Source organism: Monodelphis domestica, chromosome 4 (genome assembly GCF_027887165.1).
Source record: "Monodelphis domestica isolate mMonDom1 chromosome 4, mMonDom1.pri, whole genome shotgun sequence".
NCBI lineage: Eukaryota > Metazoa > Chordata > Mammalia > Didelphimorphia > Didelphidae > Monodelphis > Monodelphis domestica.
In genome coordinates, this window is record NC_077230.1 from 241,723,432 (window position 1) to 241,861,151 (window position 137,720).

The following is a 137,720-nucleotide window of genomic DNA, read 5'->3' on the forward strand; positions in this document are numbered from 1 at the left end:
GTATCCTATGTCTTAAAGTCACCACATCCCCATTCCGTCCTATTTCAGGTACTTCTCTTAGAGGAAACAGGCCTCTAGTTGAATTTTGTACCTGTGGGTCAGTTTGACAAGGACAGGTTTCTCTAGGAGGACAAGATCTCCTTTGCGTTGGAATTTAGTTTTCTGTAGGAGAGGGAACATGAGAAACTGGGATTGCAGGGGAAGGGTTTTGGGGATTAAATTCAGTCAAGATTTGCACTACACAAGAGAAGCAGTCTGTTAACTGGGCTATAGGGAAAGTGTTTTCCATCTCTATTTCAGGGAAGGAAATTTCCTCATTCAAAGGTTCAGAAACAGGTCTGTTTCTGGTAAAGTGGGTGTTTTCCAATTGATCCTGTAAGAAACATTTTAGATCTTCTAATTGGGCTTGCATTTTATCCTCAATTTTTTCTATTTTATCCTCAATATTTTCTATTTTATCCTCAATATTTTTTATTTTAGCATCTCTAAATATAGTATTTAGGAGTACAAAAATGACAGTACCTATTAATATAAAAATTTGGAGGTATCCTGCATTCCTCAATGCCCCTTATTCTTCAGCTACCATATAAATGTCAAAGAATGTAGTACTCATTTTTATATATATATTTTGTAATTATTTCTCTAACAGTCTTCACAAAACACGTGGGGAGCAGGGCAAAGCAACAAACTTTCCACAGGATTTTTTGTTGTTTTTTTTTTAAATCTAGGGAGTTGAAAGGATATTTAGAAACAGCTCTTCCAGCCAGGACTTTAGAGTCCTGTTGCTGAGATTTAAAATAGCTGTTTTCTATCTAACTATTAGAGTCACACTGCTGGGAAGTATCTGAGGTCCGATTTGAACCTAGGACCTTCTGTCTCTAGGCCTGGCTCTCAATCCACTGAGCTACCCAGCTGTCCATTAAGATTAAAGGGAAGAAAAAGAAAAACTGCTGATTCCAATTTAACTTAAGGAGAAAAGAGAAGAGAGAAAAAGTTTTTTATACTCACGTGTTCTAGCAGCTGTGTCTTTAAGCCAAGTTTGCTGTTAAAAGGGACTAAGTGATGAGAAGATAGAGTAAAAAGGCAAGGAAATTCAGAAGTTTATTGAGAGAATTCTTTAGACTCCTGTGTGGTCGGCCACATGTGATATGGAAATCACTTTAAAAGACTGATATATATTAATTTGAGGTCGCCAAGGAATTCATCTATGTAATTCCTAAATGAAAACTCAAGTCAGCAGTCAACCTTTTATGGAGTTTTTAATTACAAACAGGAGGAAGAAAGGTATTAGAGATAGAGAGAGGGAGAGAGAGAGAGAGAGAGAGAGAGAGAGAGAGAGAGAGAGAGACAGAGAGAGACAGAGAGAGACAGAGAGAGAGAGAGAGAGAGAGAGAAAGGGGAGAGAAGGGAATAGGGCTTAATACCCCCTCTGCTTAGGCTGGGCCAAAGGCCCAAGCCCTTAGATAGCTGAGACAAAGAAAAGAGATCAGTCCCTATCACTCACGTGACCAAAATGGAGAAACAGTCTCAGGGGCCTCCACTTCCAGCCTCCTTCAGAGCAAGCCCTCCTCTCAGATCTCTCCAGGAGCTCTCCCTCCAGGACCTCTCTCCTCTCAGACTCCTTCAGAGCCAAACCTCTCAGAGCAAAACCTCCTTGAGCAAAAACCTCTCAGAGCAAAACCTCCTTCCCTTGTCCTCAGACCCCGCTATCTTTAAGGAAACCATCTAAGTCCCCTCCCCTCAGTTCTCACATCTATCAATCACTGTCGATGTCTCCCCTGTGCCAATGGTGGTTCTAGCTTAACCCAGGACCACCCAGAGGTCTGTTTCCTTTGCACATGTCTGTTGAAGGTCATATTCTCAAATAATTAAATCTTGATCTTTGCTACAGCCCTTCCTAAATCCTGTTACTCTGAGTAGGGTGGAGATTGGAAGTTCCAAGACCTGGTTCTGTCATTCCAAGTATCTCTATTGTATCAATTCTAAAATCAATCATGACTCAAAGAACTTCCTGTTCTATGCTTAAGCATAGGTCAAAGCTCTTTCCATTGTTTAGCAAAAGGTTTCTGTCCTAAAGTAGTCTTAAGTAGAAAGGAGAAGGATCCTCCCATGCCAAGGAGTTTCACATTCCAATAGAGTTCTTACTATCAGTAGTAAATTTTTCAAGTATGAAATTTCCCAATGGGGAAATTTCCAACATTCATAAGTCTAAGAAATTTTAAGGTTTACACCCTCTAAGCCAAAGGTTACATTAGACATAGTTTTACTCTCCCTGAAGGGAGCACCCCAACCTGAAAATAGAATCACTTTGAGCAAGTTTGGAGTCCATTTGAGGGAGCAGAAACACTTTACACAGATGTCAACTTGGAAAAACACAGAACCACTAAAGTAGTCATAAAACCAAGTGACTCTTTAGTGCACTAGGCTGCGTGTCAGTCTTGTAAACTGAAGATCCTGAGTTCAGTCCTCAAAAGGAGAGGTGGTACAGTGGGAAAGGCTTCTGTAGATAAGAAGAGTCATTTGGCTTGGGCTTGGCCCCACCTGATGGGCATTATTTTTTACCTTAGGGTCCATTTTTCAGCCTGAGATTCCCTTCAGGGTGAGATTCCCTTCAGGGTGAATTCTCATGGGAACAGGAAACAAGTACAAGCTTTGGGGTCTCCAACTTACAAGTGTCAACATGGAATCTAGAAGCCCCCAAACTTGTGGCCTAGAAAGATTTAGTGATCCCCACTTTATTTAGCTTGGAGGTAGAAACCCCAGGTTTGACCTAGTCACATGAGAGTTTCTACCTAAGGGAAAGTCCTACTTCACTATCTCGGACTAAAAATAGACTTTAAGATGTTAAGTATCAGGGGGCAGCTGGGTAGCTCAGTGGATTAAGAGCCAGTCCTAGAGATGGGAGGTCCTAGGTTCAAATCTGGCCTCAGCCACTTCCTAGCTGTGTGACCCTGGGCAAGTCACTTGACCCCCATTGCCTAGCCCTTACCACTCTTCTGCCTTGGAGCCAATACACAGTATTGACTCCAAAAGGGAGGGTAAGGGTTTAAAAAAAAAAAAGATGTTAAGTATCTCTTTTGTCCCAATGGTTTCTCCTCTGACCAAAGTCCTTTACCTAGTTGGCCCAGCTCTTGGCTGGGTCTTTCCCTTTTGTGTCCATTGTAAAGCCTCAGCCCCTCACTGTTATTCCTGTCAGGAACTCCTCCTTTTCCTTTGTTGCCATTGTAAATTCAATCAACTGTCCCTCTCATCCTCAGCCCCTATGTTTCACCCAGAAAGGTATTTAAGCTCCCCAATTTTGATGGCTCCTTTGAATTATCCAACCTAGTGAATTTGGCTTTCCTGGGGGTCAGTGTCCACAGCAGCCAGAGTTCAATCCTCAACTCTGTGCAGTCATGTGATTGTGTCAAGACATATTGCATTGAACCCCTTTACCTTAATTAAAGAGTGATTTTGACCATTTAATAGTTGTGGTTTTCCCAGTCAACATAAGCTAGTCCTAAAACTTGGGGTTCATCAGATCTTTCTAGGCTACAAGTTTGGGGTTTCTAGATTCCATGTTGACAGAGAGAAACATTAAAGAGGAAAGAAGAAAACCTTTAGATGCAAAATATACAGTACCAATCCCAGAAAGAGTATGAGGCTTAAACACCTTAATTGCATATGAAAAAGACACTAAGAAAATAGTGCTTCTTGGGCTTAGACTAAATTCATACCATTGTATCTAGCCACTCATTTATATAAAATTCCCCAAAGGAGAATAGGAAGTAAAAAAGACCATACTGAAACTTAATCACCCTAAAGGGTCACAGAGTGGCTTACAGAAAGTACTTTTCAAAAGAAAAGTCAAATCTTTTCCCATCTCCGAAGGTGACAAATAACTTCAGATCTGATTCCCTAAGGAAGTTAAAGAAGCATTTGTGGATCCTAAGGTTAGGTTTGTTACCTTGGCTGAAAGAGCACTAAAGTACTCCAGCAGAAAAGAACATGATATTCTTCTACATGTATTATCATGCAAAATATATTTTCAATTTATTCATTTTTGTAAGTGAATAATCTTATAAAACCAAAGCCCCAAATCATAGAGAATTGTTACTCCAACAGTTCTTTCTCTGGAGGTAGATTCTTTTTCCTAAATCCCTCAAAATTGACCTGTTAGTAGCAAAATCTATCACATTTGATCATTCCTCAATATGTCAGCTATTGTGTATAATGTTCTCCTGTTCTGCTCATTTTATTCTGTACACTATATTTCTCTAACTGTTTAGACAGTAGTGCTTCCTAGCCAGTGACTTAAAATGGGAAAAGACTACCCATTGAAAAGCACACTCAGGGATATACAATGGAGGTTAAGTGATTTGCCCAGAGTCACAGCTAAACAGTGTCCGAAGCCAGATTTAAATCTAGGACCCCCTGTGTGTAGGCCTAGCTCTCAATTCATTGAGCCATCTGGCTGCCTATACCTACCACTGTATTTTAAGTTCATGCCCACTCTACCTGCTTCCATGGATTTTGGAAGTATTTGTGAGAGAGTGTGTCCCTCATATTGGAAAAAATATTGCTTTTCCTCTGCCATTTGAGTAAATGCCTTTGCTAAAGAATTAAATGAGCCTACTTGCTGATTGTTAAGGGGAAACACACTAGTGAAGGCTACTCACAGGGTTGTTCTTAAAACCCTGGAAGGAATAATAGCCCCCTTCTGGGGGATCCAATTTACCACTGAATCTTGAGGATTGTTGCATTGTAACAAGTTCAAGCTTCTACCTGGCATTCAAGACCCTTTACAAGCTACCTTCCTTTTCCTGATCACCTTCATGTATACAATCATGGTGGAGATAATTTGAGAGACCATCTAATCCAAACCATATCTGACCAAAAATATCCTCTACAACATGCCTAACAAATGGTCATCTAGTTTTTGTTAGAAGACCTCAAGGAAAGGGAACCACATTTCCTCCTAAGACAACCATTTCACTTTTGGAATATATTTGTTAAATTGTTAGCTCTAACTATTAGAAAGTTTCCTCTTCCCTAAAAGCCCAAATTTGCCTCTCTCAAACTTATTCCCATAGCTCCTAGTCCTGCCCTCTGAAGCTAACTGAAACAAGTGTAATTCCTCTTCCAGAAGACAGCTTTAAGTACTTGAAGTTTAAGGAATTAAAATTAAGGGTTTGACTAAGTATATGAGAATTCTAAAATAATATGGTCACTTTTAAAATATTATAGCTCAAGTCAAAATGACTTTTAATAGCTTTTATTTACAAAGAGGTGGAAGGAGTGAAAGTAGAGAAAAAAAAGAGGATAGAGAAGATGTCTAGTCTATCACATTAAATATTGCTCTGGTGCTCAGCTCAGCTTGGCAGGGCTTGTTAACAGTTGACTGGAGGTCCTGGAGTTCCACCCATGTGGAACTTCCCCTCCTACAAGAGGGGAAGGTCTAGAAGCCAGGAAAAGAAGGCCAGCTACTCACCCAAAAGCCAGTTCAAGAGCCAAGGTCCCAAATTGAAGCTGAGGTCCAACTCATATCTCCAAGCCACAGTCCAGTCCAAGATCCTCCAAGCTAAAAATCCAAGCCAAAGAGGACTTCGCTGAAGAATTTCAGGACTTTTTAGTCAGCTTCTTGTTCCACAGGGGCTAATCACAGCTTCCAAATATCCTAGCACTGCCCAGCAGGGTCAGTGTCTGTGGGATCCATACCTCATCCTCTGAAGGTATCAACTCTTACCAAAGGATTCACAAGTTTCTGATTTATTGGGTTAAAAGTGCGGAGCTCTCCAAGTAAGTGACTTGCGAATTCTCTTACTTGATAACAAAGTGTTAAGTAGGGGTTAAATAGGTGTTAATTCAAAATAGACAAAGAGAATAAGAAATTCCCTTTCACAGAAGACAGCTCTCATATGACCCCTATATATTCTGGCCAAACTAGATAACTCTCCATCTCCTGAACATGAGCTGTTTCCATACCTCCATGCTTTGCCTCTGACTATTCCCTATGGTGGGATAGAATGGAATGTCCTACCTCTTCTCTTTGCCTATTGAATTCCTACCCAACAAAATATCAGAAAGCATCTCAAAGGTTATCTATTATCAAATGTACCTGAATGTTGACATTAGAGAACTTATAAAATGGGAAATTCTGCATACCTTCAATGTTTATAAAACAGCTTATATTCATGACAGCAAACCCCACAAAGTCCAAATTAGGAGAGATAGTAATGAACTGGGCGGGGTGGTGGGGTGGTGGGGTAGCCAAGTACTTACAGAGAACTCTCTGCATACCGTCTCTGGCACCTATGCCAGATGTTCACCATCACTACTCTAAGACTTTTACCTTTATATGAATTCAGGCATCACTTGAGTTGTCCAATTGTTATATTTCACCTTCAAGTACATTATAGGATTACATCCTTTGTTGATTATACAGCTCCTGGGTGATATCTTTTGTATGTCAATTCCTGTTTGAAAATCATTGTTGAATATATGCTGCAACCCACTTATAAAACTACCATTCATCTCTCCATTGCCGTTTGGTAAGAATTTAAATAACAAGACAATCATATTAATCCTGAGTGGTAACAGGTTTGCTAAAAGTACATCCTTTTGGAGCATGGAAGTAAAAATGGTCCTTAGGAAACTTTTGAAATTCTACATAATCCACTTATAACTTTGCAAATCTAAGGAAAATTAGGCAAATCCTCTAAATGTCAATGTAGTTACTTTAAAAATAGGATGTATTTCTCCTTTTAGGATTCATTCCATAGTTATTCATTTATTAATCAAATAAAGCATTATAGACCACTATAGACAAACTGTCTAATGTGATCAAACATTATTTATTAAAAAACACCAAAGGAATCTATTAAAACTGAACATGTAAATGTAACCACTTAGCATTTTAGGGGCAATATGGTAATTTTGTGGTTTATCTGAAATAGTAGTTTTAAATTTTTTCTTATAATTTTGTATCCTTTTGGAGATTGCTTTGTGGCACAATTTTGACTTCCACATCATTTGGGGTTACATTTATTAATGTATGACAAAAGATATACTGAGCACCCAAGTCCTAGTTGATAATAAAACTGAAATCTGCAGAGATTCTCTTTTTAATCTAGTGGTAAAGAAACATCAATTTCAATAAAATATTCTTGGAACTCCCTCTCCTTCTTTAAGTGAACAACAGACAGATGGCAGAGGAAGGAAATTAACACTGATGAAAGTTAAATTTTTATTAACTTCACTTGAAAAACTAGAGGCAGGGTTATTAAAGGGTTTAGTTTGCAAATTCCATTTTATTCATTGCTTGTGTCATTTTCTTTTTCCAATGAGCACACAAATCTCTAGTACATACAGGCAGGTAAGACTGGTTATCAATTCAGTAACAGACAAATCAGAAGCCTCTGGAATTAACACAGGGAAATTTTTGCTGAGAGTGCTAGAAAATAGGAAGTATGTGCAATAATTCTTTGAAACCAATGGTTGCAAATAATCATGTTTCTAAGAAAATAAAACTTAACATAGATGTGTCTTAAGCATGCCACACCTGTATACAAACTCAGACAATAAAGTAGGTATGACTGTGCAAAAATAATGAACATTTTGTGGAAAAAATTAAAAAAATGTTAACCAACTTAAGTGCTTTTTAAAAAATTATTAGATTTCTCCTGGATTTTATAGATACATGGAGATAATTTTCCCTGCTATAATCTATCCTGAGGGAAGAGATTTAAAGAGCTGGAAAACAAAATGTAGGATTGCCATGCAAAAAGACACTGAACCCAAGCTGTTTATGCACTTACTATGGAGTGTTCCAATTCCAGCTAATTTAGAAAACCAAACAATGAAAGAGTAGCCTTGGTTTCAAGACTTTTTAAGGGCTTGGACTCCTCTGTAGACTAGTTTTTATCCAGAAGGCATTAATTTTTTTTAAAATCATTTAAATTTTAAGTAGTATTTCTTCTACTGAGAGTCTAATAACATGTGAGTGTTCTAGGAATATTTTTTTTCAAGCTTAACTGAAACAACAACAGCATAGACTTCACCTTCATATATCCCACCAATGTTTCATTATAATACCTTGAACAAAATGTCATTAGAGAGGAGTCACATGGCACTGAGCCCAAAGAGAAGTTGATGATTCTTGGAGGGGGCTAAAAATGAAACAAGTTCACTTTTATTTGGTTGATTCTATGTGGCATGGGTAGTCACTCAACATCATAACTCTCTGTTATTCAGTGACATGGGTGCAAAAAGTGATGCTGAAAGGGATAGTAACTCTCAGGAAAGAGTCATTAACTGCTTAATGACTCTATAGGACTCTCTAATGTACATGGAGGATTTGGAGCAGAATCCAAACCAAAATATAATGAAAGCATATGCTTCATTTTTAGCCCCCTCCAAGAATCTTCAACTTCTCTTTGGGCTCAGTGCCATGTGACTCCTTTCCAAAAAGGGAGGGGAATCAAGACTAGAGAAGATGGAGCACCTTGACTGAAACTTAGTTGGCTTTCTCTGGAAATGCACATATCCTACTTAACAACATGACTATTGACTGAAGTAAAATGGACAAGTTAGAACTTGTTTGTGAGACATTCAAAACAGGTCATAAGTGAAATATACAAAGAATTTTGGCCTGATAAACATGCTGTCATAGCAAAATACTAAAATTCATGCAATAGAGAAATTGGGTATTTTTCCTGGAAAAGATGGAGAATATACTATTTTCTTCTCCTTGCTTCAGTAGTGAAATTTCACTTGTTCTCAATTGACTTTCCCAAATACTATTTGCTTGACAGTCATTTCTGATAAGAAAACATATTCTTCAATTGTGAGAAAAGCTGAGATACATTTATAATGAAGGGCATAAAGGATCTTCTCAACTCTCTGCTGAAGGAGTAATCAAGTTGACTACACAAAACTACCTCCAATGCCAAAAATGGCAGGTAGTGTTGAACAAATGGGAAATTAGTTGTCACTGGTACACTCATAATAAAATAAAGCTTGGTTTCTATTCTATTTTTTTTAAACCACATGGGTGATAAGAAGAGCCTGTATAAAAGCTAGCAATCTGGGTTCTCTAGAAAACGAATATCATACAGAATGTGAGACAATACAGAGGGTACTCACATTCATATTATAAAAATAGACATGGTTCTCAATGAACAGCAAATGGGTACAAAAGAATTTCTGCAAACATGAACCATTTAAAAAAAGGACTTATCTACATATAAAAACAACAAGATGTGATCTTAGAGTTGCAAAGGACAGTCTTCTGAAATGATTTGGGAATGGAACATGAGAGATGAACTGGAGACAGATGGGTAAAGAACCCAGAGTTGATCTGTTGGACTCTTCTGGTTTGGCAGTGTACATTGGCAGTTATGTTCAGCCTGCTTTTCATAAGCATGCCTGGTTGGTTGTAGGTAGCATTTGGCTGGTGGGTGAGAAAACTCAGCTTCCCATATGTTATTTGGAAATTTGTCTCCCCAGAGCCCCCCAATTCCCTACCCCCCCCAAGAAAAACTTTCCTGTACTACTCAAGTCTAATACAGTAGAAAGGAACTAAGTGGTTCCCCCTGCCATTCAGAACAAGTCACATGGTTTTCACCACACCCTAAGTATTGGCCAATGCTAAATAAAACCTCATTAAAATAATGTCTCGCCTTGGGCTAAAACCATGGGGCATACCAACTCTACCAGTTCCACAAAGAAATACTGGGCCAGCAAGACTGTCCCCAGTAGGACTGGAAAAAAGAGACTGATGGCTGAATAAAAGTCAAGGAAAATCATAGGAAAAAGAAAGTCAAGAAGATATAGGTAGCAGCACCTTTCCATACCCGCCTGAATGTTTAAGGACTTTTTTTACCCCTTATTCCTTTCAAATGAAAAGTTCATCAGCTGGAAGAATAAACAGTTTCAAAATTAAACAGTCCCCCAAGGAAACTTGCAACACATAGAACGAAATAGCCCAGGAAGCAGTTTGAAGAGCAAGCTGTAGAATCAATTCTGATAGATTGGTCCAAGTTCTTGATACTGATTTGAGATACCATACAATAGAAGAGGGGCAGCCATGTCACTATCTGATGAAGAACTAAGCATCATCCACATCCAATCCAAAAGAATTTTTGAAGGAGGAACCTTCTTCTTTGGTACCACCTTAGGTGTACTCTTGGTTCACAAAAGTTGCAGGGGAGCAGAAAATTGTTAGATTGCCTTGCCCTTGAGTGCAAATTCTGGGACTATATTTGCTATAACCATAGAGACCAATTAAAATAATACTGTACATGCAGGAGCAAAGCATCTGATTCCCAGATTTAAAATGGTAGCAGCCATGCCCCTCACTGGAAGGGATCATCCATCCACAATAGTTAAGGCCTTCGGTTTGTTGTTGTCATCAGGATAAAACAAAACAATGCATTCCCAACCCCTGGGAGTCACCACTCCAAATTAACCCATGGTCCACATCTAGATATGGAATGTTGAGTACCAGTCAGGCCAGGCATACACATGGGACTGGCCTCTGGCTATCTCACTTGAAAAGGCTTCTCTTTTGGCAGCATGACTTAGAAACCTTTCAGTGGGTTAAGTCCTCATTCCTGAGTGAAGTAGCCAGAAAGTGACCAGGTTCCATAAGCCCCCAGTCTAGGAGTCAATGTCAGTTCTCTCCATGATCTTCTTCAACCCAGGCCACAATTTTCCCTTCCCATCCAGGAATAACATCATCATCATGAAAGACCTAGAAAATGAAAGTGAGAAAAACACTGGGGATTCTGCCAAGATCAATTTGACAATATGAGAGAGGATATAGAAGAAAACTTTGAGTTTAAAGTTTCATAGCAGTGGAGTTCAATTTTCCTTGTTACACTGACATGCTATATGGCTTTGGATAAAACAAAAAACAAAAAACAAAAAAACCACTGCTCTTGAACCAGGAGAACACTGTACCCAGAAAGTGAAACATTGTGGAATGATCAAATGTTACAGACTCTGCTATTAAGAGCAATGCAATGATCATGAATAATCCCGTGGAATTTATGAAAAAGAGTGCTATCCACATCTAAATAAAGAACTTTGGGAAAAGAAACACAGAAGAAAAACATATGATTTTTATCACTTGGTTATATGGGTATATGATTTGGGGTTTGAGTAATAAGACATGTATAATCCAATGGAATTGCTTGTCAGCTCCAGGAGTGGGGAGGGTGAGAATATGAGTCATATAACCATGGGAAAATATTCTAAAACAATATAAATAAAATAATGTGAAAAAAACAAAAGCAACTTAGATGCTAGAGTTGTTAAATAGGTTGTCAGAGATCTGTGTAATCTAATTTATGAGCTGTGCATTTTGCCTTTATGACTATGTTTATTCAAGGAATAACAATACATGGTTCAAAAGTTTAAAAAACAAAACAAAAAATACTGCTCTTTAATTCTACCTAGTGCCCCATATTCTTCTATTAGGATACCTAGTTTTTCAGTTTCGTTTAATTTTTCACTTATTAACAAAATAATTCCTCACTCACAGGAGACTATAAGGATTAATAAATTATTGTTCATAAAGTACTTAGGGTTCCTTGGAAGAAAGAAGTCACAAAAGCATAAAAGAGGGGAAGACTAAAAGGTCTAGCTGGTCCAGTTATGTGATGAAATAAGGAAAAGAGGGTCAGTATTAACATGTTTCTTGGACCTCATCTTTCATTTTTATCACAAACTCTATTAAGAGGAAGAAGGAAAAAGTAAATTCAGAACCAGTATATTGGAAAATCTTTACCTTTGGAAAGTATGGTTTTCAATTTTTTTTTTTTCAGCCTAAAATCCTGTTGGGGATTCTTGAAATACCCATGACCTAGAATTTGCCTCAAGAAAAAGGACTGAAGCTTTACTTTTGTAGATAGGAGAGAGTTGCAAACCATGAAGCTACTCTAGGACCTGGGAAGAACTATTCTCTCTGATCTTCCTTAAACATTTTTCACACACACTAATTGAGAAGTATTACACCATTCACTTTATTGCAAATATGATTAACATGGAGATAGGTATTGAATAATGATCCATGTATAATCCAGAGGAACTGCCTGTCAGCTCCAGAAAGGGGGAGAGAAATGGGGTAGGAAAGATCATGAATCATGTAGCCTTGGAAAAATATTCTAAATTAAAAAAAAATTTTTTAAGAGAATAAAAGATTAGTTCACTTTTATAAACTAAAAAAAAAAGTGCTATCTCATTCACACAAGATACCCATTATTCCCATAAAATATCCATTATTTCCACAGAATGAGTCTCAGGCTTAAGACCAAGCCTGTTTGCTTATTTTAAAAAATGTAGAATAATACGGCTTTCATTTTGACTTGCCTAGTCACATATATTGGAGCCTGATATCCAGTCCTATCTCAGCTAATTCTTGGTTAAGTTGACAGTTCCTTGACCTATCGCACAACTCTCTGATTCTGGGGATACCCAATCTTGGACCAAACAGGTTCTGAACAATTCTTTTGATTAGAATCTAAGCTTTAGCCAAATCAAAAATTACTTTAGTAAACTTGGGTATTAGCTCTGAACAGCAAAAGGGGCTGAAGGGAAGGTCTCATCTCTTGATTACTGATGACGTTATGCAGGTTTCCAGTAGGAGCTTTTGTACTATACCTCCTCTTTGACAGTGCCAAACTCGGGATCCAGGGCTTTAAAGTGGTATCGGTGATTTCCTTCCCGGTCAATAGCTGCTTTAAAATCCTTCAGTGTCACCTCCCCCAACCTGCAACACAGGAGTTAAAGAGAGCACTAAAATAGCCTGTTATTCAATGGAGTTGTGGGAAGGGAAGAATGTCAACTTTAAACACAAGCTGCTGCCAAGGCCACTACAGGCATGTAAGCATGGCCTCAATGGGCCCCTGGCCCTAATATCCCAGATGATTGGAAAACACTAGACATTGGGAAACCAGTTGGCTGAAGAGAATAAGATCCATACTGCACATGATCTGAACTCAGAATTGTAAATGCAAATGAATGTCCAGTGTTTTTCTCTGAGAATTAAACTCAGGGCCTGTAGGGTTTGTCTCAGTGAGTAACCTCAGGAAGAAAGCACAACATCACCTCCTAGTTCTGTGGGCTGGTAGTACCCTTTCAGAACCAAGCTATCTTCATGTCTCAAGGAAGATTTGCTGCTAACACAACTCAGAAAGAACTTTCTGGAGAAAAACAAATTCCACAGCTTTCTTTGGTAGATAGCATATGTAGTTTTGATTTTTTTTACAATTTGTATTTACTCTTAAAAAAAAAAAACTTTCACCTTCTGTCTTAATATCACTTATAAGACAGAAGAGAAATAAGGCCTAGGCAATTGGGGTTAAGTGCTCTGAAAGGGTCACATTTGAACCCAGATCCTGCCATCTCCAAGCCTGGCTCTTAATCTGCTAAACCACCTAGCTTCCCTTTGTATTTATTCCTGTAGAAATAATGTGGCATATGCTTAGTTTAGATCGTTGAGTCTATCAGTCAGGACATGTTGGGTTCAATCTCTGATACTTAGTAGCTTTGTGACCCTGAGCTTTTAAAGCTCTGTGTGTTTCAAGGATTTACTACTGAGAAGGAACAAGCTGTGATCTGTACCATTGAAGCAGTGCTTTTTTATGCTTGTGAAATCACCTGCCTAAAAAGTGAATAAATTAACTGGGATGCTTAGAAGATTTGGAAACAAATGCTTAAGGCCAACAAGTAGCAGCTACAAGAATGATGGCAAAGAAAACTAAGTAAATCCCCTGGAGTTCTAGCCTTCAATCTGCAGTTTAGCACTAGAATTACATTGAGCCTATTCAGAACTTGCTTTTCTAATCTTAGGGCATGTTTATGAGCTGTCAGGGTTGGTGCTGTCATAGTACAAGATAAGCACCTTTGTGGGGCATCCACTGACAAAATGGGTCCCAAGAAGCATATCCTATGGCCATTGTGAACACTATTACATATATTGCATGCATGAGCTCTCACCTGGCAGTCAGTCAACAAACATTTATTTGGTGCCTACTATGTGCTAAATACGGCACTTTGCAAAAGGCAAAAAAAAAAATTAAATTAAATTAAAAAACTATCCCTGCTCTCATGGAACTCACTGTCTAAGAAAGGGGAGACAACCAGCAAACAGCTAGCTACAGATAAGATACAGACAGGATAGACTGGAGGTAATCAACAAAGGGAAGGCACTAGCTAGCATTAAGAAGTGATCAGAAAAGGCTTCTCATAGGAGGATATTTAGCTGGGACTTAAAGGAGGCCAGGGAGGCCAAGAGGAGAAGGTGAGGAGGGAGAGAATTCCAGGCAAGGAAGACAACCAGTGAAAATGTCCAGAGAACTAAAAGACTGGCATTTTAGGGAATGCAGTGGTGGTGGTGAGGAAGGTGGGAGGTGGAAAAAAGTATAAGAAGGCTAGAAAGCCAGGAAAGGGCCAGGTTATGAAGGGCTTTGAACTCCAAATAGAGAGCTTTATATTTGATCATGGAGGTGATAGGGAGCCAGTTACTGAATGGCACTTGGGGGAGTAGATTGTTCAGACCAGTGTTTCAGGAATATTACTTTGATAGCTGTATATGGATTGGAATAGGGATCAGCTCCAGGGAGTGAGTTCAACCAGTTATTGCTAAACAGTCCTAGTGTGAGGTAATAGGGCCTGCCCCAGGTGGGGGCAATGTCAGAGGAGGGAAGAAGGCACAGTTAATTCTTTTGGCAGCTATTTGCCTTGTTGTCAGTTCTTCCCTTACACAAAATGTTTCAACACTCATCTAGTCACCAATCCTATCCCCAGCTCAGGTAAATCCTGTAGAGAGAGTGGCCATAAACCTACTCCAGCCCTGAAAGAATTGCAGAGCTGGAAAGAATCTTAGCAGTCATTTACTATAAGTTCCTCATTTTACAAAGGGAGAAATCAAGGCTTAGAGAGATGAATTACCTTGCCCATAGCTACCCAGTTAGAGTTGGGAAAGCCAGGCTTAGAACTCACTATCTATCACTTTTTTAATAATATTTTGTGGCTTGTAAATTGTCTAGATGATCATTTGGTCAATTCTAACATTGCTGAATGTGGATTTTTAAAAATAGCAACAATAACGAAAATAAAATCAAACAGATCAAATTTGTATATTTTAGCACAGTAAATAAAAGTGCATTTAGGTAACATTAATATATTCTACCTCCCTTTTTACCTGTGGTAGTGTATTAATCCCCACCAGGCTCCTATCCTCAAGCCAGTTGTGATCTGTGGTTATCAGATATTTCCAAGTTACCATATGGGTCAAAAGAGTAGTGAGGGAAACATCTGGCTTTGTCTTCCTCTCCTTTCTTATAAAGATGAAGTACCTCCAATATCTTACCTCTTTGGTATGTTCACCATGAAGGGAGTAAGTGAACGGTCAGTGAAATAAAGCACTTTAGTGCAAGCATTGTTGTTGATGGTTGGAGAACTCTGTGAATGAGGCAACTCTGCAAAATGAGAGATAATCTTGTGGTCAGGATCATGAGCTTTACCTTTAACACTGACCCCACCTCTGTCATCCAAATGTCCAGGCATCTGCCAGGTCATGGTACAATTTCCTTATTCCTATCAACATACCATACACATAGAGAATGATCCATAAGAACTCAATAGTGGGGCCATGAGGAAAAAAGGTGCCTCAAACATGAGCTCTGCCCTGAAGAGCCCTAAATCCATTCATATCCCAGATGCTTCTGGAATGGAATACTGTATGAGTAGACAGAGCAATGCTGCCAGAGGTCAAGGTTTTTGATAAGAAACAAACATAGTCAAGTTTCATTTGAAAGAAAAAGTACACAACAGGAGGTACACAGAGATTCTCAATACGGAAGTCAGCAGTAAAATATCCTTTTGTTATGCTTGTATGATTCAAAAGAGGATACTAATTGGGGCAATAAAGACTAGTGGGAACTCTGGTCCCTAAAAGACAAAAAAGAACTCCCCATCTGAAAAATATAAGACCTATCTTCCACTGAGCTGTAGGAGTTCTGAAGCACATGTCTCTGAGCTCTATGTCTTACTTTTCTCCTTTGCATTTGTCCAAAGACTGTCAATGGTAGCTAGCTATATCTGGTTGTAACTCACACCAAAAAAAGGATATTCTGAGACCACTGAAAAACTGTTATTCTAGGGACCCAAAATTAGTCACAGGGATTTTTGTTACTCCTGAAGCTCTTAATAAACACTTTTCTCTTAAGTTACTCTGGACATTTAATCCTGAATAAGTGGGACAATTGTTCTAAGAAGGAAGCTGGTTATATAGACCACTGGGAGGAATAGGGGGTGGGCAAGCATAGGGTTGGCAAGGGTGTTTTATGTGGAGATCATAGAATGAGAAAATTTCAGAGTGAAAGGAGTCTAATCTATATCCCAAACATATTCAACAAATCGCAATCCATCCTGGGCTTGAAGTGCAGGGTGAGGGAAATTACTTCCTTCCATGGCAGTCTATTCTACTTTGGAAATGTGTCGTTCTCTTTTTGCATTGTTTAGCTGATAGCTGATATTAAAAAGATCATTGCTGAAATTGTCTTCAATGATACTCCTTTGTGAAATATTAATTTAAGCTATTCTATTGGCAAGTCTTCACTATAGTGACTAAAAGACCATATGTAGTTTTAATAAAGAACTTAGTTTATGGGATTTAGGAAGTTGCAGGTATTTTAAATGAGTTGTATATACATACCATTATCTCTGGGGACATATATAGATGAATATGTTTATACATTTACATGCGTATATGTTCTTAAATATAGATCTCTTTCTCTCAAATTCCCTTGATCCTTACCATATACTCTCTTGCATAGTCCTCTAAACATAATGAAATTTCTAAAGATTCAGTCTAATCTACATCATCAAATCTTCACTAAATTGGGGAAAATGCTGTCTGAAACAAACATTTAGAAATAAAAAGACAAAATGAATTTAGGCATTTTAAAAGTTCATGTCAATTTATGAAATAATATGTATGTTATTCTGTAAACCACTGTGACCAGGAAATCAGATTAAAGACTTATGAAGACAAAAATAATTATTCAGGAAAACAAATCAATATGGTTGGGACCAAAGATTTGCAGAAATGCTAATAGGCTTGCAGGTCTATTTGTTATATTTCTTTTGGAATGCTTTTGATTTACTTTGTAGACAATTTATTTCTTTATTTAAACTTCTAATTCTTCTTGAAAACCTCTAGTGTTTAACTTTTAATGACTTAATTATTAATGGATTTGCTAGTATAAAAAATTCATATGCATCAAGTTTAGCATTCTAGATGACAATATATGCTTTAATTGCTACTGAAGTTGAATAAATACTTGACCTTTTTGGTGTCCTGGACCCCTTTGGCATTCTATAGAATTCTAACACTACCATATTGAAAGAAATGCTCAGTTTAAATTAAAGTTTAGTGAAAATAAAGATGTAATTTTTTTCCCTAACCAAATTCATGGACTACTTCCCCACCCCTGAAATTTATCCATGGATCAAAAACCTCTGGTCTATAGGGAACTAGACAAAGTACTAAGGATGAAATCTGGTGTCAAAATCTAGAGGTAAAATAGAAAAGGGAAGGGAAAATATCAAAGGGCAATCTAGATAAGATTTCAGAACTCTCTAAAAGAACAATGGAAAAATTTGCAATAAATGAAGGACAAAGCAATTTACTGCCACTGGCAGGAGAAAAAAAAAGCATTTCAAAATCCTTGCCACTAGATGGTGCAAGCATTTTTTAGCTTTAAACTAGTTTCACTAGCTTAGCCTAACCCAGCAGGCTAAAGAAACTCTCAGAGAACCAAACTCTTGCTTCTAAGCAGTGCTGGATCTATGCTGCTCAGCTCAGGATAATTGACATGTCTGAGATTGGATTTCTATATAAATTGGGAGTTTAAGCTTATATTTTTTTTTAAATGCATTTAAAATCTGTATGAGTCATTTCCTTCCTAGATAAGCTTACTAGTGTTGATGTTTTTTCCTTAAATTTTAGAAATTATTAAGTTCTATCCTTTCAATGAGAGCAAAGTTCCACAAGTAAATAAAACCTTTGTAATGTGGAACGTGGGTAGCTAGGAACTCCAAATAGCCCAAAATTATAGATTCTCTACCCAAGTGATGATAGGAATGAAAAGCTTAAACTTTTGGTTTAATTTGCCAGGAGTCCTTACTGGGGGTTGTTGGGAAACGAACAATTACCTTATTGAACTAGTAGGTACTCACTTGAATTAGGGGGCCAGGATTCCCGGTATTCACTGCCTCTTGGTGATTTGCCCCGAACCTGAGGATTCAGACCAAGAGAACCAGTATTAGTATAGTCCAATTTCCAACTACTATATGGGAGACTCATAAGGAAGTTCATGTAATAAAAATACACTTAATATATTTCCCTCTCACCAGTCATCACCTAAAGAACCAAAAAATTTAACAGCTAAATATATTTGCAATGAAGTATGTAATGCTAAGAGTGATCCTTTGGGGCCAGGAAGGCTAAGTCCCTAAAGGATCCACATTGAAATCAAAAAGAATGATAATCATCAACTCTAGGCCTAACTTATCTAAACATAAAAAACAGGCCTGGTGGAAAAAAAGGCCAAAAACATGCAACTCTCAACAAGCCAGCTGATCCAGCCTTACATTTTACCTTTGCCCTCATCTCACTTAAAATTCACAGAAACACGTCTCTTTAGTGCTTTCTCCCCCTTTCCTAAAAGTACCTGCTAGAGGTGCAGGCTTACCCGTCTGTCCTGTTTCTTCTGCATCTCCATGACATGTAGGCGCTCCATGAGGCTGGAGATGCCTTGCTCCAAGCTGTCGATGGTATGGTGCTGTGGGTCGTGGCCACTGAAGCTGTTCCGAAGGCTCCGAAGAGCATCTCGGACAAGCTGCAGATCATTGGCCTATGGACAAAAGAGGTTTCCTCAAGAAAAGCTATCTTGCCATTGCCTTAATCAGGTCAGCCCTGGCAGTTATCTGGCTGAAGAGCATGGAGGAGAAGCCTCTAGAACATACTTTTTTATCACTGTCTACATTGTTGGTCTATGTTTTCTTATGAGGGAAAGGGAAGGGAGTTTGCCGAGTAGCCTCTTCTACATTACTTGCTTGCTCTTGGTTTCAGATCATTAACTTCTCTTATCACCAGAGCAATTCTAAGAGGGGGGGATCTGGGATAGTGAAAAGACCTGATTCTGGCCAAAGCTTGGGACTCGAATAGATGGTACTGGAGGAGTGTTGTGGCATGTGTTAATGTGAGACACCTGTGCTCAAAAATCTAGGTACTTACCCCTCTATGGGCAGCAGAGGCAGTTCCTTTCCCAGACATTGGAAGGAAAAATCCATTGCTTTGAACATTATGACTGTTGTAGTTGGTAACCTGCTGATGCAAGAAAAGGAAATGAAACAGAAGAGATGCTTCTTGAGGGGGAAGATACAGATCATAGGGATTTAAGGGGGGAAAAAAAGCTCTCATCCTAATTTCAACCCTAGCTGCAGCAGTGCCGAAAGATCTGAGTTTAAAAAAAAAAAAGAAAGAAGGCTTCCCCTTCCAACATCAACTGGATGGCATCATAGGGGAAAAAAAGGCCTATGGGTCTTTGTGTAGTCCTGGGGCAGAAATTGTTTCTATGTTAGAAAATGGGAAAGGAAAACTCCAAGTCTGATACATTTGTGTTACCTCATCTGCATCTCTCTTCATACAATGCGCCAAGAGGACATCCTTATGTTCCAGTTCTCGTTCTAGATCAACCTACAAAGCCAAGAAAACAAGTTAGAAAAGGGTTGCTTCTGCTCAGTGTGGTAGTATAATCAGTGTAACTGACTACATCCCCACCTGTTGGTAACTGGCCTCAGAAAGTTTCCTGAGTGCTTCCTCTAGCTTGACCTGGTGTTGCTGTATGAGTCGATCCTTCTGACCCAACTCTTTCTGCAAAAGCAAAGGATGAAGAAGCTTTCAGAAATACAGCAGGACAAAGGTAGAACAGACAGCTGCTCTCCCCAAGCTCAGGCCACTCCAGGAAAGGACCACCTGCTGGAGAAAGGCCCTTGTGGTACTGTTCCATGAGGACAAGAAGTCTGAGATCAAAGTGCCCCGGCAAAAAAGGATTTAGGGGGAAGGGAATGATATGAGGAAAAGCCTAAGTCAGAAGAAATAAGTTTTTGCTGTCTTCTGGCTCTTCAAATCTAAAGCTTCCATAGTCTTTATACAGACCCAGTTCCACCAGAAAACCAGAATAGCTGCTGCTACTCCCATTCTAACCTCTAGGGGTGCCATGGTCTTTCTACCTATCTTGGCCCCTTAGCTCAGCTCAGATTATGTTAACATTTTTTGAAAAGGATCTTCCATTGGTAAGAAAAGGGAGAAAAGGAATTACAAAAATCATAGAAAAAGGTGACCTTACAATAGACAGTTACTTACTTTGCAACTAGATGAGCTTGACTAGCAGCTGTTTGCTGGCTCCAAGCCCACAACCTCACCTCAACTTTGTCCAGCTGGATGCCAGAACAGGTTATTCCAGCTCCTAGTTCAAGGTGTATTTTGGCTGACACTACTTCTGGATTCAGGGGGCAGTCTAAGCTTCTATTAGTTCCTGTTTTTAAACTGTAAAATGAAGAGGGTGGGTTAGATGACCTCTAAAGGTCCCTTTACCCTCTCTGGGGATGGGTTCTCTAGCTGAGGATGGCACAGACAGATAAAGTCTTCCAAGACTCCCCCTCAGGGCTACAGCTATCTTACTCTAACCTTGTAGTTATATCCTTCTACTTTATAGAGGCCTCTACAGCTCTCTTCCCTGGAAGTCCTCTCCTTACCTTTGACCTGTTTCTCTAAACTTGGATTCGTTTAGGGTTAGCTGTAATATCCTGGGCAAATCACTTAACCTTGTTTGCCTCAATTTCCTCATCTGTAAAATGAGCTGGAGAAGGAAATGACAAGCCACTTCAATATCTTTGTCAAGAAAACCCAAAATGAGGTCACAAAGTGTTGGACATGATTGAAAAAACTCTCCAGGTCTTTTTTGGATGGACTGCTTTGGAATGATGCCACCCCCATGTCATCCTTGTGAAGCTGGTTTTATTGAACTTATTGTAGGACTTTAAATTTAAATTTTATTTTAATATAGTCAGTCCAAATTTGGAGTCTGGTGAAAACTTTTTGATCCTATCATTCAATGAGTTAGCTATTCCCCCTAGATTTGTATCATCTGTACATTTGATAATCATATTGTCCATTTCTTTATCCAAATGGTTGTTTTAAAATGTAAAACTAATACAGAGAGCCAAGGATAAATCCCTGGGATGCTCTGCCAGAAGCAACCCTTTGAGTTAACATTGATCCACTAATGACCACTTTTTTGGGCGGTCCTGTCATCAACCAATTTGGGATCCAAATATTGTCCCACAATTTTCCTTTTTCTCCACTTGACTCTGACAAATGCTTTGGGTAAGTTCTAGCTACTATCTTATCTAGTAGCCCTGTTAAGAAAGGAAATGAGGTTAGTCTGACTTAATCTATTCTTTACAAAGTCAAGCTAAGCTAAAATCTGCCTCCCTTTAGCTTCTAACCCTTGATTTTAATTCCTGCTCAACAGCATCCTTTCTTCCAAGCACACATTCTTTGTTTCAGCTAAATTGGTTATTTCTGCCCCCAGGAAAAAGTGCTTCACTTTCAACTGTGCTTTTAAAGCCCCATCAAAGGCTACTTTTTCAAGGAAGCCTTTCTTGATCCCCACCCCACTTCTGGCTCTACCTCTGGCTAGTAACAACAATTTTTTGTCTCAGACCACACTTAGCATTTGGTTTTGTTAACATTCTAATTAATTTATCATGAAGTAACATAGATGTTAAATGTTTTCTACATTTCATAGGATTATAGATTTAAAAGTGAAAGAGACATTAAAGCTCATCTAATCCAACCCCCAAATTTTACAAATAAGGAAACTGAGAGCTAGTGAAGTTAAATGACTTGACTGACAAGTAATAAGATGCAAAGCTGGGATTTGAACCTAAACCCTCTGATTCCAAATCCAGTACTCTTTTCCACTGTGTTATGCTGTAAGATGGATTTAGTCATATTCATACCTGCCATTTAGGGCCAGGCAGAATAACTCTAATCTGTCTCTGACACAGTTCTTTAAGTGAAGAGAGAGATCATGCCTTTTCCCAAGTCTTCTCTTCTTCCTTCATCCAGCCTTTGTATACCACTTCACCTCTTCTTGATGCCCCCTAAATTTTTATGTTCTTCCTAAAATATGATGCTTGGAAATAAACACAATATACCAAACTCAGATCAAGCCAGAGTAAAATGAAATTATTATTGTACTCTGGCACTAGAGCAGAGACTAGGACCCAGATGCTCAATTTGGTTCTGCCTTTGTTGGATGGTCAGCTTCTTTGCTGTCCTAGGCTAGCATCTGGCCTTTGTTTCTCTAGTACTCAGTGGCAACTATCCCCATCTCTGGAGTTCAACCAGAGCATTATATCAGAGCCTTCTGACAGCCATCATCTGACTATTATCTCTTCTTGTTTCTATTCTAGTTCCCACTGTGAGAACTCTCACTAAGTTCCTATTTCTGGTCTGAATGGCAACTAACTCTTTACTTATTTACACAATAGTGACAAAAAGCAAGACCTGAACTCAATAATATGAAAAGGTTTTGTCAACTTTCTCACACTCTAGGATGACAAACTCGGGAGCTTCCACAGGCCCAGATAAATGACTTTTTCAAAAACTTTCCACTATAAAGTAGAAATATGTTAGACATTCAATAAGATCATTTTCATCAATTTTAAGGGGACAGTCATTTCCTCAGATTACTCCAGAGCAATAAAGGGGAGAATACAAGAAACAACATCTAAAAGGGGCCTAACTCTATACACTAATCTGTCTATTCAAATAGGTACAAAAATGGCATTAGGAAAACATATAATAATAGTTTATGTTTCATAGTCACTAGAAGATAGACCTGAAAGAAACAATCTAGTTGAAACTCTTCATTTGGTAGTGTGGAAACTAAGTCTCACACAGTTAGTTAGCAACAGAGCTAGGAGAAGATCCTTTGACTTTTGTTCCAATGCTTTCAGTTATACCATATTGTATGTCATATCCTTTGTAGATCACTCTTACACTTATTATCTTGTTTGATCCTACTAGTAATTCAATGAACTAAACAGGGGAATTATCTTCATTTTCATTAAGGAAACTGAAGCTCACAGGGTTACAGAGTCTCAACCCGAGGCACCTCATTAGCAGCAGAAATGAGACAAGAACCCAGACTTTCTGTCTGAGCAAAATGCTCCTTCTACCAAACCAGTCTTCCACAACCTTGGTATCATCTTTGATTCCTCATTTTCCCTCATACTACAATTGAGAAATTGGAGAGTTTATGTGGGAGAGAGATTGAGAATCACAGCAAAGATCAAATAGGTATGAATAAGAACCACAGAGGAAGGGAGGAAAGGATGGCTTCAGTTCTTTCTTTCAGAAGCAGCAATAGGGAACAACAGGTCATTTACAAGTGATAGAAGGAAATTATTTGCTACTCTAGTTCCATTCTTACTTTATACTCTCCTAAGAGGCGGCTCCTCTCATCTAGTTTCCTCTGAAGGTCCACCTGTAAGAAGAACACAAAGGATAAGGTTCACCCAAAAGCTTGACAATCCAATTTGGGATAAATATCTAATTTTTCAAAAATTTACAGCCATGTGAAATAGCACTTCATATTGCTTGGAGAAAAAGTAGAGGACCCTTCCATGTCTCCTCAGAGACACAGTTGGGTTGCAGATACTTTTAGCCTAGTGTCTCAGGGTCAGCAAAGTTGTTTTGAGGCCCAAAGATCTCTCTTCCCAGTATGGCCTAGGATATGTCTAGGAACAGAAATAATCCCAAGGCAACATGAGAATACACACTGATATTGGAAGTCTTAGGGCCTTTCATGTCGTGTTCAACAAGGTCACCTGTCCCAGCTTCAGCTCAGAGAGCTTTCATATAACTCACATTCTGGTTGTGTAGCTCATCCTTGTCCATATTTGTCCTCAAAAGTTCTTGTTTAAGCTGAAGAACAGATGTATCCTGTTGGGTCAATCTCTGTTGCAAAGCATCCTGGGGGAAAGCATATCTTAATGTGGTTATGCTCTATTATTTGGTTATTGTTATGTATCTATGATGCATATTATGTATAATATTCAATTAGGCACTATGAAATAAAAAAAAGTATAAAGCTTCTTCCCACAATAATCTTACATTTGGGAAGGTAAAACTACTGATAAGCAAGAAATGTGTCCCTATGCCTTACCCCTCCCTATTCTTACTAAATCTCAAAATCCCTTAATGTCATCCTGTTCTTTACTTTCCTCCAGTATCTGATGAAGAGGTGGCATTTATTAATAAGGCAAATACCCTTTATTTATGAAGTACCCTTGATTCCATCTTCTCCCATCTTATCTAGAAAATTGTTCCTACAATCATCCCTCGTCTTTCTAATCTCTGATCTCTTCCTATCTATAAGATCCTTCCCTGCTGGCTGTAAACATGTTCAAGTCTCCCCCATCCTTACAAAACCTCCAGGAAAAACCCTCAAGTTCCTGCCTTAAGTGTCTCTTCCATTTCATAACTAAACTCCTAGAAAAAAACTTTATACTCAACACCTCCACCTTCTCTCCTCTCATTCATCTCTTAATCTTTGTAGTTTGGTTGCCAGACTCATTGATCACCTGAAACTGCTCTCTTTAAAATGACCAATGATCTGTTAACTGATAAACCTGATAACCTTTTCTCAATCCTTATCCTTGCCAACCTTGATGCAGAATTTGCCACTGTTAACCATCCTTCCCTCCTGATCACTCTCTCCTTTCTGGCCTTTTGTGACACTGCTCATTCAGCTCTGTTCCTAACTCTCTGACAATTTTTTCCTAAGCTTCTTTGATGGCTCATCATTCAACCCCACTTCCATAAGTTAAAGTGTACTCCTGAGCCTTCTATGTCTCTATGTTCGTTCACTTGGTGATCCAGTGGTCTAAATAATCTACTCTAATAAATAATAAATCTGTTCCTCCTCTCAAATCTATTCCTTTCTGATCACATGGTCACCACATTATTTCAGGCCTTCATCTCTTACTTGAAAAATTGCAAATAGCAGTTTCCTAATTGAGCTCCCATCCTCAAGCCTCTCCCTTTTCAATCTATCTTCCACATTGCTGCCAAAGTGTTTTTCCTAAAGTACAGGTCTAACCTTGCCACTCCCCTAATCAGCAATCTCCTAGGGCTCCCAATTGTCTTTTAGATCAAATATAAACTCTTCAAAGTCCTTTATGTTCTGGCTACCAGCTACCTTGTAATTTTAACTCCCTTTTCCACACCCTCTGAAGCTCAGCTAGACTGGTCTTCTTGCTACATCTCACACATGACACAGGTTAATGGACTTGAAATCAAGAAGACTTTGATTCAAACTCTGCATCAGATACTTACTAGTTGTGTGACCCTGAGCAAGTCAATTAGCTTCTATTTGTCTCATTTTCCTCAACTGTAAAATGGGTATAATTATAGCACCTATCTGCCAGGTGGATCAAAGGATCCTGAGAGGATCAAATGAGATAATAATTTTGAAGCACTTAGCACAGTGCCCAACACATAGCAGATACATAATAAATCATTCCTTCCTCTCTCCCACTCCTCCCTTCTTTTCTTCTTTCCTTCCTTCCTTTCAGCTCTATATCTATGATACCTTTCGCTGGTTTGTCTCCATGACCAGAATGCATTCTCTCTACATTTCTCCTTCTTAAAATCCCTTGTTTCCTTCAAACTTTAGCTCAAGTACCACCTTCTATGTGGATCTTTTCCTGTTTCCCTTCCCATTCCACACTCTTGACTGCCAGCATTCTCTCCCAAAATACCTTTATTTTACTTATATTTGTATGTGTCTATGTTCTTTAATGGAATGGCAGCTCTTTCATTTTTTTTCTTAGTCTCTCTAATTCTGAGCAAAGTGCCTGGTACATAGTGGAAATCACATAAGTGCTTATTGACTGATTAATAAGATGGTCTTTTCTTTTTGGGGACCAGATCAGATGACATTAATAAAGGGAATTTTCATGTGGAAACAACCTACTCTCAGATCCATAACATGTCTATGTCTAGATCAAGTTGGGGGTGGGGAGGAAGGGCCTTGGAAGACTTTGTGAGCTATAGCTAGACAGCTGGCAAGTTTCAGGGGCAGGATATGAACCCAGGTCAAGCTGACTCCAAACCTAGCACTCTCCACTTTGCCAGGCAGGCAAAACCTTTCAGATTGTAATGAGTCAGAATACAAGGGTATGCTTCTTTTGCAATACAGAAAAAATAAATAAATAAAAGGAGTTAGAAAATGGAGAAATCAATGTGGACTGAAATTATCAAAGAAGTTGTGACAGAAAAGGTAAGATATAGCAGAAAGGGCAGAGGGAGGGAGGGAATCTGGAACTAAAAATTTAAAAGAAAAAAAAGTAACTGAACTAGGCCTTGAAAGGTCAAAGATATAGATAGGCAGTAAAGTGTTTCATGTGAAAGAGACAGTAATTTTTTTTTCTTTTACAAAAATGCAGAGCACGAAAAGGGCCTTTAAAATCATCTGAGTATGGCCTCAGGGGCTCTTGCTACAGTCTCGCACTCCACTTATGGCCAAAGATATTGGGTTGCATCTTATAATTTCAAGATATTGGCCTATCTTTTATTTTCTCCATCCCAGAGATCATAGAAACACAATGCAACTTGTACTCTGCACAAACAAAATGAAGTATTTGTTTAGGGGATGGGAAGGAGGGGAGAAACTGCATGACATTATATTTTTACATGTGGCAACAATCTAAACAGTGCCAAGTGCCAAGTATGAGAACCAATCATCTAAAATGCCCTGGGCCTTTAATGTCCCAGAATTATTTTCTGGCCTATGGATGGAAAATAAAGGAAGAAGAGACAATAGCACAAAAGCCTTTCTTCCTTAGGTCCAAGAGGACATGGTTTACATACGGCTGCCATCAGGGTGGTATGGAGACTCTGGGCACCAAAGCATATAAGGAAAGAAGCTGCAACTGTACCAGGATGTTCCATTCCATAGATTGAGTCAGTGCCTGACTCAGAAGCTCAGATTTCTGTGCCCCTTCTACCAGAAGATGATATTCTCTCCCTTAGGGAGTCAGGTGAAACAGTTAGCTTACATTTATTTTTACCTTTATGCCTTGCAAATTTCTGATTTCTTGTTTGCATTTCAGCAACTCTTTCTGTAAACCAAACACAGTTAGCTTAGATGGCTTTTGCCATTTGTGTTGTCTCAGAAGCATCACCTCCCCCCTATCTTATAAAAAGGAAAACAATGAAACAGGACATTCCATGACAGAAAACAAAATGAAAGCCTCATTCTGTCAGTAGCAAATGATAAATCACAGAATCACTGGCAGAGATCCACAGAGTCATCTCCAGCCTCCCCTTGGCTGCTTGAAGAACTACACAGACCCTGTTGGGACAGAAGAGAATTTGACCAGGAAAGATTTCAAACCCACTTTAGTGCTTAACAACCCTTACTGGTAGAAAGCTTTCCATATATGGTCTGAAGTGTCATAGCTCCAGCAACCTATGTCTCTCTTACTGAAACATTATATATGTTAATATCTGTTTTACCATTATTATTAGATAACTTAATTCAGCTTGATCCTGGGCAAAGGGCCAGAAAGCTCCTAAAGAACATTCCGTGCCTTCTGGGAAACTTATTATCTAGACAAGAACATGTTTCCTCCACCAAAGTACTACTTCAGTACCTCATCATGTTGTGTAGTGTGACCTTGGATTCTCAAAGGCTATGCCAGCAGAGTACAAGCAAGGCATATAAGCTGTATGGGCTTCAGGGATGGGCCCATAGCTGAATTGTGGTTCAGGAGTGATTTAGTTAAGTTCTGAGAAACTAAATCACAAGACAGTTGGCCACAAGGTGATGAATTTTGTTGGCACAGCATCTGATGAAATTGTCTACTGACCTGAGGAGGAATTATAGTCCCCACATCACATCAAAGAAATCACATATCCTAAAAGCATTGAAATGAAAAAATCTGGTCTGAAGCATGGTCTGGATTACCTAAATAACTTTACTTCATGGTAAATATGAATGCATATGTATGTCTGGGAGTCCTTCTCTGTGCAACAGATTTTTGAAGGAGGGAAAATCCAAGGCCCTCTTACTGTTTTCCCTCCTACTTCATGCCACGAGTTTGCTGGAAATTCTTTTAATATAAGGAACCCTGAAAGGTATTTGGGAAAAATTTGAAACTTAAAAGTTTTTTTCCATAGTTTATTATGCATAAATGCAAGTATACCTTCAGGTCCTGATTTTCCTCCATGCTCTGGTCCAGACGACTTTGGATTATGATCTAAATATAAGAGAAATGAATAGTTATGCCCTAGAAGACTACGCCTTACTCAAACTAGACATATAAGATCTCAAAGTGAAAGAGGTAGCTTACCAGCTGTTCCTCAGGGTTGGCTCCTGGTTCAAAGAGAGCCAAAGGCCTCTCTTGTTCATCTTCAGGCAGGGACCCATTAAGCAGTAAGGCCTGAAAATCAACACAGGCAAAATGAAATATGACCTCTCCATTCAGGTGACTTGTGCCAGATAACTTAGGACTGAACATAGTGAGCTCATTTCTCAAACTGGAATCATGACCCAACTTCCTCTAGAAACTCCTCTCTAGCTTTAGTTGCTTTTTTATTCTGTGCAGATGCATGCTAATCTTGGGACAATCTGGAGTTCTGTCACTGTCCGTGTACCAAGACTCTATCACTTCTCTGAATTCACCTGTATCCTCAGCCCTAAAAGCCTCTCTCAGTCCCAGGTGGTAACTAGAGAACAAACCCTGCTTTCAGGAGCAGTTGGAAGCATTTCAAATCAGTTACTCAAACTGGCTTTAGCCAACAATACAGGGAACCAAAAACAGAGGCAGTTTATGCTGGCTTTGAAAAGTACTTTTCAGGGAATCAATTGGAATGGGGGGGGTAGCTAATATATATATATATATTTTAATCCTCATTCTAACATCCCAAGACTACTTTGAAGATTTGCATTGAAAAAAAAAATAGGATGTGTGCTTGTATAGAGATTATATGTCTGAATTCATTTCAACCCTCCACACTGGACCTTGCTTTTATAAGAGGATCAGTTGTATGGTCAGGATTGATTATCAACTGAGCTACAGATAATAATTAAGAGAGGCAGCTTGAAGAAACCAACTCTGCTTTATTACCAAATTGAGTCACAATTCTGCCAAAGTAGATAAAGGATTACATGGGTCATATACTGTTTCAAAAAATATCTCAGTATATTTAAAAAGTTAAATCTGACCAATGGCTCATTTTTAGCATCTCAAAATAATCTGAATTTAAGTTAAGCTTAATGCTTACAACTAGAAAGGCAAAAAGGCATCTAGAAAATGGTTTCATTCTTTAATAATGAACTCATTGATAAGCTTCAACTAAAGATATATTGATGGGTGAGAAATCTCAGCTAGGCTATTGCTTTGCTGCAACTTAGTCAGCAGAGAAACCTTTAAGGAGTCCAGAGGATGCTGTGAGCTGTTCTGTCTTGCAACAGAATTCAATTCTCCTCATAATCATGTGGTTCTTAATTAACATGTCTCTCTGCTTGCAGTGTTGACTTCTAGGCTGATTCTTCATTTTTCTTACTTTCTTATCAGCCAGTGGCTCTCTCCCTATTGGAACATAAACCTTCTGGAGAGCCCAGTGATGGATATCTATATTCATAGAATGCAAATGATCCTGGGGAAAATCTGTGTCAAGTGTGTGTCCCAAAGTTCTTGCATGGTGTATTGCCATGTTCCATTGTATAACCCAGGGAAACATTCTGTTAGTTATTCCTAGAGCCCCAGAGAAGGAGAATCTGAATTGCTTTTAAAATACTGAATCAAAAATAGAAAAACAACAATTCCCCTCTGAGTTTCTTAGGCAATCCATACTCCTGACTTCCTCAGTCCCTAACGCATACATTATGCAGATGGATCTGGCCACTATGCCAATCTCCTTTTTTCTTTGGAAACCTTTTGTGTCCCTTCCCTGTCATTGCCTGGCTGGGAGCACCCCATCTACCGCTTGCCTGCTGCTTGCACCACATACACAATGTGGGCTTTGTTTACGTGTCCATAAATATTTGACAATTCAGAAGCAGCACCATTCCCAGCACAAATAAAAAAAGATTATTCCTAGGCAATTTCAGGGTCGTCAGCACACTACTTGGGGTCCTTCCCAAACCAGGGACAGATATACAAAAGCAATGAAGTGGGGGTCATTCAGTGTGGGAACCATGTCAAGTGGGTCAGTCAGTTCCTCTGGCAAGATTTGCTGAACTGGCCCTGCAGGTACAGTAGGGAAAATGTTCACAGGTTTTATTTCTCTTAAGGAAAACCCACTCTACCTGGTCATTGAGATAAGAATCCACAAAAGTTGCAATGAGCATGACTGAGGAATATTTCTGACCTGAAATTAAATTGAGAATTTTGTTTGCTGGTTCCAAAACTCCTTTTAGGACAGTTCCTCAGAGAAACTGTGTAACTATTCACTGTATCTCTCAATGTATCTCTGCAGTCATGTGCTGGAAGAGAAACCCATCTCTCCAGAGCATAAATCTAGCTTAAGTGTTTGGAGCTTTCCTAAAACCCTAGCAGCTGAGCTATTAAAAAAAATTACTTCTGTGCCTCTGAAGTCAGAAAAATGAAACATTTCCTTATTTCTGCTATCCATCTGCTACCTGGCTTCCTCTCTGTCGACCCCATAATCAACTCTGACCTCCTAAAAAAATGAAAACTAAGTTATTTTCATGAAACAGTATTGAAAAAAAAAAAAGTAAATCAGCAGGCTATAAGGAGAAAATTCAGGGAAGTGAACTACCTGTAATCCAGATATCATTTTCTTTGCTTCCTCCATTTCTTTTTCTAAGTGCTCTTGTTGCTCCAGCAGTTGGTCTTCCCATGAAGTCTCTAGATATGTTCCTGGGCTCCCTGCTAGCCAGTCACGGGGAAATGGAGAATCTGTCTCTTCTACACAGTGAAAAAAAGGAGTATGGCTCATATTGATGAAGAGAAAGTTTCCTGGAGAGAGAGTTCCCAGAGGCATTACTCAGAGCTCTGGACCTCCTGCACCTGTCCTCACTTCACAAACTGGAATCTCCATTGCAGAGGTGGGGGGATGGCAGGAGGGGGGTGAGAATAACTTCAAGCAAAGCACATTTCATGAGCTCCAGGCTCAAGTCTTGGGGAGAAGCTAATATGCTCTCAAGAAAAGGGAATGGCCTATATTATTCCTTCTTTGGTACCACAAGAGGAAGGTAAGAAATTATTTTCCCAATTAGCATCCATTTGAAATGGGACATATGTATTGGGCTAGTTTGATTCTCAATTCCTGACGTGTCCCCCAGCTGAGATCCCTAGAGACTGCGCATAGCAGGTGTAGAAGAAAAGGCAGTCAATGCAATACTGCATTGTTTTCTAGCTACTTTGAAGCTTCATTTGGGGGACAATAATTTAATCCTTCTTTGTCCCAATGGTCAGAAGTATTGAACACTGCCTCTAATATACAGCTCTGGGTAAAGTACACAGAAAAGAAACCAGAAAAATACCTTTCCTCCCCTCACAAGAGCTTTCATATCCCCAAAGCAGACATGACAGTGTCATGCCATATTCCTCAGTTGAATTTCCCTAATTTGCAGTAATATAGTTGCAAGCATATATAAACTGCATCATTGCAATCATAAATGTAGCAGAATGATGAAATGGGAGGGGGCAGAGAAAGAGAAAGACAGAGACAGAGACAGAGATGTGGAATCAGGAAGACCTAAGGCACAAGTTCTTCTCTAATGCATCCTGATTGTATGACCCTAGAGAAGTTCACTTAACCTCTCAATGTTCAGGTGGTTGGCTCTGGATGAACTCACAGGGAGCTCCCTTATACACCCTTACACAGGTTATGTATATAGCATTGCAAGGTTTAAAAAGCATTTCTAATGTTAGTTCGTTTGATAGAACAACCCTGTGAGGTTGGCTACTATAAGTATTATCATTTCCATTATTCAGCAGAAGGAATTGAGACTTGGAAAATTTTAGTAACTGCCCAAGGTCATCTATCTAGCATGTGTTGAAAGCAGGCTTCACCTGGGTTTCTCTTGACTCATAGTTCAGTACTCTCTCTATATGCATGTCTCTTCTCTTCAAAAGAATACTGAAGTAAGAGAGAGGAAGGAAGAATAACATTTTGGCTTTATTTCTTTTCTTTTTCTTTTTTTTAAGTCCTTACCTTAGGTCTTGGAATCAATACTGGGTATTGGTTCCAAAGCAGAAGAGTGGTAAGGGCTAGGCAATGGGGGTTAAGTGACTTGCCCAGAGTCACATAGCTAGGGGGTGTCTGAGGCCAGATTTGAACCCAGGACCTCCCATCCCTGGGTCTGGCTCTCAATCCACTGAGTCACCCAGCTGCTCCCTGGGCTTTATTTCTGAAGGCCTTAATTATATTTCTTCTGAGTGGCTGAAAATTTCATCAAAATATCATTTGTTTTGTTTTTACTTCTATTCTGTTTCCTCTATATTGGGGGGGGGGGAGAAAGGGAGGAAGGTGGTCAACAGGGATATAAGGAGGAATGTTGAAAGGGAGGCCATTTCTCTTCCCCCATCCCACCTCCTACTCCCAACTTCAAACCAGCTGAATGTTCTCTGTGACATCCTGGCTTATATTCAGATCTCAATCTAAGATCAGGGAAGAATAGGGAATTTTCTTTAAAAAATAAAGAAATAAAATAAACTTTTAAAGCAAATTTTAGTGCACACATTCATAGTATCACATAGCACCCTAGATCCTGTTGTTACACCTTAATTCTTATGGAGTAAGATAAGGAAAAACATTCAGGTCATTGCAAAGTTTTGGACAACTTGAACATCAGAAGTGACACTAAGCAACAGAATAACCCTCCTAATTGGCCCCAAATGAAGTAAGGACCATTGCAGTCAAACCCTGGAAGTAGCTACAGTCAGTAAATTAGATGAAGTTAATAGTAATAAATAGCCCTTGAAAACTCTTCAGGACACTGGCCAAACTAATGGGCAATGTCAGAAGAGGCTGATAAGCACTACCTGTTCTGTTCTCTTGTCCTTCAGAAGGGATAATCACAAAATCTGCCCTCTCTTCCGACTGGGATATAATGGACTCACTCTTTGCACTGTGGATTGGACTTGGTGATGTCAGACTGCGGTTGAGAAAGAAAGAAGAGAAACAATTATTAGACATGATTATGCAGGGACTACAACCAATCTCTGTGCTCTACTCCAGAAACACAAACCCCTGTAAGGACCTGGTACCACACAAATGTTCCCACATAAAGACCTAGTTGATGGAGTTCTTCTAAGCTCAAGTGATAAGATCAGTGATAAGATATTTATCATAGGGCTTGGCCAAGTGTTTCTTTTTTTTTTTTTAAACATTATTTTATTTGGTCATTTCCATACATTATTCATTAGAAACAGAGATCATTTTCTTTTCCTCCCCGCCCCCACCACACCCCTCCCCTAGCCAATGTGTGATTCCTCTGGGTATCACATGTGTTCTTGATTCGAAACCATTTCTGTGTTGTTGGTATTTGCATTAGGGTGCTCATTTAGCGTCTCTCCTCGATCATGTCCCCTCAACCTCTATAGTCAAGCAGTTGCCTTTCCTCAGTGTTGTTACTCTCAGTTTGTCCTCTGCTTGAGGATAGTGTTTTTTCTCCTAGATCCCTGCAGATTGTTCAGGGACATTGCATTGCCTTTAATGGAGAAGTCCATTACGTTCGATTGTACCACAATGTATCAGTCTCTGTGTACAATGTTCTCCTGGTTCTGCTCCTTTCACTCTGCATCACTTCCTGGAGATTGTTCCAGTCTCCATGGAATTCCTCCACTTTATTATTCCTTTTAGCACAGTAGTATTCCATCACCAACATATACCATAATTTGTTCAGCCATTCCCCAGTTGAAGGGCATCTCCTCATTTTCCAATTTTTTTGGCCACCACAAAGAGTGCAGCTATGAATATTCTTGTACAAGTCTTTTTCCTTATTATCTCTTTGGAGGTACAAACCCAGCAGTGCTATGGCTGGATCAAAGGGCAGACAGTCTTTTATCGCCCTTTGGGCATAGTTCCAAATTGCCCTCCAGAATGGTTGGATCAATTCATAACTCCACCAGCAATGCATTAATGTCCCAATTTTGCCACATCCCCTCCAGCATTCATGGCCAAGTGTTTCTTATTTTAAAAGCTTTGAGATATTAAAAACTCAACCCCCAGCTCAAAAAATAATGCCTGTTTCTTGCAACTGATTTTGGAACTAGAATGAAAGCATTGGCTTCTCAAAGAAAGATAAATGTGTCACTTTCAATTGTAAAGGTAGGGAAGCAAGGTAGGCATCTGCCTGGGCTAACCCCTAAAGAAAATGGAAAAAGAAGAGAGAACGAAAAGAGAACTGAGAGAAGATGAGAGAGAGAGAGAGAGAGAGAGAGAGAGAGAGAGAGAGAGAGAGAGAGAGAGAGAGAGAGAGAGAGAGAGAGAGAGAGAGAAGGTAGGGTAGGTGAGGAGAAAGGGAGGGAAAGACAGAGATTATGGGGAGAGGCAAAACCAGAGGCTAGAGCTAGAAGAATCCATCAAGTACAAGGACACACATCTCATATTAAGCTGGAAAATGGGCATAGCAATGTAATTTGGAGCCATGTAATAGATAGAAAATGTATTCCAGTTAGAAAGGTAGAGTAAATTTAGCTCTTGGTTCCCTACACTGAATTCTTCAGAGTTGAGATTACTAAATTCTGATAATGGCAGGTGCAGAGGAAGGAACTTTCTAATTTGGTTTGGCTAGTTATTGCCCCAAAGCAAAAAGTTGTTCCTTAGAGCTCTGACATTTGACATTTGCAAATTGCCACTGATTGGTAATTGTCTTGGCAATTCATTATTTAAGGCTACTTTAAGAAAGAAGCACTTAGGTTTCCAGGAAAATTTTTAATCCTCTAGAACTACAGAATACAAATAAGACAAGAGTTGAAGGTAACACTATTGTTCTAAGAAGGCTCTCTTTTTTCTTTAAGCTGCACCTTGAGAACATTAGCACTGAAACAATCTCAGAGACTGTGGGGTCTGCAGTCCCAGGCTCCTCTCAGGAATTCTTCCCAAATCCGTCACCCAGACAACAGTGAAAGTGTCTAGGGTTCACTGACCCATATAATGTGCCCCTAAAGTCTCCCAGACTAATCCTTACAACCATGATCAGGAGTTAATGTTTCATTCTTCCCAAGACTGAAACAGAAGCCAACAAAAACAAAAGCAAAACTGAGTGAAGTATTTAGAAATATTTCTAAATCTCAAACGCAGTCTGAGGGACAGTGTCCCCATCCTTTCTACTGTCTTTGGTTTAAGGACTGGGGTGAGAATGACCCACAGTCAGGGGCAGTTGTCCCTCTACACCTCAGAGAATGGCAGAGTTAATAGGAGAGCATCCCTCTCTCAGATCTAGATCATCTCCACAGGTCTGACCAGATTCTTCAGAGGGGTTTTCTCCAACTCTTTCTTATCAGTCCTTCAATCACTCACAGTGAAGCATCTAAGCTAACATGATTTATGGGCACAGAAATAAGAGATGCTTCTGTTCTTAGAACAATACTCTGCTTCTCAGGAGGCACAGATTTGGAGTATTTTAGGTTTTAACATGTTCTTAAAGGAACAGGAATCCAGGTTTGGAAATTCAGGAACAGCAATTCAGTAGCTGCCTTTTATTTCCCTTAAAAATAATAAAAGAAACTATCTGAGTCCTTAATGACAAAGTATGATGGACTGTGTGGAGACTGTCCATAGAACACTGGGGATTATATGTTGCTCTTTAATGCATTCCGATGGATAGCAGGAGGCACGTACACATGAGCCTTGTGTTGAACCTAGGAGAGTGGGCCTGGGTATGGAAGTGGTGCCTATGCCTAAACCCAAGCCCCAGCCCAAGCTGCAGCTTTGCCTCGGTCCAGCACTGCCCCTTATGCCAACGCATGCTCGGCTCCACCCTAACCACGCCCATGCGCTCTGCCTCCCATATAAGGGCAGAAGGAGGCGGATGCCTGGGTATCCAGCTGAGTCGGAGGAGTGGCAGAGCAGGCAGAGGAAAACAACATTTGTTTCCCCTATAGAGGTTGCCTGGTGTGGGGGAGAGATGGCAGGAGGGAACTAGGGGCTGAGGGAGGTGAAGGGTCCAGAGAAGAACCCTCGGGGTCCTGAGACATGCAAGAGCGCAGCAAAAGGGGTTTTCTCCCTAGGAGATGGATTGCACCAGAAGGGGGAAGTGGGAACTCCTTGTCTCAAGTCACACAAACATATCTCAATCCTAATTATTAGTGGGATGACTGATTTCCCCGGTTCCCTTTGAAGATCCCATTTTCTCCTCAGCCAGTGGTCCACACCTCCTGCTTTCCGCCCCACTCCCAAAAAAACCTTTAGGAGGCTCCAGGGGTGGCTGGTGACAGAAACCACACCAAGGAAGGCATTCCCTAACTGCCATAGCCTCGAGTCAAAGGTCATTGTCTCTCCATCAAGCAGAGATCCTCCCCTCCCCCAGTCAACTCCAGACCCTAGAGACAAGCACGGCCACTAACTAGCCTTAGTCTCGGCATTTTCAGATGGGCAGTGAATCGCGATGAGCAAGTCCTTCCCTGTCATTCTCCACGTCTCTTAGTTAACTACCGTACTGCACCTTCCCAAAACCTGCTGCATTTTTAGACAAATATTCTCCGTTCCGCCCCTCCAGGTTCAAGGTTGCCAACACCCCACAAGGCCCCGGAGCTTGCCCCCTTGAAGGTGCGGTTGTGCCCCACCCCCATCCCTGGCCCCACCGCCTGCGATGACAAAGGTGACCCCGGCTCACCACTTGACCTGCGTCCCTCCCATGGTCCCCTCCGGGCTCCGGCTTCAGCAAGCCCGCTTGTCTAGGCGGAATGGGAGGCTGCTTCGGATCCCATCTCCCCGGCTGGCAGGCATGTCTCACCCCTGGCCAGGGGCAGGAGGGGTGAACTAGTGAAGAGGCGTCCTCTGGTGCAGGGTAGGGAGGACAGAGAGCCAGGGATCCCAGCCCCCGGTGTTTTCCCAACAGCTCAGACACTGCAGCAGTAGCAGCAGCTCGGCCTCAGTGCAAGTCGACTCCCCTCGTAGGCTGCCCGGCCCTAGCTCTGGCATTTTGGTCCTCGTCGCCTTGGCGAGGCTGTGCGCATCCCTGGGCTCCCAGGCATCTCAACCCATCCCCTCAGAGCACCAGAGTGTTGGCGTCTCGGAGCTAAGCGGAGGAAGGTGGAAGAAGGCGATGGCTCCAATCTGCGGCTCTTGTGCTAGCCAAGTGGGCAGGGGCAGCGACTCTACCTCGCTTCTGCAGACCCCTCCCCTCCCTCTCTTCTGCAGCCTCCTGTCACACACGCTCTGCTCTCTGCTCGTTCTCAGAGGCAGCGGCAGCAGCGGTGATGGTGGTGGCGGCAGCGCTGCAATCCCGGAATAACACGGCTGGCGAACTGGAGCTTGGCTGCGGGTGGAGAGAGGTAGGGAGAGAAGGAGGGGCGGAGGGAGGGAGGGAGGCTCAGAGGGAGGAAAGGAGCTGGGAGAGGAAGGGGGGAGGGGAGAGGAAGGGGAGGAGGGGAGGAGGGGCCGCGGGTCTGTTCAATCTCAGGGAGAGGAAGCCCAGCCTGGGATGCGGTTCTTGTCCAGGTAAATGGCACACTCGGGCAACTCCCTCAGGCCAGGAAATTGTTGCCTTTTCAAATTCGAATCATTCCTTCCTGGACACAGAGGCCCTGATAGAGACCTGACCACGTCTTGGGGGCGGGGATTGGGGCAGGGGCTAGAAAGAGACAAGCTCCCCTCCCCAACGTCGCTCCAGCTCCTCTTCTATGCCCCGCCTTGTGGTTGTTTTTTAAACTAAGACTAATTTCTTTTTAAAATATTCGGCCCAGCTAGTGGCCTCGAAATTATCCAGCAAAAGGCAGTGGATCCCATGGGCAGGGAGGAGGGGGCCAGTTTCACCGGAGGAGCAAATGAGGAAGGGCCTGGCAATAGGAGGTGGTGAATTGCCACCCACACTACCCTAAACGCTGCCTCCTTCCCAATCCTTTCTTCCAAAGCCCTAGTTGAATTGGGCAAAGGTAAATCCTGAGTTTTTAGGCCTCCTCTAGAAAACTGCTTTCTAAGAATCTCTAACCATCTCGGAGTCAATCACCTTGACTTGAGAGAATCTCTCTCTTTGAGCGAACAGTAGCTCTTACTCCTGTTCCACATCCGAGGTGGAAGTGGGAAGCAATTATTTAGGTCTCCCCTCCCAGAGGGGCTTATTGAGGAAAAGACAGAGTGACTGATTACCCAGCAGGGAGCAATGAATGGGGGATAATGAGATTCCAAAGAAAGGTGAAAATAAGGCAGAATTGTGCAATAGAAAAATAAATGTGGCCTATTTCCCTCTACCACCTACCCTTAAACAAGCTGTCATGATTTTTCCATTTTTGCATGATTTCCAGTGAGTCACTTGTTCTCAGTGTCTCACCCCCCCCACCCCCCCAGTCTTGCTTGTGTCTCTAGACCTAAAAGAAGACAGCAGGTGCTCTCAGGAGGAAATGCAGACTCTTTTCTGCCCTCTGACTCAGGCAGGCTACATGAGGCTCAGAAGAGTGAAAGGCCTTGTAGGCAAGCAGGAAACAATAGATCTAATTGTACGACTGAACATCCTTTGAATTTGTCCCAAGTGATAGTCTCATTTAGGGGGGAAAAAAGAAGGCTAGAAAGAAAAGTCAGGGACCAGCAATCTCTGATTGAGAGTCTATTATGGAAGTGTGGGAATTACATCAAGTTGAACAGGACTGCCAACATTTTGTAACATTCTTTCTTCTGAAAAGAATTCAAAATGACTTCAATAAATCAGAAGTAGATCCATTAAAGACAGGATGGCATTCAACATGAACAAGAAACAAATGCAAAAAAACCAAAACACAGAAAGGTTGCTTAACAATCACATGGAAAGTATAATGACAAGGATGGAATTGAACCAATTCCCCTGCCTATAAATTCATCATAAGGCACCCTAGGTCAGCAGTGTTGGATCTGTGATTTTTATCAGCAGAGGGAGCTTCTGGGTGATGAAACTCCTCTCAGCGCGAGTTGGCATCTTCTCTGCTACTTCTAGGCTTAAAGAATTGCTTAGGGCACTGAAAGATTGACTGACTTGTTCTGGATCACATATCCAATATATGTCAAAGGCAGAACTTCAACTCAACTATAATACTTTTTTAAAAGCCAGGGGGAGGGGGAGTCATAATAGAGTACAAATTAAATGTGACTCAGCACTGTAGTATAGTTATTAAATAGGCTAATTTACCAGGATGTGTTTGCAGGAGCATGACTTTCATTAGCCAAGGAAGTAATCCTTCTGCCATTACACTGGGCATTGGTCAAGCTTTATTAGAGCACTGTGACCCATTTTTGCCTCTGCATTTGGCTCTAAAGGATATTAGCTTTATAGCTAGAGTCACACACTTATCAGCCCACTCAAATTTTCACCAATCCACAATCCCCAGTAGTTCTATCAATAAACACTGCAAACATATGGTACCCTCAAACAATTTCTTCCCTTTGCTTCAAGCCTTGCTGCCATCTTCTCATTCTCCATCCACCACTTACAAAAGACAATGTATTAGAACTATGAAAGCTTTAAAATGCCCTCAGAATTTTCCAACGTGCTACTAGAATCATTTCTCTTAGCCGCTGGCTTTGCCCTGATTATATTTTAGCCACGCCCCCATGTGGCCATGACTAAACATGATCACTGTAAACTATACTCTGAAACATGACATTTTTTAGCTCTAAGGAAATATTTATCACATCACCTTTTACCGTCCTCAGCCCTACCCCACACCCAACTATGGAAGCCACAGGAGTATACATTTCTTTATAATCAAATAAAGGATAAAAGAGTCAAGGACTGCATAACTCTTTAAGTCATTCCTTTGAGCCAAGGTCCCTTACAGTCCCAAAATTGTCCCCCCAAATCAGCTAGTATAGTTATAAAAAGGTCATACAATAATAGTTACCTGGAGGAACTGTCCTTAGATGAGGGTCCTTGATGCCCCTCATACTGCTGCACCAATGCTCGAACACTCCAATATGGATTTTCAATTTCCTCATCCATGCTGCTGTTTCTAAAAACAAGAAGGAAGATGGTGTCAGCCCCTCAATCTTGCCATGACTCAGGGTCACTCCACTTCACCAGACATATAGCCCTAATGATATGGTATGTTTCTTTAGCCTGGCTTGGCCTTTTGGGCTCATACTAGGGCAAACGGCTGGGTTCAGAGGAGAAACAAATCTCCCAAGCAAAAAAATGAATGAATGAATGAATGAATGAATGAATGAATGAATGAATGAAAAAATAAACACATACACAGCAAGAACATAATTTAACATTTGGAGTCCTCCCGCACCCCAAATTCATATAAAACTCCTTACTCTTTGGTAACTGCAAATTTAATACATCTCCAGAAGGGCTTTTGTGTGCCCTCGCAAGGCTTGGATTGTCTGGATGGTGTTAATACCAGGGAATTGTAATATTTCATGGAAAGGACCAGAAAGGTCCTTTCCTCATGGAAGGACAGTTCCCTCCCACCCCACTCCTTCCCCTTACCTCTGTCTGTATCGGAAGACTTCTCGTCCTGACCGTGACATGTCATGACATACATCTGCCAGAGCAGCAGCTGCACCCTGTGCCACAGCAGTGGCAGAGTGTGGTTGATGACTCTGCATGGGGGCTCTGGAGTCCCTTCTATGGCTCACCATCCTACTGGAGCCAGGTTTGAAATGTGCTGCCAAGGCAAGGACAAGCCTCATGATAGACTTCAGGTTTCCTTCCACAATATCTATGGAATAGAAGAGATCCCAAAGAAATTTTAGGAGTGTGGCAAAGGGATTGATAACCTCACTGTTACCATAAGATAGAAAGAGGAAGGAACAATCTTGGATATGTGAATTTTAAAACTATTCCACCCTATTCAGACCGTACTTTAGAAGATCTGATTTAGGTATTTCCTGATTAGTAACAATGTAGATACTTGGTTTAACAGAATCAAGTCTTGGGAACTCTACATTTCTCCACCCTACTTAGTTTAACAAGGTCAGGAATGTCTGCACCATACTCAAGGATTAAGTATTTGAGAAAATGGCCTTCAACAGACATGTGCAGAAACAGTGGACAGACCCCTGGGCTGTCCTGAGTCAAGCTAAGCTAACATTGGTACAGATGAGACACAGGAAAGTGACATAAAACCATCTATATAGGGCAAGTCACTTACTCTCTTCGGGCTCTTTTTCCCGAGAGGCATCTCTGGCTGGCAGCATGCTAAGCATTCTGACATCTTGGCATGGTGGGAGCTATTTGTCTGGGTTTTGGTGGTGAGATTTCACTTGAGCTAATTCAGGTTCAGGCATCTTGGCTGAGCCCTCTTGGAGTTCAGGCTGATTCCTTCCTCTTTCACACTACAAACCCTTACTTTCTAGATCCCCTAATCTTCCTGCCCCGTACAAGCCAGGTGGGAGAAAATACTACACCCTTTCCTTCTCCCTTCTTCTTAATTTCTTTCCACTATATTAATTAAATCACCATAAAATTTCAGACTGACTTGGGTATTTTTATTTTATTATTGGGGATATCCATGGCAACCAATAATTAATATAATTTAGGTCACAACACTAAATTTATCCTTTACAGATATAATGGTCTGGATCTCCTAAGCCCATTTGCCAGAGGGCCTCTATCACTAGGCTATTTGGCCTTCCCACTGTTAGATTTAAAATAGTTTTGAGCGTTAAATTATTGTAGATAAGAGAGTGGGAGCCATAAGCTGTGATAATTAAAATGTTTGAGCAAGATAAATATATATATAACAATTATGACCGCTGAAATATGTTTTCTACTGTGTCTTGGTTTTATATAAATATAAGATGGTCACCAGGGAATATATTCCCAATTTATGAATATGCCCAAGCCAACTGGGTTTTATAGAGAAATTTAATTTATAATACACTGATTAATCAATAGAAAAAGAGAGAAAGTAAGGAAGGAATCAGAATGAATAAATCAGTCAGTTGGTTTTATCACTCACCCAAGATCTCTCTAGGTAAGGCTTCTCATGCCAACCTCAGGCTCCACCTTCAAGAGAGCCTCCTTTCAAGAAATGTTTCCAGAGAATTCTCCTCCTGACTCCTCCTGAGTTCTCCTTCCACAGCCTCCTTCAAGACCTCTCCAGGAGCTCTCCCTCCAGGACCTCTCTCCTCTCAGACTCCTTCAGAGCAAAACCTCCTCCTCCTCAGTCCTCAGACCCCCGCTATCTTTAAGCCCACAATCTCAGTTCCCTCCCCTCAGTTCTCACATCTACCAATCACTGTCGATGTCTCCCCTGTGCCAATGGTGGCTCTAGCTTAACCCAGGACCACCCAGAGGTCTGTTTCCTTTGCACATGTCTGTTGAAGGTCATATTCTCATATAATTAAATCTTGATCTTTGCTGCAGCCCTTCCTAAATCCTGTTACTCTGAGTAGGGTGGAGATTGGAAGTTCCAAGACCTGGTTCTGTCATTCCAAGTATCTCTATTGTATCAATTCTAAAATCAATCATGACTCAAAGAACTTCCTGTTCTATGCTTAAGTATAGGTCAAAGCCCTTTCCATTGTTTAGCAAAAGGTTTCTGTCCTAAAGTAGTCTTAAGTAGGGAGGAGAAGGATCCTCCCATGCCAAGGAGTTTCACATTCCAATAGAATTCTTACTATCAGTAGGAAATTTTTCAAGTATGAAATTTCCCAATGGGGGAAATTTCCAGCATTCATAAGTCTAAGAAAATTTAAGGTTTACACCACTCGCACAGTTTTCTCTAGAAAGAGGGAGAACGTGGGAACAAAGCAATAAGGCAGGTCTGAAGAATCCAGGTAAAGAAATGTCCATACTTGATCTTTTTTTACTTTGAGTGGAATGGCCTGAAACAAGGTTGGTGACTGCCACTCATGGAGCATCATTCATGCTAAATGAGCCCCACCAATTACACCAATACCCCTGATCTCATCAAAGAGAGGGTGAGCATTCCAGCATAGCAAAGAAGAGATCTAGAGATTTGGCAGGCTGCTCCAAGAGCCAGAAAAACCTCCTCTCAGTGCTGTCAAGTCAGAACCGGAGCCATGGAGCTCCTAGGCTCTGGCTGCACTTCCCAGGTACCCCTCCTCAGCAGCTCCAGGTTAAGCCTATCTGAAGTGTTATCTTCTCCTAAGTAAACCTAAGGTCACATGGGAACAACTAACATCCTGTTGGGGGTTATTAGAGGACATTTACAGGAGGAAGCTGTGAAATCTCTCTTGTCACACCTGAAGTCTTCTGTGAAATGAAAAGCAACGTGGAAAGCAGTCTGCTTCTAGACCAAATACATAAAAACCCATCAATAAATAACATTTATTAATTGCCTACTATATGCCTGGCTCTGTGGCAAATGCCATAACAAAATCTAGATGTTAATGTCCTGAAATAATTCTTAGTCATATGATCAAAAGAACTGAGAAAGGCATAGAAATGCACTTTCATTTTCTAATGTTAATAAGGTAGTCTTTTACTTTCTATCTGCTACTACTAAGTATCTACTAAGTTTTAGTTCTAAGGCAGAACAACAGTAAGGGCCAGGCAATTGGGGTTAGGAGATTTGCCCAGGGGACACAGTAAGCAAGGGTCTGAGGTCACATGTGAACCCAGGACCTCCTATCTGTAGGTCAGGCACTCTATCCACATAGTGCTACCTAGCTGTCCTTCTATAAAATTACTATCATCTTATCAGTTCTGACATTTCTTTTCTAACCATTAATTCTCTGTCATACTCACATCCCTGACAACCCCACATTGAACTATTATGAATAAAGAATTCTTGAATTCTTTTGAGCTGAAACAAACCATTCAAGATTTTATGATTACTCTGTCCCAAAGACACATAGTTGTTATTTTCTTAGAATAATAACCTGAGAACACATGTCTAGTTGTGTGTGTGTGTGTGTGTGTGTGTGTAAAAGAGGGAGAGAGGGAGAGAGAGAGGGAGAGAGAGAGGGAGAGAGAGAGAGAGAGAGAGAGAGAGAGAGAGAGAGAGAGAGAGAGAGAGAGAGAGAGAGAGAGAGAGAGAGAGAGAGAGAGAGAGAGAGAGAGAGAGAGAGAGAGAGAGAGAGAGAGAGAGAGAGAGAGAGAGAGAGAGAACTGACCTTTAGCAGAAGTCTGGTGCATTCTAATCTTTTTGGAGGCCACAAACTGAAGCACTTTCTCCACGTTGTTCTTCATCTCCTGTTGGTTACTGGGATTCAGCTGTATCCCATTCAACTTCTCTCCAGCTGTGATAAAGAAAATACTATATTAATAGAGTTGTATGTGCTGAGAGGTCCATTAAGAATGAGGACATCAGTAGGAGGGTTGATTTGAGAACTAAATGTTTGACTAAATATAGAGCAAGTAAGTTGTAAGGGTTTAATGGCGACGGGAAAAAAAAGAGCCTTTAGAATTGGTTTTGTTTTGGTGCTTTCATATTTTTATACTTATCTTTGATGCCTTTTGACATTGCTATGTTGTGAATAGTTTAAAAATCCCCTAGGCACAGGTTAAAAAAAGTATGAAGCCACCACAAAGGTAAATTAGAATGGAAAGAGCTAAGCTCCTGGATCCATATGTTAAAACACAAGTCTACTTTGTAAACATTAACTACTTGAAGATATTTCCCTCAAGGACCCCAAGCAAATGGAGTTGATGATAAAATATCCATGGGATTATATCTAGTTACACAGGTCTGCCCCAGGTGCCAAGTCTTCAAGAGCAAAGAAAGGCCCTTTCATAAAATCCCAAGGTGTGGAGGATAGAGGGCAAATTTGAGATAAGCCATTTAGATTCCATTTGTGATATAAATATGGGCAAATCTCTCAAACCAGGCCTCACTTTCCCCCATCTTATCTACCTTGTGGGGAAATACTAAAGGCAAATGAGTCATGAACTGACCTGTTCTTCCTGAACTGTGGGGGCCGTGGTCACCATACCCAGAACCTGAGGACTACTAACCAACAATCTCTATCAGGTATGCCAAGATGACACCATCCCGAAGATCCTGTCGGAGATCTTGCACCGGCTTCACCTCTGGCCTCTTCTTCAGCTGTGCATTCACCCATGCCACGTAGGTCTGTAACTGTTGCTGGAAGAAAAAAAAAGAATGGGAATAAGGAAGAGGCCATGTTAGCTCTTCTCCACCTCCCCACCTTGGCCTCATCAACTTTCATGGTAGCGGATGAAGCCATATAATAACCTATACACAGCAGAATATGAAAATTCTAAGGCTAGGGAGAATGCTAGAATCTTAGAAATGGCAGGGACCCCAGAGGTCATCTAGCCTAACTCCCTGCTCAGTGGATGAGTTTTTCTGAGAAGTAAGCTAGCTTGCTTGCTTGCTTGCTTGCTTGCTTGCTTCCTTCCTTCCTTCCATCCTTCCTTCCTTCCTTCCCTTACCTAGGCAATGGGGTCAAGTGATTTGCCCAGGATCATATAGGTAGGAAGTATCTGAATTCAGATTTGAACCCAGGACCTCCCATCTCAGGACCTGGCTCTCAATCCACTGGGCCACCCAGCTGCCCTCATCCTACTTCTTTCTAACAGCAAAGCTTGATCAAAAAATGGAGTCTGTGCCAAAAGCTTCTGGTTAAGAGTGAATCTACAAGCTGCCCCTCTGATTCCTGTGACCCTGACTGTTATACACAAGGAAGCAGCTGATATTTCCAATGATGCATGACTGCCAGTGTCCTTGAGTTTGCCCTTGTGTTGACTTAATAGGTTTAGTTCAGTCAGCAATCTTGTTTTTAGATACAATCACAGTTGTCATTTCAACTCCTGGATTGTTCTCCAGGTTTTTACCTCTGAACCAGTTGCCAGTCTTGCTTTTCACAAGTTCTCTCCCATACCTGAACATAAAAGCAAGATTTGGTCCACAGTTTGATACTTAGGAGTTGATCTTGGATAATTAAGGCTAATCAATTCAACCAAATACATACTCCCTCTCTCATAATTGCTTCCTTCAAGATGAGACTGGTGTGAAAGCCACACTTCATCATTAGCCACAGAGATACCATCTTGAACCCAGATTATTGGGATTTCTACAGTTAGGTTTAATCAGGGGTTTTGTGTTCTTTAAGGGGACCTGATTTACTCAATGCCTACACAAAAATGCCTATCTCTTAATTGGATTTCACTTCAACTGACACAAGCCTTGAAGAAGTAATTTTCTCTCTTTCTCTTCTGGTCTATTCTCAAATTCCCCAACTTTGGTCATAAGTCAGACAAAGAAAACTTCCCAGAGAAATGAATCAGCCAACTGAAATGGGAAGGGCAATAGGAAATAGCAGTATAAGAGTTATGGTTGTTTCTCCATGAATTGGGAGAAGAAGCTGAAGAGAAGAAACTTTTATTGACTCTCTCAAATGATATAAAAAGTAAATGTTTTATCTTTGAGCTTTTGCCTATATGATAGAGAAGATTTACTGGACTGGCCAGTCTCTCAGTCATCTGATCCTGCATTGTGAGAAGTAAGGTGATAACATGATTATAGTAAGGAGGAAGCTAGAGATTTAGAAGAGAGTATCTGACTCCATACAAATTCATCCGAAATTTGGTTATTCAATCTTCAAGGAACATTGACAGACCTAGGTAGGGGATAATCAACTTATTCCAATACTCAGAAACCACTTACAAAAATACATCCACAGGTAACCTTAACACATCCCTACTTTTGCTCCTGAATTGGACTCCACCCTGACCCCTGTTACTGGTTCCTGCTACTGCTGCCAATCCAACCTCCTAGGTTGTCCCAGCCATCTGCACCTGATCTTCTTGATACTGATCGCTCCTCCTCCAGCCTGAGTCCCAGACTCCTGGTAGCTGCCACTGTGTCTTTGGAACTCACAAACTTGGAACCGCTCTCCCAGAAGCTGGTAAAAAACTGGGGAGTATTTTCTTTAGGCACTGATTAGCCTCCTAACTCCCTCTCCACGTGTCTGGGGAACCAAACTGCTCCCTAGAATTTTTCCTCAGGGGAAAAGGGAAGGGAAGAAGTTTTTACTCTTCCAAATAGGAAGTAAAAATTACAAGCATGGCATACTCTATGAAAGAGCAAGTACCTTGTCTATTTCAAACAGCTTCTATGATTCATGAGTGCACTGATCCTTTCACTTATCTTGCCTGAGATTCAGGGGAGAAATTTTGCCACTTGGGCCTGCCCAGTCTCTAAGTTTCATCCAGTTTGAGATTCCTCAAACCCATGTTCTCCCTCGATATGGGAAATCCCACAGTGCTGACAAAAGGAATCTGAACAGATAGAGAAAGGAACTTTAAAGAAACTGGAGGTGAAAATTTTAAGCCTTTTTAGACTCCACTGTTTTATGAAAGTCTCTGTATTTTATTGTATTTTTGCTGATTGTCTGCTTTAAGATTTAATCTGTTGTTTTAAATTCATTTATTAATGTATTCAATACTATTCTGTTACACTGAATCAGTTTAATTTACTATGTTTTAACTATTAGATATATTCTGTTACCTTCCCCTATAACTATGCTGAACAAAATAATGTAAAGCCCATGAACAGATTTATTTTCTTCCATTTTTCATTTGTTAAGTGTCACATAGATGATGGATGAACCAACTATCTCAAATTTAGCTCCTACCTGGCTCCTATAATCTGGTCCCTTTTCTGTCTTTCATAGTGTGGCAAACTTTCTATAGTCCTAGCTACTGATTGGGTAAATGCATAATTGCTTAAATCACTTTAATTGACCCCTGATTCAAGGACCTGTTATAGATTTATTTTTCCTTTATTTAAAATTTTTACACATAAGACTTTGATACTTTATATTTAATCCAGAAGTTATTTTTTTCTCTTTTATTTGGATTTTTTATATTTCTCTTGTCAATTGATTCATATACCTCATAATTCAGCTATGCATCCCTAAGTGATCCCTGTGTTTTTCAACACCCTCCTCAGAGGGGAATGTATTATTATTCTAAAATGCAACTTTAAATTCTTTTTGAGAGTAATTTTAGGATAAGAAACACACTGCCTCTCCGAATCCAGAAAGTGAACTGTTTGGAGGAGGCACCATTAAGATACCTGCACAGACCACACAGCGCCCCAGAAGATCCATAGTGAACTTTGGGATGTGGTGATTTGAACTGTGTGGGGTTGAATGCATTTGTTTTGTATGTATACTCTTATGCTGAAGGGGACTGCCCCCAAACTGGCTTTTTGTCAATGTGCCTAGCAATCATTGGTTTTATTCTCTTTTCCTTTTATCCCCAAATTGTTGTAATTTCAAAGTTACAAAATCCATTGGATAGACTAGTCTTCCATGGATCTCGGGGGGGATGTATAATTGAAAATCTGTTACCCTAAAAAAGAACTACATTTCCCGGGAATCCACTGACTTCCTCTCATTATGTACTTCCTGTAGACAGGGTATATTAGATGGGGATGTGGGGAGTCCCAACCTCTTTACTTCCTGTCCTGAGCTTGGTGGTGGTAAGGCAGGCATTTGAACTGGCTGATTAGCCATGGGAACATGGTCTTTATTTTGTATCCTCTTTATTCCTTGATTTCTAATGATCATTAATAAATCTCTTAAAATATAATATTTTATATTTGAGATCTAATTTTAATTTTACAAAGTGGAGACCCTGGATGGAGTTATTATCGAAGAAATTCTTGGTCAGACACAGTTTCGACTAAATTGCCTATTATCTTCTGACTGAGATTCTGTGACTTCCTTTAATGGCAGGATCCCATCAATGGTAAATCAATGTATTGATGTAGACCAGCGGTTCTCAACCTCTCAATTTGTAGCAATGAGAATACATAATGCATATCAGGTATTTACATTCCGAATCATAACTGTAGCAAAATTACAATTTTGAAGTAGCTACCAAAATAATGTTTTGGTTTGGGGTCACTGCAACATGAGGAACTATATTGTGGGGTCACGGCATTAGAAAGGTTAAGAACCACTGCTGTAGACATAGCATGCCTAAATTTCTGCAAGGCATTTTACAAAGTTTCTCATGTTATCTTTGTAGACAAGAATAGACAAGATGGAAAAATATCACAGTTTTATATGGATTCAAGCCTGCTTAAGTGCCCCCATCTGAAGAGTAAACATTAATAGTCCATGTCAATTTGGCTTAAGGTCTCTAGTGGAATATTCCAGGGGTCTGTTCTTGGCCATGTGTCTTTTAACATGCCTACAAATGACTTGGATAAAGTTATAGATAGTAAAATCAATAATTTTGATTACATCAAATTAAAAGGTTTTTGTACAAACAAAACTAATGCATCCAAAATTAGAAGGGAGGCAACAAATTGGGAAACAATCTTCATTACAAAAACCTCTGACAAAGGTCTAATTGCTCAAATTTATAAAGAGCTAAACCAGTTGTACAAAAAATCAAGCCATTCTCCAATTGATAAATGGGCAAGGGACATGAATAGGCAATTTTCAGTTAAAGAAATCAAAACTATTAATAAGCACATGAAAAAGTGTTCTAAATCTTTTATAATAAGAGAAATGCAAATCAAAACAACTTTGAGGTATCACCTCACACCTAGCAGATTGGCTAACATGACAGCGAAGGAAAGTAATGAATGCTGGAGGGGATGTAGCAAAATTGGGACATTAATGCATTGCTGGTGGAGTTGTGAATTAATCCAATAATTCTGGAGGGCAATTTGGAACTATGCCCAAAGGGAGATAAAAGACTGTCTGCCCTTTGATCCAGCCCAAAGAGATAATAAGGAAAAAGACTTGTACAAGACTATTCATAGCTGCACTCTTTGTGGTGGCCAAAAAATTGGAAAATGAGGGGATGCCCTTCAACTGGGGAATGGCTGAACAAATTGTGGTATATGTTGGTGATGGAATACTATTGTGCTAAAAGGAATAATAAAGTGGAGGAATTCCATGGGAACTGGAACAACCTCCAGGAATCGATGCAGAGTGAGAGGAGCAGAACCAGGAAAACATTGTTCACAGAGACTAAAACACTGTGGTACAATCAAATCTAATGGACTCCTCCATTAGTGGCAATGCAGTGATCCTGAACAACCTGGAGGAATCTATGAAAAAAACCACTATCCACATCCAGAGGAAACATTGTGAGAGTAAAAACACCAAAGGAAAACAACTGCTTGAATACATGGATCAAAGGAATATGGTTGGGGATGTAGACTCTAAATGAACATCCTAGTGCAAACAACAACATGGAAATAGGTTCTGATCAAGGACACAAGTAATACCCAATGAAATTGCGCGTCTGCTGTGGGAAGGGTGGGAAATAAAGTGATTATTGTAACCAAAAATAAAAAATAAAAAAAATAAAGTTATAGATAGCTTTTTGATTAAATTTTCAGATGAAAAGAAGCTGGAAGGTATAGCTAACATGTTGGATACCACACTTATCATTTAAAAAACAAAACAAAACTCAATAGACCAGAACACTGGGTGAATTAGAGATAATAGAGCTAAATGCAATGTCTACACTTGGGTTTAAAGTTTATTTCACAAGTCTAAGATGGTTGCAGTAAATCTGAGAATTTTAATGGAGTGCAAATTCAATACCATGATATTGTAGCCAAAAAATGTAATACAGTCTAGGAGAGGCATTATGCCCAGAATGAGGGAGATGAAAGTATCCCTGTTTTTTGCCCTGGTCAAAACCAGTTCTAAAGTATAGTTTTCAGTTCTGGGCACACATTTTAAGGCTGCTGTCTAGCTGGAATGTTTCCCAGGAGTATATCATGGAAGGCAAGGGGCCTGGAAACCATGTAATATGAGAATTGGATCAAAGAACTAGGAATGTTTAGCTTGGGGAAGGGGAGACAGGGGAACTATGACAGCAATTCTTCAAGTATTTGAAGTTCTGTCATAAGGAAGAGGTAGATTAAACTTATTCCACTTGGGTCAGAAGGGCAGAACTAGAGACAATAAGTGGAAGTCTAAAGGAAGCAGATTTCTTTAGATATAAAGAAAAACTTCCCAACAATTATAGCTGTCCCAAATGGGAATGGGCTGCCCCAGGAGGGAAAGGGTTCTCTCTCATTAGAGGTCTTTAAGTGAAGCTTCAATGCCTACTTTCAAGGATAATGTAGAAGTGATAACTGCTCAGATGAGGGGTTGGACTGCCTGACCCTTTTAAGCCTCCCAACTTGTAGATTCTGGAATTATAATTCAAATTATTATTTTTTAAATCAATACTAAGTATTGGTTCCAAAGGAGAGGAGCAGTAATGGCTAGGCAATTGGGAGTTAAGGGACTTGCCCAGGGACCCACAGCTAGGAAGTACCTGAGGTCAGATCTGAACCTAGGACCTCCCATCATTAGGCCTGGCTCTCAATCCATTAAACCATCCAGCTGCTCCTCTAGTGTTCTTTTTACAACACCATAATGCCATACTGCATCTGGTCCCTTCAACCTGAAGGACAGGCAGCTGATTCACCAGGATTCAATGTCTGGTTATCATGGAAGTCCAAGATCTTGAACCTAGTAATAAAGTTCAAGTGTTAATTGCATCAGGGTATAATTTTGTTAAAATACTGCAGAGCTCCAAGTTCCTGATATTCCTTTAATTGGATGATCTTAGTAATTGCTCATCTGCTGCTTAAGAAGTTTAAATCTTTATTAGGTTTTTCTTGTGGGCGTATTTGTGGGAGGAAGAAAAATCCCCAAAATGATAGTAACAGAGGATTAGTATGCTGCCATCTACTGGACACTGTGTGCAATCCAGTGACCAGCAGGAGCCCAAATGCAAAAGCCATTTTACTATTAAGATTCACACCTTGAAAGGCAGCCAGCTGCAACATCTGCAGAACTCAGTGCAGATATCTCTTCATAATGACTAGCTAAGATGACTGAGCAGCAGGAAACCTGTTCATAGGATCAGTTTTTAGTGCCTCCAGAGATCATGCATTTGTCATACCCTGTCATTTGACAAATATAGAGACTGAGACCTAGAGGAATATTCTCATCTAAAGTTACAATATGCTAAAAGAAGAATCAGAATGAAACCAGGCCATCTGAACTGGGTTTATCCAGAACTATTAGGTTCAGGTAGGGAAAGGTGGAGGGACTGAGGTAACAGAGAATTAGGTGAACTTTGCTTCCTTGTTAGTGAGGATAGCCTGGTTAGTGTGGGTCAAGAAATAGTTCTGGAGTGAAGAGGCCTCAGTTCTGATATTCCTTGGCTATGTGATCCTGGAGAAGTCACTTATTTTGAACCTCAGTTTCCAAATCTGTCAAATGAGGATATTAATACTTAATGATCTGCCTTATAAGGTGATTGTGAAGAAAGTGCTTTGTCAATTATAAAGTATTGTATAAATAGGAGCTATTATTAAGCCTCACAGTTCATCTAATCAAAAACAGTACATAATGAATAATTACATCAATAAATGGGGAGGGGGTAGAGGTATATTATCAATTTTACATCAGACCAAAGAATGTTTCTACCCAAGTCCCCAAAGTCTCTGATCCAAGATCAGATAGAGCTTCCTAATAGCAATTTCACGGATTTTTATTAATCTCAACACAGCATCGTTAACTAGCATAGCTTCCAATAGTGTTGTCTATTTTGAATGCAAGAGAGTGTCTTGAATGGATAATATTTCAATCTCAACAAGATATACTCAGAGTTGCAGAGCAAATTAAGTTCTGCCTACCCTATCAGAAATAAATTTTAAAATCTCAGTGACTATGTATTTCTCCTCTCTTTAAGCCTAGCCTAAAGGATCATCCAGCAAGGTTAAGTCGATACAGCCTCTGCTCACTGGCAGGAAACTATTTGAATCTTTAACCCAAGAGTTCTTACCTAGTCCCCCCACTTAATTTGATAACAGTAATACCTTCCTAATCATGAAAACACTTGCATCTAATTAGATAGGTGAAAATGGACAGCCACTAGAGCAACGGTTCTCAATCTCTCAATTTGTAGCAATGAGAATACATAATGCATATCAGGTATTTACATTCTAAATCATAACTGTAGCAATATTACAGTTTTGAAGTATCCACCAAAATAATTTTTTGGTTTGGGGTCTCCCAACATGAGGAACTGTATTGAAGGTCAAAACTTTTCTTCCTCTCACTGTCTACGGCTAAGACTTTTGAAATTAAGAAAGCTAGCACAGATATAGCATAGACAGGAATAAGAGAAACCCTCCACCAGCCTGTGAGGCCTGGCCTCAGCTCAAAAGCTGAGAGAGACTCCAAAACCTCATTTAGGGAAATCCCTCTTCCCTCTTCCCTGATACCTCTCCAATCCAAATTTGTTATTAAATTTTATCTTTATTTGAATATCGCAGTCAGATAAGAGGACTAACATTTCAGGGGACATAGAGGGAGCTGTACCTCAGGATAGCCATTCAATAATAAGTGGTTCTTACTGGACCCCTGCTGGGCAACCTTGGTCTGGGGGAAGGCTTTTCCCTCAGGAGGGTCCATGCTGACTTGCTCTGGGGTATCTACAACATCAATCTATAGAAAAGATGTCCACTCAGGATATCATAAGTGGCCCATTTCTCAGGAACCCCATTTTTCAAAAATAGCTTTTCAGCAGGGGCATCTCTCTCCTTTTACCTCACTAGCAGCCATATTCTCTCTCTCCCTTCAACTCCTCCATTCCCTGCTACAAAACCATCTGTATCCCCTGTTCTTCAATCCCACCTATTTTTCTATAAATATTACAGTTTTTGGCAGAGCCAACTAGGTTTTTCCAACCTAGTTTGCCAGAAATTGGGGAAAAAGAAGGTAGTTGGAGGTGTCAGAGAAGTTTCAGAGAGATTGGGCCTACATACATTTCAAAAGCCTGTGTGACTGTGGAAAGCAGCCATTTTGAGAGCAGTGTTGAATGCAACTAATCTGCCTAGCAATACCACAGCCAAAAGAAACCATTCCTTCTGAAGGAAGGAGGTGACTCTTAAAGGGTGAGACTTAAAAAAAACATTTTTTCCGTTGCAAAAGGCTTTTTAAGATACAAGACAGCAAAGAAACTATTACTTGCCATAGGTTATCTAGCCTTGATTGGACATTTCTTTTATATGGTTTACAACTCATTTTTTGTCAAGATTCCAGATTATATTCATTTTCTGCTTGCCATCTATGAAGGTTTACAATGGCTAAATATAAGTGTAAATTGCTTGATTTCATTCATTCCCACATATGCTGGAGCATTATTCTTCTTAATCCAATTATACTATGCCCTAAAAAAAGGTATGCATCTAATTTATGGGAAAAAAGCAAAAGACAATGAAGTGGCTGTGATGTTTTTAAGCCATGTGGGAGGAGATAACACAACTAAAGCAAATGATTAAGCAACTGACTGAGGAGAAACAAAGTGGCAAATATATTAACACACAACAGACATACCTAAAAATAACAATATAGCTGAACAAGAAAAGACAGATGGGGCAGAAGGTGGAATACCAATATTGTCAGTAAGAGATCAAACAAGCCTACAACCAGACAGTGGCAAAATTCATATTAAAACACATAAACCATTTAAAGCCACAGACCTTGAAAGTCTGAAAAAATGGATGCCTTTCTGGTTTTCAGAGCCTGTAAGATGTTTGAAAGAATTTTAAAGAGACATTAAGCTTCATGACCCAAATTTCCAGGACAATGAAATTCTTCTCTCAGAATTATTTTCAAAAAGGGAAAAACAGCAATTCATTGATGAAACTAGAAACAATCCAAATTTAACATCTTGGCCAGGGGAAGGAACAGACTTAGAGTTATCTAGTAATGCAAATCTACATTATTTTAAAAAGGCCAGAGAAGATCTATTAGAGGCAATGAAAAGTTTTTCAAAAAGACCAGATACTTGGGGACAATTTGAGAAATTGAGACAGGAAAGTGGGGAACATCCATCAAAGTTACTCCATAGAATGATTGAAGTAGCAGAGGATGTGCTTGGATTTGAAAATTTAACTGAACAAAATCTCCAACACATAAGGAGACAATTTGTGAAAGGCAGTAACACACTTATAAGATCATATTTTAAACTTCAGTGCCCAGACTGGGAAACACTAAGTCTGGAAGATTTAAAAAAAAACTGCAATATTCACAGGTCATAAAGAAATCCTAGGGGAAAAGGATGAAATAATAAAAGAGCTTAGAACCAAGCTCAAGGAGGCAAATAGCACAATTAAACATAAAGAAATTGAAGAAATAAAAAATCTAGCCACTCTACAATCATACAAACCCACAAGAAATTACACACAAAACAATCAAAGGAGAAATGTACCCAAATGTTTCCTATGTGGAAAAATGGGTCACATGATTCGAGACTTATTTAAAGGCACAATTAGTCCAAGCTAACAACAAACAGAGGTCATGGAAAAGCAGCATAAAGTATAGCATTGACAATACACAAACAAATAACAAGCTTGGATTGAAGAGGTATCAGGGAAAAGGGAAGAGGGATTTCCCTAAACGAGGTTTTGGAGTCTCTCTCAGCTTTTGAGCTGAGGCCAGGCCTCACAGGCTGGTGGAGGGTTTCTCTTATTCCTGTCTATGCTATATCTGTGCTAGCTTTCTTAATTTCAAAAGTCTTAGCTGTAGACAGTGAGGAAGAAAAGTTCTGATCTTCAGAGCTGGTTGGGCCTATCTCTTCAGGCTGACACCCCTAAAGACTAGCCTTACAGTTCAAACTGCTTCCCTTAAGTCCTTTTGTCGGTGACACAATCACAGGAATCCAGGGAAAGCACACAGTTGGGAAAATCAGGAAAATAGAGGCACTTCTATCCAGAGACCAGGAGAGAGCTCCTTCCTCTTCCAGGACCCAGAAGGAAGTGTTAATCATAAGACCCACTGCCACTCCCCATTCCCCTTCCCCCACCAACTGTCAGTCTTGTCAATATCTTCTCTCTAATATTCCACCTGCTATTGTTCCAATTCAGTGGCAGAAAGTCCAGAACTTGACAAAGTTTTCCTTTCCATACAGGGATGTGGGCAAAGAGGGTACTAAAAAGCCATGCAGTTTCTAGAATTTCTAGAAACATTAGCATTACTTCAGGTAATCTAAATCTGAGATCTTTATCCAGTGACCAATAGATAGACACATAGTGTTGTGGAAACATACTCTTACTAAGTGAGATCAGAAGGCAAAGGGATGGCTCAAGGCACTCTTTGGAAAGAAAAATAATAGTTGGTGGAGTTGTTTTTTGTTGTACATGCAAAGTCAACAAGAAACATCATTTCATTAACATTTAATTATCTCACCTTGCAGGGCTCAGCATGAGACTTTTCAAAAGGATTGCAATAAAAATAATTGTAGCTTATTCAATCTATATACAACAAAAAAAATGTAGAGGCAACTTGGCATTATCGACAAGAAACGTTCAGCTCAGGAAACCTACATTCAAGTCCTGCCTCTGACATATAGTGAGTGACCAAGGTGAGTCCCTTGAGCTCTCAGTGTCTCACTCTAACACCACTGCTATCTTTTGTTTCACATCACCATCCTTTCCAAATATTTCCCTCTTTTTACCCCTACTTACTGAACTATACATTGTAACAACAAGTAAAAGAAGAAAAGCTGTTCAGCACAACAGTCAATGCATCCACTGATCCTGACACAGTATATGCAGCATTCCACACCCATAGCTTCTCACCTCACCTTTTCTTTGAGGACAAACTTAATCATTATAACAGTTTTCAGGTATGTGTGAGGGTTGTATGTGCTTTTTGGTGTATAATGACATATTGTTGTCATTGTGTTTATTGTTTCCCTAGACCTGCTTACTATAATCAGCCATCATATAAACTTTTACCATGCTCTGAGATGTTCATATTCATAGTTTTATGATAGCACAGCTGTATTCCACATCTGCATACCGTAGTTGGTTTAGCTATTCCCCAATCAATAGAGAGAAATAGAGAGAGACAGAGAGAGAGCTCCAGGGATGGAAAGTGAGGAAGTAGTGCCTTCCACCAAAGGGAGAAACAAACAGTAAATCCATTAAGGTAGGTGGGGTCAGGTGGTGAATGGCTTGAAATACTTTATATAAGGCAGTGGAGAAAATGCTAGTCCTGAAGTTGGGTTCAAATGTGGCCTTGGACACTTCCCAGCTGTGTGACCCAGGGCAAGTCACTGACCCTATTTGCCTACTCCTTACTGCTCTTCTACCTTGGAAGCAAGCTTGTATTGATTCTAAAACAGAAAGTGAGAGTTTAAAAATAAACACTCAATAGAAGAGTCTATATTTTATCCTCAAGGCAAGAGAGAACAACAGGAATTTGAGGAGTAGAATAACCTGGTCAGGCTTGAGTTTGAGGAAAATCATTTTGGAAGTTGGGTGTAGGACAGATTGGAGAGATGAGAGGATTGAGATTAGTGAGGAGGTGCGGCTATTAGTCCAGGTAAGAGGTGTCCTGGATATCTCCACTAAGCTGATACTCGGGGGATTATTGAGAATGAGATTGGAGAGATGCTGAGAAGGCAGAACCAACTGTATTTGGCAAATGATTGGGAGGCAGGTAGAAAGATCACTGGATTTGTTTTAATAAAAATAGCAATGATGATGGCTAGTATTTATGTAGCACTTACTATGTGCCAGGCACTGTGCTAAGTGCTTTATATATTTGATACTCCCAATGACCCTATGAGGTAGATGTTATTATTATTCCTGTTTTGCAGATAAGGAATCTGAGGCACACAGAGGGTAAATGACTTGCTCAAGGTCTCACAGCTAGTAAATGTCTGAGGCCAGATTTTATCTCAGCTTTCCTCAACCTCAAGCCCAGCTCTAGCCACTGTAGTTGAGAAGTTAATGGTAAGTGTTTTGTGAAGTCTAAGAAGTTATTAGTGATCAGGGAGGACATTCTTTTGACATTTCAGCTGAGAGAGAAGGATGGGGAAAATATTGCAGGCATAAGAGAAAATCTATGCACAGACACACTACAGCAGTGATGGTGAACCTTTTGGAACTTTTTAGGGACCTGTGCTATGACCAGACAGCGTGCAGTGCCCCACCCACCCCTGTGATCAGGAGCGGGGCTGAGGGCAGGGCCAGGATGCAGGTTGGCCAAGCCAGGGCCTAGCTCCTCCTGGAGAGAGGCTTGAGTGCCCCACCCACTGTGTTCAGGTACAGGGCCAGGCTCCCAGTCAGCCATTCCAGGGGCCTGCACATGCCCACAGAGAGGGCTCTGCGTGCCATCTTTGGCACATTGCCATAGGTTTACCATCATGGCACTAGGGCATGTGGAATGTTAGGTAGCCAAGTAGTCTAATCTGACTAGAAGGAAAAGTCCATACATAAGAGTAAGGCTAGAAAGCTAGTTCTAGGTTTTAGAAAGCAGCAGATGATAGAAGGCTTTGAATAGCAGGCAGAAGAATTTGAACTTTCCTCAATAATCAACAGAAAATCAGACAGCTAAGTAACAGAGTAGGAAGCTAGGTGGTCATGAAGTACTGAGTTCAAATCCTGCCTCAGACACATACAGACTTTGTCACCTGGGGCAAATCACTTAACCTTATCCCTCTCAACTCTAGTTTCTTTATTTGTTTCAATGAGATTAAAGATGACCACTTCCAAGCTCTTCCAGCTCTAAAATCTGTTATCCTATGAGTATTTCTGACCAAAGATCTCTATAAAAGAAAGAATCTTCAGGTAGAGGCATGAAGATAAATTGGATGGAAAGAAAGTGGAAGCAGGAAGACCTGGATGGTGGTTACTGTAAATAGTTTAGTCATATGGTTATGGGGTCTTATCTTAAGGTGCTGGCAGTGGAAATAAGACATATGAGAAATATTGAGGAGGTCAAATTAATAAGACTAACTAATTATACATGAAAGTTGAGAAACAGAGAATAATTAAAAATAATCCCAAGCTCACAAACAAGAAGAGAGCATAATAGCCCATCCTCTGCCTGAGATGTGGGGTAGTAAGGTACCATTGACTAATTGATACCAATCTCAGACATCAGATCCTTTTCCCAAGCACTAGGTCTCTCTTACTTCCAACATGGCTTTCAACAACTGGACAAGGACCCAACCTGGGACCAATGATGTAGATGCATCATCTGAAGTGGCTGGTGGCCCAGTGAATAGAGTACTGGCCTGAAGTGGAAATTTGGTCTCAGACACTTCCTAGCTGTGTGACCCTGGGAAATCTTAACTTCACCCCTCTGCCTGATTTTCCTCAACTGCAAAAAGGGGGTAATAATAGCACTTACCTCTCAAGGTTATTGTGAGGATCAAATGAAATGATAATTGTAAAAAGCATTAAGCATAGTACCTGGCACATAGTAGGTATTATGTAAATGCTTATTTCCTTCTCTCTCTTTATATAAAGTTAGTATTAAGAAATCTGATCTCCTCAATTCCCTAACACTTAAAAGAGAAGTGATACACCCTCTACCATTCACAGTACTTGATCATGGAAACCTTAGTAAAAAAAAGGTACTTCATCTCTGGTGGCCATTCACCTCCCTCCTTTAAAGCTTCCAATCCCTGTGGATACAGACTCCCTTCTCCATTCTCCCCAATCCTTTCTAGCTACATAAACTAAAACCATTTTCCACTTCCAGGTCTCTCCTCCCATCCTTCCACCCCCAATATCCCGTGTCCCATTCTAGCTCTGTGTCCCTTGTTATTATGCCCTCTGAAATTCCCATTCTCATTTGCACACTTCCCTTCATCTTGGGCCTCCCATGCTGTTCCCATTTTCTGGCACTCAGACTTGGCTCCCCACAAAGACATCTTTAGCTACTTTTTCTAGTGCAGGGTGCATCTCTCATGCTTCCTAAACTATGGTCCTGGAAGAAGAGCAGCCATGCTTCTTGCCTTCCACTGCCACTTCCAGTCTCTCCCTCTGCCACCACCAAATAGTCTCTTCTCCTTTTAAGTTGACACTCTCCAAATATAGCTCCCAATACACATCCTGGTGGCATTTATCTATTCGCTATCCATCCTTTCTCAAAGAGGGGAGTACCTGGCTCATCCTAACACCTTGTCCTATGTTGATGTTCCTTCAGAAAAATCTAAACTTCCATTTCCTAAACCTCTCATGATTTATGCTTTTATTTTATTCTGGCCACACACAAGGACAACTACATCTTTGATCTCTCCATAATTCACAACCACTCCAATTCCATTACAGTAGGACCTCACTTTATGCAACAAATATGTTCCAAGCCCTTTCCCATATGCTGAAAATCATACATGATAGCAAACTCCATTATTTAGTAACTATATCATATACAAATATACCTAGGTACTTTATGAATTTTCTTAGGCTTATCAGAGTTACCAGAAAGACTACTCTTATTCTTTGGGGTCATTATTTAATAGCTAAAATAGTGTTAATGAAACAAAAAGAAATGCTGCCCTGATTCAGATAGCATTTGTTACAAGTGAGAATTCTGGACCGATGTGGGAGCTAATGTTTGGTGCAAAACAATGTAATGACTCAAACTAAAGCTTCTCAGAATGAAAATGAGAAGGATCAGGTGAACTGCTGTGAGACTTTATACCACTTGGGAAAATAGCACAGACTTAACACATAATTAAAACTTTTTATTTTACATATTTTTCTGCCTTTATTTTTTCTGTTGTTAATAGTGTACCTGAATTCACATAAAACGAGATCCTACTGTATCAAGATTTCTGAAATTCTTTTATCCAACTGTAACCTTTTATAATTCCATCTTTCCCTTTGCCTCATTCTCCTTAACCTATTCTTCACTGTCACCTTAACCTCCAGTTCTTCCACTCCTCAGTACTCTCCAAGTACATCACCCCTCCTCTGATTTCACTTTTCTCCCTTCCTAATTTTGACTCTATAGTCAACTGATTTAACATTACATTGTCCTCTGTGTTCTGTATCCAGTCCCTAACAGTGCTAGATGCTGAAGGAAGTCACACAGCATTGCTAACTAGGAATACTAAGCTATGTTATCTCATCTCATCACAACAAAGCAGTCCTTTTACTCCTCCCTAATTGATTCTCCATCCCTCTTTCTAGAGTAGCTGTTCCAAATCTCTTCTTTCCTCAAGCTTCCCATACTATCCCCTCTGCCTACTCTTTCATCAGAAGATCTTGCTTCATATCTGACTAAGAAAGGCCTCCCTCTCCTCTCCTCCTCTCATATCAAAACCCCACTCACACCATACCCTGTCTCCTGCTTTACTCTATTTTTTGATGAAAGATGACCCTTTTCCATGGTAAGACCAACCTCTTTACCTATGCTACTGATCTTACCCCCTTTCTTCCTGAAGAAGAGCAGATTGCTCTCACTTAGTTCCTCCTTCTCTAATCTTCAATTTCTCCCAGTCACTTGGCTCCTTCCCTGTTTCCTACAATCATCAAGGAACATTGACAATCCCACAAACTTAAAAAAACAAACAAGCTCATATTTATCTTTTCAAGCTATGCTCTTCCATCTATCCTCTCTTTCATTGAGAAATGCCAGGAGAAGACTGTTTACTTTCTTGTTTCATACACTTTCCTTTTTCAGCTCTTTGTAATCTGGTTTCCATCTTTTTTTTTTTTTAAATAAAAAAGAAGAGCAGTGAGGGCTAGGCAATGGGGGTCAAGTGACTTGCCCAGCGTCACACAACTGGGAAGTGTCTGAGGCCAGATTTGAACCCAGGACCTCCCATCTCTGGGCCTGACTCTCAATCCACTGAGCTACCCAGCTGCCCCCCCCTTTTTTTAACCCTTTCCTTCCATCTTAGAATCAATATTGCATATTGGCTCCAAGGCAGAAGAGTGATAAAGGCTAGGTAATGGCAGTTAAGTGACTTGCCCAGGGTTATACAGCTAGAAAGTGTCTAAGGCTAGGTTTGAACCCAGAACCTCCCATCTATAGGCCTAGCTCTCAATCCACTGAACTACTTAGTTGCTTCTTTCCATCTTTACTCAACTGGAACTGCTCTCTCCAAAGTTACCAGTGATCTCTTAATTGCCAAGTCTGATGGCCTTTTCTCAAATCTCATGCTTCTTGACCTTTCTGCAGCAACCTGTAACTCATATCTAGGTTTTCATTACCCTGCTAGCTTTTGGGTTCCCTCTTACGTATATAACTCCTCCCCAATCTCCTTTGCTCAGTCATCATTTATATCCCACTCACTAACCATGGGTATACCCAGGCTCTGTCCTAGACCTTTTATTCATTCTCTGTCCCTGACTATTTCTCCTCATCACCAATTGCCTGTTGCATACTAAAAACTGGCTATTCTCTCCAAACCTTCGTGGCACCCCAGGCTTTTCAAACTCAACATGTCCAAAACAGAACCCATTATCTTCCCCCAAAAACCCACATCCTCTTTTTCTAATTTCCTTATTTCTGTTGAGGATATCCTTTCCATTACAAGCTGGGCATCATTCTCAATTCCATACTCTCTCTCACACCTCATATCTACTCAGGCCCTAAATCATATTAATTTTACCTCCACAACCTCTCTTGAATCCTTCCCCTTTTCTCCACTCCCATGACTGTAAAGAAGGTCCTCATCATCTCACCTCTGGAAAACTAAAAGGTTTCTAATTGATCTCTCTCCCTTAAGTTTATCCCCTATCTAATCTATTCTCAATCCAGTAGCCAAAGTAATATGCCTAAACAAAAGTCTGACTGTCTCTCTCTCTCCTGCTCAAGAAACTCCCTATTACCTCTAGGACAAAGCAATATCCTCTATCTGGTTCCAATCTACCTTTCTGGGGCACATTACTCACTTTCCCTCTCTTCTTGGTCTCTGCAAAATTGGCCTTCCTGCTATTCCTCATTCTCTATTTCCTGACTCCATGAGACCCCTCTTTCCTGGTGGCTGGAATGTACTCCCTCCTCATTTCTGCTTCTTAGAATCCCTTATTCCCCTCCTATATGAGCCCTTTTCTGCTCCCTTTAGCTACTACAGTCTCTTCCCCCATGTTACTGCCTATTAATTTTGAACAGACTCATTTACACACAGATTGTCTATTCCTATAGACCAATGATGGTGAACTTTTTAGAGACCGAGTGCCCAAACTGCAACCCTCACACTGCATGTGAACCTCCCCACCCCTTACCCCAGACAGGGGAGGGAGGAAACGCTCCCATTGGGCTACTGGATAGGGGCGAGTGATGGGAAAAATGTCCTCAGTTGCACTTGGAGAAGGGGAGGAGAGCTTTCGCCAACAGGGCTAAAGACTATAAGCTTCAGGGCAATTTTTTGTCGCTGTGGCCTGTCCCTGGCACATGGTAGCCAATTAATAAATGCATATTGATTGATTGATTGAAGGTGAATGGTAGTACCACAGAGAGAGTTAAGTCGGACAGAAGAGAAGTTTTGGGGGAAAGATAATCAGCTCACTTTTTTCACATATTGAGTTTGAAGTGCTGGTGGTGCCCACAAGGAATATGATATAATAAGGAAGGCACTGTATCCAGCATCAAAGAACTTGAGCTCAAGCCCCAAACCCAGCACTATTTGTTCTGTCACCACTTCAAGTCAGTTTTCTCTAAGCCTCAGTATCCTCATCTGTAAAATGGGAGTGACCACTTATACTACCCAGTTGTGAGTGAAATGCTTTGTAAACCAAAAGTACTGTATACAATTTATTGTTTTATCTTATTATAATTATTTTAAAAGCCTTTATCCTGTGTCTTAGAATTGATACCCAAGTAGCAGTTCCAAGGCAGAAGAGCTTTAAGGGCTAGGCAGTTGGAATTAAGTGGCTTGCCCAGAGTTACACAGTTAGGAAGTGTCTGAGGTCAGATTTGAACCCAGGACTTTCTGTCCCCAGAAAGGCACTCAATTCAATGAGCCACCTAGATGCCCCGTAACAGTTTTTTATTGGTAGTTAAAAAAGATACCTTAACTATCACCAAACAAAAGTGAGATGACTCTAAATATAGGTGCTTTTGAAGTTTTACTGATGGAAAATTCTTTACTAACGTTTGAATATTACCAAAAATTCTATGGCTAAATAAATTCCTCTCGTAAGCTTTGAAACCCTCTATAAGCTGTCTCCATCTTCCTGTCTAGCCTTATTATATATGATTCCCTTTCCCTTATACTACAGTCTAACCAAACTGACCTAGGATGCATTCCTTCCTCATCTCTACTCCATAGAATCCCTTTCTTCCTTCAAGATTCAGTTCAAATACTTCTTTCTACATAATACCTTTTCTGATCTTCCCAACTGCTGGCTCCCTTCCTCCCCAAGTTCCCTCATATGCATTTTGTGTTCATTCTGAACATAACTATATGTATACATATTATCTCCCCAGATACAGAGTATAAGCTTCTGGGGAGCAGGAACTATGACTTTACTGTCTTTGAAAGCTATGCACCTAACATCATATCTAGTGTGTAAGAGTTTTAATTAATGATTATTGATTGATCACTTAACATGGGCCCAAGAAGGCCTTTTGTTCTACTTCAGATTATATCCACTGTCACTATTATGGCATGCAATAAGAGAGATGGAAATGCTGGCAAAATTCCAAGAAAGAGATTTTCCAGCTAAGTCCGTTTTGAGTCATTATTTTCTATTTAGTCCCCTTGCTTTCCCCTCCACTATTCTAATTGGTCCTGGGGATCCTCTTCAGTATCCCTTGCAAAACACTTCTGTATGACTGGGACACAATGGCCAGGATTGCCAGCCACAGTACGTGAAGCATTACCAGAATGCACACTGCCCGACTCAGTGGTACTTGGGAAACATGAGATTTCTATCACTGCTGTACATGCCTGACCAGCCCCATCACTTACAGAGAATGAAATAAAGCTGTTTGGTAGCTTCCTGCCAGGGAGCATCTGTTTTCCTGGCACCAGCCCCTGTGGGAACGGAGCCAATGGGTCTGGATGGGGAGAGGGCATGTCAGTTTGACTAGAAGAAAAAGTTTAGGAAGAGTGTGCTTCGTAACACAGAAGGCTAATCATACTTTTTAATTTCTATAACAGAGCATTAAGGGGATAAATTATTTGTCAGAACATCAGGGCCCTCTCGTTGGGTTGAATGTTAGTCTTTCTACCTGGTAATAAGCACAAGAAAGATGCTTACTCCAGCAGCTGCTGCCTCGAAGCCCTACTCATACTCATTCTATTTCCTTCTTTATGGGGCTGAGACCAGACACAGCTTCTCACTATGCTTTTAAGAGGCCACAGAGGCAGCTGGGACTTAGTAATAGATCCACATTACCCTCCTCCTTGGGGAAAAACCTGCTAAAGAAATTCTGCCAGCCCATATGTAAGAAGGAGGAGTCTCTGCCAGTACAGAATTGCTTTATGTTAGCATTTTTATAGGTCAGTGAGAACACTGTCTGCTCCCTGGCTAGATATGGGTTCATTCAGACCAATCTTACCTTAAGCAAGGTCTCTAAACCTCCATATCTCTCCTTCCTCATCCCCAGCTTAGTGCTCTGAGGCATCTCTTTTCTTTGGCAAGTGTGCAAAAGGTGCCCATTGTCTTAAGCCCACCGATGTAGGGGTATATCCTGTATGCCAGACCAGGTGGTGCGTTGGTAGAAGGTACCTGTCTACAAAACCAAGCTGCAGACCCTATGCCCATTTAAATCTTGCAACACATATGCCAAGAGCTTTTTTTTTTTAAACCCTTACCTTCTGTCTTGGAGCCAATACTGTGTATTATTGGCTCCAAGGCAGAAGAGTGGTAAGGGCTAGGCAATGGGGATCAAGTGACTTGCCCAGGGTCACACAGCTAGGAAGTGGCTGAGGCCAGATTTGAACCTAGGACCTCCCGTCTCTAGGCCTGGTTCTCAATCCACTGAGCTACCCAGCTGCCCCCGCCAAGAGCTTTTCTAAGAAAGCTCAGGCTTGAGAATATCACTTGTAGAAATCCATGTTAACAAATGAACCAAAGTCAACATTCACAGGGATACACTAATAATCATGGGACAGAGAAAGCAAAAAAGTCAGAATGCTGTTGCAGAATTAAAATGGGAGAAACCTGGCCTGGTCAGGAGCATAGCAGTTAAGAAAATGAGGAAATCGTCTAGACCTGCAGGGTTTGGCAGCTCCCATCAAAACATGTGAATAGTATCTGTATCAATGGAGAAAAAAAAGGCAGAACTGGCATGGATAATCAGAATCTCTAGGTCATCAGCCTATTGGAACTGGTGCCATAGTTCTGTTCTTCAGAGCAGGAAATATGGCAGAAACTCACTTTGCAGTGGGAGTGGCCCTGTTGTCTGTGCCAGTACAGCAGCTGGGTGGAAGAGAACCTTGCCTCTAAGGACAGGTTTCTCTTGGAAGCAACAGCAGCAGCAGCAGCTTTCCCTTCTATCTACATAATTGGGACCCTTCAACCTAGTTTCTGGTGACAATTTCCCCTGTCATGAAGAGTGAGATCACAGTCCAACACCAAAGCCACTAAGTGGTAGGGAAAAGCTTTAGATGTGTTTGAATCATCTCCAGAAGCATACTATAGAAATACACACACACACACACACACACACATTAAATGGAGAAAAGTACAAGCCAAGGTATTGACCCAAAGGACATATGTCCTGAGTGAATAGTAGAAAACTCTAGGATTTCATTTTTAGATCCTAAAGACCATAGGAAAGTTGTTAACTAGCTCAAAAATTAAAAGCCTTTGCTATTCTTTCTAAGTAGAACTGACCTTAAACAAACTTAGATAGAAGGGATTAATTTACATGTGTTCTTTCTAATGTGTCTTGGGAATATTGCCATAGTTACACAGTAGTCCCTGGATTTGAGTGCTCAAAGACTTGTGATAATATTTAAACATTATTTATAACTTAAAAAAAAATCTTGTGCACTGAGACTGTTACACTGTGGTACAATTGAACATAATGGACTTCTCCATTAGTGTCAATGCAATGTATCTGAACAATCTGCAGGGATCTATGAGAAGAAACACTACCCACAAGCAGAGGACAAACAGTGGGAGTAAAAACAACGAGGAAAGGCAACTGCTTGACTACAGGGGTTGAGGGATATGATTGAGGAGAGATTTTAAATGAACACTCCAATGCAAATACCAACAACATGGAAATGGGTTCAGACCAAGGACACATGTGATACCCAGAAGAATCATGCGCTGGCTATGGGAGGGGTGACAGGAGTGGGGGGAGGAAAAGAAAATGATCTTTGTTTCCGATGAATAATGTTTGAAAATGACCAAATAAAATAATGTTTAAAAGGGAAAAAAAATAAAAAATCTTGTGTTCCAAATTCTCTCCCCACCTTCAGACACTCCTTCACCTATTGAAAAGGTAAGCAATTTTGGACAATTTTTTAAACTTTAGTGTCTCAGAGAAACTGAAATGTGGCCTTGACACTAGAACTTCAGTTATACTCTTTAAATAAGGCTGCATAGTAAAGAATGAAAAAGATTGCAGCCTTGTTTCACTCCATTCCGTGAATGTGTTAAAGAAGGGATCATGCCATGGTCATGCAAATGGATGTTGTGAACTTATCAGGGCAAATAAATTTGCTTAGGATCTGACAAAGTTGAGAGGATAGTCTTAGTCAAGAATGAAGTAGGAAAGTCAAGAGATGAAAATATATAGCTGTGTTTCTACCACATCTAGAAGGACTCCAATTGTCTACCAAAAATAAACTCCACTGCCCTTCTCTTTCCTTATTAAATTAACTAGGGGACAGAAGCTGTTGCTAGCAACACAAAGGCATTAGAAAGATGGCCAAGTCTATGTATGTGGTACCCTGGTCCTCTCAATGGAAGGTCTGGAAATAAAATAGTAGTATTTGAAAAATATGAGATTTAGATAATAATAATAACTCTTGTCCACTATTGCCCAGATACAGAGACATGAATCATAAAAATTTAAGAACAACATTTTTCACAGATATTACCATAGCAAAGACCCCTAATGTCTAAGCTATATGGAATGAAAAGCTATTAAACTATAGAGAAGGGGAAGAATAAATCAGATACATATGGAAACAAGATGAAGTATGTATCATCTCTGTCACCCTGTCTGCTACTAGAATTGTTCCCAAGAGTCTTTCAGGGAGCCTCTAGAAGAATGATATAGCAATAAAAATAATAATAGCTAACATTTATATAGCTCTTTAAGGTTCACAAAAGATTTTACAACCATTATCTCATTTGATCATCACTTAAACATACAGTGGCTCTGTGTGTGGGGTTCAGTAAATAGGTTCACAGTGAGGTAAGCATAAGGCATATGTTAAGCCTGACCCCGTGTTCATTTGTTTCTCCTGGACGAACAATATGGCAGCTAGCAAGGGGCATTGATTGAGAGGGGGTTATTGTGCATTAGAATTAGCAGGCATGTCAGACCTCTGAATCCAAGGCTAAAGGTTCAAGGGGGGTCTTAGGACTGAGAATGAGAAAAGGAGGGGCCAAGGGACACTGCAGGTATTTACAATGGGTAGCTTTCTGTCTCTTCTGTGTTTAAAAATCTCACGCTGTAACTCATCAGTAAGACTTCTTTAGGCAGTAAGATGTGCTTCTGGTGTTTAGGCAGGAATAATGCAAAGAATTAAAGATGGTAGGTTTGGAGTGGAGGGGCTGTGGATCAGGCCCAATCCATCACTCACCCACTCATTTCCTTGGCATGTAGCATTGATACTAGAGACCCAGAAAGTTCACTTTCAATATCTAGGTTTAGGGAAGGCTACCCCCCAACCTTCCCCCCACCCACACACACCCTCTGTATCTTGAATGAGACAAGGAGGACAGGAAGGGGCCTAGGCTGGGGAAGGTTTTGAGGAAGGTCAGGCTGCAGAGATTCATAATTGGAAACAGGAATTAAGGAAGGAGGCCTGTAATGCAGCTGTGTCAAGGGAATCCTGGATTTCCCCTGTGGGGGCCCCACTAAATGAGACCGATGAGGGAAACCACACTCAGAAATAATGATGGATCTCTTGCTATAAATGAGATGGAAGAGAGGAAAATAAGTCAGAACTTTCAGGTTTTGGAAGAAAGAGAGGGAATTACTGAGAACAGAAGAAAATGGATCCCAGTTCTTCTTTGGGATAGGAAGATGTCTACATCCTACACCCTAAAGCCTACACTCATATTCCCTACCCTATTCCTTGCTGGTGAAAGAATTTCTAATCAGGGGCCTTAAGTGACCCTGTTTCTATCTAGTAGAAATATCATCATTTTATTATTATTGTTACTGCTATCTTGTTTTTCTAATATTTTTTAATGGACAAAATAGTCGGAGGTCAGGTGCCTATCCAACTATTATTATGTTTACTATATTTATTTAATGATCTATATTTAATGGTCTGAGGACATTGGGGGGATAAAATGCTTTTTATAATTGAACAACAGCATTGGAAAGTAGGCTCATCTTCTGTAGACTCATTTTCATATGCTTCTTCATTTTTAATTCATTCACTCATAAAGATGAAAATGAAATACTAAAAACCGACATATACATGCTTTAAAGTTTCCAAAGTGTTTTACATAGATGATCTCCTTTGATCCTACACTGGAACATATACTGGTTCCCCTGCCTGAGGCTCAGTACCTAGGGTTACAACTTCCTTAGAGCTCTCCTTTGGACACCCTGTTTTTCAGCTGTGAAGAAATCTCCTGATCCAAAGGTAAAAACCCAGTCCCTGTAGATACCTCCCCGCCTGCTCTTCTTCATCCTTTCTCATTCCTTAGAAATTCTGATTCCTTAAAGTATGTTCCTGAGGCTGCTTCCCTCCCCCCCCCCCCCAGGTCCTTACAGTGTCCTCTGGCCAGTTAGACTGACCCAGAGATTTACAGACTCCTCCAAGAAATTCAGAGGCGCCCAAAGAGTGTGCTTGGGGAAAATCCCAGGCTCTTTGGAGAGGGAACTTCTTAAAACGCTGCCCTTCTGAGCACTGGTGAGTGACAAGAGAAGAAATCAGGAGGCACTTTGGGTCTGTCCCCTTTGTGTCCCCAACAGGGGCTTCAGGCTGTCACGCTGCCCAGGCACAGGATGGAGGCTGAGGGAGAGACAGCCCAGTGGATAGGTAGGAAAGGAAAGGCCAGAAGTGTAGAGAGCGGGCAATTACCTCAGTGAAACCCTCCTGAAGGATATCCAGGAAATTCCCCCTGCTCAGGCAGGCCAGCATTGTTCCCGCCTTGCTCTTCCAGGACCTAGTCCCCAAAACCAGGCCTCCTCCTTCTTTTCCTCCTCTTCCTTTTCTTTCTCTTCCTCCTCCTCCTCTTCCTTCTCCTCCTCCTCCTCCTCTGCACACAAAGACTCTCCCCTCAGTTTACAGGGGATCTCTCTGGAGTCCCAGACAAACCACTTACGAGTAAGAGAGGCAGGAGCCAAAGTGAAGCCTCGCACTGGGCATGCTCATTGGGGGGCCTCTGCTGGAGAAGCGGGCGAGCTGTTCCTATAGAAACAACCTCAGGATGGAGGGGCTGGAGCAGCCTCTGCCACAAGCAGCAGCTAGCAGGGCACGGTCCTCGCACAGACACACACACACACACATACACACACACACACACACACACACACACACACACACACACAAAACCTGGGGGAGTTTTTTTTTTTCTTTTTTCCCACACTAAACACAGTGACCTTTTCTTCCAGATGGGCCTGGAGATGACAAGGCTAGGCCATAAAGAGAGCAGGATAGGGGGACAAAAAGAGAGATGAGAATAAGATTTTTTTAAATAGAGAGAGTAAACTGATATGGGGAGGAAAGAAAAGAAGAGAAAGAAAGAATGGAAATTAAGAACTGGTTACTAGTGATATTGTGATGCTGATATTTTGGGAGTTTTGAAAAAATTCAATGGGAGGGCTGCCTTAGGATTCATTGATTCCAGGGATTTACTACTGGGACCTGAAAGAACATCTAGTTTAACTCCATTTCATTTATTTATTTATTTATTTATTTTCATTAATTAATTAATTAATTTGTTTGTTTTTTGTTTTAACTTCTTCATTTTAAAGGGGAAGAGACTGAAGTGTAAAGAGGTAATGTGACTTATCTGAAGACAACAGTACTAAGGCACAAGGTCAGGATTCCAAGTATGGTCCAGTGGCCTCTCAGCTATATCATCCTGCATCTGGAGCAATGTGCCATAGAGACCAGGGATGATTCAATCATCAAAAATGAAGGTTTGGGGGCCACTGGGTAGCTCAGTGTATTGAGAATCAGGCCCAGAGACAGGAGGTCCTGGGCTCAAATCTGACCTCAGGCACTTCCTAGCTGGGTGACCCTGGGCAAGTCACTTAACCCCCATTGCCTAGCCTTTGCCATTCTTCTGCTTTGAAACCATTGATTCCAAGACAGAAGGTAAAGGTTTAAAAAAAATGAGAGTTTCAGGAGTATCTAGGTGGCACAGTGGATAGATCACCAGGCTTAGAGTCAGGAGAGCCTGGTTCTAATCAGGCCTCAGATACTTCCTAGTTCTGTGACCCTGGACAAATTACTTAACTCCATTTGCCTAGCCCTTGCCCTTCTGTCTTAGAGATGTTATTGAAAATAATAAGAATATATTTTAAATACATAATTTAAGATTTAATTTATATGTATAATTTAAATATATAAATTAATATATTTTAAACATAGAAAAACAAGGCTTTTGGTAGAGACTCAGGTAAAGAATTTAAGGCTTATGGAATTGTTGAAATGTCCTTAAGTACAAAATGGAATATTGCTTTACCAAACACTAAAGCTGCTGGGTGGCACATCATATAGAACCTTGGGCCTGAAATCAGGAAGACCTGAGTTCAAATGTGACTTTAGATACTGGCTATGGGATCCTGAGCAAGTCATATAATTGCTTTTGGCTTCAGGTTCCTCAACTGTAAAATGAGAATATTAATAGCACTAAATTCAGGGTTATTGTGAGGATAATATTTGTTAAAAAGTACTTAGCATAGTGCCTGGCACATAGTAGATACTGTATAAAATGTATAATATATGTATAAAAAAATGCTTATTCCTTTCCCTTTCCATTCTCTTCCCTAAAACCATAGCCTTACTCATCGTGCCTGGAACATTGTTGTTGCTGCTCAGTCATTTTTAGTCATGTTTTTAGTCTTTGTGACCATATTTGGAGGGTTGTTGTTGTTGTTGTTGTTGTTTTTGCAAAGATACTAAAGCAGTTTGCCATTTTACAGGTAAGGAAACTGAGGCAAACAGGGTTAAATGACTTTCTCAGGGTCACACAGCTAGTAAGTGTCTGAGATCAAATTTGAACTCAGGTTGGCTGGACTCTAGGCCTGGCACTCTGTTCACTGCACTGCCTGGCAGCCCAGCTGAACAAAGCAGGCATCATTGCCTAGGCAAAGAATGGTCATTCTGATCTCTGAGAAAGGAACCCCAGGAGCTAAAAGGACTAGATGGCATCATTCCCTCCAAGTTTCATAGATGTGAAGTTTCCTGCTAGGGCCCCCAGCTAGGTGACTAGATAAAGCGTTATGTTAAAGCCGTACCTGTTCAGGTCTGACAGACACTGCCCTTAATAAGTATGGCAAGTCCGTTTATAAGTAGCCATTATCAACTCTATCCTATATTAACCAAAGATCACATCTGGTAGTGAATGCTAAATCAGGAGGAGCCCTTTCGGCCCTAGAAAAGTGAAAGCTCAAACTCCTGCCCCCCAGCACCTATCCAGGCCCTTTGGGGGCTCCCAGCTCTGATTCTCTGTGGCTCCCCACTTCTTGTCCCCTGACCCCATAGAGTCCTCTGTTCCCCCTTCCACTTCTTGTCTCTGTACTTTCTCTGTTGTCCATCCCTTCATTCTGAGCCTTTGTAGACTGGCAGCCGTCTTCCTTCTGCCGCTGTGTTCTTTCCCAGGGAGTACCAAAACAACCGGGGCTCACTTGCTCCATTCCATAATTTCATAACTAATTAGCAATGCATGAATTTATTAAGTACTTGCTCTGTGCTGAGCACTGGGTTAAGTATATACTGGGGGTGTAAGATAACAAAAAGCAGAGTCCCTGCCTTCCAAGGAGTTTCCATTCTAATAAGAGAAAACATAGGTGGGAGTGGAGAGGATGTGTGGAGAGTAGGGGCTGGGGGGCATCCAGTAGTCTGGGCTGAACCAGTGTTTAGAGCTAGTAAGCGTCAGAGGCCAGCTTTAAACCCAGGTCTTTGTTGAATCTGGGTGGAACCCTCCATGATCTCACCCTATCTTGCCCAAGGTCACCCAGGAAGTCAAGAGGAGAGCCAGGAGGAGAAGCCAGATCTTTTGTTTCTATGCCAGTGCACAGGGCTTTCATGTGGAGCTCTTGCCACTAAAGTTTCATGATGATAAACGACAGCAGCACCCAACTAAATGAATGATCTTTCCTGAAGACACCTAAACGAAGAGAGATTTCTAGAAAACTGAAAGACAGAAACAGCTAGATTGACACTGCTGTCTGAATTACACTGCCAAACAGTTTCTGCCCAGTGATCCTAGGAAAGTCACTTAACCCTGTTTGCTTCAGTTTCCTCATCTGCAAACCATTCCATTATCTCTGCCAAGAAAATCTCAAATAGGGTCACAAAGAGTCAGACATGACTAAAACATCTGAACAACAACAGGATTGGGAGAGATTTTAAATTTCTATAATATATTAAAGCAAATATAAAATCTACATGATCTGTATATAAAGTTGTAAAGTATTTGGAGGGCTTTCCCTGGGGCTGGGTAGTGCAGTGGATTGAACTCGGGGTTTGGAGTGAGGAAGACCTGAGTTCAAATTTGACTTCAGATACTAGCTGTGTGACCCTGGGCAAGTTGCTTAACTCTGCCTCAGTTTCCTCATCTGTCAAATGAGCTGGAGAAAGAAACAGCAAACCACTCTAGTATCTTTGCCAAGTAAACCCCAAATAAGATCATGAAGAGCCCAAAATGACTGAACAAATGACATATAGTCTCTGACCACAGACAGGAAGTAAAATAAATATAGAGGTACTAGTTGGGGAGCTGCTAAAAGTTAAGTATCAACTTGAATATCCTCGTCCCCACATCCTGGTGCTATAATAAATTACATTTCTATAGCATTTAAGGTTTATAAAGCACTTTCTTTATAATAGCTATATGAGTTTAGTGGTACAATTATTATTTTCTCTACTTCATAGATAAGGAAATCGAAGTCCAGTGTGACTTGCCCAAGATCACAAAGCCAGTCAGTTTGAAGGCAGAAGTCAAACCCAGGTCTTATAGACTGGAGAGAATACTGATTTGGGAGTGGGGAGCTTGGGTTGGAATCATGGCTCTGCCACTTACCATCTATGTAAACTTGAGCAAGTTCTCTCACCTGTCTGGGTCTCTATAAATGAAGGAATAAGGCTAAACCACTTCTAAGATCTAGTGCAGCTCTAAAAACTATATAATCCCACCACAAAGCTTAGTAGATCTATATTTTAGTCTGTAATGGTTAGGTAGAAAACAACCGACTGCATAAATTTTGGATAGAGATGGCATGGTTGGACAATGGTTCATGTTACATAGACCAGGAGGTTTAAGTGAATTTCAAGCTCACTTTGTCAACACCTGGACACTTTGAAGGAGCACAGAGTTCAAAACTAGGTGATCGTTCTGGTACTCTTCCTGGGTTAGTGTAAACCTTAAAATTCCTTAGACTTATAAATGTTGGAAATTTCACCATTGGGAAATTTCATACTTGGAAAATTTCTTACTGATAGTCTATTGGAATGTGAACCCCATTGGCATGGGAGGTTCCTCCTCCTCCCTTCTTAAGATTACTTTAGGACAGAAACCTTTTGCTGAACAATGGAAAGGACTTTGACCTATGCTTAAGCATAGAACAGGAATTTCTTTGAGTCATGATTGATTTTAGAATTGATACAATGGAGATACTTGGAATCAATCTCCACCCTACTCAGTCCTAACAGGATTGAGGAAGGGCTGCAGCATAGATCAAAATTTAATTATTCCAATCTCTACCCTACTCAGGTTAACAGGATTTAGGAAGGGCTGTAGCAAAGGATCAAAGATTTAATTATTTTAAAATATGACCTTCAACAGACATGTGCAAAGCCAGAGACCTCTGGGCGGTCCTGGGTTAAGCTAGAGCCTCCATTGGCACAGGGAAATTGATGGACAGTGATTGGTAGATGTGAGAACTGAGGGGAGGGAACTTGGATGGTTTCCTTAAAGATAGAGGGGTCTGAAGACTCAGGGTGGTGATTGAGGAGTTTGTCTGAGTGGTTGAAGTATGCTCTGAGAAGCTTGCTCTGAAGGAAGCTGAAGGTGGGGGCCTTTGAGACTGTTTCTCCATTTTGTCACGTGAGTAATAGGGACTGATCTCTTTTCTTTGCCCCAGCTATCTAAGGGCTTGGGCCTTTTGGCCCAGCCTAAACAGAGGGGGTATTTAAGCCCCATTCCCTTCTCTCCCCTTTCGCTCTCTCTCTCTATCTCTAATTCCTTTCTTCCTCCTGTTTGTAATTAAACTCTATAAAAAGCTGACGGCTGATTTGAGTTTTCATTTAGGAATTACATAGCTGAATTCCTTGGCGACCTTAAATTAATATATATATATCAGTCTTTTAAAGTGATTTCCTTGTCACAGTTAGTCAACATTTGGAGTACTGTATTCTATTCTGTGTGCCACATTTTAGGAAGGACAAACATGGCCAAACTGGAACATCAAGAGAGCTGGACTAACATCATTCCTTGTTAACCTGAAGAAACCTGAGGGACACCTTTCAGTGTGTTAAGGGCTGTCATGGAGAAGAAGAATTAATAACAATGTGATGATACATATTTGTAATAAGAGTTATATTTTTCTTGCTTCCTCAATAGGAAGGGGAGAGGTAAGAGGAAAAGAATTTGGATCTGAAAATAAAATTAAATGAAATTAAAAAAAAAAAGAATAACAATAGCCAAAAGGTAAAGGTTCGATATAATATAAGCTTATTGAAATCAAGGACTGGTTTTCATTTTGTTTGCATTCTCAGAGTCTAACACAATACTTTACATCTAGTAAATTCTTTACAAACAAAGTTGAATGAATAAATCCAAAATATGCAAGACTAAAATGAGTTTTGCTCTAACTATAGGTATTCAAGCAAAGCCTGGATACCCATCTATTGGGGATGTTTTGGGATCCTGGTCTAGTATTGATTGAACTAGTTTTCAACTAAGATACCTTCCAGCACCAAAATGCTGTGATTCTAATAATTCTAGTTGTCACTGATAGCAAACATTCATTACTTAGAAGGAGCTTCAATCTTTCAACCAGATAATGTCTACCTACTGTCATCGAGATGCCAAAGAATGAGAACTACACTTGGAATTAGAAAGAATTTCAGAAATTATTTGGTCCAACCTGTACCTGAACAGGAATTTCCTCAATAGCTTCTCCATCAGGTGCACTCAATGTGCACTCCATCCATATGCACTTAGCCTATTATCAGTAGTATTGGGGAATGCACTACTTTTCAAGGCCACTTAAGTAGTTTTTCCTTCTATGAAGCCAAAATCTGCTTCTTTACAATTTCTACCCAAATATGTGATAAAGACAGTCAAGACAACCACTAAAGTTCTTTCAGGGATGGCCCTTTGATCTTGAGTTTGGAACATGATGATACAACAACGGACAGAAAACATCCAGGCAACAGAAGACGTTGTTGCTGCTACAACTGCTGTCACTTGTGATGAGGCCATTGTCCTTGAAACAACAGGACATTCATCACAGTAGAACCCAAGTTCATGCTGTTGGAGAAAAAGACTCTGCAGCCCAAGAGTGAGCTGTTATAGAGTCCAGGGTCGGATTATCCCCGTGAGCCTTCAGGATGCCTACAGTAGTTCACCCTAGAAAGTAGTCCTTCCAAGGTCTCGCCTGTGAGCCTTGGCTCTCATCCTATGTCTAATCCTTACAAGTATCAGAACCCTTAAATCCCTCCGGTGATATCATAGTCATTTATGGGAGGATTCCCCTAAGTTGCCAAAAATAAGGGGAAATATGAAGACAGAGGCCCATAACCAACCAATTGAAATCAGTGATTTGGAGATGGCAAAGCCATAGGCGAGAAGGAACATCGTTTCTACTTGCTGCTTACAAAGAAACACAGGATGGAAAGTTTTACCACTATTATTGCCATATTGTCAGAAGTCTCTACTCTTACCATATTTTTACAACAAGGCATCCTAAGGCCCTACATACATCTCTATATGAATATATGACAGCGATTGATAGAGATCTGCCATATATACATATATATGCACAAATAGATTGCATTCATTTCTGCCTCCATACCTTCCATCACATCTAGAATAATTTATTCTCTCCATTCTGCCTAACCAAGTCTTGCATATTCTTCAAGGCCTAATTCAAGTATCACCTGCTACATAACCTTCTCTCCTGACTACAAACCTCATTCTCACTTTCGTCTGAACCTCTACCACCTTCGACTGTGTGATTCAGGGCAGTCACTTGAGCTTTCTGGGTCTCTGTTTTTCTCCATCTGTAGAAATTAAGAGGTTGGATTTGAAGACCTATAAGGTCCCTTTCCAGCTAAATTGATACTGCTCTCCTGTCATCCTTAGACCTTCTATTTTGTATCTTTCACCATAATTTTAGGTGCTGCTGTCTCCCTCATGAGGGTATAAGAGCTATGATTTTTAAAAAAAATATTTTTACTGTATTTTCTTTTCCCGATTACATGTAGATACAATTTTTATAATCATTTTTTGATATTTTATAATCCATGTTCTCTTACTTCCTCCATATCCTTCCCACCCCCCAAGATAGCAGGAAATATGATATGGGTTATACATTTGCTATCATGAAATATATATTTCCATGTCCACCATGTTGGGAAAGAAGACTTACATCACTTATACACATGCAAAAAAAGTTCACGAAGGAAACAAAGTGAAGAATAGTATGCTTCAATCATCATTCAAACTCCATCACTCTCCTCCACGGCATCAGACCACCCATTGGAGTGAACAACTCTTTATTGTCCTGGATCCTTCCCTTGCTGACAACAGTTAAGTCATTCATAGATGCTCATCATATGTTATTGTTGTTACTGTGCATATCATTCTCTTGATTCTGCTAAGAGCTATGATTTCTAAAAAATTTTAAACCCTTACCTCCTGTCTTAGAATCAGTAACATATATTGGTTTCTAAGGCAGAAGAGTGGTCAGGGCTAGGAAATGGGGGTCAAGTGACTTGCCCAGGGTCACACAGCTAGAAAGTATCTGGGGTGATATTGGAACCCAGGACCTCCCATCTCTAGGCCTGGCTCTCCATCCACTGAGCCACCCAGCTACCCTGAGAGCTATGGCTTTTATTACTTTTCATTCCCTAGAAGAGCTACACACAATATTGAACCCCAAAATAGGTGCTCATCAATACTTCTTGAATAGACCTTTCATGTGGATGCATATTCATTGTAGAGTCACATTCAGTGTGAGTACTGTGACTGTCTAAATGTATGTATCCATATATATGTTTGTCTCTTTGTATTACCAAATCAAATATAAATAGTTTCTGGATCACCCATGAGTCTGGAGGATTATATTTCTGTTCTCCCCCACTAGCACAGACAATGGAAGACTGACTATACACACACATACACGTACACATAACCAAGATACAAGAATAGAAAAAAGAGATAAGAGTAGTAAATTGAGAACGCATAAGGAAATAGGATATGGTGACAAAGTACAGACGGGTGAGTGAGACAGAGTAAGTATATAAGTATGTAGGTGGCAGAGGAAAAGAAGTAAAATGGTGAGAGACAGCGGGGGGGAAGGGGGTGTAGAAAGCTAATAAAAGAACCACCAGATGCTAATGATTTACATAAAATGTACCAAAGCTGATATGTAATTATACTTAATACTAATTTTAAAAAATTTTTTTTCTACTTAAAAAAAAAACGAGCCACCAGTTATCCTTCGGAAAGTCAGCTTTCTGGATAAAAATTAAATAAGGACAGCGACACCTTGTGGATAATTTGGGTGGAACATATCTGCACATTATATCTCAATTCATCCTTCCACTCTTCCCACTTCTAGATTGCTGGGTACATGAAATGATTTTATGATGTGAAGAATGTATAAAATGCAACAACTGGCTTTAGCCTGTCTATAGAGACTGGATCATCTTTGCAACTAGGGACCAGACTACTACCAGGTCACTTTTTACTCTATTGAACTCTTAACTTCCCTCTAAACTAATTAGACTAAAGTCTAAAATACACATGGATTTTCTTTTTATTTAAAAGTTTGTTTGTGATGAATAAATGGAACATTCCACTATATTCCTTACTTAATGAATTCCTAGCAGTGCAGAGAGAAATATCACAGCTATCCTATTGAGCTAGAGAAGAGAAAGGATTCCAATATAAATGTGGGACATTTGGAGGACAGAGCTGAGTGATTATTCCCCCCAAGATCCTAAACTTTGAATCAAAGACCTCAATTATTGGACTCTATAGAAGCCCCAAACCTCATGACACCATCACACTTATCTGAATGAAAGATCAGATGCTTACCAAGGGCTCTCCTGCCTGTAGAGGATTACAATACCCCATGGTCACAGGGGTCCCCATTTTCTGTGGCTCTAAGGGGGCTAGGTCAAAACCACCCTCAGGAATCAAACACAAGGAAGAGTAAGAGAGCAGGACCTGCAAAGATATGGGAAAAGAAAAAAAATGTTGGAAGCTTAAATGAACTAAAGTCATCTCTCCCACAGAAGCTTCCTTCTTTCTAAACTGAAGACAATTTGTTTATAGCTTACAAAGTTTTAAAAGCAGGGGCCTAATCAGCAAGAAGCTCAGCCTGAAGTGAACTTAAAACAGGCCTGCTTCATAGAGATTTTAACGCCCTTCTCACTATTATCACCTTAATAACAAAGATTACAAAAATAATAAAGTAGAAATTCCTTGTATTTGCAAGAAAAAAAGTATTTTGTTCTCTCATACCTAGATTTCATTTAAAGAAACTAGATGTAACTCCCTATGATTTTATTCTCAAGAGATATTTGAAAGTAGAGCCATAACACAGTTGGAGTGAGCACAACCCAATAGGGCAGCTCTTATAGTCCTTTGCCACATTGGAGTGACCTATTCTCTAATACCTACCTCAATCCAGTGTCCCAAGGTCTCTTTTTCCCTATAGTAGAGTGATGTCCTGTCCCCCTCCCCAGTTGAAGGAGCTTTTCATGCTTCTTGCTAGGTGTGGCTTGTAGTTCTTAATATAAGTACAGAAATTCCTAGTTATAGCTTTGTCCAAGCAGAAACTTCTAGAAAGCCAAGGCAGGTTGTAAATATTACCAAATCTTGGTTTCTCCTTACCCTTCTCCTCAATTTTCAGTTTTAATTCACAAAATCAATATTTCCATGGCATATCAGTAGGAAAATGGAATTTCAATTTTCTATCATAAAAAAGTATCATGCCCCTACAAAGCCTGAAATCTGGCACAGAGATAACACTAGAGCTACATGTTGTTGTGCCCTGGCCTTGTTTTGACAACCTGCCCACTGCTTAAGGCAATATTATACTCCCAGGGACTGGGATGAAAGAGGTGAATAAGAGTTGGCCCAAAGAGAAAAAGAAGTCTAACACTATCAAACAGGTAGATCAGGACTCTGAAGCTCTGAATCAAATGCTGTGTTCAGCTAAATCTGTGGCCTACAGAAAGCTCAGAACCACCAAACTCTTGGATAAAGGCCCCTCTCCCTTACATTCCCCCCTCCTAGCCCTTTTTCTTCCCTTTCATTAAATCCAGTTCCTTGAAAGCAGAGTCGGTCTTACTTTTCTATTTGTATCCCCAGCCTTAGCGCAGTGCTTTGCACATTGTAAGCTCTTAATAAATGTTTCATTCATTCATTCCCATCCATGCCCAGGTGGGCTTTCCCTTGTCTTTTCACTACCTGGACACGGGCGTGAGCCATAATGCCACCCTCACGCTGCAGGCTCACAGCATGCTCCAGGCCTCTTTGTCACCCTTGCCTCATAACTTTAGTTCCTAAAAATTAATAACTCACATTTCCAGAGCGCTTTAAGGTTCACAAAGCTCTTTCCCCACAGCAGCACTGCGTAAAGGAGTGGAGTATCCCCATTTATAGGTGAAGAATTCCTAGGCCTAGTATTCTTCCGGATCTGATGTTCGAGCTTGCCCGCCCCCTACCTGAAATCGATGCACAGGGCTAGTCTCCTTAGTCCTGGGAGCCTCGCTGGACCAGGGCCTGCTCCAGACTCCTGCTCCGGCCCTGGCAGAGGATCCGGGAGGCGTGGCGCGTTCCCGCTGCCATGGCGACGAGACCGCTCAGCCCTGCCCCTCGGGCCCAGCCTCTCAGATCCCGCCCCGTCCTCCATCTACCCCGCCCTCCGCCTATCCCTCCCCATCCCTAACCACATTTTTCTCCCTGGATCTTGCTCTTGGACCTGTCCCCGCCCCCTTCACGATTCACTCTGATCTGGTCCCGCCTCAAACTACGCCCCCTGTGTCTGGTCTCAACCCCTCCATCCACACTCTCCCCTTGGGCCTAGATCACGGACCTGCCCCCCCCCCCCCCCCCCCCGCCCCCTTCACTACCCTGGGCCGGCCGGGTCCCAAACTCCGCTCCTCCTGGACCCTCCCATGACGAGGCTCCTGGTCTGAGGGCTAAACCTGTCCATGGGGAGGTTGGAGAGCAGTCACTCTCCCCAGAAAAGGCATCAAACCTTGACGCAGTGTGTTCCACATCATTTTATTCACCCACACATTCCCTTTCTCCTTACAGGCAGGGCTAACCTTTAGCCCGAATTAGGCCTTGCAAACGAGGGATTACTCCCCAGGACAGCCTGAGAGACCCCTCTGGAACCTCCAGCCACCACCAGGGGCCCCACTCCCGGCTCTTTTCCCTAGAGATGTTCCCCTTCCCACTCTGGGATCGCCTTTCGGATGAATGGGAACTGTCGCCCAAGGGAAGCGCTACTGTATCCACTTTCCACGATTAGATGAACAGGGGTTGTTCATTTCAGAACGGTCACGGACACTAATGTTTTCCCTTAGTGGGAAAGGAAGCCTGAGCCTTAGGAAGCAATATCTTTAGGGGTTGATTGTTTTTTGGGCCTCTGGAGTTTCCTCTAGATCAAATTACCCACCAGGTGGCAGTCAGGCTTTTGTCCAGTTGCTTATAAAGTTACCAACATTTTTTGTCTTTTCCCTGGGAGCCAGGGACCAGTATCACTCCTGGAAACTGAGTCTAGCCCTGTCTGCTTTGAGGAGATTCATCAGACCTTTGGGTTTCTGATGCCAGCATAGCTTTATATGTAGACAGACCCAGGAAAGGGAGCCTGGTCTTAAAACTCTAGGGAGCCCCAAGACACTTTGAAACTGACAAAGAGAGGCTGCCTCCTGGTCCCCATCAGCTGTCAGATTATTTCTTGTAGAAGTATAGGACTTCTGTCCCCTGCTCATACAGTATAGACACTGCCCAGTGTTCTCTGTTCCACAGTGTTTCACACTCAGGGTTTATACAAGAGTGCCATTTTTGCTGTCATAGTGGGGTGTGGCCTGGGGAAATCTAATGGTTGCATATTCAGTGGCATTCTCTATCTGTAGGTGCTTCACCTCCTGGGCAGATCTTGGCTGGGTACGGCTGCACACTTGGATGTCTGCATAATGCAAGCTGCTGTCCTCTGACTGAGGGCCTTGATTCCCCTCTCCAGACCTGGGCAATTCCGACACCAGCTCATAGGTATGTCCCATTGTCTCGGGGCCCTGCAGGGAATGGGAAAGATTGAGGGGATTGAGTTTTGGTTTTGAAGCTTACTCTTAACAGTGACAGTTAAACTGCCATCTTTTATTCTGCCCCTGTACAAACTGAACCAGTAAGCTCTACCAAACCTGGAGCCCTATCTTTCCCAAGTAGAAAGATCCGTCATTCCCAATGTCTTGTTCAGAATCCTTTTCTCAAGTGTTGGAACTGGGACAGGAAAATGGAGTTATATTACCTTTGTGCTCTTCTGCTTTTCTGTTCTTCCTCGTGCTTTACTCCCTGAAGGAAAGGGACCCAAATGGTTAACAACTAGATTCCTGATTGAGAAATCAGCCCCTAATACTATATCTTAAGGGAACAAAGTCAGAAGCTGTGAGGAGTGGTCTTAACTTACAGATTTTATTAAGCTATTCCTCCATGTTGTTTCCAAAGCTTTCTATTCAATTGTTCTATTTAACCCCATGTCCTCTCCAAATATTCTTTTTCCTCTATCCTTCTCTCTATGCCCATATTCCCCTCGTCTTAGAGCACCCTTTCCCAATTCCCAAGTTACCTCTTTTCTTTTTCTTGTGGAAGGATGATGGACAGCTCCTGTGATGGAAGACACATGTCACTAAGTGAGCACCATTCCTTTTATAACTTCTCCTCCACCCACTTCCCATACACATATTACACATATGCACTGAAGTAATGATAGGGATAGAGACTAGATCTTTGATTTCTTTGGTATAGGAAACTTCTGAATGAGGGGACTTTTTCTTCAAGTTGACAACTTTTCTTCAACTTCTAGAGCAGAGAAGTATCTTGCCTTCAGCACACAGCCAGGATGAATGGGAGAGGCAGCCGAACCCAGATCTTCTAGACTTCGAGACCAATTTTCTATTCACTGTGCCATATTGCTCCTAGCTGATCATAACTATTCTTCATCATCATCATCCTTCACTACATCAAAAGACAAATCATTTCACTGACATGCAGAACAGATGGCAATCATTCTTCTCCCTCCCCATTCCCTAGGATCATGAATTCCTCTGGATAAAAACAAAAAACCATCACCTAGCAGTCAACCTTCTTGTGATAATCCTCAAGGCATTATCTATTACTGGAGTGGGTCCTTACTAGAAATCTTTCTTACTTGAAAGGATCCCCTGCCAGAGCTTGGGTTCCACTGCTATTGCCTTTGAGAATCCAGGGTTACTTCACACCATGAAGTGGTTATCAGAATAGCATTTCAGTTTGATAATAATAATAAAACTACCTTCTTATAGGAAGCCTTCTTCAGTCCCACCTGATTCCTGTGACTTCCCTCAGTTTTTCTTGTTGTTGTTCAGTTGTTTCAGCCCTGTCTGATTTCTTCCTGACCCCATTTGGTATTTTCTTGGCAAAGATACTAGAACAGTTTGCCATTTCCTTCTTCAGCTCATTTTACAGATGAGGAAACTGAGGGAAAAGGGTTACTTGTCCAGTTAATAAGTGTCTGAAGCCAGATTTTTAAACTTGGATCTTCCTGACCCCATGCCTGGTGCTCTATCCACTGTACCACCTAATAGCTTGTTTTATATGTATTTTCATATCTCCTCTAATAGCACCTTGAGACTGTCTTTTATCTCTTTTTGTATCCCTAGCTTTGCTGGCACATAGTAGGCACTTAATAAATGTTTATTGATTGATTGATTGATAATCCTTACTGTAAACTGAAATGTGACTTTTTTCCATCTGGGACCAAGCGGAGGAAATTTAATCTCTTTTCATTATGCAGTATTTTGGATTATTGAAGGCAATTTCAAAGGCTCTCACCTGAGTCTTTTCTTCTTGAAGATAAACATCCCAAGTTCCTTCAAGTGAACTTCTTTTCATGTGATTTCAAGTCTACTAACCATCCTAGTCATAACTCTTCCAAGGTATGCTTCAGTTTGTCAATGTCCTTCCTAAAATATGTCACCCTAAACTGAACAATACTAGGGGTGTGATCTGACCATAGCACAGTAGGACAATCATTTCCCTTATTCTAGACCTCTATTAATGCAGTTTAGGTTTGGGGATACTATGTGGTCAACTCATATTTAGTGTGCAAACATTTCAATATTAAAAATCTTCTTTTAGTTTCTCTAGAAATATTAAGAAATCATATTTCTCCACCCTAAATCCCTTTTCAAATGTTTCCCTTTAGGAAATGAGATAGAACAAAAGCTAAAGAAACAGTGATTGTTTCTTAGCCTCTGATCTTTCTTAGAGAAAGGGATTAATGATGATGGCCAAACTTAACTCTAGTCTATAAGATACCCACCTACTTGAAATGGTTGGTGTCATGATCCACCTAAGAGTAGTGTCCTCTTTTGCATTTAAGGTTAAGATATAGATTGCAGGAAAAAAACAAAACTCTTTTTAGTCCTTAAAGGGAGTGGTCCAGAAAGGAACTAGAATATGACTGCATTTAACATATTATGATATTTGTTTGTCATAAATTTCCTATAAATATTACCTCAGATCCTTTTGGAGCAGAGAATCATGTCAAGAGGCCTGGGGGTCTATGTAAGTTTGGGCACATCTTTCTTCAAGCTAGAAATGGCTTAGATATAGATTTTGTTGTTTTCTAGTTATTTTTCAGTCATGTCTGCTTCTTTGTGACCCCATTTGAGATTTTCTTGGCAAAGATACTGGTGTGGTTTGCCATTCCCTTCTCTAGTTCATTTTCCAGATGAGGAACTAAGGCAAGTAGGGGTTAAGTGACTTGTCCAGGGTCATACAGTAGTGTCTAAGACCAGATTTTAATTTAGCCCTTGAGATTCCAAGTTCAGTGCTCTATCCACTGTTCTACCTAGCTACCTGATTATAGATTAATATTAAATACAATTATTTCTGGCTGAAGAGCTTAAATAAAAAAGCACATTATTGGTATTAATACTTTTTTTAACATTAGTTTACAGTCACTTAAAACCCCTAGATCCTTTGCCTGTACTGCTGTTTAACCACATCTTCATCCTGTATTTTGGCAGTATTTTTTTAAGCCTAACTATAGAATTTTACATTTATACTTGCTGAAGTTCATCTTATTAAATTCTTCCCATTATTCCAGTCTCAAGAGAACTACTGGATCTCAGAACATTCCTTGCTCTCCAGGGACACTTCGCACCTTTGCCTCTATCGCTTTACTCGGCTGTTGTTATTCAGTTGTGTCCAACTTTCCTGTGAAACCCTTTGGATTACAACTCACCAGTACTGTCTACAGAGTTTTGTTGGCAAAGATCCTGGTGTGGTTTTCCATTTCCTTCTCCAGTGGATAAAGGTAAAGAGAAGTTAAGTGACTTGCCTGGGGTCCATATAAGTAATAAATTTAATGAGGTAGGATTTGACTCAAGTCTTCCAGACTCCAGGCCCAGAGTTCTATCCACTAAGTAATCTAGCTGTCTCCTTCCTTTACTCAGCAACCTTCTTTTCAAGGTTCCCTCCCAGGTATATCACCTAATCCAGAACCTGGTGTGATTATTATTTTAATATTTTTATTCTTCTTCTTGTTATCATCATCTATAGACCCTCAGGACATCTCCCATATTCTTTTTAAATTCCTTACCTTCTGTTTTAGAATCAAGATTGTGTATTGTTCCAAGGCAAAAGAGCTGTAAAGGCTAGGTGGTGGGGATTAAGTGATTTGCCAAGGACCACAAAGCTAAAAGTATCTGAGGCCAAATTTGAACCCAGGACCTCCTATCTCTAGGCTTGATTCTTAATCTACTGAGCCAATTAGCTTCCTCCTCCCATATTTTCTTAATGTGCCTTAATCATAGTCTTGCTCTCTCATCTAGCTCCTGTCCTTATAAGGAACTTCTACCTCTGGCTTGGTGTTCTCTCGATCAATTGTAAAAATGGAGATTTTGAACCCTAGACTTCATTCCCCAGAAGTCCTTGGTATTTCCCAGAACTCCCTATAATCTCTCCTGAGTCTCCACATTGGTGAGATCACAATTGGTATTTGACTGGCAGTAATGCCTCCCACTCTGCTCTTCCTTTGCAATGATGTAGCAAGTAGAGTGATAAGCTAAGTGTGGGCACATGGTTTTTATTTTGTATCTTCTTTATTCCTTGATTTCTAATGATCCTTAATAAACCTCATAAAATAGAATATTTTTATTATTAGAAATATAATTTAATTTTTACACAATTCAACCTCTTTGACTTATTCCTCTCTTCTCCAGCTCAGCTCCACATAGAAATGGCTCTTAATATTCGCTTGCTCAGGCCCATCACCCATGAGTTTTCTGTTCCAATGATCAAGAACTGTGGAATTTCTGTATCCTATCATTATACTTTATCTTTCTATCTCTTCCTGTTATTCCTAGCCCTATTCTTTGTCTCCTCATGACCTCCAAGCTCTCCTTCCCCCTATACAGGTAGATGACAAAGTGGATAAAGCATCCAACTTAGAGTTGGGGAGCTCTGCCTCAAGCACATACCAGCAGTGTAACCCTAGGCAAGTCACTTCAATTCTGACCTCAGTTTTCTCCTCTGTAAAAAAGGGGATAATAATAGCACCTATTTCACAGAGTTGTCAAGAAGATCAAATGAGGTAATATGTAAAGCATTCTACACATCTTATTATTCCAGTGGTTATTATTTTCCTAGGCCATCATTCATGCTCTGAATAATCTTCCCTTCCCAGTCTTGACTCCCCAGGCCAGCTCCTCACAATCCTTTTTTTCTAAAATTCCTTGCTTCTTTTTCTTTTTCACCTCTCCCATCTTGCCAGACCCCAACATTGGATTACTCTCACCAACTGTTCCTTTGATCCTATTCATGTGCTACAGAATTGGAAGAAGCCATGAAATCAAATTGATTGTATATACAGCACAAATTTGTTATTTAATCTTAACTGAATCTTCACTATAGCTAGAAATCCTTCTGTTGTTGTTCAGTTGCTTCAGTCATGTCCAACTCTTCATGACCCCATTTGGTGTTTTCTTGGCAAAGATACAGGAGTGGTTTGCCATTTTTCCTTTTCCAGTTCATTTTCCAATTGAGGAAACTAAGGCAAACAGAGTTAAATGACTTGCCCAGGGTCACACAGCTAGTGTCTGAGGCCAATTTGAATTCAAGAAGACAGGTCTTCCTGATTCCAGGTCAGGTACTTTATCTACTTCACCATCTAGCTGCCCTAGAAATTCTTTTATTCATTCCGAACTTATTGTCTATCCCACTCATCACAGCATGTCTTCTGTTCTCTTCTTCCATCACATCCTCTCTCTCCATCCTCTCAGCTGAACCTCACCTCCTACTTCACCTTCAAAAATTGAGACCATTTACATCAGCTCAGTTTTCTTCCTTTATTATTTCACAAACCTCTTAACATCCCCCTACTTTTTCCTCCTTTACTTCAGTTTTTGGTGAAGATATGAACTTCTCCTTAGCAAGGCCACCCCTTCCACATGTACCCTAAATTTCATTCCTTCCTATTTTCTCCAAAAGACTATTCCCACAATAATCCCCATTTTCACCGTAATATTCAATCTCTCCCTATCTATTTGTTCCTTCTTTGGCACCTCCAAATAGACTTAGACTATCTTCATCGTTAGGAAAAAAAAACCAATTTTTCTTTTACAACAATGAACAATATGGAAATATGTTTCAAATGATAATATATGTGTAACCCAAATCAAATTGCTTACTATTTCTGGGAAAGAGGTAGGAGATGGAAGAGGGGGGAGACAATTTGGATCTTATAATTTGAGAAAACTTATATGGAAAATTATTATTAAGGGAAAAGGTTTGTAAAAAAATATTCATAGCCACGTTCTTTGTGGTGGCAAAAAATTGGAAAATGATTGGGGGAGGGTGTCCATCGATTGGGGAATGGCTGAATAAATTGCGGTATATGTTGATGATGGAATATTATTGTGCCAAAAGGAATAAAGAAATGGAGGAATTCCATGTGAACCAGAATGACCTCCAGGAATTGACACAGAGCGAAAGGTGCAGAACCAGGAGAATATTGTACACAGACTGATACAGTATGGCACAATCGAATGTAATGGACTTTTCTACCAGCAGCAATGCAATGATTCAGGACAATCCAGAGGAATTTAGGAGAAAAAAATGCTATCCACATCCAGAGAAAGAACTATGGAACCAAAAATGCACTAGAAAAATATGTGATCAACCACACAATGTGATAAGAATATAATAAGGGTTATTATATTAAAGAATTGCTCTACTGCAACTATGAATAACAAGGAAATAGATTTTGAACAATAATACATATATAACTTAGTGGAACTGTTTGTTGGTTTAGGAGGTGGAGGAGAAAGCACGGTGGAGGATCATGAGTTATGTAACCATGGAAAAATATTCTAAATAAAATTTTAAAATATTATCACACATAATTGATTAAATATCTTTTTAAAAAAAGAAAAGAAAGAAACAACTTTCTCGACCCTACTCCTATCCTCTCTAGCCATCAGTTTATATCTCTCCTCCCCTTCTCAGTTAAATTCCCTGAAAAAAGCAGGAAATCCCTCTATTTCCTCTTCAATCTCTTCTAAACTCTTTACAGTCTAGCTTCCAACCTCCATTCACCTGAAACTGCACTTTCCAAATTACCAGTAATTGCTAAATTGAATCTTAATTCTCATCCTTCGTATCTCTTGTGGCATTTGACACTGTTGGCTACCCTTCTCTTCCTGTATACTCCCTCCTCTCTGCAGTTATGCTACTGCTCTTTTTTGCTTCTCTTCTCTCTATGACCACTCATCCTCAGTCTACTTGGCTGAATTTTCATCCATGTCACACCTACTAACTATAATCTATTTTTTCTAAGGCTCTGTGCTGGATTCTTCTCTATTCTTTCTATATACTTTCATTTGTTTCTCTCCTCAGTTCTATTGGGTTCAGTTCTCTTCTCAATACAGCTATTTCCTAGCTCTGTCTCTTCAATCTAGCCTCTGTCCTGAGCTCCATTCCTTTATAACCAACTGCTGTTTGCACCTTTTAAAATGGATGTTCTGTGGTAATCTCAAATAGAACTCATTATCTTTCCTCCAAAAGTCCATTCTTCTCTCTGACTTGCTTATAACTGTCAACAGCACACCAGAAGTCACAGAGCTGAGCAACCAGGGGGCCTCTTTGCCTCTTTACTTTCACTAACTACACAATCAGTTGCCAAATCTTGTTGATTCTGCCTCCACTTTTCTCGGTCTGTTCCCCTATCGATATTCTCACAACCAGCACCCTAGCATGGATCCTCATTACCACTAGCCTCCTCAATGATCTGGGGAATCTTCTCTCCACACAGCTACTACTGATATTCCTAAAGATACGTCTGACTATCCCTCCCTTACTCAAAAAACTCCAGTGGTTTCCTATTACCTGGAGGATTAACTACAAACTCTTCTGAATGGCTTTAAAAGCCCTTTACAACCTGGCTCCTTCCTAGCTTTCCAGTCTTTTAACATTCCATGAATTCTATAGTTCAGCCACACCAGTCTACTTGCCGTCCCTCAAACATGCTGCTCTCGCTCCATCTCTTTGCCTTTGTATTGGCTGCCCCTGTGCCTGCAATGCTTTCTCTCTGAACCTCTGGCTCTTAGAATCCATTGCTTCCTTAAAACTTGGCTCAAGCACAACCTCCTTCAGGAGGCTTCCCTTGGTTCCCTCCACCCCCCCTGCCAATACTCATCTTCTGAGGCCACTGTGTGTTTATCTTGTTGTATTAATTTATTTTTTTATTGTCTCCCCCATGAGACTGTAAATTCCTTAAAATTAGGGAGTTTTTTCCCCTTGTATCCCTAGTGCTTGGCTTAATAAATACTTGTTGATTAACTGTATCTTACTTCTATTAAAGATAATAATGATATGTAACATTATATAGGGCTGTGTTGGCGGACCTAGTGTCAGAGGGAGCTGCTCTCCTCCCCCTCTCCATGGCTACCTGAGAACATTTCTCTCATCACCTGCCCCTCAGCCCAGCAGCTACATGTGGTGTGAGGGTTGCCGTTTGGACCCTAGCCTCTAAAAGGTTCACCATCACTGACATAGGGCCTACTCTGTGCCAGGCTCTGTGTTAAATGCTTTACAAATACTAATTCATTTGATTCTTACAACAACCAAACTGGGTTAAATGACCTGCCCAACATGGTACTGTTAACATCTAAATTCACATTTGAACTCAAGTCTTCCTGACTCTAGGTCCAGGGCTCTAGTCACTGTATCACCCACCTGCCTATCAATTTATGTATTGCTATCTCTGCAATCTTGTGTCATCTACAGATATGGTCTGCATACCACCTTTGACTTCATCTGGATGGTTGATAAAAAATGAACACGAATGGAATAGAATTCAGCACCGCTCCTTAGAGGCATCTCTCCAGGTTGTTATCAGTCTATTAATCAATACTCTAAGTTTGTTCATTCAACAAGTTTTGAAACCACTTATCAGTCAGCACAGGCTATCTTGAATCAAATGCCTTGATCAAATCCAGATATACTACAGATATTCCTTTAATCTATGAATCCCTTAGGCTCATGTTCCCTGAAAGGCCCCTCCTTGGCAAGAACGGGCAAATGCCCTCCAATGCACTGGTTTTTCATTACCTCCATGACAACTTCTGTCACAGGCGAGCTCAAAGTCATTCTTGTCATCGGAGGAGGGCACAAGTCAGTCTCTTGAGTTTGGCACTTTTTCTACCCTGTTAGATCTTTTCTTCCCAAGGTAGGTTTGGTGTTTCCCATTAGGAGTTTTGAGCCTGTTGCTCAGAGTCTGGCAGCCATCACCAGAACTGGGCTGACTAGGGAAGAATCTGTAGCACCCTCTGGATGAACAGGCTTTTCACACAAAAAAAGAGATGTGCTTCCAGCCAGTTCCATGGCCAAAGACATAACCTCTGTGTTCATCTCTCAGATGAGACATCTCTCATTCCCCACGTTTAGAGAGTGTCCCACTCTCTAACAAAGACTGGATGTCCCAGAGGCAGGCAAGTCAGTTAGCTTTGTGAAGTGCAGGATACACCCCAAACAGAATTTTCTGGAAGGTTGTTTGGTACAACTGACATAATTGAGCCCAAAATACAGTCTCGGGCAATCAGGCTACTCACTACCTGCCAGGAATGCAGCCCAACTCAGAGCTATTCTGGGATTGTCTGGCTGACTAATCCCAGCAGCCAGGAAGGGAGAGTTGTCATCATGAATAGAATGTCTCTGAATTCAGGGACCCTCTGTGCCTTTGACGAGGGGGAGGGGAGATGCTTTTTTTCCTGATCTTCTACTGTGAATATTAAATTCAGACTGTCACACCCAGGGCTGGGTGGGTTGGAATCTACTTTAGCCTCTTCCCTAAAAGGTGATCTTCCTACTTCTTCCCTGCCCTTGTTTTTAATTAACAGAGAAAGCCAGAAATATTTAACCTTTGCCATTCTCTCCAGAGGCTCTCTGTTCATGGGGCTGGGAGGATCAGATGTGGCTTCTTGACTCAGCAGTTATATACATGCAGGACAACAGACCTTTCTCTTATAACTCCCTTCTGGATCCCTGGGGTCCCTGGTGGAGTCTGTCTGTCTACTTGGTCCCAAGTACCAGTGGACCAAAGATAATCAGTCTAAGTTCTTCAGAGGTTATCATAGATATTTATTCTAGTAGCTGAAATCCTAAACTAGTCAGAGCCACCCACATCTGGTTGACTAGCACCCAAAGATTTTTTATTCCTTTAAAAAAGAAAAGAAAAAATAAAAAAAGTTCTAAGCCAGGCTTCTAAGTCATGGCGTTTCCCTGCTTTAGAAATCAGGAGATTTTCAACACATTTTGAGATTGCTAAATTGGGAGGACCCTAGGTCTTTATCTACTATCCAAGGTGGATGTGAAGAATGGAAACCCTTAAAGTCTTATCTCCATTCCCTTATTTCTCCTTCTGCCCCTTCCCTCCTATTCTCAACTCCAGAACTCCCACCCCCAACCTTGTCCCAGAGGCTCTCAAGCATATTCAGCTCTGCTCTGTCACACATAGTGTCATCTTACCACAGTCCATTAAATTATAGATCCCAGAAGTTTAGTATTTAAAGTGATTTCCACTACTTCAGTTCATCTGCTTTTGGGAAGAAGGTAAGGAAGTCAATCTTAGATTATTCAGGTCCAGGCCACGTGATATCAGCAGCTCAAATGGTGACATCACCACCTTTCCCATGTGGACATTGTACAAGGATGCCCAGATCTCAGAGATAAGCCACACCCCAATCAGAGCAGTTGACTATAAATTCACAAGTGAAAAAACCCCTAAAAGTATCTTTCACAGCGTTTTCAGATATCTGAAGGATTGTTTAACAGAGGGTAGTGAGGAACTCTTCTTTATACTTATTGAAGATAAAAGACAAAATACATTTAAGTTAGACCAAAGGAAGCACTGCCTCACTTCATAATGTAAGAAAACGGAAAAAGGAAGTAAAGAAGGCTATAGCTTCTCCTTTTATAGAGACTTTTATTAAATAGAGATCCCCATTAGTTTGACTAGGGTAGAGACTGACCAGCCAAGAGGGCCATAGAGAAAAAATGATGATCCTTGAAAATGGTGATCATATAAAAAAAATTGAAACAAAGGAATAATCTTTTTTTTTAAGCCTTATTAAAAGCACACTTGCACGGGGTGGGGGTGGCGAAGTTAGGTGGCTCAGTAAATTGAGAGCCAGGCCTAGAGATGGGAGGTCTTCAGTTCAATCTGGCCTCAGACACTTCCTAACTATGTGATCCTGGGCAAGTCATTTCACCCCCACTGCCTTGCCCTTACTGCTCTTCTACCTGGGAACCAATATATAGGATTGATTCTAAGATGGAAGGTAAGGTTTTAAAAAAAAAAGGCACCCTCTCTTTTCCAAGAATCATGACTGTCTTAGAAAATGTGAGACATATGGTCACCATATTTTAATAGGGTCTCTCCATGTCCATTTATTTGATGTGTGTCTGTACATGGGACTATAAAGACATATGTATATATGATACAAAATAGCAAACAATATAATTGATATTTATATAGCGATTTAAGATTCCTAAAGCAAAGCACTTTTAACATATATGCTCACTTCCCTCAGAAAACTGGATGAGACATGTTCTACAGAAATAATATTGCCATTTTACAAATGAGGAAACAAGTTCAGAGAAGTGAAAGGTCTTGCACTAGTAAATGTCAGAGGTATGATTTGAACCCAGATCTCTCCTGACTCCAAATACAGCAATTCACTTTGAATGGATCTGTATTTCATGAATATCCAAATAGTCTCCTTCCTCTCACTCCTGTCATTTTTGACATTTCTCAAAACCTGGTCACCTTAATGAAGAAACATGGAAGAAAATGAGGAAGAGGAAGAAGAAAGTGAATAGGCTTAAGAAAAAAATTGGATTTTCCTTTCTAGCACTGAACAAGGAGTATCTGCCTATTTTAGAGACAGCTCAGCCCTAGAACACCAACTCAGTGTTTTCTCCGAGTTCTCCCAGAAAGTAAGTCCAGCAGCAGGTGCTGGCATGGAAGTGGGCACAGGAGCCAGGAGGTGCCAGGCAGAGGGAGGCAGCAAAAGCCCGTCTGTGCGCTGGCTTTGCCTCACAAAGACACTTAACCAAGTTGCTGGTGCCTATCGCCAGGCTGAGGCGTCCCTCTCCACCCACAGTGACTATCACCAGAAGGGTAGTCTCTTTCTGCCCACTACTCACCAGCTTCCCCCACAGCAGAGCTGGTTTCCCATGGTGCTCTGTCCCCAAGGGTGTTTTTCCACATAAAAGGATAGGGCATTTCCTGGTTTGCTGTCCAGCCAGGAGTGGCAGTTCCCAGAGAGCCGTCTGTCAGTGTCGGGTTTCTCCCCTCGCCCAGGGAGCAGGATGGCTTTCCTATGCCACCTGCTGGAAGGATCGTCAGGTGGGCGTATTTCCCAGGCAGGAGAGGAGGGAGTCGGGCTGGCCTCAGCTGGGAATTGTCTCACCCTTGAGAGTTTGGCGCTCCTTTAATGAAATGGTAAGCTTCTGCCGACAATCTCCCATGCTAAGAAGCCTGAAGTGGCACCAGTGTTGGCTTCCAGCGCCTGGGAAAGTGTCCTCCACCCTGAAGACCTCTCTGAGAAGGGGAAGCGCCTTGACTTTTCCTGTCACCACCCAGGCTGACGTAGCCTTTTGGAGGCCCCAAACACAAGTGCCCTGAGGTCTTGAGTTTAAAGACCAGGATTGGCGGGTATCGATAGTTGGGAGATGTGGCTTCCATGCACTGAGCTTTTGTTGTGAATCCGGGCTCTGCGGTTATCAGCTGTGACTCATTGACAAATTACTGAATCTCTCTGAGCCTCAGTTGATCTTCTGTGAAACAAGACTAATTATAGCTCACGTGCATATAATGCTTTAAGATTTGAAAAGAGCCATACATATATTATCTCATCTGACTCTCACAAAAACCCTGTGAAGTAAGTGCTGTTATTATCCCCATTTTACAGACAAGGAAACTACGATTATCTTACCCAGCGTCACAGAGTGGCAAGTGATGAAGGCAGAATTTGAACTCAAGTCTACTGACTATATCACCTTGGCTTGCACTTAATCTCTCTGCACCTTATTTCTCATATGTTAAGACAGGAATTATACCTGTTCTATCCTACCTACCACACCGGGTTGAGGGGCAAAAGAGACAATTCATGAGGAAAGCATTTTATAAAGTGCTACTCTACTAAATTATGGTACTCTGATGGTGTCTCATGCTTCTTTATATTCTTTTTACAGTGTCTTTCATGGTATTGTGTGTAATTAGTAAATTTCAATCAACATTTTGAGGGAGGAAGGCATTAATGGCAAAAATGGCTCCAAGTCAAGGAACTCTATGAGCTCGAGAATTTCAGTTGGGGATCCTCCAGACAGCAATGGAAAGGCCCATGGCTCCAATCTACCTTTTCCAGATTTATTTTACATTAAATCCCTCCAGGGACCTCAAATCTCAATCAAACTGGCCTAGTTGCTATTCCCTAGACCTGTCATTCTATCTTCCCCCTCCCTACATGTATAGAGGCTGTTTCCCATCTCTGAAAATCTTTCCCTCTTTATTTCCAACTCTTGGAACCACTAGCTCCTTTGAAAGCTCAGGTGAAGCAAATGCTGCTTCCTAAACAAGGCCTCCCTGATCCCCTATTTGTTAGGGTTCTCTCTCCTCCCCCACAAATGACCTTATATATATATATATATTTTTTTTTTAAACCCTTACCTTCCATCTTGGATTGGCTCCAAGGCAGAAGAGTGGTCAGGGCTAGGCAATGGGGGTCAAGTGACTTGCCCAGGGTCACACAGCCAGGAAGTGTCTAAGGTCAGATTTGAACCCAGGACCTCCTGTCTCTAGATCTGGCTCTCAATCCACTGAGCCACCCAGCTGCCCCGACCTTATATTTTATATTTAATTACATGTGAATATGTAGTGTTTCATAGTACAGTATAAATCCTTTGAGGGCAGGGAGTATTTTACCTGTATCCTTAGCACCTAGGAAAATACTTTGCACATAGTAGGTGCTTGATAAATGTATGACCAATTGGACTGAATTGAATGGTAGGCCTGAGTAGGCTGCAACATATTACAAATGAACAACTGAGGAAAAGAAGGAGGGTAAAGGATGTCATCAGAGAAATGTATGACCAGAAAAAAAGATGTGCTGGCCAATAACAAAAGTAAGGGATGACTGTTGGTTCAGCCTCATGTTTGATTGGTATCAACCTCAAGTAGATCTGATCTAGGCCAAGAACCTTGAACCATATGTATGGAACCCCTATTAAAGATTTATAGGAAGGCACAGCCAAGAGTTGCATAGGATGGGGAAGTGTTGGGGGGAATATCCAGCACTGATGAAATCACAGGTCCTCCAGCTATTGAAGACTCAATCAATCAATTACATTAAGATACCTACTATGCTAACCTTTTCACTGGGATTTACATTTTAGCTGGAGACAATGTCTTGATTTCTAATGGAGAATTTTCATCTCAGTAACAAGTAGTGGTAAAGACAATTCAGGGGAAGTTGTTGGGTATGTGTTGCCTATTCTGAGACAATGAAGAATGACTAAGGGCCCAGGGCCCCAAAGCTAACAGTTTTCCTTTCCCTGACCTCAGGGCCTTCCTCAGCCTTACCTCCCCCAGAAAGTAATGCCACCAATGGTGGAATCTGATCCTAGACACCGACTCCCCCATACCCCAATATGATCAATCCCTTCCTTAAGTGGGACAGCTGTGCTAAAAGTTGATTTCCAGCTATTCTAGCTATGGAATATTTCAGGAATTAAAGGCAAATACTTTACCCTAGGCCTGAAAGAGGTGGGTGTCTGTATAAAAGTGTTGGATTACTTTGAAAGACTTTAGAACTCTGACATATGATTCCATATGTCATGATTCCAGAGATTGAATGATAGAACATGCTATTTAGCTCTTGACAGAAAGGAGAGGGTCTAAAAATGAAGACTCAGACATATATATATATGTGTGTATATATATATATTTTTTTAAACCCTTACCTTCCATCTTAGAATCAATACTGAGTATTGGTTCCAAGGCAGAAGAGTGGTAAGGGCTAGGCAATGGGGGTGAAGTGACCTGCCCAGGGTCACACAGCCAGGAAGTGTCTGAGGCCAGATCTGAACCCAGGACCTCCCATCTCTGGGCCTGGTTCTCATTGAGCCACCCCGCTGCCTCCACAGACATATGTTTTTGGACATGGCCAATAATGAAACTTGTTTTGCTTGACTATGCATATTTGTTACAAAGCAGAAGATATATCAGGGAGATATTATTACTTGAAATTTTAAAAAAAGTTTTGAAAAACCAATTAGGAGCAAAGAAACATGAGTTTTAGACTTGGTTCTGTCTCTACCTATTTGCATGACCTTGGGCAAGAAATATTCTTTTTATAGGTCTCAGTTTCCTCATCTGTAAAATGAGGGTGTTGGTCCACATGACCTTTAAGGTCTTGCCCATTTCTAAAATTAGGATCTTAAGGTTCTGGATCTCAGTTTCCTCATATGTAAAAGAATGGATTGAGTCAGATGATCTTTAAAGACCCTTCCAGCATTACACTATATGACTGCTGTGAACACTTTGGGGCCCGGAGGATGATTGATTGTGGAGGAAGGTTCTTTAACCAATGCTTTTTCATTCATTCATTCATTCAACTGGAAGTATTTGTGCTCTCCTGGTTTATTTAGTCCCTTGAATATGGGAACTCTGTCTATTCCATAGAAGGGTGTGCCCAGGAATCAAAGGACATTGCTCTGGGCAATCCTGCCTAGACAAAAACATGCTCTTTTTCCCCCCAGATCCCTCTCCCAAGTTCTTCCTTGAAAAGTCCAGACTGTCTGGAGACCCTTGTTTTTGTATCTCTAATCACCAGCCCAGACTGTGCCCTGTGGGTTGTTTGGATGGCATAGCCCTCACCCCCTCTCAGGATCACTCTGGCTTTTGTTGCATTGTGAGAAAATCAGAGCTGGGAATCTGATTAGGAGCCAGTGCCAACATCCTGCTGAAATCACAGCATCCAGCTGTGAGCTTAGTCTGGCGTTGAGCTCAGCATATCCAAATTATGAGCCCTCTGTCCAGCTAGTGGCTATGGCTCCTTTCCTCACTTAGTCTCATTCTCCAAGTCACAACAGGGAGAAACACAGACAGGGCCCTGGGATTTGGATTTATTCATATCTACCCACAGCTGAATGAAGGACAAGGCTAATCACATGTTCCAAGAGACCAAACTACACAGACATTCCATTCTGGGTCACTACTATCCCCTCTCCCTTTCCCCTTTCCTTTCCCCTTCCCCCTTTCCTTCCTTTTCCCTGTGAGATGCAAGGGCCTCTAGGCTAGTTGGCAGCTGCTCCCGTCACCATAAGGCCCTTCTTGTGAGAAAGGAAATTGCTTGGTGCCAGGTTTAGGAAAATCAGGGTCCCATCAGTTCTCCCTCCCCCTCTTCGTCCTGGTCAGGAGGCCTAGGTAACAGAGAAATATGGACCTCATTGACCTCTGTGTCCAATCGTCTGCCTCCCCGTGGAGCCTCCAGATGGAGAATGCCATCATGGGAGAGCGCAGCCCGAATGCGCCACGGATCGACATCAGCAGGCAGGACATAGGTACGGCAGAACTCACGGGACACGAAACCGTGGCGATCGAGGCGCTGAGGATGCCGGCCTGACACCTCCAGCAGGTTGTCCACGGTTCTCACCGTCACCTCATCTGGGGTGAAATGACTCACGTCCAGGAAGGCCTGGAACTTGCCTTCACTAAGACGGAGCTCGGACGACCCGGCTCCGGCGCTTTCCCCAGCTGGAGCTGCCCGTGGTCGCACGTAATAACCATGGTACAGGGTGGGAGTCAGGATCTCCTCTGGGAGCAGGCCTAAGGGGAAGATAAACAGAAAGAAAGAGTGTGTGGGGAGTAGGGAGAGGGGGAAGGAAAGAAGTCTAAAAGGAGAATGGAGAGTGAGAAGTGAAAGGCAGGACTGAAGAGCGAAAGGAAAGGGACGCCCCGGGCCAGAGAGAAGGCAAGGCGCACAGGGGGAAGAATGGAGGTAAGAGTGGTCCTCTATGAGGAGCCGGAAAGGGATCATAAAGCCCAACCCCAGGAAGTGCAATCTCCTCGTTTTTGCAGACGAGGAAACTGAGGCTGAGTGGCTAAGCCAGGGGTGCAGGTCAGATTTGCCTCGACTCCAAATCCAGCGAAATGGAGAGAGGGAGAGAGAAGATACAGAAATGATAACAAAGAGGGTGAAGGCTTGGAGACAAGGGCAAGAAGAAAAGTTGAAGAGAAGGGCCAAGGGATGGAAAGAGAGAAGTCCCAACTAAGATAGCTTTCTATCCAGGAGGAAGGATCTCCTGGGTCAGATAACTGTGGTGGGGGCCAGTCAGGGAATGGGGCTATATCCCACATGGGAAAAGTCAGGCTCGGATGAAAGACGATCCGCAGCCGGGTCAATTTAGTTCAGATTGGAGGGTGCCGGTTAGTGCGGGCCCCCCAGATCGATGGAGAGGGGAAGGGCATCGTCGGTCCAGTACCTTCCCCAAATCGTTGCTCGCCTAAACGGCTCGGATTTGCAAACTCGTACTCCGTGGTGGCCGGGTGGGCGTGTGGCACTGAGCGACCCGACATGGCCCCAGCCGGACCTTCAGCCCCTGCAGACACACAGGGAGCCCCTCCTGCCAGGATGAATAGCAGTACTCTGGAAAAGGATCCCAGGAAGGCTGGAGCTGGGGCTGGGGCGGGGTCGGCACTGCCCAAAAATAGTGCTGAACCTTGGGGGGAGGGGGAGGAAGGCTCTGGGAATGCTGCCTTCCCTCCCCTCCAGCTCCTTCTCGGATCCGTTGCTCAGCTGTTCAGCTGTTCAGCTGTTCAGCTGGGCTGAGTGGTCTGGTTTTGGGGCCAATGAGGGCAGGAGACCCATCCTTACCGGAATCTTCCCAAACTCTCCCTCCTGCCCACATGGCAGCCTTAAATCCTAATACATCTTCCTAAACCTAATCCTCCCAGGGTCACAGAAATGGGAGAAGGCCCTGCTGGCCATTTGACAGCTTGAGTAGTAACAGGAGTCTTTGAGGGCGTCCTGCCGGGCCTCATTCTATGGATGAGGAAGGCCCAAAGTAGGGGAGGTGTTTGCTCAAAGTCACAAGCAGGATTCGCACTCGGGCTTTTCTCCCTCCAAGGCCAAGGCACCATCTGCTTTGCAGACCCACCCTCAAGGGGACAGATGTTATGGCATTCTCATTCCTTTTCAAAACTTGGGCTCTAATCCCTGCTCTACCGTTTCTTTTATGTCTCAAATTCTGCAATTCTCTGAGCAGGGATCCCTGCACAACCACCTCTACCCAGTTTCTTCTCTGAAAAGGCTGGAGGTCCTTTCTGGCTAGAATGATGTCAAGGACCTCCCTCCATTCTTCCCTTCTATCCAGGGTGCCCCACGGAATCTGGACCATGACGTCTCTGTGACCACTAGCCTTCTCCAAGGAGTAACAAAGAGTTAATGTCCTTGGGACCCAGCCCAGGCAGATTCCTTCCCTGCCAGTCTCTGCCTGGGCCCAAGATAGTCGCTGGCCTGACCCCCCTGGCATGTGAGACTATAATGGGAGGGGGAGGGGCAAGCTGCTTGGCATTCCTAGCAAGAGGGGAGGGAGAACAAGAGCCCTGCACTGAGGGGTAGGGGATGGGGGTGGAACAGGGGCGGGGAAAGCACCCGAATTTGGAGGGCAGGACTAGTCACTTGCCAGCTCAGACATGTTTGTGTTTCTCTTTTCTTAGCTTGGTGAGTACTGGGTGTGTGTCACAGCCAAATCCCTGATCACCAGTCCTCCATGAACTGGGATAATAAAACTCCTGACATCACCATTCCAGAAACTTCACGGGTGCAGGGTATATAAGAGCCCGACTGGAGCCTGGGCTGAAGGAGCTGCCCAGCCAGACATACTCCACAAACTTCTCTAGCCACCATGGACATCGCCATCCATCATCCTTGGATGCGTCGCCCCTTATTTCCCTTCCACTCGCCCAGCCGAATCTTTGACCAGTTCTTTGGAGAGCATCTGCTGGAGTCTGACCTCTTCCCTACCTCCACTGCCCTGACTCCTTTCTACTTTCGACCCTCTTTCCTGAGGACACCTAGCTGGCTTGAGACTGGCCTCTCAGAGGTAAGCTTTCCCTGTCAGGCAATGGGCACCTCGAATTTTGGTGCAAGCCAGAATCTCTCTGGGCTCCTTGCTTCAGCTTTCCCAATAGAATATCTCATGCTCATCTGCAACAGTTGTCTAAGACAGCTGTGCCTGGTAGTGTAGAAAGATGAGGTCACTACCAGTTTCTCAGTGTGTCTGATCGAATTTATTTTAGACCCTCTGTGCAAGGCAGGGTCAAAATATACTATTAATAAAATCCCTTAAGACCCATTAAGGTCATCTCATTTGCCCCTTGGGCTCTGGGCAGCCCTTACTTTGACTTTACCAGAGAGGGGGAACTTTCTTGCTTTAAAAGTATCCAGACAGAAATAGTCCTAGCATTCCCAGAACACTTGCTCTGGTCCCTTACAGCCATCTTCAGACAATTTTTGTTGCTATTTCTTAGTTACGTTTGCTTTTTTCCAGGACTCAAGGGCCCCTGTCCTTGCTCTTAGCTTCCTTTCCCTCCTGTGTAAGACCATAAAAAGTAATCTTGTTTCTCCCCTGCTTGTCAACCCCCTAATAGTGATTGATGAGTTTCTTTGAGTTAGGAAGCTTAAATATAAGGAGAGGCAAGGTTATCTTTTGAGATCTTTGTTCAAAATCTGGACCCCTGTCCAAGTCTCAGTTTCTCCACTCTGCTTTAGAAGGGGAAGGAAGAGAAAAGTTGAATAGACTAGGCTGTCCCAAACAACACCCTCATTTAAAAATACTGAAGTATGAGTAAACAGGAGTCCAGTGGGTGAGTGGGCAAGGGCACTGAAAGGACAAGCTGGGTAGTTTCTAGATTGTGGGTGGGAAACTTGGCAGTCCTGAGGAGCAGGCAGAAGAAGTCTTTGTTGTTATAGATAAATATCCAGGGGCTTAGAGGTTTGAATTTAGCAAACTGAGAGGGATGGGGTAGATTGTGAACTCATGTTCACAATTATAGCTAAGTCCATCTTTTGTTTAGTATAGACATGCTGTGGATATTCTGGCTCACACTTTGAGCATTTTTGAGAATGTCCTGACTTCTCCCCAGGCCTATAAACTTAGTTAAGTGTTAGTGGTCAAGGCTCCCATAAGCCAGAGAACTCTGATTTTTTTTTTTTAATTTAGGAAAGGTATTTTCCCAGGGGGTGGGGTAGAAGTGGGGGAAGGAAGGGAAGGAAAAGAAGGATTCCTAGATAGACTAGGTTTACAGATGTATTTTTTCTTCTGGTTTATCAGTGTCCCCTATAGGAGGTAAAGAGAGGTCTTGACTTCCTTGCTGCACCCCCACCCCACCCCCCAGTCCCTCAATCTCCCCTGAACCTTTCTCTGATATCTCTAGATGCGACTGGAGAAGGACAAGTTCTTTGTAAACCTGGACGTGAAGCATTTCTCCCCAGAGGAGCTCAAGGTCAAAGTGCTGGGTGATGTGATTGAAGTTCATGGAAAGCACGAAGAGCGCCAGGTATCTGGTCCATCCCTTATTGGCAGTCTTGTCTTGCTTCCTTGCTCTGAGTAGTCGCTCTTCTGCTGTTTTAGAGGGAAGGAGGGACTGCTATTAGGGAAGGGAGGTGGGAAGGATTCCTGAAGCTCTTAGAGCTGCTGAAGTACATCCCAGTTAAAAATCAGGAGGGCCTGAAGGCATTCAGGGAATCCATCATTCTTGGAATCCATTCCTACTCTGAACCTCTTGTTCTAAGTTTCAGAACTGTATTTAACTTCCTGAACCACTAAGACCACTTGGGAGTCACCAGACAGAGAGACCATTTCCTAAAGATTTTAAGGATATGGGGATATGAGGGGGTTAACTCAAGGCCTTATCCTTTGGATCCTAAAGACTGGTGTGATCTTTATTTTTCAAAAAATATTTATCAAGGGGGCAGCTGGGTGGCTCAGTGGATTGAGAGCCAGGCCTAGAGATGGGAGGTCCTAGGTTCAAATCTGGCCTCAGACACTTCCCAGCTGTGTGACCCTGGGCAAGTCACTTAACCCCCATTGCCTAGCCCTTACCACTCTTGGAGCCAATACACAGTATTGACTCCACGATGGAAGGTAAGGGTTTTATTTTTTTTTTAATTAATCAATTCCTGAAGAAGGATTTTGATGTACCTTCTCTTCTATCACCTAGTAACTGATCCCAAACTGTAGGCATTGAGGCAAAAATCACATTAAACATGTCCTGATGGAATCCATTGATGCCCAAATGTTTTGAGTTGGAATCAGATATATGCTGGTTTCAGCCAGCTTTGGGGGTAGGGTGGGGAGGGGGAATGTATGAAGGGCACATTTTACATTTAGTCGGCATTATCAACATTTCTTCTATTCTTTCTTAAGTTCAGAGAAGCAGAAAGAAAGAAAGAAAGAAAGAAAGAAAGAAAGAAAGAAAGAAAGAAAGAAAGAAAGAAAGAAAGAAAGAAAGAAATCAGACTTTTATTTATAGGTAAAAGGCCCACATTGAAAATTTTATAATTGGCTCTTAGGAGCTGGTTCAAGCAAATCCCAGCATACCATGGGTTGGAATGCTACAAGATGAAACTGAAGATATTCAGGTGGAACCCCTTGTTTCCACTTGCTTCTTATCATTCCTAGAGCCAAGCTGACCAAATGAGTTGTAGGTTTCCTCTGTGGCTGAACACAACAAGGTTAGGCCTTGGAATTCTAAATTCAGTTTGGCTGTTGGGTACGATGATCTAAACCACTGAGAAGATCTCAGAAACAACCCCATCCACCATGGATTTGGGAATCGATTGCTTCCATTGAAGGAGACCCAGGGAATCCTTGCTTGGCTCCAGTCTGAATTCCCAAACTAAACTAACTTCAGAAGTGCTTCATGTAATTATCCCAACATGCAGGGTCAGTGAGAAACAAGGAGGGATGAAAATGTGGCTAGGTTTGGGGCAAGTGGTGCTGCCGTTCTCATGGTTTCTCTTCTTGTCTCTACCTCTTTCCCGTTTTCATTTTTCTATCTTTGTCCCTCTTTACCTTCACCAGGACGAGCATGGCTTCATCTCTCGTGAATTCCATAGGAAGTATCGGATCCCAGCTGATGTGGACCCACTTGCTATCACCTCATCTCTGTCATCTGATGGAGTCCTTACTGTGAATGGACCAAGAAAACAGGCTGCTGGCCCTGAACGCACCATTCCTATCACTCGCGAGGATAAGCCTGCTGTCACCGCAGCCCCGCGGAAATAGAGGCCCCAATCCCTTAAATTTTGTTTTCTATTGCAGGAAAGCTCTTTCATCAGTAGGGATACAATCTCTATGACTGGTGCCAGTGCTTATTTATTTATGCTGAGGGCAGAGCCCAAATTACTAGGCCAATAAAATGATTCAGCAACAAGTAATTGTCTAATCTTTGAATGTCCTGGGTATCTCAGCACTCATCAGTTACCCGTAAAGAACTGGCATGATTGTTACCATGTGATTGGGGGACTTCCATTTTAATTTGTAGCTGAGATTTTCTAGTAGATTGAAACAGTCATTCAGTATATTCAACAAACACCTTATTAAGCTCACACTTAAGGAGTAGGACACTCTAGTAGTTAGATGCTGGGGTGAAACAAAGAGGAATAGCAGAAAGTCCCCGCTCCTATGGAGCAGCTATGGAGTCTGGTACAAAGGAGACAGCATGTACTCACATAACTATAATGCAAGCTAGAACATGATGAGTGGCTAAGTCAGGTACAAAGAAAGTACTATAGAAGGTCTGGGGCAGGAAGGTTTTCTAGCTAGCTTTGACCTGAGAAAGTTTCATGGAAGAAGTATTAGTTGAGCTTGATCTTGAATGGATAGAATTTTTTTTTAAACCCTTACCTTGGCAGAAGAGTGGTAAGGGCTAGGCAATGGGGGTCAAGTGACTTGCCCAGCGTCACACAACTGGGAAGTGTCTGAGGTCAGATTTGAACCCAGGACCCCCCATCTCTAGGCCTGGCTCTCAATCCACTGAGCTACCCAGCTTCCCCCTAAATGGATAGAATTTAAATAGGTAGACAGTGGTGAAGGGCATAAGCACTAAGCGGGAAAGCACAGAGGTATATGGGGTTCTATGGTGAATAGGTAGAGGTTCATAGCTAAAATGGATTTTAGAGATCATCTCCAACCATTTTCATAGTCAAGGAAACTGAGGCCCCAGTTTGCCTGGACCATATGGAATAATAATAATGATAATAATTTACATATCTTTTAAGACTTAGAAAACAACATATTTATTACCTTCCTTGATCCTTAAGAGAATTCTGTGAACTAAATACTACAGATATTATTATCTCCTTTTTCAGAGGAGGAAACAGGTTCAGAAGGGTTCATTTTCCCACAGTTACCAACTAGTAATTCCCAGAGGCAGGGTTTGAACCCAGCTTCTGGCAACTTCAAGACCAGCTTTCTTTCCATTATTCTATGTTGAGGCAAAAGGAGATGAGGTATACAGGTAGAGGTATGAGGTTTGTCAGATGGTGCTAAGTTATCTTCTAATTTTTAAAAAGAATGAGAAGGAAGATCTAGAAAATTATCATCCAATCTCTCCTGAATACAATCTCTAAATAGCTACTAAAAAGGAGGTAATGGATAGAGCACTGGGCTGGAATCAATAAGACCTGAGTTCAAATTTGGCCTCAGATGCTTACCTAGCTGTGTAATTCTGTACAAGTCACTTGGCTTCTGTTTGCCTTAATCCATTGGAGAAGGAAATGACAAATCACTCCAGGATCATTGCAAAAAAAAAAAACAACTCACAGACAGTGTGATCCTTGGGATCATGATTGAACAACAGCTACTAAGAACCCACCAAATAAGCTAGAAGACTGAAATATCCTAATCTCTCTTTCCATCTTGATAGGGATGGGCTAAAGAACATATCAACTTACACAACTGATAGCACAACTAACTGCCTATTGACTCTTTAAAGCATATGAGAACCAACCAAATATCTTTATAGCCAAATTTATAGTTCTAACAGCAAACTTAGACCCAGAAAATCATTCTGGGATACATTATCTGGGATCACAATTTATAGATGTCACTTACTTTTGCTTCAATAGCTATGCAGTGAAGCTTGTTTCCTGAATAAAAGTAGGTATTTCTAGTTTATTGAGGCAAGTGATGGAGACCAAGGCAAAGACAACTTTTAGCATAAATTATATTTAATTCTTATCTCAATAACATAATTAACAATTTATTTGGATGAGGAATTTTTTTCTTCCAACTTCCTCTCCTAAAAGTTCTATCCTATATGCAGAAAACATGGTCCTTTTCTTTTTCTTACCTGTGTAGCTCTTAAAAGATTATTATTGAAACTTAATAACTAACATAAAGTAGTATTAAATATTCACTGAAGACAAAATTTCAGTGCTAGAAGAGACCTCAGTGGCCAGAGCCCAACTTGTACCTGAACTCATTACTTCAATATTTTAATGGATCTGTGTATGATCCACCACTGGAGCAGATCACAAGCTATTCATGACTAACTTGGAATCAATTGATAATTCTTCTTCATATCTTCCCCTAATTTCTGGGTTCATTAGAAGGGAGAATAAAGGGTGAAGGGAGAGGCCAACTTCTTCTAGAACCCTAGACTGGAACATCAATGGAGCACATGGGCTATCCACTCCTCACTTTTTCAATGTGATTCACCCAATTTCTATTTTGGTCAGATAACTTCTCTTCTGATATCCTTGATACCATTTTTCTACTTAAAAAATTTTGGCAATATTTTACAGCCTACACATGCTCATCATATACAACCTTTCTACTGCCCTTTGAATGACACTTAGCTTTCATTCTTCAGAGGCTGAGGTATTCCATGGCTTGTGGCCATCCAGCACTCCTGGAATTATATTGATATTTTTTTAATGAGCTTTTGTTTCAGGGTGTAGCCTGGAGTCATTAAAAACATTACACAATTTTCCATTGATAATCCAGCTGACTTGCCTCATCTGACTCAATTCTGGGCCAGTTTCACTTTCCATGTGTAAGGCAGGTATAAGATATGGGTACTGATAAATCAGTTCTGTAGGTTGTCCTATTCAACTCTATAGAATGATTTGGACCAGCAATTCTCAGAGCACAGTCTGGGGACCCCTGGAGATCCCCAAGACCCTTTCAGGGGATCTGAAGGTCAAAATTGTTTTTATACTAATGTTAATTTACTATTAATATAAAACTATTTTATACTAATATAAAGATGCTTTTATTTGTAACATGGTAAATATTAACAGAAATGAACCATACAAACAAAAGTTTTATGGAATCCTTGATACTTTTAAAGTGTGTAGCCACCTTTGAGAACCATTGATCTAGATGTAGATACCTTTCATCTACTTGGATTTTCATATGTGGCTAAGTAGTTCAAACTCTTTTTGAATAAACTATGAATCTCATTTGAGGGGCTTCTACTTGTTGCAGTCAATGCAATTTCATCTACAAGTAGGACCAATTTGGAAGATTCCACCATCAAGGGAACCTTCCTCTTTGCTTTGGAAATTGAATTGGACAAACACCTTTGGTGAATGTAATCTCCCTATTTCATGCCTTACTTATGATTAATAAGAAGGTTACTGAATAAATTCATCTCTATTGCTACATATCTCAAGGAATTCTCATATATGATATTAATGTATGTTTGGGAAACATTTGAACTTTTAAGGCAACATTTTGCTCTACCAAGTCAAGCTTCTTATAGTTATATGATAGGATTTTATAAAGATATGATTGGCTGCAAAATATCATTTGTAAAAGTCTACCTTTTCCCTTCTCATATATTCATTGAATATGTCCTGCATATATGCGTAGATTATTTCATTAAAATTTTGCAGAGATGGGAAAGTAGTCATATACGCTGGTAGTTATTGATATTGTCTCATTATCTTTTTTTTTTGTCAAAGTGGAAAGCATTTTCAAACTGTATTTACAATTGTCACAGTGACAAAAAATAGTTTTTTGGGGGGAAAAACCACTAGTTTCTCCCCGAGCCTCAAAAAAGAAATTCATCAAACAACAGGTGTTTTTACTAAAGGATTTAAAAAAATATATTCATTTAGAAATACAGAACACACAAATTCCTTTCAAAAGGATGTTTGTGGGGAACAACAATATCAACAAAAAACAAAATCCCACAACAACACAGAGGTCAGACAAAGAGCATGGTCTCTTCCAAGGGTAGATGGGATCAACCCAGGAGGCTGACCCTTCTGAAGATCTTGACCTATCCTTGCTGTTGGCCCCTCACCTGCTCAGAAATCTAAATGGTGGTAGAGACTGGTCTGGAGGCCATCAGCCATAATAAACCATCAGCCATAAACATGCGTGTGTGCACGCCTGCGCATACAAACATAGTAGGCTTGTTATAGTTTGTTATGTAGTGTACAAAAGCACCTTTCATCACACAGTAAGACTGGGAGAGATGATAGCAGGTAGCAGATGGGGGACTGGGTACCCATCACTCCATTGAAGAATTTGAAAATACAAGGAGTTATTGGGTGATTCTCCAAATCTCTCTTCCACAGGAGTTAAATGATGATCAAAACTACAGTGAGGGCTACATAACAGAGATGACTGGCTCTTTGCCATCAAACCACAATGATAAAGAGAGAAAAAGAGAGGGGGTGAGAGAGAGAGAGAGAGAGACGGACAGACAGACAGACAGACAGACAGATAGACAGACAGACAGACAGACAGAGAAGAGAGAGAGAGTGAGGGAGGGAGGGAGAAAGGCAGACCTATCTTGGGTCACTAGCAGAAACTGTAGGGAGTGGGTCATCTCCCACTCTCTCCACCTGCTGGCCTACTACCACAGTATGGAGCTAAAAATTATTGCCATCTATGTTCAAAACACAAGTGGATGAGATTGGGGGAGAGGGGGTGGAGAAGGGAAAGATATCCCTCAAACCTGGTCCTCCTGACATATAAAAGTAACACCCATCCCCAGCCTTCCCCAACCATATTACCCATGAGGTATTAAATACAAATATAAGTACCCAGTCGAAGACTAGGAGCTGAAATGGAACTGACTGGAAGTGGCCACGGTCAAGTGCCTTGGATTCCCTTATTATACCAAAGAATGCTTTCAAGTCTGATTCCTTATCACATTGCCTCTCTCTGCCTCAGTGGAAGGTCACACAGGTTCTGGCAATGAAATAGAAATATTTCTATAATTTGTTCTTCAGACCCAGGATTCCAAACTGGAGGGCTTCACTATAGCTGCATCTTAAGTGATGTGAAAGGAAATTTTTTTATTCCCTTTGTCTATTTTAAGTTAATCGGTCAAGAACTTAAAGTTGCCATACTTAACACTTAGTAAGTCACTAACCAAGAGAGTTCACACTTAGTCATTAACACTTAGTCCTAAAAGACCGCTAGACAAATTGAGAGACTTTGATTGGTTCCAGCAGCCCACAGTGAAACAGAGAAACTGGAGAGACAGGAAGTGACATGAAGAAAACTGCTTATAAAAGCGAGCCAAGGGCATTCTTCATTTCTATTGCCTTGGTAGCTCTTGCTGAGGGAGGACTTCCGCACTGGTGTCTCTGAGTTGGAGGAATTATTCTGCCTTGGACTTCTGCATTGAAGATTGATTTTGTGCTGGTAAGACTTTTGCTAAAGAGACTACTGTGTCTTCCGCATTTGGAGATCAGACCTGAGGGAGACTTTGTCAGAGCTGAGCTGAATTTCTTCAGATCAACAATTATAGCGTATTTAGCTAGGCAATATTTTCTACCTCTTCCTACATTTCCCTCTTTACTATCTCTACCCTGCTGTAATAAAGCTACTAACATACTCATAGTTTAACTTTAATTTTTATAAACCTGGCAACCACAACAATTCTTTTTAACTCATGAATTTAGTCAAACTATTTTTAACCCTTACAGTAAGCTCCCAGGTTCCTGTGGAAGCTGCCCTTCCAGACAAAGGGTCGAGGAGGATGAGAAGGAGGAGGAGGGTAGCAGAATTAGGGGGATGTTGGGGAGAACTCAAAGTCTAAGTACAATTTCCTTTCCTTCCTGTAGCCTCCTCAAGCACAAAGCAAACCAGGGTAAGCCTCCTCTTCCCTGCCACACACAGACAATGCCTACCTCTCCAGAACTTGGAAAGCTGCATGGTATCTCATGGAACCTTCTAATTTTCCACTTGGTTACAGTACTGCTGGCACTCAACCCACCATGTGTTACCATTCTCACTTCTCCTCCTCCTGTCCCTACCACATCCCAACCCTTAATCCTATCACTTCCTAGGTTCCAATGACCTTCTTGACCAGAAAGAAGTCTCAGTTCCCACCCAAAAACGATACCAGGGGATAAAGATTTCTCTTCCACTCACTCCTCCACTTTTCATAAAAAGAAGAGAGAAGATTCATGGTGAAAGGTAGGCTGAAGGCCAATAATAAGTGACCTAGCTAAACAGACTTGCTAGATTCAAATAGGACAAGTCAGGAGGTGAGGAGCCGAAGATTCAGCTCAGAGACTGGTTCAGGGGCTTCAGAAGAAAGTGTTAATTAAAGAAAGAGACCCTAACTATTCCCAAACCTCCTGCTCAGGTTTTGGGAATGATAGGAGGAGAGAGGTCCACTGACATGTGTCTTTCACCTTAAGAAGGGCAAAGGATCCATCCTATGGCTTCCCTATCTTCCCCAACCCCTACAAGGAGACATGGGATACTAGGGCTCCCAGAACAAAAATGGGATAGGTATTTTGAGAAATGGAGCCTAGAAAGCCTTGCCTTGCCCACCCACAAAACAACAACAACAAAAAAGTGGATAAATATGTAGGAAAGTCTTTTGTGAGAGGAAAAGGGAGATCAAGGGGAGCAGATGAGAAAAGAAAGGGAGGAAGGAGATGATCAAGGGACCGTCCCACATATTTGTCTCAGGCTTTTTTGCCTGTCTGACATTAAAGAGTTCCCAGATAGTGATCTCAAAGCATCAGACACTTACTTCCCCAATCCCAGTTAAGTGACTTCCTTTCTCAGAAGAACTTGTTGATCTTTGCATTGAGGACTCATCTGCTGAACATATGGTATTTCTTTTGGAAAAAAAAAATTCATATTAAAAAAAGAAAGAAAACCAACTCAGTGATCTCACAGGTGCAAAATTGAAGCTATCATTAGACATTTTCAGAACTACTATGGCTCACTCATTTTCTACCATGATGGAAAAAAAATACAGTTCACATGTATTTTTTTTTTTGCTCCCTTTGGGTGCCCTCTAAATAAATTTACTGCTCCTTGTCCTCTTTCTTTGTTTCTTGTTTTCTTTTATATTTTCCTGGACCAAGAACTCCTTTGGGGGTCATCTGAGCTCCCCACTTTTCACTTCTCCCTCTGTGGAATCCACCACAATGGAAGGCAGGGGGTTCTTCAGTTTGTAGTAGCAATCAAAATCTGAGAGATCTGGAAAGATCTGATAGGAGATGCCATGCTTTCGGTTATTCAACTCAATCTCATCCTTAGATGGGGTGTTCATCATCACCTCAGTCATTTTAGCTGATCTCAGATAATCAGAGCAGTGAATGGGGAAATATACAGACACAAAGTCCTCATTCATTCATTCATTCATTCATTCATTTGTTTATTTATTTAATTTAGAATTGTTTTCCATGGTTCCATGATTCATATTCTTTTCTTCCCCCCCTTCCCTCTCCTGTAGCCAATAAGCAATTCAACTGGGTTTTACATGTATCATCAATCAAGACCTATTTCCATATTATTGATATTTGCAATAGAGTGATCATTTAGAGTCTACATCCACAATCATATCCCCATAGAACCATGTGATCAAGGAAATGTTTTTCTCCTGTGTTTCTACTTCCACAGTTCTTTCTCTGGATGTGGATCTTTCTCATAAGTCTGGCAGAATTGTCCTTGGTCGTTGCATTGCTGCTAGTAGAGAAGTCTATTACATTCAATTATGCCCCAGTGTATCAGTCTCTGTGTACAATGTTCTCCTGGTTCTGCTCCTTTCACTCTGCATCAATTCCTGGAGGTCATTCCAGTTCACATGGAATTCCTCCAGTTCATTATTCCTTTTAGCATAATAGTATTCCATCACCAGCATATACCACAATTTGCTTAGCCATTCTCTAATCAAATTTTCCAATTTTTTGCTACCACAAAGAGTGAGGCTAAAAATACTTTTGTACAAGTATTTTTTATTATGATCTCTTTGGGGTACAAACCCAGCAATGGTATGGCTGGATCAAAGGGTAGGCAGTCATTTAAAGCCCTTTGGGAATAATTACAAATTGCCTTCCAGAATGGTTGGATCAATTCACAACTCCACCAGCAATGCATTAGTGTCCCAATTTTGCCACATCCTCTCCAACATTTATTACTTTCCTTTGCTATCAATCTGCTAGGTGTGAGGTGGTACCCCAGAGTTGTTTTGATTTGCATTTCTTTAATTATAAGAGATTTAGAACACTTTTTCATGTGCTTATTGGTAGTTTTAATTTCTTTATCTGAAAACTGCTTATTCCCAGACACGAGGTACTAAGGGAGGCTGACCCATTCCCTTGGATATTTAAAAAATAGTTCCCTGGCCAGAGGAAAAAGGGTACTGCAGTAACCCAGCGCCCAGCAGTTTTCTGGAGCTTTTATAAGCAAGGGAGGGATCCACCATCCCAGGACATTCCCTCCAGAGGGCAAGCTCTTAGGCAGACAGGCTCCCACTGCTCTGAACCACCACTGGGAAGATAGGCTAGCTAGATGATGTGCCGAAGTCCCTTCCCACTGAGCTCTCCTCTCATCATATTTTTTTAGTAATAATAAGTATGTGTGTGTATTTATAAGCCTTTGATAACCTCTCTTCTTTTAGCTATACCAAGTGAAGAAGGCATAGTGAGCAGGATTGTTCAACCATTTGCCTTACCCCCAAATACTGATTTGTTGCCTAATTGGATTTCCTAATTTAAATGCCTCTTTTAAATGTCCTGATAAGGTGTATCAGAAGTTCTGTTATTCTGTCTTTTTTAGTTTCAAATCTCCAGTCAGAGGCAGAATTCTGACAAAAGTGTTAAATTAAATCTCTCTCTTTCCCTTCTCCAAGTGTTCTTTCCCCTCAATTCCTTCCTCCCAGCTACATTTCTAATAGGTAACTCAAGATTAGCAAAAACATGAAAGGAAAATTGTTTTATTTCCTTTATATTATTGATTATGAACCAAGTGATCACATATAATCCCTTTCGATAAGTAATTGTAACTATGATTTTTTTAAAAAGCTAGAGCCAGTTGGTAAATGGCATATATCAATTATAATAATAAAATTATTATGTTATCTATAAATATATATGAAATAATTATAACAATAGAATTATTAACCATAGTATTAGAAAGGATTTAGTTTGGTATATTAGAATATTAATAGCAACTAAATATGTTAAGAGCTTCTATTGGAGGAATAAAAACTCCACATGTATTGTCATCTAGGGAAGCTGAAACCCATGCAGAAGGAGCTGGGTTCATTGAAGAATGGCAAGCGTACAGCTAGCCTGATGAGATCATATGTCGAGGTATTGTTTGATCCTTTGAAGATTTATGCCAACTATAGACTCCCCAGAGTATTGTGGCTAAGAAAAGTTACTTTGACCTAAGTAGTATGATAGCTAACCTTATACTGAACTTTTAGGACTTTGTATCAAATGTTCCAAACTCTTATTCTCAAACACCACTGCTGTTTCTTAACATTCTCAGTACCTTCTGTTGTGTCAATGGCATACTTATTAGCTACCAAAAACCTATAAAAACATACTGTTGTATGGGTTAAAATAGGGGTTTTGATAAGAGAGCATCTTTTAATGATTTGTTTTAATGAGATTAGATAGAGTTGTAAATTAATATAAATATCATGCCCAGCAGTCAACTTCCCCACAACTGCCAGCCCTAACTGTCATCCACTTCCTGTCCTAATTGTGAGCAACTGACAGCCTGCAACTGACACTGACCCAGCAGGGGGCTCCCTGGTTCCCACTTCCTGTCACTGTGGGCTAGTTAATCCCTACACATCTCTATGATAAGAGGACCTCCAGGTCCCCCATTAAATTAAAGAAATTAAATAATTCCTTTTTACACTGTTCTAACTCTATATGGGGTCCTATCACAAATTGGGTGGTAAGATCAGCAGCTTTAATTTACCTCAATTAAAATTTGGATTTTCAGCTCAGAATTATGGACCCGAGATTTCTTTATTTCTAACAAGCCTATAGATAATGCTATTTAAACATACAAAATAACCTTCAAAAACAAGGATGTGAAGAGTTTTCCCCTGAACACTGAGAAAACAGTTTTAGGCTTCTCTGAGAAAACCTGAGAGAAAAGGAGATGCAAGATTACTGTCAGGATCTTTAGTGGGTTCAGCAACACAACTCTTTTGAAACTCCTTGTGACCAATTGTCCCAAATAACATCAGTCCAAGGGACCTGGCATTCTTCTTTGTGGCAGCTGCCTCTGCCATGCTTCTAATCTCCCAGATCCATTTGGCTTCTCAAGATCTCTTTCTGAAACTTAACTTGTCTTAACTGAACTTAACTGAAACTTAATTTGTCTTTTAGATATTCTTCTATGCATTTAGTGAGGAGGTCATCTTGAGAGCTTGTGCTATCATTGTTTTATGAGTTGTTCTCTTTCTAAATCATTCAAGGCATTCAAGGGATTACATCTTATAAAGGGAATATATTTTGAGCTTAAGTTTTTAGTTAAACACTTCACTATGAACTGACTCCTTTGTACAAAGGAGTTGAGAAATGATCCTTCACTTTTTTCAAATCAACCCTTCCTTATTGACCTGGTCCTTGATGTGTCCTTGGTTGAGGCCAGTGATGGTGAACCTTTTAGACACTGCATATTGTACCCTGCCTCCTTCCCTGCATGCTGTGCTCTGCCCCCCCCCCTTAGCCCAAGTCCCACCACCACCACCCTTACCCCAGATTAGGGAGGGAAAAAAGGAGGGGAGTGGGCCAAGCGCTCCACTCAGGGGAGGGAGTAAGCACCTCCACTGGGCTGTTGCGCAGAGTACCTGGGTAGGGAGGAACAGTGGAGAGGAAGAATGGAATAGCTCCAGCAGGTTCACATGCCATAAGTTTACCGTCATGGGTCCAGGCCAACTGTTCTTTATTTTCTTTAGTGCCATTTTTACTTCCTCGGGTAGCATTTGAAGATGATATAAAAGTCCAAATACAGTGGCTATTTTCATTAATAAAGCAGTATTTCTTGAAACATTATTTCTGGAGCCTAAAGGATCCAAGAAATTGTGGAGAAAAAACCCAAGGTTTCTCTGGCCAAGAGAAAGAAAAGTTCATTGTCATGAACTCTTGACTACCTTCAAGAGCCAGACTTGCTACATTTGTCCATTAGGGTTCTAGGGTTCCCTGAGAAATCTATATGTCTTTCTACTACCACCAGCTTGAGTCCCCACTGAATTCCAATTAGTCATTTAAAATAAACTAACTTTTTTTTCCTTCTTCTTTTTTTTTAATTTTAAACATTATTTTATTTGGTCATTTCCAAACATTATTCACTGGAAACAAAGATCATTTTCTTTTCCTCCTCGCCCCCCCTCCCACCACCTTTCCCTCTCCCATAGCCGACGCACGATTCCACTGGGTATCACATGTATTCTTGACTCGAACCCATTTCCCTGTTGTTGGTATTTGCATTAGAGTGTTCATTTAGAGTCTCTCCTCAGTCATATCCCCTCAACCCCTGTAGTCAAGCAGTTGCTTTTCATCGGTGTTTTTACTCCCACAGTTTATCCTCTGCTTGTGGATAGTGTTTTTTAGATCCCTGCAGATTGTTCAGGGACATTGCATTGCCACTAATGGAGAAGTCCATCACCTTCAATTGTACCACAATATATCAGTCTCTGTGTACAATGTTTTCCTGGTTCTGCTCCTTTCGCTCTGCATCACTTCCTGGAGGTTGTTCCAGTCTCCATGGAATTCCTCTACTTTATTATTCCTTTTAGCACAATAGTATTCCATCACCAACATATACCACAATTTGTTCAGCCATTCCCCAATTGATGGGCATCCCCTCATTTTCCAATTTTTGGCCACCACAAAGAGTGCAGCCATGAATATTCTTGTACAAGTCTTTTTCCTTATTATCTCTTTGGGGTACAAACCCAGCAGTGCTATAGCTGGATCAAAGGGCAGACAGTCTTTTATCACCCTTTGGGCATAGTTCCAAATTGCCCTCCAGAATGGTTGGATCAGTTCACAACTCCACCAGCAATGAATTAGTGTCCCTACTTTGCCACATCCCCTCCAGCATTCATTACTTTCCATAGCTGTCAGGTTAGCCAATCTGCTAGGTGTGAGGTGATACCTCAGAGTTGTTTTGATTTGCATCTCTCTAATTATAAGAGATGTAGAGCATTTTTTCATGTGCTTATTAATAGTTTTGATTTCTTTGGCTGAGAATTGCCTGTTCATGTCCCTTGCCCATTTATCAATTGGAGAATGGCTTGATTTTTTTGTACAATTGATTTAGTTCTTTGTAAATCTGAGTAACTAAACCTTTGTCAGAGGTTTTTATGAAGATTGTTTTCCAATTTGTTGCTACCCTTCTGATTTTGGTTACATTGGATTTGTTTGTACAAAAACTTTTTAATTTGATGTATTCCAGATTATTTATTTTGCATTTTGTAACTCTTTCTAATTCTTGCTTGGTTTTGAAGTCTTTCTCTTCCCAGAGGTCTGACATGTATGCTATTCTGTGTTTGCCTAATTTTCTTATAGTTTCCTTCTTTATGTTCAAGTCATTCACCCATTTTGAATTTATCTTGGTGTAGGGTGTGAGGTGTTGATCTAAACCTAATCTTTCCCACACTGTCTTCCAATTTTCCCAGCAGTTTTTATTAAATAGTGGATTTTTGTCCCCAAAGCTAGAATCTTTGGGTTTGTCATATACTGTCTTGCTGAGGTCGCTTGCCCCCAGTCTATTCCACTGATCCTCCTTTCTGTCCCTTAGCCAGTACCAAATTGTTTTGATGACCGCTGCTTTATAATATAGTCTGAGATCTGGGACTGCAAGACCCCCTTCCTTTGTATTTTTTTTTTCATTATTTCCCTGGATATCCTTGATCTTTTGTTCTTCCAAATGAACTTTGTTATGTTTTTTTCTAAATCAGTAAAAAAAAAATTTTGGAAGTTCCATGGGTATGGCACTAAATAGATAGATGAGTTTGGGTAGGACGGTCATTTTTATTATATTGGCTCGTCCTACCCATGAGCAGTTAATGTTCTTCCAATTGTTCAAGTCTAGTTTTAGTTGTGTGGAAAGTGTTTTGTAGTTGTGTTCATATAGTTCCTGTGTTTGTCTTGGGAGATAGATTCCTAAGTATTTTATTTTGTCTAAGGTAATTTTGAATGGGATTTCTCTTTCTAGTTCTTGCTGCTGAGCTGTGTTGGAATTATATAGAAATGCTGATGACTTATGTGGGTTTATTTTGTATCCTGCAACTTTGCTAAAGTTGTTGATTATTTCGATTAGCTTTTTGGTTGAATCTCTAGGATTCTTTAAGTAGACCATCATGTCATCTGCAAAGAGCGATAATTTGGTCTCCTCCTTGCCTATTTTGATGCCTTCAATTTCTTTTTCTTCTCTAATTGCTACTGCTAGTGTTTCTAATACAATGTCAAATAATAGAGGTGATAATGGGCATCCTTGTTTCACTCCTGATCTTAATGGGAATGGATTTAGTTTATCCCCATTGCAGATGATATTAGTTGATGGTTTTAGATATATACTGTTTATTATTTTTAGGAATGACCCTTCTATTCCTATGCTTTCTAGTGTTTTTAGTAGGAATGGGTATTGTATTTTATCAAAGGCTTTTTCTGCATCTATTGAGATAATCATGTGGTTCTTATTGGTTTGCTTGTTGATGTGGTCAGTTATGTGGATAGTTTTCCTAATGTTGAACCAGCCCTGCATCCCTGGTATAAATCCTACTTGATCATGGTGGATGACCCTTCTGATCACTTGCTGGAGTCTTTTTGCTAGTATCCTATTTAAGATTTTTGCATCTATATTCATTAGGGAGATTGGTCTATAATTTTCTTTCTCTGTTTTTGGCCTGCCTGGCTTTGGAATTAGTACCATGCTTGTGTCATAAAAGGAGTTTGGTAGGACTCCCTCTTTGCTTATTATGTCAAATAGTTTGTATAATATTGGGGTTAACTGTTCTCTGAATGTTTGATAGAATTCACTGGTGAATCCATCAGGCCCTGGGGATTTTTTCTTAGGCAGTTCTTTGATGGCTTGATGGATTTCAATTTCTGATATGGGATTATTTAAGAAAACTATTTCTTCTTCTGTTAGTCTAGGCAATTTATATTTTTGTAAATATTCATCCATATCACCTAGGTTGGTATATTTATTGCCATATAGTTGGGCAAAGTAGTTTTTAATGATTGCCTTAATTTCCTCTTCATTGGAGGTGAGATCCCCCTTTTCATCCTTGATGCTGTTAATTTACCTTTCTTCTTTCCTTTTTTTAATTAGATTGACCAGTACTTTGTCTATTTTGTCTGTTTTTTCAAAGTACCAGCTTCTAGTCTTGTTTATTAGTTCAATAGTTCTGTCACTTTCAATTTTATTAATTTCTCCCTTAATTCTTAGGATCTCTAGTTTGGTTTTCTTCTGGGGGGGGGGGGGTTTAATTTGTTCGTTCTCAAGTTTTTTGATTTGCATTTCCAATTTCTTGATCTCTGTCCTCCCTAATTTGTTAATATATGCGCTCAGGGATATGAATTTTCCTCTAAGTACTGCCTTGGCTGCATCCCATAAGGTTTGAAAGGATGTCTCGCCATTGTAATTTTCTTCAATGAAATTATTAATTGTTTCTATGATTTCTTCTCTAACTAACCGATTTTGGAGTATCATATTATCAATTAATTTTTGATTTGGCTCTCCATGTACCCTTGCCGATCAATATTTTTATTGCCTTGTGATCTGAAAAGGCTGCAGTTATTATTTCTGCTTTTCTGCATTTGAGTGCCATGTTTCTGTGACCTAGTGTATGATCTATTTTTGTGAATGTGCCATGTGGTGCTGAAAAGAAGGTGTATTCCTTTTTGTCCCTATTTATTTTTTTCCATATGTCTATTAACTCTAGTTTTTCTAAGATTTCATTCACCTCTTTTACCTCTTTCTTGTTTATTTTTTGGTTTGATTTATCTAAATTTGATAGTGGTTGGTTCTCCAACCTTTAATTCTAACCTTTTGAGTGTCAACCCGCCTCATATGTGTTTCTTGAAGACAACAAATGGTAGGGTTTTGGGTTCTAATCCAATCTGCTATTTGTCTACATTTTATGGGTGAGTTCATCCCATTCATGTTCAAAGTTATGATTGTCATTTGTGGATTCGCTGGCATTTTGATATCTTCCCCTAGTTCTGACCTTTCTTCTTTCACTATCTCCTTTTGAACCAGTGATTTACTTTAGGTCAGTCCCCCTAGTCCCCTCCCTTGAGATGCTTCCCTTTCTAGCCCTTCCGTTTTTATGCTCCCTTCTCCTCCCCCCTCTCTTTCCCTCCCTTTTTATACTCCCTCCCCCCCTCCTTAATTTTCCTTTCTTTCTTGCCCTAATAGATAAGATAGAATTCAGGATCCCACTGGATCTAGATGTTCTTCCCTCTCAGATTTGATTTCACTGAGAGTAAGGTTTAAGTAATTCCACTTCACGCTCTCTCCCTCTCCTTCTCATATGAGAGTTCTTCCCCTCCCCTTCCCATGTGTATCTTTATATGGGAAAGATTATTCTATTAAGTCCCCCCCTATTTCTTGAAGTAAATCTTAGTGTTATTGACGGTTCCCCCCCTCCCTTTTCCTTTCTTTGCCCCCACTTTCCCCAAATCTTCTTAATGCCCCAATCTTTCCCTATGCATGTTTCTTCTAACTACTCTTATGATTCTACAATTTTTGAGAGTTACACAAAACATTTTCCCCACATTAATATATATAATTTGATGTAAATGTAGTCCTTATAGAAGAGAGTTTGACTTAAAAGAAAAAGATAAGATTTATCTCCTTTTCCCTTTCTTTCATATTTACCTTTTCATGTTTCTCTTGCTTTCTGTGCTTGGATATCAAATTTTTCACTAAGTTCTAGTCTTTTCTTAGCAAATGCTTGGAAAACTTCTATTCTGTTGAATTCCCATACTGTCCCCTGGAAGTATATAGTCAGTTTTGCTGGGTAGTTGATTCTTGGTTGGAGACCCAGCTCTCTTGCCTTTCTAAATATCGTGTTCCATGCTTTGTGGTCTCTTAGTGTGTTAGCCGCTAGCTCATGTGTGATCCTTATGGGAGCCCCCTTATATCTGAAGCTCCTCTTCTTGGCTTCTTGTAGGATTTTCTCCTTTTCTTGGAAGCTCTTGAATTTGGCAATTACATTCCTAGGGGTTGTCTTTTGGGGATTTAGTATAGAGGGTGTTCTATGAACCCTTTCTATTTCTATTTTGCCCCCTTGCTCCAGAACGTGGGGGCAATTTTCTTTTATAATCTCCTGTAGAATAATATCGAGTTTATTGTTTATCTCTGGTTTTTCTGGGAGACCAATAATTCGGAGGTTGTCTCTTCTCCCTCCGTTTTCCAGATCTGTGACCTTCTCAGTGAGATATTTTATGTTTTCTTCTAATTCATTAATTTTTTGGCTTTGCTTTATTGATTCTTGCTGTTTTATGATCTCACTTTCTTCGAGTTGCTTAATTCTGGTTGTTAGGGACTGATTTTGCTTTTCAGCTTTGTCTGCCCTTCTATTGGATGCTTCGAGCTCGTTTTCCAATTGAGCAGTCTTATCTGTCAGACTGCTGATCTCTTTCTCCCATTTTTCTTTCCAGGTTTCCATCTTTTGGATAAGTTCCAGTTTGAGATCTTCCAGAGCTTGTTGATAGTTTCCATTTTGGGAGGCGTGTTCTGAATTTTTTTGGATTTCCTCCTCATTCTCCTCTTTTCCTTGGGTATTTCCACCATAAAAGTTTTCAATAGTCACCTTTTTCCCTTTCTTCCTGGAGGCTTGATTTGGGGCCATGTGAGCCATCCCTTTGGTGGTTTTATTCCCCTTTCCTTTTTGGTCTGGGGTCTGGGTGATATGGATGGGTTTTCTGTGAATTTAGGTTGCCTCCGACTAGTTCTTCCCAGCCTCTGAGGTTTCTTAGAGAGCTGGGTCCCTGATCACATCCAAACTGCCCAGGTGTTCAGTTCCGCCCAGATAATCAGCGCATGGTCTGCCCCTGGTGTTTAGCTCCGCCCAGATGCTCAGCGCAACCACCCCAAGTAAGGCTCCACAGCCCGTGATCAGTGCCAGGTTCTCCCATGAAACCGCTCTGAGACGTTGTTTCCTGGCAGTCCCCAGATCCCAAGGACCCTGGAGTGTCCTCCCCCCAGACAGAGATGTTCCCCACTCACTTGGTGTCCCAGTGAGCACTCCAGTAGCTCACTCTGGTTTGGTGGGGGAGGTCAGGGGAGGGGGAGGGCGGCTCAGTTCACGTTTCTGTGCAAGCTTTTCCTCCTTCTTATTATAGTGTGGAAATGTTCAAACCCCACGTACCTTCACCTCTGTGGGGTACTGGGGAGTCCTGTTCCGCCAGAGGTGATTTTTATGCTCCTTTGATGTAGTCTATTTCGTTCGGTGCTGGGGAGAGGAAGTGTGTGGCGTCTAGATTGCAGCCATGATTACCCGGAAGTCTAAACTAACTTTTACAAAGAGATATTTGTTTAAAAAATATAGTAAGTGAGGCAGCTGGGTGGCTCAATGGATTGAGAGTCAGGCCCAGAGACAGGAGTCCTGGGTTAAAATCTGGCCTCAGACACTTCCTTGGTGTGTGACCCTGGGCAAGTCACTTAACCACCATTGCCATGTCTTTACTGCTCTTCTGCCTTGGAACCAATACACAGTATTGATTCTATGACAGAAGGTAAGGGTTTAATAGATATAGATATATAGTAAGATTAGATATAGATAAAGAACAAGAGACTCTACTCCCTTCACTAGAACAGAAAAGAATAAAAGCAAAGACCAAGGGCCAAGGTCCATTTCTCTGGATCATTTGGGCTTCATAATCTCTTACCAGACACCCTTAATAAAAGAGCCCAAACACAAACAGAACAGTCAAAAGGGCAAAGGCAAGAAAGATATGGTGGAAGCTAAATAAATCCTTTTGAAAGCCTCCACAGAAGATCAGTCAATCAATAAACCTTTATTGAATACCTGCCATGTGCCAGGCACTGTGGTAAGTGCTATGGATATAAAAATGAAAAATAAAGACAGCCCTTGCTCTCAAAGAGCTTACAGTCTAAAGGAGTAAGTTAATACACAAAAGAAAGCTGAAAAAGGTTGGAGGAAGAGAAAGGTATGAGGCAGGGACATAGTGGAAAAGTCAGAGAAGTCCAAAAGAGGGCAGCTGTGTAGGAAATGAGATGGTTGTGCTGGTCCTTCCTTAAATGGAGGTTTAGTAGTTCTTGTCTCTGTCTTCCAATCAGAGGGGCAGAGAGTACTGATGAGATGCGAGAAGCAAGGCTGATTAGACTTTACAGGATGATGACTTTTCCCAACGATGAGGTTCCTAGGGACATGGTGGAGCCTCATCTCATACTTCATTGAAAAAATTGACTAGATTTGCCAAGAGCTTATCCTTCTTCCTTCCTCTTCACATTATTCTTATGCCTTCCTTCCCCACTTCCTTTGCCTCTATCTTACATGAAGAGGTACACTTCTCTCTGTCAAGGCTAATTCCTCTATGTGTACCCTTGATCCTATTCCATCCTTTCATCTCCAGTGGGTCCCCCCCCATTATCATTCCAGTCTGTCCTTAATTTCTGTTTTAAATCTTTCCCTTCCCTTTTAGAATCAATACTATGAATTGATTTCAAGGCAGAAGAATGGTAAAGGCTAGGCAATGAGGCTTAAATTACTTGCTCAGGGTCATACAGCTAGGAAGTGTCTGAGGACAGATTTGAACAGAGGACCTCCCATCTACAGGTCTGGCTTTCTATCCACTGATCCTTCTTGTGGCCCCATATTATTAATTCTCAGTGTTTCTCTGTCTATTGACTATTTCCCTACTGATCTCAAACAAGCTCAGGTCTTCATCCTTAAAATACTCTCATTTGATCCATTCATCCATACTAACTACTATTCTTTATATCTTCTCTTTTGTGTCTAAAATCCTTGAGAAAAATCATCTACAATTGATGCCTTCATTTCCTTTCTTCTCATTTCTGTACAAACTTTTGTCAGTCTGGATTCTACCTGTGTTCAACTCTCAATCTCATTGAAGTTACCAGTGATCTTTAAAAAAATATATTCCAACAAGAAACAGTTATTAAGCACCTTCTAAGAGTAAGTTACAGTGCTAGGCACTGAAGATACAAAGGAAAATGAAAACATCCCTGCTTTCAGAAAACTCACTTTCAACTGGGGGAATAATAATAAACCCAGAGGACTAATAATGAAGCTGCTTACCTCCTGGCAAAGAGTTATGGACTCAGGGTGAGATCCACATGTATACATTTTGGACATGGCTAATTTAAGAATCTGCTTCACCCAATTAATTTCTTACAAGGGTTCTTTATTCTTTATTCTTTATTCTTACTTCTTTATTTATTGAAGGGGAGAGAGAGGCAGGAACTAAAATATTTTTGGTATTTAAAAAGAATAAAGTTAGAAAAAAACCTTTAAAAATATGTGTACAAAGTAATTTTGAGGAGGGGGGGCAGTATCAAAAATAAAGATGAGAAAGACTTCATAGAGGAAATTTAAACTACAGAGGCTCCTATTACCTCCTGGATCTAATATAAAATACTGTGGCTTTTAAAGTCTTTTGCAACTTGGTCCTCTTCCTACCTTTCTATTCTTCTTACATTTTACTCTCCTCCACTTATTCTTTGAGTAAGTGATACTGGTTTTCTTGCTGTCCCTTGCATATGACTCCATCTTCCTACTAGAGTGTCTTTTTGCTGACTGTCTCCCATACTTGGAATGCTCTTCTTCCTTGTTGACAATTCCTGGCTTCCCTAGAATACTTCATATGTCAGCTCAAATCCTATCTCAGTTATAAGCACTCTCCCAGACCTTCCTACCTACCACCTCTATTGCTCTTAATCTGAGATTACTCAGTATACATCCTCTATATACATAGTTGTTTGTATGTTATCTCCTCCATTCAAGTATGAGTTCCTTCAAGGAAGAGGTTGATATTGCTTTTCTTCATATCCTTACTATTTGGCAAAGTGCTGGACACATGGGGAGTGTTTAATAAATGCTTGTTAACTGCCAGGAATTGAAGTGAGGTTCACCTGCCCAAACTTAGATCCTCTGAGAAAACTGGGTCTCATCAATGCTGGGGGCCGTCAAGCCACGCTGTTTTGACACAGTCACTTGTCGAAACCAGGAGATCACAAAGTTGGCTCCTTGGAAGGATAGACATCCAGTTAGCCCCTCCTCCCCCATGTGACTTCTCCCACTAACACCCCTTATTATTGGAATTGCTATGATTATTGTTCTCTCCCTAGCTTCAGGAAAAATAATATGAGAGCAAAATACTTGCAGGATTAATACTAATGTTCCACATTATCCCCCCAGAATACCACCAAAAGATCATACTTACAAAACCAAACCTAAAAGACTATCATGGGTTAACTTCTGCTCATGCATATAACCTCTAACAAAACCGTGCTCAGAAATTCCCTACTTCTATGCACAGAACAAATTCTCCTAAGCCAGTACATCAATCACCTTAGGGAGAGGCTAGCACACCATGCTTCAGTGACTTGATTTACCAACTGAAATTCATCTTGGAAACTCCCCATGAAACACTGAAAATGATGTTTAATATTAAAACTGAATTGTGTTTCTATTACCCCTTTGATCCCTCAACTTGGCTGCAGTGTTTGTCTATTATCTTCTAGAACTTCTGATTGATTATCTGTTTTTAAAAGTAACAAATTAATTTCTTTGATTGTATGCAAGTCCAAGAACCTCACAGGTTAATGAAAAAACTGACTTCTAGCTACACTGCCTGTGATGAAACCATTTCACTTTTGCAAAAGCTTTGTATAGGCTGTCAAAATCAATAGTAATAATAAAATATATAGAATGATCACAGAATGTTAATCAGATGATTTGTTAAAAGTTAATGTATCACTTATCCAATTATATGCTTTGAACATATATATTGAATAATGTAGCTGTGTGCCAAGAAAATATATATTCATTGGGGTATAAAAATAAAAGCCAACCCTGGGCCTGGTGACATAGTTCCATGCAAAGCTTGGCCCCAGGCTGACACACATAGCTGTCTTCCATCACTCATTTATGCCTTGGTTGCCACACTTAGCTGAGGCCCCTTGAAGCTGTGAATAAGGCAGGCCTCTGAACTCACGGCATATCAACATGGGCTTTCCAAGCAATGTGAATATCAGAAATCATCTAACCCAATACTTTCATTTTATATGTAACAGAGTATAAGTTTTTCAAAGTGGAATATTTATTTCAAAAGATAATCATGAGGGCAGCTGGGTGGCTCACTGGATTGAGAGCCAGGCCCAGAGATAGGAGGTCCTGAGTTCAAATCTGGCCTCAGAATTCCATGTGAACTGGAATGAACTCCAGGAATTGATGCAGAGTGAAAGAAACAGAACCAGGAGAACATTATATACAGAGACTCACAAATTGTGGCACAATCAAATGTAATGGACTTCTCTACTAGCAGCAATGCAATGACCCAAGACAATTCTGAGGGACTTATGAGAAAGAACCCTATCCACATTCAGAGCAAGAACTGTGGGAATAAAAACACAAAAGAAAAACAATTGCTTGATTACATGGGTTGATGGGGATATGATTGGGGATATAGACTATAAATGATCACCCCAGTGCAAACAGCAATAATATGGAAATAGGTCTTGATCAACGACACATGTAAAACCCAGTGGAATTGTGTATCAGCTAGAGGAAGAGGGTGGAGGGAGGGGAGGGAAAGAACATGAATCATGTAACCATGGAAAAAAATTCTACATTATATTTTTCAAAAAAATCTGGCCTCAGACACTTCTTAACTGGGTGACCGTGGGCAAGTCACTTAATCCCCACTGCCTAGCTCTTACCACTTCTGCCTTGTAACCAATACACAGTACTGATTCTAAGACAGAAGGTAAGGGTTAAAGAAAAAAAAAGATAATCATAAATCTTCAAACATACTTCCCTGCAATATGAGAAGTAAAATTCCCCTTCTCCTCATATCTCCTCTGGCTCTGGAGAAGGAAAATAGATTAAGTTCATGACATATCTATTCCCATAGAGTATAGTTCCAATTCCAAATTGAAAAACTCCCTAGGACTGGAGTTCCAGGAACCTTTGCTTCTTAGGGTTTCCATGTTGAGATGGCTAGCTGCTGCACAATCCTGGCCCAAAGGTCAGTTTGGTAAGATTGCCTTCAGCACCTGAAACTGAGTTCAAATTACACAAAACAGGAACAAACAATTGATAGAGGCAAAAGAAAAAGCTAGAAAGAGGGGTGCTGCAAATCTCCAATTCTGCAATTTGTGCAAATGCTGTTGGTGCTTTAGTGGCTCCAAAACTGTCATCTGCATTGTTATGTCAAACCTTGACTCACACCACCTTCCTCAGCCTCCTCTCCCTTTTGAATGGCCAGAGGGTATACAGTTGTCCCTCACTATATCACAGTTCACTTATTGAGGCTTCACTCTATCGCAGTTTTTTTAAAAAATCTGATTTTGTATGGAGGAGTTTTTGTTATATTGAAGGATTTTGTGGATGAACACCATGTGGAAATTCATTCCGCCATTACCTCTTGTGCAAGTTTGCCAATGTGAGATTGTACAAGGCATACTATTAGCTGATGGAATGAAAGGTGACCACCCACAGCGCTGTGTTCTGTGTCCTGGGCACTGATTGGCTCTGATTCTAGCATTGGTCTGTTTGCTCTTCCGCTACTTGGTGGATTTTCCCCTATCCCATTGGGGGTCTCTGAAACATAACTCCCATGATAGGTGAGGGATCACTGTAATACCAAACTCCTCCCAGTATCTTCCTTTATAGAGGGCAGAAACTGGATTTTTGGTTCACTCCACTATTCAGCCTGGTTTCCAGTACACAGAACAAGATGCCCCCATGCCAGGTACCTCCTTGCCTCCAAATTTCCCCACCTTCGCTGACTTAATATTGTGTGTTGTCTCCTTATTAAATTATAAGTTTCTTGAAGGCAAGAACTCTTTCTATTAATTATATCCCCAGCACTTAGCATAGTTTCTGGCACATGCTAGGTGCTTAATAAATGATTCTTGGTCTTGGACATATATTCATCTGTTTCCCTTACTTCCTAGGGGCTTTAGAGCAATGATGGGTAAGGAAGCAAAGTGTTGTTACTTCTTCACTGAGTGTAGTTTTGGGATCTTTTTGAGCATTGCAATTGATTAAATGGGATGAAGGCCATAGGGTTAGAATGCTTGTTTCTCTTATTTCTATTCAAGGTCTTTGATGAACAAATGCAGAATCACAGTAGCACAAAGGAAATTAGAGATGAGCAAATCTAGAGACATCTCCATCCCAAATGTTCAAAGAGTCTATTTTTGCCCAACCTACAGTAGAATCTATTGAGCTTGAACTGGACTGATTAGTCACAATTGTACACACTATACCTTGACCCCCACATTATGATGTCATTGATCCTCTTCAACTACAAAAGTTGAACAATAGCAACCCACTCAACTGAGTATAGTTAAATGCTCTTTCAAAAAAAAAACAAACAAACACAAAAACCTTTACCTTCAGTCTTGGAATTGTTGCGGCCAGGGAACTGTGGGCATGAAATAGGGAAAATGAGAGAAATAAAAAGAAAAAAGACAACCACACAGTATTGAGTTTAGAGAAAATCTTACTTGCCTCCTTTCCCGGGGCTCTGGGCTAATGCTTTTATAAGCATATCAACACTTATTGATTTTCTGATTGGTATCAAAAACATAGAACAAATACAGTGGGGTGCATCCAAGTGATCAGTCCTATTACAACTTGGTTAATAACAAATTTCTATTATAGTCAAAGTTCACATTTTTTATGTCTCTGAGATGTTTGCTAAGGAAATAGAAAAGATGAAAGAAAGATACTTGATAGAGAAGTTAACTAGGAGATAGCAGGACTGGCAATACCCAAAGAGGAGCTTTTGAAATGTAAATTCCCATATTGGTTGTAAGTATAATCAGAAGCTTCAGAATGGTCACTGTTCAGAGCTGTGGAAGCTAACTAGATAGTCTGGTGAACAATGCCAGATTAACCTAGTTAATTTAGTAGAGACCCCACTAATTATTTTTTTCCATTGAAGTTTGAGCACTTATTAAACTTGTGAGTTCCTGATATGGCCACAACAATAAAATTGCCTTTACAACAATATCTTGTTTTATGCTGGACCTTGACCCTTGCCATGAGGCCTCAGTGTGGCATTTCAGATCCCCAGATAGGTTAGTGCTTAGGTTCCCCTCAGGAATCAATACTGTGTATTGGTTCCAAGGCAGAGGAGTAGTAAGGGCTAGGCAATGGGGGTTAAGTGACTTCTCTAGGATCACACAACTAGAAAGTACCTGAGACCAGATTTGAACCCAGAACTTCCTGCCTCTAAGCCTGGCTCTCAATCCACTGAGCCACTCAGCTGCCCTTTTAAAATGCTCCTCATCTCACTTACCTTGGATTTCAGCTTCCTAAAAACAATTTTTGTTCTAATCTTCCCAATGTAAAGATTGTTTTCCTTAGAGAAAATAGATATAAAATGCCACTCCCTCATACATGGACATGTGTGGATAGAATTTGCTCCCCAGGACTCTCTTACCCAGCATCCCATTTGCCTGCTCACACTGAGTGTGAACACTGTGTGCGTACTTACAGAAGATAAAGTTTTGGTGTGACCCTGCCTCTCCCTCTCTCTTTTTCCTTGAACAGCTGCTGAAGTTGGCTTTCAGCCAGGCAGGAGAATTTATACACTTGGTCTTACTTTAGTTAGAAAATTAGGCTTTGAACGTCTGTTTCTTTTTTTTTAATTTCTTCTACTTCAAGTGATTATTAATAAACTTTATAAAATCAATACTTGGAGTTATTGATATTAATTTAAATCTTACAGATGTCAGAAAAGCTCTTTCAGGTTTGAGGCCTTGCATGGAATTCAAAACCATAGCTCACAATCCCCAATTGATAAGTATTTATTTCTGCCAGTCAACTAGAGGACAAATAAATTCAAAACAAAACATATTTAATCAAATAGTAAAGCAAATAAAGTGACAAGGAAAGACCCCCTACCCTCCATATATGGAGTGCAGTTCCCCCAGGTTACCTACCAAACAATTGGTGGGGAGAGGGAAAACACAAAGACAACACACATAAGGTATCACCGATGGAAGACACACCTGTAGAGAATGTGTGTAGCCACAGACCATGTGTCAAAGGACATATGCCAGCAGCTCGTGTGGTCAGGATGCACGTGTGTAAAGCATAAAGGTCTGGAACCCATGAGGTCAAGGCACATATGTGACAAGCATAACATCCCTTTGACAATACATATCTGCTCTTTTCCTCTGGTGACGTCACTGTGATGCTCTCTGCTTCCTAGGGGGGGTCTCATCTCCACTCTCTGTTGGGTATTATGTTATCTCTGCATGGAATCTTCACCCTGCTATGTTGTCTCTGCTGGGCATTTCCACCGATTCTATGGTCCCCTCAATTGCTCTCTGCTACCCTCTGCTGGACTTCAGTTCTTCAGGATCTTTTGCTATCCTCCTTTGTTCCAATATACTAAAATTTAATAGTCTTAGAAGGGACAGTTGATGCTCTTGTAGAACATGGCAAAAGCTATAAGCCACAACATTCAGGGAGAGAGCAGACAAAAGCCAATTGTTCTGGCTAATCTTTTGACTGTTTTTGCCTGGTGTTGACTTGAGGTCCAGGGTCCTAGACACCTGATTTAGGGTTGGAAAATTGCTTGTAATTTCCACTTAATCCTGGATTATGAACCTGTCTCCCTAAAACTCATTTTAGGAACTCTACTTAAAAAATACTTCATAGAAGTCTCATGTAACTAAGGTCTAGGGATGTGCCTTGCTCCCAAGATCTGTTTCATTGGCTTGCAAGTTTGTAAAGCAAACAAAATCCATATTTCTGCCCTGGCCCCCAGTTTTTGTACCATATTTTAGTTGTCATGAACTCTCAGCTCTATTCTTATAAAAATAAGAGTTAACATTCCATTTTTCCCTCTGTTCTCCATTATTATTATCCCATCTATCCTAAGTAGCAGTCCCATCCCTCCTTTGGTTTTCCTTTTGATTCCAACAGAGTTTGAAATGTCCCTATTTGGGATCACCCTAGTACAAATATCAATAATATGGAAATAGGTCTTGATCAATGACACATGTAAAACCCAGTGGAATTGCGCATCAACTACAGGATGGGGTAAGGGGAGGGAAAGAATATGATTCTTGTAACCATGGAAAAGTATTCTAAATTAATTAAGTAAAAATTAAAAAAAATAAATTAAATAAAGTGTCCCTGTTTGGGAGAAGCCCTGAATGTTAATCACCAGCCTCAGCCCATTCTTAGATTTGGTGTCCCTGATACAATTATCATAGGACTGTGCCATTCTTCCAATTAATTTCCAGTTATTCTACCTTTCTTTCCAACTTTTGTGTATTTTTAAAAAATCTAAGTTAAGGGGACAGCTGGGTAGCTCAGTGGATTGAGAACCAGGCCTAGAGATGGGAGGATCTAGGTTCAAATCTAGTCTCAGACACTTTTTAGTTGTGTGACCCTGGGCAAGTCACTTAACCCCCATTGCCTAGCACTTATCACTCTTCTGCCTTAGAACCAATATATAGCATTGATTCTAAGACAGAAGGCAAGGGTTTTTTAAAAATGTAAGTTAAAATAAAATTTAAAAAAACAAACCCAAACCTAAGTTGTTTGTAAGTCCCCTGAGCAATTATTTGCCTTTTTGGATAGCTCCTTCTTTTCTTCTTCATTGGGGTTGCTTGTTTTTATATTAGAATTTCAACCTTGGGAGGTTCCCTAGACTAATTCCCATTTTAAAATCTTAAGTCATGGTATTATGCTTTGGATACTTTCCCTTAACTTTTCAAAATCTACAAGCCCCAAATATAGCTATGGTGCTCATCAGCTATGCTAGGTTTTCTATCCCTTAGCTATCAAGAGCTTTAAAATTATGCTCCCTTTCACCAAAAGTTTTTATAATTTCTATTTCAGGAATGAGTTTGTTCTTATTGGTGAGAAGTTGCTGAACAATAATGCCTGTTGCTTATTTTCTTTTTTTTAATTTTTATTTTTATAAACCCTTACCTTCTGTCTTGGAATCAATACTGTGTATTGGTTCCAAGGCAGAAGAGTGGTAAGGGCTAGGCAATGGGGGTCAAGTGACTTGCCCAGAGTCACACAGCAAGGAAGTATCTAAAGCTATATCTGAACCTAGGACCTCCCGTCTCTAGCCTCTGGCTCTTTATCCACCAAGCTACCCAACTGCCCCCCTCTTCTATTTTTTGAGAACAGAAATATTCTTAATTTTGTTTTCTGTAGAAATTATCAGATTTCAGTATATTTGAAATCTTCACCATTACTATCTAATGCTTCTGTGCCCAGTGTGTGATGCTTTTCTCTGTGATTTATATCTCTACCACTATATAGCTTCTATTTTGCCCTCCAAAGAGAATTTCATTAAAATGATTTCTACTATGCTTCCTCCTTTCAATTCATAGATTTCCTCATATGAAGGAAGTATTATAACTCAATTATATAACATATGCATTCCAGCTGGTTTTGGTCAATATCTTCCATTCTCCCAAGGCTCATTAATACCTATAAGTCAAATTTACTCTCCTAAATTAAGATTTCAAGTTTATTTGACTCAAATGTTTAAGTGTCATACCCCTAATTGACAAATGAACCAAAGGATATGAATTCGCAGTTATTAAAGAATTCCAAGCTATCAATAATCATTTGAAAAAAGTTCTAAATCATGAATAGAGAAACATACATTAAAACATCTCTTAGGTACTACCTCATACCTAATGGACTGGCAAGATAGGTAAAAACAGGATGCTGTAGGTATTGGAAGAAAACAAATACATTTAATAGCATTGTTGGTGGAACTGTGAACTCATTCAGCTATTCCAAGAAAGTGATTTGGAAATGTGCCCCCAAAACTAGTAAACTGTGCAGACCTTTTGACTCAGCAATACCTCTACTAGCTCTATAACCCAAAGAGATACTTGTGCAAAAATATTTGACAGCTGTTTTTGTTTTGGCAAAGAATTGGAAACTGAGGGGTGCTTATCAATTGGAGAACAGCTGAACAAGTTATCATAATCATATGTGATGAAATGCTATTGTGTTATAAGAAATGATAAAAGGGACAGTTTTAGAAAAATCTGATACATATGAACTGATGCAAAGCAACATGAGCAGAACCAGGACAACAATTTATATAATAATAATGTTACTATAAAGACAAACAATTTTGACATGTAGAAATTCTGAACCAACCACAGTTCCAGAGTACTCATAATGAAACACTCCATCTAGCTCCAGAGTGAAGATGTTATGGGAAATGTTGATGCTGATATTGATTGGTATTGATAATTATTGGTAGGCTATTACTTATAAGGAGATTCCATTGTCAGTTGTGGGAACCAATTGGATTCACACTTGAGAAAATTGCTGGATCAAAAGGCAATAGCCTTTTAAAGCCCTTTGGGCATAGTTCCAAATTGCCTTCCAGAATGGTTGGATCAATTCATGACTTCACCAGCAATGCATATTATAATGCCCCAATTTTTCCACATCAACTCCAACATTTATTACTTTCCCTTGCTGTCATTTTAGCCAATCTGCTAGGTGTGAGATGGTACCTCAGAGTAATTTTCATTTGCATTTCTCTAATTAAAGAGATTTAGAACACTTTTTCATGTGCTTATTGATAGTTTGATTTCTTTTTCTGAAAATTGCCTATTCATGTCTCTTGCCCATTTATCAACTGGGGAATGGCTTGCTTTTTTGTACAATTGATTTAGCTCCTTATAAATTCGAGTAATTAAACCTTTGTCGGAGGTTTCTGTTATAAAGATTTCCCCCCAATTTGTTACTTCCCTTCTAATTTTGATTGCATTGGTTTTGTTTGCACAAAATCTTTTTAATTTAATGTAATCAAAATTATTTATTTTACATTTTGTAATATTTTCTAATTCTTGCTTGATCTTAAATTCTTTCCTTTCCCATAGATCTGACAGGTAAACTATTCTATGTTCACCTAATTTACTTATAATTGCCTTCTTTATTGTAAGGCTCATCTCCAGGGTTGGCCAGCCCTGTGTGACCTTACTTGGGGTAACGAAAATGAAGAGTAACGAATGGACGCTATATGAAATGCATAGTGACAAAGTTTATTGGATTCAAACAAAGCATATATAGGTTAAAACCACAGGAAGATATGATGTTACCGCCCAGCAACAGCAGGAACCAATAATTGGGCAACTTCATAGGAATTCATGACATTACCTGCCAGGCACCAGGAGGAACCGAGAGGATTCCAAAAAAGGGCAGAAAAACAAGTTTCTCACAGTTTCTCACAGTCCTTATCAAACCTCCCTCTGCTGACTATTCTAACCTTGAACACGCAGCTGGGCAGGTCGTACACAGTTCAACCCACAACCTTGACTATGCAGCCCAAGCAAGGAGAAGAGGAGGGCTTCAGCCATTACGGCTCTGCCTTGACTACAATTCTCCCTTTTTGTTTTGCAATAGTACCCGGTGTTGGGTCAGAACTTGTCCAATCCTACCCAAGCTGGACACAAGGAGCTGGAATATACAGGGAAGAAGGACCAGTAAGATAACTATAAACAGTATGAAAGTCAATATGGTTATACTCATTTGAGCTAAAGGAGACAGCCAACTTTGGCCTGATTTAATCCAATTGTATATAGAATCAGCAATATGTTCAGGATAAAGATCCTCAGCTAAGGAACTACCCATTTCTTCAATAATATAGTTCAATTGTTGGATGTCCTCTGAGATATTACTTTTTAGCCAAAGACCTTGCAGATCATTTCTAATTTTTCAAATGCATCAGACGCGTTAACTTTAACAGGAAGAAGACAAAAAGCTGAATAATGATAGTCACACCGTAACTTACCCTTAATAGCTACAATTTCTACTTGATTAGTTAATAACAATACATCTTTAGATATTTGTTATAAAGCATAAAAAACCCTTATATTAATATCTTGCTGTATGTGCAAAGTCTTGGTTACATTCTGCACAAGCCCGAGTAAGTATTCCGCATCATGTTCCAGGGTCCGTATTTTAGCTACATTTTGTGCTAAAGAAACACTATTGACAGTTGTAGCAGTAATGGCGGCTATCAGAGCTATAATACCTAAAACTATGCAAGAAATACATCTTCTTTTTCTAGGGCTGATTAATTGAGATAATTTTTCCATTGCTCTATCTGCCGGTGAGTAATATCATCCCCTTGAGTGTCTAGCTTGAGTGTCTAATGTAACACTTCTATTTACTGGTTTTTCCATTATAAGTAACATTAACATAATGAGACATATTTACTTTATCCAATGCCAGGGATATCTTTCCATAATCAGTCAAAATCTGTGTGAAATTAGCAGAATGTACCCAATTAGTTCTGGGGGCCATCACCCACAAAGGCGAGCTGTATCCTCCTATAAAACAATCATGAAATTTATAAGAATCCAGTTTCTTTCCAATACACCTTGTGTCGTTATGCCAAGACACCCAAATCATATTTTTCCAATGAATACATGATACCCTTTTAGATCTATATGACAGCAAGGGCGGAAACATGTTAACAGTGTCTCTGTTCATATCCCATCACATATAGACAAATAGGTCTTTCTTGTCCCCAAATACAATCACAAGATTCCCCTAGCCAACCTAGATATTGCAGTTGGCTGTAACCTTCATCTTTTATCCCTTTGTCTACACAATAAGGTCCTATCCATAAAGAGTCTGACAGGTCAGGATGACCATAATAATGCACCTGCAGAGATCTGAGGGGCAGGCATGCAGGATGGTCTCTTGCGAGGCACACTGGGGGTGCCTCAACTAGTCCAGTTCCAATTGAAAGGCACAAACAAATTGTTGGCCTGATGGTTGTCCTTAGCTTGTCTCTCAAAATGGCAAATGCCAGGAATATCAGTTAGTTTTTGTATATAAGATGACTTCCAGTAAAGCGTGTCCCATGCTGACATAATCTACCCAAGGTGGTTGTTCCCAAAAAACCCATCTCTTTATTCCAATAGTTCTGGAATAGAAGCAGAAGAGTCAGTATCTTATGGAGACGTTGTCAAGTCTCCTTGCGAGGCTTCTTGTTCCCTCTCCTTGTCCTTCTCTTTATGGTCAATTTCTAGAACTCAGCGGAGAGGGAGCCATACTCTGTCTTTACCTGTGAAGACACAAACAGAACCTCGGCCTTGCAGGACCACGGGGTGGTCCTTGCCAAGTTTGATTATCATCTTTCCACATGCCACATTTTTGTTCTGGGTCAGGGAGCACAGGAGTGGTACCTGAATTTTGTTCATAAGAAAATGCAGAGAAAAATTTTTCAGCTCTGGATATATTATTGGAAGTAAAGATCAAATTATTTATAATATATACAGCTATTGCCAATCATTGATGTGGGGCACTGTCTCCCCCTTTTTGTTTTAAAAGAAATGTTTTTAAGATCTGATTACTGTGCTCCATAATAGTTTGTCCTTGTTGGCAAAAAAGAAAAAATTGTTTGGAAGTATAAGCAGGTCCATTATTTGTTTTAGGGAGGGTAAAAATGACAGGTGAGCTACTTTCCTTGTATACTCCTGCCTTGTAATTAGCATTTGCATCAACAAAAACATTAGATCCTGATACCGGACGATCTCTTAGAATATGAGGAAAAATAATAGGATGTTGTGACAAAAAAGAAAATAAGCCTTGTGGAGTGTAGGTGGTAATAGCAATAAGGTACACTAATAGTAAAGACCATTCGTCATGACTTTGTAAATATTTTTGTAGTATATCTCTAGCAATGGGTACCCGGATATCATGAGGATACTATCCTAAACCTGAGATCGCATGTTCTATGCCTTTCCATATTAATTGAACCATAAGACAATTATAACTTTGTAAAGCCTTTCCCATTTTGCTTTTTAGATTTAACCATTCAATGACTCTTTGTTTCTCAGTTAAGGCACCTGTTGGTAACATTAAAGTTGCAAAAATAATCACTTCCACGGCTAATTGAGGCTGATAGTGGTTGAGTGGAGCCTGATTCAATTTGTCTTCTACTATCTCTAAAGCAAGAGAGGCCTCAGGTGTCAAAGTTTCAGGGAAATTCAAATCAGAACTCCCTTCCAGTATTTTGAATAACGGTTGTAATTCAGTTGTAGTAAGAAATGAATATTGCTTAACCCAATTGATATTACCTAACAATTTCTGATTATCATTTAAGGTATTAAGGCAGTCCTTTCTTAATTATATTTTTGAGGCATAACAGATGTTGCATATAACTGACCTCCTGAATAGAGTATGGGACTTGTTTTTTGAATCTTTTCTTGAGAAATGACTAACTGGTATTTTTGCAAGGTAATTTCCAATTGACTATAGCACTTGCTTATTTGGGATTCATCTTCAGCCGCAATAAGAATATAATCCATATAATGGACGATGTACAGAGCAGGAAAGTGTAGTCTTACACAATGAAGGGCTGAAACTACATATTGTTGGCTGAATAATCTTATCATTCTGGACATGGAATGTTTGCATTAAAATTCCACAGTTTCAAACAAGCTACTTGGTCAGACAGGGCTGGCAAAGTTTGTTTGTTTGAGAGTCTTAAAACCTCCATTTCTACAATTAAAATATACTCATCTTAAGTTATATCACACAGTGGTTGTTAACTCTTTGAGGTCTCTATTTCAGTTCCTAAGTATCAGTGTGGATTATAAGCACTTCTTTCTCCTTCCTGTGTGCAAGGAAGGGGTTAATAGCTTCTGAGCAATTATCATAAGGCTGCTTGGCTCAGTTTAGATTTATTACTTAACAGCCTTGTCCCATCCTTCTTTAACAAGTGAGCTTACTATAATTTAAAATATTGAATTTATCAAACCTCTTTCATAATAATTTACTCTCAGTGGATTTTAGTTTGAATTCCACAACTCCCAAATAACTTTGATTAAGTCCTTTAGCGATGTTTCAGTGTTTAACCAAACTGAAGTACAAAGCATTTACGTGCACTCCTCTCAAATTTCTGTCTAAA

At 40.6% G+C, this 137,720-nt stretch overlaps 4 protein-coding genes, 1 long non-coding RNA gene and 1 pseudogene across 15 annotated transcripts; 2 read left to right on the forward strand and 4 right to left on the reverse strand.

The window, feature by feature from the left end:
* Positions 1-7,211: 7,211 nt before the first annotated feature.
* Positions 7,212-81,346, reverse strand: DIXDC1 (DIX domain containing 1). 9 transcript variants are annotated; one of them, XM_056794409.1, is made up of 21 exons: positions 81,058-81,346; positions 79,564-79,695; positions 45,171-45,300; positions 44,330-44,455; positions 40,734-40,965; positions 40,144-40,251; positions 33,151-33,263; positions 30,920-31,068; positions 28,486-28,575; positions 28,339-28,392; positions 27,202-27,252; positions 23,996-24,100; positions 23,559-23,612; positions 19,835-19,927; positions 19,679-19,750; positions 19,289-19,381; positions 18,744-18,905; positions 18,229-18,286; positions 15,356-15,464; positions 12,643-12,751; positions 7,212-10,732 (listed from the first exon to the last, which is right to left on the reverse strand). In XM_056794409.1, the coding sequence occupies exons 2-21, from the start codon at positions 79,618-79,620 to the stop codon at positions 10,652-10,654; spliced, it is 2,046 nt and encodes a 681-aa protein (XP_056650387.1). In that variant the 5' UTR covers positions 79,621-79,695; positions 81,058-81,346; the 3' UTR covers positions 7,212-10,651. The 9 variants fall into 9 exon arrangements, with proteins under 9 accessions (XP_056650387.1, XP_056650386.1, XP_016289350.1 ...); XM_056794408.1 differs by having other exon boundaries at positions 81,201-81,343; XM_016433864.2 differs by having other exon boundaries at positions 30,920-31,119; positions 81,201-81,341.
* A 402-nt stretch (positions 81,347-81,748) lies between these two features.
* On the reverse strand, positions 81,749-95,946 carry C4H11orf52 (chromosome 4 C11orf52 homolog). The gene is made up of 4 exons (XM_003341220.4): positions 94,453-95,946; positions 83,330-83,367; positions 83,012-83,055; positions 81,749-82,778 (listed from the first exon to the last, which is right to left on the reverse strand). The coding sequence occupies exons 1-4, from the start codon at positions 94,482-94,484 to the stop codon at positions 82,530-82,532; spliced, it is 363 nt and encodes a 120-aa protein (XP_003341268.1). The 5' UTR covers positions 94,485-95,946; the 3' UTR covers positions 81,749-82,529.
* On the forward strand, positions 82,621-90,557 carry LOC103105014 (uncharacterized). The gene is made up of 4 exons (XR_001630121.2): positions 82,621-82,755; positions 84,536-84,677; positions 85,853-86,062; positions 88,675-90,557. It is a non-coding gene; the product is annotated as an uncharacterized LOC103105014 (long non-coding RNA).
* Positions 95,947-97,930: 1,984 nt separating the features above from the next.
* Positions 97,931-100,111, reverse strand: HSPB2 (heat shock protein family B (small) member 2). Its single transcript, XM_001381309.4, has 2 exons — positions 99,793-100,111; positions 97,931-99,136 (listed from the first exon to the last, which is right to left on the reverse strand). Exons 1-2 carry the CDS (start codon positions 99,884-99,886, stop codon positions 98,682-98,684), a joined length of 549 nt encoding a protein of 182 aa, XP_001381346.1. The 5' UTR covers positions 99,887-100,111; the 3' UTR covers positions 97,931-98,681.
* On the forward strand, positions 98,738-104,749 carry CRYAB (crystallin alpha B). Of its 3 annotated transcripts, none has more exons than XM_056794412.1 (4): positions 98,738-98,871; positions 101,030-101,415; positions 102,749-102,871; positions 104,398-104,749. In XM_056794412.1, exons 2-4 carry the CDS (start codon positions 101,218-101,220, stop codon positions 104,599-104,601), a joined length of 525 nt encoding a protein of 174 aa, XP_056650390.1. In that variant the 5' UTR covers positions 98,738-98,871; positions 101,030-101,217; the 3' UTR covers positions 104,602-104,749. The 3 variants fall into 3 exon arrangements, with proteins under 3 accessions (XP_056650390.1, XP_056650389.1, XP_001371244.1); XM_056794411.1 differs by lacking the exon at positions 98,738-98,871 and adding an exon at positions 100,776-100,842; XM_001371207.4 differs by lacking the exon at positions 98,738-98,871 and having other exon boundaries at positions 100,931-101,415.
* Positions 104,750-111,611: 6,862 nt separating this feature from the next.
* LOC100619645 (protein LBH-like) lies at positions 111,612-111,940 on the reverse strand (annotated as a pseudogene).
* Positions 111,941-137,720: the final 25,780 nt, after the last annotated feature.

Excerpts from the sequence above, each read along its gene's own strand:
- HSPB2 (XM_001381309.4), bottom strand. The coding sequence starts at position 99,886 with ATGTCGGGTCGCTCAGTGCCACACGCCCACCCGGCCACCACGGAGTAC. Across the intron at positions 99,137-99,792 it reads CGAGCAACGATTTGGGGAAG|GCCTGCTCCCAGAGGAGATC; the intron begins GTACTGGACCGA and ends TCTTCCCCTTAG.
- C4H11orf52 (XM_003341220.4), bottom strand. The coding sequence starts at position 94,484 with ATGGGAAACCAGCTCTGCTGTGGGGGAAGCTG. Across the intron at positions 83,368-94,452 it reads CTCTGCTGTGGGGGAAGCTG|GAGCTGTCCATCATCCTTCC; the intron begins GTGAGTAGTGGG and ends CTTCCATCACAG. Across the intron at positions 83,056-83,329 it reads CCACAAGAAAAAGAAAAGAG|GGAGTAAAGCACGAGGAAGA; the intron begins GTAACTTGGGAA and ends CCTTTCCTTCAG.
- DIXDC1 (XM_016433860.2), bottom strand. The coding sequence starts at position 70,205 with ATGCTGGCCTGCCTGAGCAGGGGGAATTTCCTGGATATCCTTCAGGAG. Across the intron at positions 19,751-19,834 it reads CTGAGGCCAGTTACCAACAG|GTTGATCTAGAACGAGAACT; the intron begins GTGGGGATGTAG and ends TTGGCTTTGTAG. Across the intron at positions 19,382-19,678 it reads TGAAGAGAGATGCAGATGAG|CAGGTTACCAACTACAACAG; the intron begins GTAACACAAATG and ends TTCTTGCATCAG.
- CRYAB (XM_056794412.1), top strand. The coding sequence starts at position 101,218 with ATGGACATCGCCATCCATCATCCTTGGATGCGTCGCCCCTTATTTCCC. Across the intron at positions 101,416-102,748 it reads TTGAGACTGGCCTCTCAGAG|ATGCGACTGGAGAAGGACAA; the intron begins GTAAGCTTTCCC and ends TGATATCTCTAG. Across the intron at positions 102,872-104,397 it reads GAAAGCACGAAGAGCGCCAG|GACGAGCATGGCTTCATCTC; the intron begins GTATCTGGTCCA and ends TACCTTCACCAG.